Raw genomic sequence first — 131,706 nt, forward strand, 5'->3', positions numbered from 1 at the left:
GCTCCATGTGCACAGTCAAAAGAAGACTGTATGCTCTTGCACCAGCGCCCCCCACCTGTCAGGGGTGGCATACTCAGAAAAATAAACAACATTAACAATATTATAACAAAATGGTATTTAAATGAACACATTTTCTACAAATTAAATAAGATTGTACGTATGGCTCCTACAATAGGAGTCGATTGTGGGTGAAATAAAACAATATATTAGACCAACACTTATGCCCCTTTGAATTGTAGTTGTTTCCTTAGTAAATGGAAAAATGGTGAATCTGTGTCTCCATTACACGCATACACACACACACACCCACACGCACACACACACAAACACACACACACACACACACACACACACACACACACACACAGACATGCAAGCCACCAAGTAGACCAGGGCAGAGAGTGTTGGGTTACATTCCTTCCATCGGGGCTGAGGGATGGCCAGGCAGGTCACTCTTAGTTCAGTCCCAGCAACTTGGGAGGAGAGAACGTCCTCTCTGAGCATCAATAAAATTTTGCATGCGCATGTATATTTGTGTATGAGTGCAAGTCTGTGCATGTGAGTGTATCGTTGTGGTTAAACTGTGGGCCTCACAGGCAGAACCTCCTCCCAGTTCTGTACTAGGTCTAGTTTAAGTCAGACTTTTGGAAATTCCCAAAGGTCTTGGGGATGGGAGCAGGCTGGTCACAGCGTTTTGGGGGTCTGCAGAGTTTGGCTAGTCCCTGTGATTCTCCAGGTCCAGTTACCTCAGAGCAAAAGCTACTCTGAGGTTTTTTTTGTTGAGGTGAGTGAATAACATGTGAACCCAACTCACTTTCCTTTCTTCTTGAATAAACCATTTTTCGACTGCAGAAAAGAACTGGCAGATCCTGGCAATCTGGGTCTGGTTGACTGTGTCACCGACCTTGGCAAAGATGACGTTCATACTTGCCATGTCTCTGACTAGAAGGCCTGAGTGACTTTTATCCTGTCTGTCAGTGCTCTTCAGTCTGGTCTTGCAGAACCAATTCAGTTCTTCAACAAATAGACAGATTAAATGTTTGATAAAAAAAAAAAATATAGTATTTTGCCACACACTCTCATCGTAATTCATAACTATGGTGGACAATTTGCAACCCATTGACTTTAAGGTTTAGGAGTTGATCATGCTTAGCCTTCTTAAAATAAAAAATAAAAAAAAATAATAATTTTTGTTCAAATCAAATCATTTGTTTTGTTCAAATCAACCACCAATTTGTCAAAGCATGTAAAATACATTTTCTCACTACGTTTTTCTTGATATTTTGATATAAATTATGCCAAAATAAAGAAGTTGTCATATTCATATCAGTGGTTTGGCTGTTGTTACAAGTTGGTCACATGGCAATGCCAACATGGCTTACATCATACTCTGATATGCAAATTCGGATATCGGATTAATAACTATTTTAGTTAAACCCGCTCCCTATTTGGCATGTAAAAACAAAATGAAAAGACACTTCCTGTTTAAGTGGGATGGGCTTAATTAGAATAAGCTACAAACAAAGTAGACAAAACTTTTATTTTGAATAAAAATAAAATAAAATTCTGGCTATACAAGGGGATAGCATAACATAATGTTCAAAACATTTTTACATTAAGTAATCTAATTATGCCATGCTCCCAGATTCCAAATGTTATTGAATATTTATTGTGTAAATGAAACACTGGTTAGCTTGTTTTTCTTTTCCTCTTGCACTTTTTCTTTTGTTTACTCTCCCCCTGGTGGTTAAAATAGTCCATTACAATTTCATCTCAGAATTCCAAGACATATTATTATCCAAAATGTCACTGCACCTATACGAGTCAGATTTAGGAACATTTTTACTCACACATGCTTGTCATTATTATGTCAACAGTACTACATTAATTAGTTTTATTTTACAATTGACAGTAACAGGTTACTGTGGGCTTCATCATGTATGGCTAGGTGAGAGGTGTGACTGCTCTGTGATGTCACATTAGATTGCAGTGAAAAAGCATGGCTCGGTTAGGACGGGGGTCAAACCTCAGTCCTGCCTGCAGCCCAGAGAGAGTCTGAAATGGACACAGACAAACCTCAGCAACAGTTCTCTGAAAATTACTCTGAGGTCACGGTTAGCTCAAGCGCAGGTAAGAATATTACATTTACTAGGCCTACAGAAATAATCTAGCGTTATACATGATCGAGATTTAGTCTTTTAGCAGATGCTTTTATCTAATGCAATTTACAAATAAAGAATTTATTTAGAAGCAATTTATCATACTGCAATAGCAACTTTCAAGAGTAAACTAGAGTATAGAGCTAGAGCACATATAAAAGTAAAAGAGAAAAGAACAGCAAGTGTTCAAAGTGTTTTTTATTATTATTTGATTGTAAGGATAATATCAAAATTGTTTAGTGTTTAGTCACAAAAGACTTTAAGTCACAAAAGACTTAGTGTTTAGTCTTGAGGTTATTTTCACTCCCAAGGTGGCTGTACATTTAATAAAACCTAACATGAATTTCCTAATCTATTTTTGTCAAATTGTCATTAAAGAAAACTGTTGGAGTCATTTGAACAATTGTAATTCAGATGCATTTTTTTATATATAATAAAATGTTTTTAAAAATGTTAATGCTGAAAATAAAAGCTGCATTGAAAATATTATATTAAATTAGAAAAAGGTGAAATAGAAGTATTTTCATCTGTCGTCTCAGACTCGAGATCCCATGTTTCAGTCACTTTTTTGGAGCTGTATTTCCATAACCCATTTGGTACAGTATGACGCTCAAACATCCTACCAATTCCAACCATCCACACTAAAGTGAATAGCCCCTGAAAACCAAGAGTCCCACAATTTGACAAATTAGTCACTTTTTCGGCCATTGTCTGCTTAAGCTGAGCGTAATCCTCAGGGTTCTGGCATGCCGCTCTCTCACGATATTGAGTTCAGGTGGTAAAGCCCTCTGTCTTTTGAGTTCCTGGACGTTTGTTTAGAAGCATTAAAGCTCTTAAATCCTCCGTCTTCAGTGAACATCATTTGAGAGAAGAGTACCTGCAAATCCAACATCTCAGATGTGTCAGTGGTGGATGAACTCTCACTGTCAATAGGAAATTGCTTGTAACCAGAGAGAGAGACCTGAGTCAAGACTATTTCTTTTTGGAAGTTACAAAGTCTTTAAAATCTTAGAAATCTTTAGGAGTGACAAAGAAGTCTACTCATAATGAATTCACCTCCTTGAATTTCACCTTATTGGATGCAGATGTTCAAAATCACCCAAGAGAAGATTCTGGGACATCTGAGAGCACCAGGGGTGGCGGAGGACGAGCAAGACCGTACCCTTCACCGTCCCGCAGGAGACACCGAACTACCTTCAGCAGTGAGCAGCTGGAACAGCTGGAGTTAGCTTTCAGACAGAACCACTATCCTGATATCTATTTTAGAGAGGAGCTCGCGAGAGCTACCAAACTCAACGAGGCTCGCATACAGGTAACTGACCTATTTGCTATGATAACTGAACAGACATGTAACTGAAATAAATGTTCCTAGTTTTATGTTCACACTAATAGTGTTTTACAGTGACAGCAAAATATGTGGATAGAAAACTAGCTGTGATAGCATTGAGTGACAGTTTCTGTTTCAACTGCTTCATAATGCTCGTCGCATTTGTTTAAAATTCTGGGGCCAGATTCACAGAAATCTTCAAGACATAGTTCGCCCAAAAATAAAAATTCTGACATTACTCACTCACCCTCATGTCGTTCCAAACCCATAAGACTTTCGTTTACCTTCGGAACACAAATTAAGATTTTTTTGATAAAATCTGAGAGTTTTCTGTCCCTCCATAGAAAGCTACGCAACTACCACTTTGATGCAACAGAAAGTTCATAAAGAGATCGTTAAAAAATCCATATGAATTGAGCGGATTAGTCAGAATTTTCTCTTAGGATCACTTTATGAACAGATTGAATTTTGACTTTTATTCACATATGAACATTCATCAACTCACACATCAGTTGTGGTAAACAGAAGCGCATGTTCGCTTGACGTCATTCATTCTCGTGTTATGCAGCACGTTTGAGCTTCTGCAAGAGCCAATGAGGTTCATTCTCGTGTTACGCAGCACGTTTGAGCTTCTGCAAGAGCCAATGAGGTTCATTCTCGTGTTACGCAGCACGTTTGAGCTTCTGCAAGAGCCAATGAGGTTCATTCTCGTGTTACGCAGCACGTTTGAGCTTCTGCAAGAGCCAGTGAGGTTCATTCTCGTGTTACGCAGGTTCAGTTAAGCTTTTGTTTATGCTCGCTGATCAATGTTTATATGTGAATAAAAGCTTATGTGAATAGTGAATTAAATATGTTCATATAATATAATGACATGTTAGTGATTTAAATGTTGCTAAAGAAAATTATCTCTCGAATGGCAACATGGTGTAGTTACAGCATCTTCAGTTAATTTGCAATGTTACCCAGCCAAACCTCGACTCCCTGGTCTGATTACTCTAGCTGACTCTGAGCTAAACCTGCCTGCTTTTCGCTCCCTGCTGCAGGTATGGTTCCAGAACCGTCGTGCCAAGCAGCGGAAGCAGGATCGTATCACCCAGAAAGTGCTGCCGGTGGGCATAATGCCAGGGCGAGGTTCTCTCTTTAGCAGTATGTGTGTGTCTTCCTCTGCCATGGGGCGGCAGTACCAGTGCCCCCATTCCCTGCCACACATCCCCCGATTCCCTTCAGTGCTGTCCCCTGGAGGCTTCCCACCTCATCCGTCCTCCAGCAGTCATTTCTCCTGCCCCTCCGAAACTGCTCCATCACAAGCCAGCAGACAGCCAGACGACTGGTACAGTCAGCTGCGCAACATCGGATCATCCGCTACTTCAGTGCTCTCACTGGCCTCTGTGTCGGCACTGGAAACCACTAATCACTGGAACTAGAGGAAGTGCTGCTGGGTTATTGAGTAGTCATAAACTCTTTTGGTTTCACTTATTTTGATGGTCCCTTCAACACATGAACGGTGGTCCGCTGCACCTACATGTCTACTATCTCTCAATAGAGTGTTAGTAGAGTATTAGTAGACTGGTAGGGTTAGGGTTAGAATAGGTTGACATGTAGTTGCAAAGTTACTCATAGTCAGGAGAATGTCTGTCGGAGGAGCATCACAATAAAGAGTTAGCAGATATAAAGCAGACAGACTACTAATACTCTAATGAGAGTTAGCTGACTTGTAGTTGCAAAGTTACTTATAGTCAACAGAATGTTCAAAAGGGACCATCAAAATAAAGTGTTACCACTGTTTTATCTTTCCTTTGTATAAGAAGCTACAGAACAAATAAAGTTTTTTTTTCAATGACAAAACAAGATCGACATTTTCTGTCTTTATTATATTTGCAATCACACATAACATATTTCCTCTCAATTATTGCTAGTTCTCCCTAGACAAAAATAACTACATTTATATTGATTTCCTTTATCAATACTAAACTGTGACAATTAAACTAGGTTCTGTTTACACTGTAGACTTTAAATAAGGATCATTATGAACATGTCATTCTCATCTCATATGAAATGTACAATAGACCCTATGAGCTTTTAAATTACATTTCTATTCAGTCAATTCATCAATAACGATTTACAGATTTGGTAGAAATAAATTACACATGGTTTATGTCAAATGCTGTTCTTCTCGCCATTTTATGTACAGTATGTAAAATAAACAGACATGGGTCAATGACAATCTTTGAAATATTTTGTTGAAAACATACGTGCCAAGGTCTTAGAAATGTGCTCTTTTTTGCGGGTTACAAACGTTTATCCTACTGTAATTTCAAGAAAAAAAAAATTCTGCATTTTGGTTGAACCAAACAACTGATTTGGCAGAATATTTTTCTTTGTCAAATAATAATAAACAGTTTTGTAAGAAATATGTTTTTCTAGGGAATAACAATAGTATACCAAAATACTTAAAGGTTTCTTTTCTCAATAATTTCATTATTTTAATAATAAGGCTTTCTTCTTCATTATATTGTGGTAATTGCATCACCCAAGCTTTTATTAATTTATGCCTCAAAAAAATATCAAAATGATTGTTAATTATGGAAGAAGTGCATTAAAGTCACTAGTATATGGATGAATTGCATTTTAATTGTTTTTCTGAATAACTTAATAGATCCTAACAAAAACAGCATCATGTCATTGACCCATATGGCATTTTGTGTAAATTCAGACTCTATAGCAAGCTGAAAATCAGTTCACCCTGATGTTTTAGTGGACACAAGTTCTATTTCTGTTCTAGAAATGGACAACTTCATCAAACAGATGGTAGCTGTTAAATCCAACCAAAGTAGCATTAGCTCTACAGCGGGATTCATCCAGGTCCGAACAAGCATTTTGCACATTCAATGTAAATCTAGGCAAACCCAAATCTACACAGTTAGATGTTCTGTGCTCAACATGTGAAAGTTCTGTCCTTTCAAATCGTTTTGAAAGGATATTTTTATAATGACAGTAACAGTGATAATCCCTTTAAGGCAGAAAGAGTGCATGTTTGCCATCATTCTTCAGCAGAGCAGCGATAACATCCCACTTTAGCTTCATTTAACCATCAGCTTTGCAGGAGAGTGTCACTGCAAAGTATTTATTCAATAATAACAATTTATGCTTGTTTACAGCTAATAAATTTGGCAGTTTATACATCAAGGGCCCATTCTGATAAGAGATGCAGATGTGAGTGCAACAATGAATTAATGTTACACAGATGGCATAAATACAAAACATCTCATGTCACTACATGCCCCTCACGATTTCATTGTACGACATATTTTATACTGGTTATACTAAAGCATGAATATACTGTGCCTGTGAAATCGCAGACACGCATTAAGGAATGTGCTGGAGATTTGTACATCAGAGGTAATCTGCATTCACAGTAAGGCCACGGTTGTTCCCGTCGTCTTTTACTCCAGAGACCTCGCAAACTCTGCATAGTCAATGTAGCCATCGTTGTTTTTGTCATCGTCTCGGAGGACGTCATCAATGAGATTGATGAGATCCTCTTCCTTCATTGGCTGGCTATCATCTCCTCTTTCCTGGAAACCAAAGCCAAGTGACAGTACTAATTATAATTGAATGGAATGAATAAAACATGACAAACGATAGAACGAGAGGCTGATACAATTGTACTTGGGGAAAGATTATAAAATTCAATTAAAACTAAATCCCATAAAAATGTAAAACATTTATATGTGTCATTATAAATTAATAATAATATTTTTTTTTTAAAGAATAAAAAATGAAAAAGAGTAGGTTTAGAGCTGCACAATTCTGAATAAACTGAATTTTTTTTTGTTCGTTTCAAATTGATCACGATTCTTCCATGATTCTAAACAGAAAACTACATAAAATAACACAATTTACTAGAGGTTCTGACAAAATATTAATAGCTGCAGTCAATTTAAAAATATGTTTAATGAATTATAATGAATTATTTTAAAACAATTGGTTTGAATGAATGATTCAATGACTCAATCATAAATACTTCACTTGTTTCATTACTGGATGAATCAGTTTTTTAAACAAATCTCTTGAATCAATAGCCCTATTCGGACGGGATAGGTTTAACATGGAGAGGTGGGGTAAAGTAATTATTACCAGAGCTTCTCAGTGATTTTGTCAATGCCAGTAAAGATTACAGCGACTTTTACCTTCTGTAAAAAGGTCCGGAAAAATGACCTCAGGTAAAACTGATCCCGTGTGAATAGACCCGCTGTAAATATGCATGTAAATATTCCATAAAAACACATAAAAGTAGTTTTACGCAGTTTTTCCAAGTATGGAGGCGCTTGAAAAAACATTTAGTTGCGTTCTAGGCGGTGGGACGAGTCTGTGGCAAAACTCACTGTTTTCCACATACCATTCAGATCAGAAAGAAGATCGAAAGCACTTGTTAGAGGCACGAAACATCTTTTAGAGTTAGGTAAGGGCCTATTACCAACACAGTCCAATCTGAATTTAATTAATACATCGTCCGACCGGAATTAACTGTTTTATATATAGAAATATAGTTTTTAAGTGCTTGCGCACATGATATCAGGAAGCAACGTAATACACACATGACGACAGGAGGGTGACGGTGATGCAAAAATTGAGTTACTCCTCCCACTTATGCTGGTTTTACTGAGATATCTTATCCCGTGAGAATTGGCCAATATTATTACAGACGTCCTGTGGTAAAAATACATTACTCCATCTACCCTTGTAAAACTAATCCCGTCAGAATAGTGCTAATGATTCAATGACTCACTCATAAATACTTCACTTGTTTCATTACTGATGAATCGCCATTTTTGAACAAATCTCTTGAATCAATGATTCAATGACAAACACATTTTTTAACAGGCACTTGTCGCCACCTAGTCGATATACAATAATTATTTGAAGCGTCAAGCTACTTTCAAAAGGGGATCTGCTCTATTTTGATCACTACTGTAGACTGAACTACAAACTTTTATCCCAGTACTTCTGTGATAATCTGAATTATTGTAAATCAGAAATAACGATACTATGTAGTTGAAAAGACTGATTGTGAAGCTGTTTTATACCTATACATCACAATTTCTCTCTCTGGGTCAGTGGCAACGCAGATTTGTATGCTCCAGTATGATTTAGTCAAAGGTTTAATAGACATAACCAAATCGTTGTCATTTAGGAATAAGATTGTGTGGGTGTTTAAATCGAGATCGCAATCTTTAAACGATTAATCGTGCAGCTCTAAGTAGGTTGTGTCCAAACTTTGAACCGGTAGTGTACACAGCATAAAGTCAAGCTCAAAATTAGAGCACACACCTCTCTATGCACATGAGTAATGGCAGTGGCAAGCTCAAGTCCATCCAGCAGATTGTTGCCATCATAGTCGTGCATCTTGAAATAGTGAAGCTGCAGCTCTTGAGGTGTCATGTCCGACTCCGGCTTTTCAATCACCCCTTCTAAATGCTCCATGATGTGGCTACAACAGAACAGAAAAAAGGTTAGATTACAGACAGAATAATATTAGCCAGAGGTGGATTGGTATTTGGCCAATTTAAGATGATCAGAATCAGTCGATAACTGTAACCTTTGGTTGATCAAAGTCACGATAAAACTAAAGTTGCAACACATATTTTCTTTCGTATTGTGTTGTACATCCAAGTGAAATTGATTATCGAAAAAAAATAAAAAACTTGGTTCTGTGCATTAGTTGTTGATTGGATTTTGAGATGTGGCTGTTACACTCAAAAGTGGAGGCTTGCAGGGCGGGTTTGATTTGACTAAATTATTGGATAAGTTCTGCTGTCACTAGAGAAAAGTCTGTCATTTAACGGATGGTCCAGCTATGACAAGGTAAAAATCGTTTTTAAGAATATAACATAAGCACGGATGAATTATTCACAATACGATCTATATGATGCATTAAGAAAAATAGATAGGGTAAACTTTCATTCTATTGATAAATCTACTGACATCCTTTACATACTGTTATATACCCAAGTAGGGCCAAAAAGTCTAAGGGCCTATTTCTATTTTACCACAATATTACTTTATTTCTAATGCTCACCAAGGCTGCATTTATCTGATAAATAAAAATACAATAAAAACAGTTATATTGTGCAATATTATTACAATTTAAAATAATTTTAATTGTTTTCAGTTTTTATTTTTATTTTAAAGGGGTCATGAAGTGCAATTTCGTAAAATTTTATAATCTTCTTTGAGGTCCACTTACAATGTCAGCAATATTTTTACATAATTTTTTTTTTCAAAAAACATCTTAATTTAAAAGTAATAAGCCATTTTCTATCCTGTTTTTGACCCTCTTTCCAACACTTCATTTTGATCGGCATGTCACATTCAAGACTTGGAAATAAACAACCACTGCTATGAGTTTTGTATATTAAAATAATTTTCAACGTCCCACCATTACACGTGTGGAATTGTTTTGAAAACTTCCAGTGTTGAAATGACAACTGGTGAAATTCAACCATACATGTTTGAGCCAGAGTCTGATCCCAAATCAGAAGACAACGAACCTACACCTCAAAAACCAAGGATAGTCCAGCATGGTGATTAATCATCTTTTATTCTCTCTCTCTCTCTCTCTCTCTCTCTAATACAGAACATGCAACTAGAATTTACAAAATAATAATAATAATAATAATAATAATTTATTAGTTACTATTAAAATAGTAAAGAAAAATAATATTAAGATGATTTTTGTGGATGGATTAAGTATGACCTTTGTTATTCTGACATATTATTCGCTGAAAGACAGACAGAGATCAGGACAGACTGCTCCGGTGCAGAGGTCATTTGGCAGAGAGAATCCACTCAAAATCAACAAACACTATAAAAATACATTTCACTAGAACAGTTTCACTAAATTTGGATACATGTATAGGCTCTAAAAGCAGTTTTAAAGTAAAAAAAAAACTACTCACTCTTTATCCTGAACCATGTTCCTGTCCAGCCGGATGATTGGCGGAGGCTCTTGATTTGAAGCAGCTTGTTCTCCATGCTGTCCTCCATGAGCCCATATAGACAGAGTACAGCTGGAGCAGAGCAGGAACCAGCTCCATAATCTGAGCTGCCCAGACCTCTCTTTCAATCTCATTACACTGAAATCATAAGTTAATAAGAGTCCATGCGAGAAAAGAATGACAGCATTCATACTGCAGCTGGAGCAGCCCTTACTGACAAGTATTTGACCAATGAGGACCAATGATTTGACCACACATTTCAAGAGTCGTTATGATAAGATTACACAGAATATCTATAATAAAAAAGCAGTATAAATCTGAGAAATGGGCTCATGTGGCTGGCATATGGATGAACTTGAAAAATGAGGAATCTAAACAGATGGTGGAGGAAAGTAATTACATCATTACTAGCAGAATACGGAATAGAATCTATGCGGAAACGTGGAAAATTAAAAAAAGATAGATATGAATATTGAAATATTACAGGAAGAGCAGTCTAGACACTCAAACAACAGTTGCATACAGTTACGTTGCCCAGTCATCTGAACGCTTTTCTGCGTCTCTCTTAATACACCTTACAGCAATATAACAACACACATGCAAATTTACTCACCTGCTATGAATCACAGTTGACGGGTAAATATTCGTCCTATTTATTCAGGCACAGTGGAGTAACTGAAGTCCTGCTGATGTTTACTCAACACCGTTCTTTCTGACTGCTTTTGCTTGCCGTAGTTGCCTTTCACCCCATGGACACGACAGCTAAACTCTGATTGGACACGGTAGCTTTTACAATGTTTTATTTTATGTGGACACGGTAAAAAAAATAAAATAATAATAATAATAATACAATACGATAGGATAGGATGTAGGATGGAATAAAAACTATATAAAACTATGCACTATATAAAAAGTATACACCAAATTTTACCTTGGTAATAAAAACTTTAAAATTCGATTTGCTCTTACATTTATGTATAAAATATTTAGCCAAAAGCTAATTCAGAATAGTCACACAAAAAAAATCTGAATCTTCTTTTTTACAAACTAAAAAGCAAAATTTCAAAGAATAAGAAAATATCTCAAATTCTAGTGGCTCAGTAGGTAAATGCTGATGGAGAATTTAATTTAATTTAATAATTTGACGAGTCTTTGTTTACATCATTGCATTCTTATTTAAAACAGATATCAGGAATAATAAATTAGAAATTATGCAGAATCTTTTTTTTTTTTTTTTTTTCAGGACACGACAGCTGCAGCTGATTGGATTTGAGTGAAACGTCATAATAAAGCCACGCGCGCACTGGACAGTTAATCCACACACGCAGCAGCAAAGCGGAGGAATGAATGAGCGAACCTATAACTCTCTGGGATGATGATTTTGTGCCTAGTTAATCAATCACCACGGTCAGCTGCATGGCAAACCTCTACAAAGAAAATGAGAGGGCCAGATCTATTTTCCGACAGCTGGAGGTTCGGTTTATTACATTCTTGGTGACGTAGAAATGTGACTTTTAGAATAGCCAGTAGACATGCTTGATGTTTCCTAGCAACTTAGACTAGCCTCTTCTCTATGTAGATTTTAATGGATATATTATTGGCAGTCGATGAATGATTACTTTATTCTAGCCATGCAATTTTGATAGCTGTACGACGCTTTATTTTTTGAACTACCAAATTACTGACTTTAAATGTGTTTTTCGGAATACTACATTATTGTCTGTCTCTACCACTCCCACAATATATCGTTTAATCATTTCACAATACATATCACTGATCACAGCTTTTTCTTCAGGCTCTTTAAAAACAAAACAAACGTGAAAAGGTGAGAGTAGCATAAAGAGAGGACCGCCCTTAGTAGCCATTCAGAAACACTTTTCGTCTGTCAATCATTTTACACGCTCGAGTTTTGGCTGATGTCGGACATTTCTAATATGTTTCCCCCGAAAAGAAATACTTTAGAATTAAAAGTTGTAGATATATCTGCTAATGGTTATTTTTTTTCTACGTTCAGGAGTACACCAGCAGCATAGATTACCTCAAATCTAGCAGATTGTAGATGTACATTAAAACGCCCGCTAGATGGCTCCACTGTCTCAGTAGCGATCAGGACAGGTCTAATTTCATTGGCATTTGCATTCTGTGGCAGGTGCTTTGCATCAAATTAGTAAGTATTTTCCCTACATACTTCCCTACTGTATAGTAGACGAAAAACAATATGTGACAAAATAGAGTATGTCCGAAATCACTGTACTTATAAAAAAGTAGGCAAAAGTAACCAGATGACCTATAGCCTACTACTTCTGGTGAGATTCTGAAATGTGTATTTTATTGACACTTTACTATCCCATGAGACCATGTGAGAGGATTTGTAAATGGCAGTAACTGGTATCACATGATAATGACATTATCACATGATAATGACAGCATGGCGAATGTACTGTAGTATGTCTGGATTACATTCACACTACACACACTTTTAAGTGGCCGTGAAGTAGGCTATATACTTTTTCAAAATAAGTACCTACTCAAGAGAGTATGCGATTTTGGACACAGCCATTGTCTCATTCCAGACTATATGGAAGCAGCTCCCTCTCTTGATCTGATAGGCCTAATTCAATTACAACAAGCCCTGCAAATAGTTAACAAGATTTAATCGGTTAAATAGATTTAGTCATCTAGCAGTGAAGGGATTTCAGGGAAATAGGACATAGCTGTCAAGGACAAGGCTTTGCTTCAGAAAGAAGAACTGTTAAACTACATTTATGGTCTTAGCAGACTCTTTAACACATCCCTGTTGGCCCACATGATGTTGCAGCCCATTAAATGGTGTTTGCTGTCTTAATATGCACAAAGGCTATTATTACACTGTCAGAAAATGTTACTTTAATGTGTCTTCTTTCTTTTTAAGTCTGTATTACATTTTATCATGGTAACTGTGATTTAGAACATTGTACAAGATGGTTCTTATCCACTAATCAGCTACAAGTTGGTCCTACCAGCTTAAAGGGATAATTCACCCCAAAATGAATATTCTTTCATCATTTACTCACCGTCATATCGTTCCAATTGTTATGACTGTAAGAAATTTTAAGAATGTCTCGGTGTTTTAGGTTTTGGTCCATACAGTGGACCCTTTTCACCAACAGTGATAACGCATTCTGTCTCGGTTGTAACCCTCGTTCCCTAAAGGAGGGAACGGGAGACGTAACGTCGACGTGACAACGTAATTGGAGTCACTTCAGGGAGCCCTATCATCTTCGAGTGTCTACAGAATGAGCCAATGAACGTTGGCATGCGTGAATCGCATCACGCGACCCGCCCCGCAGCGTGGGTATAAACAGGAAGCGGGCGCACACACACATTGTTTTTCGCTGAGGAGCCGAGATCATGATGGCCATACAGCGATGGTCAACAATGGTGGCAACGGGATGTTACGTCTCCCGTTCCCTCCTTCAGGGAAGGAGCATTACATTAGTAACCGAGACGTTCCCTATCAGTCACGTTTGACGTAATGTCGACGTGATGACGTAATTGGGATCCCTATGGAAAACGCCACGGTTGCGGCCACATCCAGCGCCCTTGGCAAGACTCTCAGACCCCCAACTGGCTGCGTAGAGGGAGTTCAAACTGCTGTTCCGTTATACCCCACACAGTGGAACTCTTGTATAACACTGGCAAAGCGGCCGGTTAGGGGCAGTGCAACATGGCAGAATGTCACTGGGGTGGCTCCAGCCTGAGAAGGGGGAGGCTACACCGAACAGTGACGGCAGAGCGGACTCTGTCAAGGGAAAGACACAGGCTCAACGCAGGGAGCTGATCGTGGAAGAATACGTATTTGGGATTGCCGCAGGGATCGCCACATATGGAACCCAGCCTAGCACAAGTTACACAAGCATACGAGCACAAGGCCTGGCGTCAGACGCTCCACAACGTCTGACTGCCGAAGGGGTTCGGAGGTACTCAACAGGGTTCGCCTAAGTGGGGGTCCACGTATAGACGCAGAGCGCGAACTGGACAGAGAAAAGCCAGGGCTGGGTCTGCCTCCTCCGAAGGCAGTGCTTGCAGGTTCACCACCTGGTCCCGGAAGGGAATGGTAGGAACCTCGGGTCTCAGGATCATGTGAGAGTTAGCCGGGCCGAATTCTAGGCAAGATTCGTCGACCGAAAATGCATGCACTGTACCTCTGGTACGGGAGGACAGTGCAACCAGGAGTACTACCCTCTTGATGGAGGCCAATGCAACCAGGAGTACTGTTTTACAGGACAGAATTTTTAACTCCGCTGACTGCAAAGGCTCAAAGGGTGGTCTCTGAAATGTGCCGAAAGGACCAGAGACAAATCTATACCCAAGGGGGCGGTTTCCCAGACACTGATTAAGACTAATCATAGACTAAATTGGAGATTTAAGATGGACTAATTGAAACTGAATTTCTCAGACATGGTTTCAAATAGTCTCAGACTTTCCCTAGTCCTGAATTACAAAGTCTGATTTCCAGAAGTCTGATTAGAACTAATCTAGATTTAAGTAAAGGCTTAAACTAAACCTGGCCAGAGGCAGGTTTAACTTCAGATTAATTGATGTTGGCCTCCAGATTGACCTTAGCAATAGAGTAAAATGGATTACCTGGACTATTTTAATGATGATGAAAGAGCTCCATTTAGACCAGACAGAAGGGTGGTTATGGACAGGTGCAACCCACTGAATGATTTTGATGAAATCAACTTTCGTGACCGTTTTCGCATGTACAAAGCAACTGCAGCAGACATAATTAGTCTGCTTGAGACAAGGCTTTCATCTGATTCTTTTAGGGGAATGCCTATCCCTCCTTCGCTACAAGTACTGATCACCTTAAGTTTTTTGGCATGTGGAACCTTCCATCGTGAAACAGGCGATTTGTGTGGCGTAAGTGAACCAACTGTGTGCAAAATAGAGCCCGACCGATAAAGGATTTTTAAGGCCGATACCGATACAAATATTTGGTGATTTAAAAATCCGATATTCCGATATATCGGCCGATATATATATCTTTTTTTTAAATCCAGAAACGTTTAACAAAACATGAACAGATTTTCAGATTTGTAGTTATTTAAGAGTCCTCAGCCTTACTAAAATAATATAATGCAGTTTAAAAATATTATTATTTTTTTTTAAATTAACTTTATTGTCACAACAGAACAGAATATATTAAAGTTCTGATAAATATAATGTATATTAAAAATACAAACTTAAGATACGAAACTTAAAGTCCTTTGAAAAATCAACTATTAATATTGACAGTAATAATTTAAAAAAAATCAATGATGATGATATTATTATTATCATCATCATTTGTATTATTATTAAACAAGACAAAAGTCACTTCTAATTCTATCCATCTATTCCATCAAGCTACAACAAACCATTTTCAATCATCATTTGCTGCCTGCCTTCTAAAATCTACTACTTAGTGATGTACTAAATACATTATGTGAGGTAATTAACACATGGTTACCGAGTCGATCGTTCCCTGGGATGCGTTTTCATATGAAATTCGAATGTAAAGAGTTTTATCTCTAAAAACAGATTAACGTTAGCTTATAACGCTAGTATATAAGAGTAAGTAAAAGTAAATCGCTAGTTAATACCACTAACAAGGCTCAAAATAGCCTCACACTAACACAGTAGCATAATGAGGGTCCCTACATGCAAACCGAAGCATTGAGAACTTTGTAAGTGTACAGACAGTTTAATAAGAAGATACTTTATAAAGACAGTACATTACGCGTCGCGTTTACAGGCATCATCTAGGAAAACAGTCTCGACTAGTCGAGTCACGAACGCCGTGCTACGTTAGATTTCGTAATTCCTATTGACCAGCTCACTTAGCACGGCGTTCGTGACTCGATTAGTCGAGTCTGTTTTCCTAGATGATGCCTGTAAACGTGTAATGTACTGTCTTTATAAAGTATCTTCTTATTAAACTGTCTGTGTTAATTACCCCTACAGTAACGCACACTTGGATTTCACACGTGTAAAAGAAAAGCTAACTTTTATGCACAGGCTAGCTGCTATGTTTGATACTTTTTCTCTCTGTCTAAATATTCACTCCTCGCGTGCCTAACTTACATTTTACAATGCAGGGACTGGAACTACAGATATGCTAGTTATAAATACAGTAATCATTACTTTATTTAGGCAGAATAAGTTCGTTGTGATTTCCAAGCTCATTGATGTTAGCAGTCTTCCTTGTAGAGTGCGCTCTGGTGGACAAACTATGCAGCGCCAACACTCATAACATGGTTGCAGGGTGTTTCGTCCGCTTTTATTTTATTTTTTAAATATTCATTTATCGGCCGTTATAAATGCCGATACCGATAGTTTGGAAAATGCCTAATATCGGTCCGCCGATATATCGGTCGGGCTCTAGTGCAAAATAGTCCACAAAGTGTGCAAAGCTATATGTGAACTGAAGGACGACTACACCAAGTTTCCTGATGCTGCTGGCCAAGCCAACTACAAGGTGGAGTTCTTTGAATATGGAAATTTCCCTGGAGTCATTGGCTGTATTGATGGATGTCATATTCCAATAAAGTGTCCCTCTACTGCAGATTCTGAGGAGTACAGAAATCGTAAAAACTGGTTCTCAATAAATGTACAAAGTGTGTGCACTCCCACTATGCAGTTCTCCAACATTGTTGCACGTTGGAAAGGTGAAACTCATGACTCAAGAATTTTCCAGAACTCCTGTCTGTACGCTCATTTTGAAGGTGGTCAACATAGTGGAATCATACTTGGTGACAGTGGGTATGCACAGACCAACTTCTTGTTCATCCCTTACCTTCATGCAGTCACACCTGAGCAGCAGCGGTACAACCAAGCTCATATCCGTACCAGAGGTACAATGGAGCACATGTTTGGTGTATGGAAGAGTCGTTTCCAGTGTCTCAGAAACACATTGCGCTTTGAACCAAGAAGATGCTGTATTGTCATAATTGCAACAGCAGTGCTTCACAATTACCTCAAACAGCATGGCTGCCCAGATCCTCAAATGGAAAATAGGGATGAACCAGATCTTCCCATGGTTGAGCCAGACAGTGACAGGTATGGACTGGCGTGCAGAGATGCTTTTGCTTTGTGGCACTTCTCACAAAAAAGTTACCTCAGATGATTGAAGACAACAATTGCCACAGATTGATGATGAACAAAAGTTTTATTTCACAAATTGAGATATCAGGACCCTGAAATGGTGCTGGTTTCAGTAGAACATTGGTACTGCTGCTGCTTCATGTTTCTCTCTTCCTCCTTCATGGCTAATTCAACATGAACATATTTTCATCTTCATTTCAGGTTCATCTTTTAAATACTTTAATTTGTGCTCATGGAATTCCATGGCCAGTTTCTCGTGCATGGTCAGCCTCTTGGTCCTTCTCATCTGGCCAGAATTAGTGACACCATCTTCCCTCCAGGCTGCTGCAGCTGTAGTGGGCTGACTTTCATCCTGTCTCAGGACCTCCAAGCTCTGGTGATCATCTGAAAAGTATTATATTGCAGCATTAGTGAACAATATGTATTCAAAAGTTCAGTTCATGAAATATTTCTGGTTATATGACTGCAAGAAATGACTGACAACAATACATATTCCCTGCAGTTTAAGGATGGCACATATTGAATTAATGTGGCCTACCAAATCAGGATTGGAACGGGGCCCCATCTGAACTGTCCAAATGATCATCATCAGGGATACCTTCCAGGGGCTGCTGGCTATTAATGATCGAAGTCAACAAGTCTCCTAGGTAATCGGTCTCCGGTCTTTCTGGGGGTCCACCACCAGTCTTGAAACGCTCCCTACGTGCAACAGCATTTGTCTTCTTTAAGTTTATTTTTATGTTTTTCCACAGGATCTGAGAAAGATGAGACGATATAAAAAAATAAAATTCTGTATGATGCTGTTTGTAATATACTTGGATCAAAATGAAGCAACATTTCAAATTGACTGACATGTAAAAGTAGACCAACAATAATACAGTAGCTTACCTGAAGTTGTTGAAGTGTCCTGTTGCTTACTTTTTCATTTGAGTTAAATTCATTGCAAATTGAAGTCCAAGCATTCTTTTTCTTGTTTTCTGTTGCTGAATCATGCTGTTTGTTCTCAATAATTGGGTGGTTTGACACAATTTGCTTCAAAAGGGTCCTTTCAAAGTCACTGAAATTCTTTGAACGTTGTCTTTTACCTTTGTCCATTGTTTGGTTGGGTGATTTACTCCAGTTCCACACAATGTTAATGTTTCTTAAGGGTCCAGCCCTGGTTTTTGAAGCAACCTCAGGTTGTGCACAACATTACTCTAATCAGGCTTCGCAGAGAGTAGCTAGTTAGTCTTTATTAACCTTAGTCTGCAACTCCCTAGTCGGGTACTACTTAATCTCAAATAAAGCAATGTCTCGGAAAGCCATTTTTTAAGTCCATATTAATTTAAGTAGAATTGGCCTAGTCCTCATTTATTTTAAACTCTGTCTGGGAAACCGCCCCTAAGAGGGTATAGATTAGGGCTGTAGTCAAGAACACCTTTGTCGAGTCCAAGACAAGTCCAAGACCAGGACTAGTCGAGTCCAAGTCAAGACCGAGTCCAAAGAGGTTCGAGTCCGAGTCAAGACTGAGTCCAAAAAGGTTTGAGTCCGAGTCAAGACCGAGTCCAGGACAGGGGGAAAAAAAGCAGTCTGCTAAAAAAATATAGGCTAGCCTATAGAAATTAAATCATGTAATAATGAAATAATGAATAATTTGAATTTTATTTAAAATAATTGACTAATTCAAAGAACAACAAAAAAATAATAATTATATAGGCCTAAAGGAGCACACACATTCGTTTCGACTGTCTGATCAGCCTTACATTCTGTTCCTGTCAATCATACACGCGATGTCAACCAATTAAACTGCATGAGGGAGGGCCGAGCCAACTCACAGACACACACACACAAGAGATGCGGATAAACCGCGGATCGGGCGGATGACGTGACGAAAATTAATATTTTAACCTACCACTCGTGGAATAGGCAAAGAAAGAAAGGTAAGAAAAAAAAGTCTGAAAACTTTGCCCCTTAATTAGATGTGCAAGGCAAGCAGGCTAGTTTTCGGGGTGTTATGGACAATTAAAAATGTGAATATTCACGTTGCACTAGCGGTGGACTTTCAGCGTGTTTATTTAAACATTTATTTTTTTATAGAGCCGTTTATGAGTCAAAAGAGCCGGCTCTTTTCATTGAGCTGAGTGAAACGAACCGGCTCACGAAAAAGAGCCGAAATGCCCATAGTTATTAGGTGGCCAGTGTTTCACTTTCCCTCCAATAATATTTTGTTTTAATATCGCGGCGACGTATGTGTGATTACTGGGAACATAATAAAGACACCTGGACTCGGTCGAGACCAAAAGCCATATTTGGCAAGACCAGTGGCCGAGACCGAGACAAGTACGAGTCCGAATACCAGCGAGTCCGAGACAAGTCCGAGACCATAGAAAAGCGGTCTCGAGTCCGGACTCGAGTCCAAGACCGGACTCGAGTACTACAGCCCTAGTATAGATAGTCTCCTCACCCCCTTCAGGAACCTGACGATCAATCGGTCGTGCTTTCCCAGCGACTTACCCTCAACTGCATTGTGATGTGCGGCGATAGTGGCAACATACACTTTAAGGGTGGAGGGAGAAGTTTGTGAGGCGTGAGGGGCCCACGGAGAATGCCTCGGCGGGTAAGCCCTCATGGTAATCTTCAGATCACCCTGGCTAAGTGCCAAAATAGGCCTGTTCTGAGGTCCAGAATAGGCACTAGATCGGGGCATAGGCGAGGGGACTGCACCTCCCTTGAGGTAAGCGAGTCTTGATCTTAACGCTGCCATAGTCATATCGCCGCAATGGGAACATGAACTATACAATATATAGTTATATACATAAACTATACAAAAGCTGCCTCAGCGTGCTGAATGCCCAAACACGAGAGGCAACTATTGTGGCCGTCTGCTGACGCCAGGGAACGACCTCACCCCGAAACGCACAAGCGGAATGACATCCTGAAAAGGATGCATGGTCACGCTTGTGTTGCTCTTTCAGTTGAAAACAAAAAAGAGAAAATAAAACTTTTTTCCGTGCTGAGGCACCCAGGAGTAGCCGCGGCTGTAGTGAGTATTAACTCAGGGAACACCCACCGATACTGACACACACACACAATATAATGCTGTGAGAACAGCAGTTGTGAGCTATAAGCTCGCGGCGTCACACCAACGCTGGAACAGAGTTAGAAGATTTTTCCAACAATTTTTCCAACCGTCTCTTCTTGCAGCACTTGTGAAGTCAAATAACCTCTCGGCTCTGAAGTGAAAGGCAATGTGTGTGTGTGCCCGCTTCCTGTTTATACTCGCGCTGTGGGGCGGGGCGCGTGACGCGATTCACGCACGCCAACGTTCATTGGCTCGTTCTGTAGACACTCGAAGATGATAGGGCTCCCTGAAGTGATCCCAATTACGTTGTCATGTCGACGTTACGTCGAACGTGAGCTACTGATAGGGAACCACAGTTAGCAACATTGCAAATCTAGTACAGTTTTACATATTTTCATCTTTTTAAAAATGTATATATTATTTATAATAATAATAATACATTTTATTTAAAGGCGCCTTTCTCGGCACTCAAGGACACCGTACAAAGATACATAATACATTTAAAAACAGTAAAAGTATAAATAAATGAATAGAAGAACAACTGAAAAAGGCAGAGCATGTGACATTAAATATGATAGGCAGTTTTAAACAGATGTGTTTTGAGTTGCAATTTGAAGTGAGAGAATGAATCGATGTTTCTGAGTTGCGGTGGTAGTGAGTTCCAAAGTCGGGGAGCAGAGCGGCTAAAAGCTCTGTTCCCCATAGTGGTGAGACAGGCAGGGGGAACGAACAGGTGTATGGAGGAAGAGGATCTAAGATAGCGGGTGGGGGTTGGAACCTGGAGGAGATCAGACAAATATGGGGGTGATAGGTTGTGGATGGCTTTAAATGTTAACAGAAGGATTTTGAATTGAATACGGAATTGGACCGAGAGCCAGTGAAGCTGTTGGAGAACAGGAGTGATGTGGTGAATGGAGGGGGTTCGGGTTATTATGCGGGCAGCTGAATTCTGGACCAGTTAAGGTTTATGAAGGGATTTGTGAGGGAGGCCGAAAAGGAGAGAGTTGCAGTACTCCAAACGGGAAGTGATGAGACTGTGGACAAGGACAGCTGTAGTGTGGGGGGTTAGGGAGGGGCGTAGGCGATTAATGTTTCGAAGATGGAAGTAGGCAGACCGGGTAATGTTATTGATGTGAGATTGAAAAGATAATGTGCTGTCAAGGATGACACCCAGACTCTTAACCTGGGGGAGGGTGAAACGGAGGAACTATCAATAGTGAGAGAAAAACTGTTGGTTTTGGATAAAGTGGATTTAGTGCCAATGAGGAGAACCTCAGTTTTGTTACTATTTAATTTGAGGAAGTTTTGTGTAAACCAGGTTTTTATTTCTGAAATGCAGTCAGTAATAGAGGTTGGTGGGAGAGTGGATGAGGGTTTGGTCAAAAGGTAGAGCTGGGTGTCATCAGCATAACAGTGGAATTGTATGTTAAATTTGTGGAATTATTGCCCAGGGGAAGGAGATAAATGATGAAAAGTAGGGGCCCCAGGACAGAGCCCTGGGGAACACCTGAAGTGACGGTGGAGGGACTGGATTTAAAAGACTTAAATTGAACGAACTGAGTGCGGCCAGAGAGATAGGATGTGAACCAGTCTAACGGAGTGTGGGTGATGCCGATGGAAAATAACCTGTTGAGGAGGATGGTGTGACAAATGGTATCAAAAGCTGAACTCAGGTCGAGGAGAATGAGAATGGTAAGGAGTCCAGAATCAGCTGCCATAAGGAGATCATTGGTGATTTTAATTAGTGCTTTTTCGGTGCTGTGAAGTGGGCGGAAACCGGACTGGAACTGTTCATACAGATTATTATGGGATAGATGGAAATGGAGTTGAGAGGCAACTGTTTTTTCAAGGATTTTGGAAATGAATGGTAAATTTGATATAGGACGGAAGTTGTTGAAGTCGGAGGGGTTGGCACCAAGTTTTTTTTAAATTGGAGTAATGGCAGCAGTTTTAAATGATGTAGGGACAGTTCCAGTGGTGAGAGAGGAGTGGATGATAGCAGAAATGTGGGGAACCAGGGAGGGAAGACAGGCTTTAACAAGTTGTGTGGGAAATGGGTCAAGTTGACAAGTGGAAGCCTTGGATTTCCTTATGAGTTCTGTGATTTCAGAGATAGTTGGGAGGTGGAAGGAAGAGAATGAATGTGTGGATGGGTGAAAGTCAGCTGAGTTGCTGAGGTGAGGGATAAATCCAAGGTTCTGGTGAATATTTTCGATTTTTTCATTGAAAAATGACATAATGGAGTTGCAAAAGTCGGTTGTATACAAGTGAGGGGGGAGAAAGTCCTGGGGTTGAGTGATATTGTTAAGTAGGGAAAACAGTGACTTGGAGTTTCCTTTATTAGCAAAAGTCTAGACGCGATATAAATAAGAGATTCACTGTGCAGTGCGGACAACTTCAGTGTTTATGACGAGAGTTTTAGGGAGAGTGCAGAACGCGGTAAGTAAGTGATGGCTTAAAGGGAACGCTATTGACAATCTAAATAGTTTTGTTTTTCATGCTTCTAGAGGACCAGTGGTTACGTTCACACTGTAAATTATAAAGAGTGATAACTGCATTTAAATATGGGAGTGAATCCGCTAAATTTTAGTCCTGTGATTCATGAAATTGCGATGATTGACATAGTAACCATAGCAACATGAGAACATGATAACCATAGCAACATTTTGGCGTCTAATAATGTTAGACACCGCTACCATAGACTGTTTATGACCGTGACCATGGAAAACACCAGTTTTCTTTTTTTACAGTCTATGGACAGGACGTGCCGGAAGTCGCGCCCATAATTCACCAAAGTCATGTTTATTCAACAAACATAAAACAAACACAACATAACTACTGGCTATTTACATGAGCATATTTAAGCTAAAGGATTTATACTTTCATTATGCAAAATACCTTTACATGTACTATGCACTGCCCCATCTGTGAGCCAGTGGCATTGCTCTCTCCTCTCCTCTCCTCCTTTCAAGCACCGTCCTTCTCCCTGGGCTAGCTCAAGGCTTGGCTACATCTCTCAACAATACAAGAGTTTGGTGGCTGCAGCCAGTCATCAGATGGGCACCCCCTTCCTTGGTGTTTCGTCGATTTAAGCCTATAACACCTCGGGAGGGCTCAACAGCAGATCCAGCGTCCTGGACCTACCCCTGCTGACCACCACCCAACCCTGTGGTAGTCCTTCAACAGGTTGGCTCTGCCACCGCACCTCCCACTGTATCCAAATCCAATTAGATGCTGTTTCCGCCTGTTCAGTGACATTGTCTATCAGCCATTTCCTGGCCATTTCTTGGCTTCAATCCCCAACAATCCAAGGGTTCTCCAGAGCGACTGACCAGCAAAACCTCTGCAGCCGATCTCTACTGGCAGATTCCAGGCCTTCCATCCTTTTTGCTGGCTCTCGAGGATAAGGCTTTGATATTTTTTGAGCTTACGCTCATGTGCCTCCTCCATCCTCTCTTCCCAGCGTACTGTTAACTCTATGAACACCACCTGCTTGATACCTCTAGACCAGAGGACAATATCTGGTCTAAGGCTAGTGTGTGCTATCTCATCTGGGAATTTGAGCTGCTTCTTCAGGTCTGCCCGCATCTCCTAGTCATTTGCTGAGGCCAGGACCCCTCTGCTCCTCCGTCCTGCTGCAGTGCTCTCTTCTGTCCTGACGAAATGGAAGGTCGGAATGGAAATGGAAGAGGGCCTGGAGACTGAGGCAGAGCAGACTGAGCAGGCATCCAGGGCGGAGCATGTGTCCAGAGCGGAGCAGGCAGTGTAGGTGCTGACGTTTCAGGGGGCCAGGGCGGATCCGACGCTTCAGGGGGCCAAAAAAGTGTGATGCCCCTCCCCAAAAAATGTTTAAGGGACATATCCTCCTCAGCCTCCCCAACAGTGAAGGAGGAACCACACAAAAGCAGGGCATAATCCAAAAAGTCACTGTACGACCCTCAATGAGCATCGTGGATTAATTTGTCTTTGAGCGGACGGTTAAGCCCGAAACAGAAAAAGTCGATGAGAGCACAATCTAGCAGTTCAGAAACATTTGCAATGTCCAGGAAAATATGAATGTGCTCTTCGAGGGTGCGGTTACCTTGGCGCATGCGGACTAACTCAGTTGCTGGATCCATATTTGGCGAAGTCTTCTGCTTCAAACTGCTCTGAGACAAGAAGGATGAGGATCCAAATGCAGTTCATTTAAAGGGTTGTCCACAATCGTAGTCCAAATCCAGGCAAGGGTCATGCACAAGCAAACAATAGCAGTTAAGGGCTGAGGCAAAGAGAGAAATCTGAGGGAACAGGCAGAGAATCAAGACAACCATGAACAGACCGAACGCTCAGAAATGCAGTGTAAACAACTAACAAGGCTTTGCAGATAATGAATGAGAAAACCAGGCTTATATGGGGTGAGTTAACAAGGTAATGACATACAGGTGGATACAATGAGTGGATATGAGTCCAGGCAGAGAATTATGGGAGATGTAGTTTGCAGTGTTGGGAACGTTACTTTAAAAAAGTAATTAGAGTTTTTGTTGCGTCCCCTTTTTGAGTCATGGGGCGTAACAAATGGGGGCTCGCCCGGGATCCCATTTGTTACGCCCCATGACTCAAAAAGGGGACGCAACAAAAATTGGGACATAAGAAAGCCAATTCGTAAAGAAACGTTTTATTTAAACAAGATAAATATACAAAAACTATGTACTGTAGTGTTCAAAAGTCAGTAATGTCGTCCTGAGGGTGTGTGTGAGAATGTAATGTGCTGTGGTGTCGTGATGTATGCAAAAAGAAACATAGTCAAACAATAACGAAAAGCAATCAAGTTGGCCGCCCGTGCTCTCTGCCATCGAGCTTGCTTCTCTTAAAGAGGCAAGGGAAATTGGGCACAGGTGTCACGGATGCAACCAGGTTACAGGGGGGGCGGAGTCATCCGTCTGCTACTGGGAAAAAACCCAATGAAGACCCAGGTCGTCACAGTCACTCAAAGAATCTTTGGGAAGGGAAGATAGGACACTGAGAGAAAAAGAAAGAGAGAACGTGATAGAGATGGAGATGAGAGAGATGTTCTTTGCTAATTACAGTGGAAATATAGGCTCAATTTAACAACAACACAAACATTTAACATAGCTACTGTAAATAGGCCTATATCGCCATAATATTATTATTGAATAAATGTATATTTGCTAACACTTAATTAGTTCTGGTCCTCGAATCTGTTTGAACGAGACGCATTCCAAGAATGCTGGGACATTTCACTAGTATAAATAACAATAAACATAGCCTAAAGCTTAGTATTTCCAGCAGTGTAGATCATTCATTTGCAGTGGCCTATTTAACAGGTTTAAGAATCTGTTGTCTGCTTGACAAATATTTTGTTACTGCCATACTGACATGGATTTAAAGCTTTTATTATTTTATTTTTATCCAACTAAAATGCAAATATGTAGATAAGAGACAACATTTTCTAAATTCCCTATGCATTCTATGTCGTTAAAATTATAAAATAAAATGTTTGAATGATGCCTGAATGATGTTCAGTTGCTTAGCTACAAATAACGACATCGCGATATTCTTAAATTTTCTTTGATATGTAGCTATTATGCCTATCTAATATAAAGAGATGCTGATGAGATTTAGAATGTAAAATTAAATCAAAATGTGTGGGAAGTGGGAACGCTAGCCTATGTGAAATTGTTTGTAATTTAGGCTACCACGTTCGGTGCAAGTGCAGCTGTAGGACATTTTTTTAATACAAGCAGCCATAAATAGGAATAATAATGTTTTAACTTTTATTGAATTATTAACGGGGATGATCAATATTCTGCAGTCCCTGAAATGGGCAAAGCCTTCTAATGTTTGTTTGCACATGCTCAGTGAGTTTGTCGTTGACAGTCTGCAGTCACTCCTCTGGTGTCGGCGGAGCGCGGTCACAGAGACGCAGGCGTCGGGATGTCAACGCGGCTCTCCTTCTCTCAGTACCGCATGGAAGCGGAGGTCGAGCGCTGCCGGGCGGACTGTCACTGGGACAAAATACCGTCTTTAGTGGAGCAGCTCACTGCCGCGCGCCTGCATGACGATGGTAAGTGCGCGTGCCACAGTAGAATAGAAGAGAGCCAGCAGTGATGAGTGTGTCTTGTTCCGCATGAACTTTGCACCTTTCTGTTAAACTCTGTCCATGTTTACCCGTGTGCTCTGATATCAGTCACAGAAACTCAAATTCACTTTTTTAGACGTCTGTTTTGGGGGTTAGATTTGATTTGTCAGTACACTTTTTAGAGAGAGAGAGAGAGAGAGAGAGAGACTGTGTGTATAACGCCAGTTACTCATGTGAATCAGAGATGTAAATGCAGTGCTTGCACACACCCTTTAGTTAATACAGGTAGAAGCTGCTCGACTTAAAGGCATAGTATCATAATTTACTCACCATCACTCATCCAAACCTGTATTATTTTTATTATTTATCTTTCTGTGGGTACTCACAATGCCATTTATTTAACAGTAAGCTGTTAATTCTCAATGATTGTTGGCTATTTCTGGTGACATAAATGACATAGGCTGTCAATGAAAGTGCAGATGGTGAAACTCACTTGATACAATTACTTAAGGCTTAAGGGTATGCACTGAATTTGATGTTGTATTTATCCACCGTTATATTGATGTACTGTATAGCACGCTATAAATAGTAGCAGGCTACACTACTGTTGGCATTGTCCTTTGACCCAGATGTTATTTGACCTAAGATCACGTAAAAATAACTTTAATTCACTCTGGTGTTGTTAAAGATAGTTAACTTCAAAATGTTGTCATCATTTACTCAACCTCAAGTTGTTCCAAACCTGTATGAGTTTCTTTTTTCTGCTGAACACAAAAGAAGATATTTTGAAGAATGTCAGTAACCAAACAGTTGATGGGTCCCATTGACTTCCATAGTATATTTTTAAGTCAATGGGGCCCATCAACTGTTTGGTTACCCATATTCTTCAAAATATCTTTTGTGTTCAGCAGAAGAAATAAATTCTAACAGGTTTAGAACAACGTGAGGGTGAGTAAATGATGAAAGAATTTAACTATTTAACTAGGGATAGTGAACTTGTAAACTAATTTGACGCGCTTCTTTTTGCATACCATCAATAAGATATTTGTTTTTGAAAGAAATTAATACATTTAATCATCAAGGACACGTTAAATTGGTCAAAAGTGACAGACCATTATGTTATTAATATGTTACAAAAGATTTCTGTTAAATACTGTTCTTTTGAACTTTCTATTCAAGATTCCTGGAAAAAAATGCATTACAGTTTCCACAAAAATATTAAGCAGGGCAACTGTTTTCAACATTGAAAATAATATAAAATGTTTTTAAATAACCAAATCAGCATAAGAATGATTTCTGATGGATCATGTGACACTGAAGACTGGAGTACTTATGCTAAAAAATTCAGCTACACTATCACAAGAATAAATTACATTTAGAAAAATATTATAAAATTGATCATTGTTAATTTAAATTCTAATAATATTTCACAATATTACTTTTACAAAATTTGTGTTTTACAGAAGAAAATGTAAATAGTTTTAGTTTTAAAAAACAGTGTCGCTCTCACTTTCTCAATTTTACAAAGGTAAGCATGGTAAAGGTAAACATGCTGCTTAAACTGCCATGTTCATTGTTAAATCAACAGCAGTAATCTAGAAGTTAACACATGGCGCTCCCAGGAGGTGTGTGTCTGTCCACCACTATCCAAATCAGATCTCTGACCCAGCACGCCTTGTTTCGCCACCGCAAACACCCTGTGGGGAAACAAACTCAGTCAGTAAAAGGTGGCCACAGAACATAGTATTTTTACTTTACTTTACAAAGTGATATACTGTAGTTACTTAATATTTTGTTGGGGAAAATGTCATACCTAAACTTGACATATAACACAAGTCTGGATTCCGTGGGGAGTGAGAGATTGAACCAAACAGGAAACACCTCATCCACAGTGTTTATACAAAATATGCATGAAGGCAAAGGGAATATTTTTGAAGCACCTCCTTGTAGGACTGTATATTTCATCTAAAACAAACACGCGTGACTCTCTAAACCTGATCAGAATGCAGCTGTAGATTAGCATGAAATCTAGACGTGTTTATCAGCGAATGCCATTCTGTTGTGATAAAGTCCAATGTTGGATGAAAAATCACAGTAATTTCTCAACAAAACCCTGTTCTAGACGTGATGCTGGTGAGGATTTTCCCCTTAAAAGAAGTCAAAGAAGATACACTACCGTAATCAGCAAACAGCAAGCATGTTCTAGTAGGGGTGTGACGATACACTTAGCTCACGAGACAAGACAGTACACGATATTGGATTCACAAAAATGAGACGAGATGGTATTTTTAATAAACACTATGTTTAAGAAATCTTCATTGACAAAATATGACTGGAAAAAATGTATTTTATTTACCTGAAAGTCAAAAAATGCAAAACAATGCAGGTGCATTTTACTTATCAACTAATACTTTAACTAATCTAGGGCTGTCACTAACAATTATATTGGTAATAGAGTAATAGGTCAATTATTTTGACAATTAATTGAGTAGTAGGATAATATTTTTTGTGTTAATAAAAATAGACCTAAGGGAAAACGATATCGCTTTCAAAACCCGTACAAAAAAAACCCTGTACTTTAAAACCTACTTCAAAGTTTGCGATCTCAGGCCACCATAACACCGCTGTCGTGTAAATGAACAGCCAATAAAAGTTTTCTGTTTTCAGTTAAAAACGGTGTCGTGTGAGTGAGTTAATAACTAATGGTTTTTACAACGGAAATTAATCAATCAAAAACTTACTTAAGCTGGACAATGACTTTCTTCTAGAGCTGCTGTATAACCAAAACAATATTTGTTGCATTAGCTTTCTATTATCACTGTAAAGGTGCTTTGAAACAATCTGTATTGTAAAAAAGCTATATAAATGAAGGTGACTTGACTTGAATACCCTTTAAAATGACTTAAAATACATATATTATAACAACGAGACAATAATAATTGGTTTACATACATACATAAAGTATCAAAAACAAGTCAATTTATGGTTTTATTGAACAACACTGTTAAAAAACATAATGTAATATACATAATATTATAAACAATCAACCTATGTACAATATATATTATAACAAATGCCTGCAGACGACGCCAACTTGGTGTGATTGTTGACAGCAAATGGTGATTGTTGTTGTTACACTTTACAGCATGATCATCCTTGCTTAATATTGGCCAAACAACATTTAATTCAAGTGTGCTCTTAATCTTTAATATTTGGCCACTTGTTTATGATAGAAATGCTACAGCCACTGTAATTTCTTCAACAAGAACATGTGAACATCAAAAAATGCAAACCCAGAGCGAGGGTTTAAACTTTTATTTTGAAATCGCAATGAACAACAGTTTGCATATTTAGAAACAAATTGATGTATTCTCATGTGTTAGTCTAGATTTATAAATGATAGAACTATGTAATGCTATATTATGATTTTTAAATGGTTTTAATATATCGTGGACCCTTAGAAAACGATCTAATATTGCTGTTCATGGATTCTCGTGGCACAATATCTCGCCACACCTCTATGTTCTAGTCTTTCTTCTTCAACCTTTGCCCAGATTCTCTCTCTGTCTGTAGATGATTACAGGACGCTGCTGCTGGCTGAAGCTCAGTTGGAAGAATGTCTGCTGGAGAACATGACCCTGCTGAAGAATTCTACGTCTCTGACTGAACATTCACAGCCAAAACTAGCCCGAGCCAAAGCTCATCTCGACGGCATCCTTTGCAGAGGACTCCTGGAGGTCTGGCACGGCACCTACACAAGTCTCTCTGTTTATCATCCGTTAAGCATCTCTGAGAAAGAGAAGAAAGGGTTTCTGGATATCAAAAGAACTTTTGGGAATTCAGTTCTGTATTGTGAACCACTAAAATTACATCAGTTATTAATTGAACAAATATTAAACCGATAGGGATCTGCAAACAAGGCTGCTACAGTTTGGGTTAAAACTTAACTTTTCCTTTTTTGCAATTATTATTATCAGCTGGTGCTTTGCTGATTTTTAGTGGATGTCAAGTCTAGTCACATTTTTTTATATAATGCTTTATACAATACTGATTGTTTCAAAGCAGCTTCACAGTGATAAACAGGAAAATAACAATCAATGATGCTAACTAAGTCAAATATGAGACAAAGCAGCTGTACAGGAGACAACGGTGGCATTAGTCAGTTGAAGTCAGTTTAGTGTTGATTCAATTCAGTTCAATAACAAAGCTCATCAATAATAAAGTAAGTTCAATTCAGCTCTTAAGCAGCTCTACAGAAGACAGTAGTGTCATTTTACATCTCAATTCAGTAGATGTTGATTCATTTCAGTTTAATGCTGCAATGTCTCTCGGTTGCAAAATGAAATGAAGTTATAAAGCAGCTCTGCAGAAAACAGTGGTGTCATGTATGAAGTCAGTTCTCCTCAAGTTCACACAGGTGTCTTAGCAGAGTAATGCTGCATAGTTTGATATTTTATCATGTAATGCAATGATATTCATATTGGGTGAGATTAAATTTAGTTTTTATTTTTGGTCCTTATTAGAAGAAAATGAATAGGGATGCAAAATCCCTGTAGTGCTTGCATGACTTCTAAACATTTATTCTCTGTTTAGATTGTCAGTAGGGCTGGACAATTAATCAAAATAAAACCTAAATTGCGAAATGGCTAAGTGCGATTATCAAATCGCAAAGGCTGCGATTTGATTAAATAAATATTCACGCTGCGTGTTTCAGAGTGAAATGCAGCCCTCTGTTCATATACACGTGAGCAGCAGTATGGTTTGGTTCACAGGAAATGCTGCTCCACATGAACACATCTCTGCATCTGCTGTCAATTTGGGTTGCTTTAACATGCATTTGGGAATGCAAAATGCACCAACTATCTTTGCATTCTTTTAATGAGATGCACTTATCAACAAAAGAGAAGCTTTAAAGGGATAGTTCACCCAAAAATGAAAATTCTGTCATCATTTACTCACCCTCAAGTTGTTCCAAACCTGTATGAGTTTCTATGTTCTGCTGAACACAAAGGAAGATATTTGGAAGAATGTTTGTAATCAACAGATCTCGGTCCCCATTGACTTCCATAGTAGGAAAAAAATATACTATGGTAGTCAATGGGGACCGAGATCTGTTTGGTTACAAACATTCTTCCAAATATCTTCCTTTGTGTTCAGCAGAACAAAGAAACTCATACAGGTTTGGAACAACTTGAGGGTGAGTAAATGATGACAGAATTTTCATTTTTGGGTGAACTATCCCTTTAAGGGCTCCCTGTGGTTTTCCGTCGAAATAAAAGTTTTGTGGGTAACACTTTACAATAAGGTTTATTAGTTAACATTAGTTAACTACCTTAGTTAACATGAACTAAGAATGAATAATACTTCTTCAGCATTTATTAATCTTAGTTAATGTTAATTTCAACATTTACTAATACGTTATTAAAATCAAAGGTGTATTTGTTAACATTAGTTAATGCACTCTGAACTAACACGAACAAACAATGAACAGCTCTATTTTTATTAACTAACATTAACAGAGATTAATAAATACTGTAACAAATGTATTGCTCATTGTTAGTTCATGTTGGTTAATACATTAACTAATGTTAACTAATTAACCTTATTGTAAAGTGTTACCGTTTCATGGTTTAACATTCGGAAATTAAGACAGCCTTAAATATTAGTATTGTAATTTTACAGTTGTAATGTAAAATAAAAGTATTATTATTATTATATTATTTTCAAAAATATTTTACAATGAAATATTACAGTAATATTTGTTATTTTGTTTTTATTTATTTAGCAGTAGTAGTAATGCAATAATAATAATTATTATTATTTTTATTATTTTGTAACCACATTGATATATCACAATATGTTGGCCAAATTGTGCAGCCATACAAACAAGCAAAGCAAGCCTAATTAAAAAAATTGTAATCACATTTTAAATTGCAATTAAAATATCAGAAAAAATTGCAACTAACCCCTAAATTGTGCAGCCCTAATCGTCAGTGTGATTTCTGGACTCTTCCCCTGTAGCCGCACTACATGAATGAAGCTCTGCTACTGCTGGCTAAAGTGCACTACGTGCAGGGACGTTACAGGGACGCCCAGGGCATGTGTGCCAGAGCGGGTGTTGACGATTTCTCCCGCCACGAGCAGCCTGTCTACCAACTTCGCATGCTGGCAGAGGCCTTTGTCATCAAAGGTACGAGTAATTGAGAAATCACTAATAGCTCATTAATCCTTCCTCATTATTGTATAATTAAGTTGTGACAAGGCAATTAACATAGTCTAAATGTTCAACTAATTATATGTGCTGTATGTAGCTTCCTGTAACGCTGGCGCAACCTCTTTAAAATCAGCAATACTAATCTTGTGAAAAATGTGTTCTCTAAGATTTCATGAGGTGTAGTGGAAGTTAATTGGGAGAAATAAATTACACTAATTCCATGAGTGACTTTCAGTCCAATATTCACTAAATTTAAAAGCAGATGTTCCTTATAAGGTCTTATAACTGCTAGAGCAATTTAAATACAAGATTTGTGTATTTATAGAGTTATCAAGTCATTTCCATTGCTCCATTCCATTGAGTATTTGCCTCAGGCATGCTTTTTTTGATTCATACCCAAGCTAAAGTGTACAGTGAAAGAAAAGTCTGCATTGCATTCACAGTGTGCAGTTTGTGTGGGCAGGCGTATGTCTTTTCTTACATATCATACATATCCTTAGATAGAATGTAACCAAGGAGGAAAGTTTTACATCATTGTCTACATGGAAGCTTACATATTTATATTTAGTTATCATTTAAATAAGGGGTTTTCCAACATGCCACTCACCCTGTGTTTGTGTAATGTCCATTATTTTCTCATTTTCCATTATTTTCTCATACTGTACATTCTCTCACACTACTTACAAGTACAAAAAAGTATATTTAACACCTGTCAACATCAGTACCATGATACTCCCACGGTAAGGAACACATATCAAGTATTTTAGAATGTTTTATGGTAGATTATGGTAGATATATTAAGAATGCTTAATATATTAAGTATACTTGTTCATGTCATAAATGTGACATGCAATATTATTTAGTTTTTAAAAATCCTCAAACCAACAGGGTTATGCTTAACTATGTCCAATTATGTAATGTTGGTATTACATTTTACTAAATATTTTTTTAGAAACAAAAGTTGTAAGTACAACTACCAGTTATTTCTAAACTTCAAAATCTAATTAGACTTGCTTAAAAAAAAACATGCAAACCGATTGCCTTAAACAAACCAAGTGAAATAGGAATAGTATGATGTACTGACAAATGCTTAGTTAGTATAGTTCACTTAAACTAGAGTCCTAGTAACTAAAAAAGAACTGAGAATACTTGATAATTTACTTCAAACAAAATGTAATTGTTACCAGTGTTTTGCATGCTGAATGTTCAAGGCTGTGTGTGACTCACATGGTCAATTGCAAGATATTGTCACAAATATAGAGGGATTATATCAACCCAATTAAAATTTCACAAGGTGTTTATGACCTAAGTGTTAGCAACAACATTTTAAAAGATCATTATTTGACATGAAATATAGTTATGTATAGTTTATAGTATATAGTGATAGTGATATAGTATATCACTCAAATTACTGTGATTTCTTGTTGCATCGCTTTATCAATGGGAAGAGAATTACAATAATATAAATGAAGTTCCAAGTGCCCAATCAAATGGAACACTGATCACCATAATGGTTCATTTTAGGAAAATCAACATCAGCTTATGTGATGTTCTCTCAAAATTTTCAGTTGTATTGACAATTGAACATTTAGAATGACTTTAGGAACATCAGTGAATGCAAACAGAGAAAAATAACTGCAGAAGTGAGTGAAAAGTGAAAAGTTTTCACTCTTTTCACTCAAATGAGTGAAAAGTCTTAAGAATTGCCCCGCCTCAGAAACCTTTTTTCTTTTCTTTTTTTCTTTTTTTTCTTTTGCTTGATAAAATAGTACTCAAACAAATCAATTAATCTTAACTTGGGTTTTCTGAGTAAAAAAGACATAGTATGTGAATATTACAGATTACTAGATTTTAACAATTAAGACATTGAGTAAAGTTAACTAAAAAGTGCTAGTTAGAATCACTGCTGCTTTTTACATGGACCCCACCATCTGTACCCACACTACATGTTCACTCACAAACACATATTTTCAGACAGTAGGCTGGGAAAGTGTAATATTAGCTTATCTTGCGTAGGAAGCAGAACCCACCCAGAATCGGTCCCTCGAGTGAGACTCAGCAGGCATAGCTTGTGACAGCTGTTCTGCTCTGACTGACCAATAGTGATATATATTAATAATAACAATAATGAGCCCGGATAACATTCATCCATCTATCTATCTATCTATCTATCTATCTATCTATCTATCTATCTATCTATCTATCTATCTATCTATCTATCTATCTATCTATCTATCTATCTATCTATCTATCTATCTATCTATCTATCTATCTATCTATCTATCTATCTATCTATCTATCTAATCATTATGTCGCAGTTCCTTATTCAGTTTTGTTTTATATACTTATCAAAGCCAGTTTCACTTGCATTAGGCACTTGATGAGTCTTAATTTTGAGCCCTGTCTACAAGTCTTCTCTTCGCATTTGTACAAATGGGGAACTGTTCTTAAGAGTAGTGGTGTGGTAAATTTGTCCTGATTGTGTAGTTCCTCTTTTTCTGTTCTCTGTGTACTTCCTCTTATATGGATGGAACTAGTGACTTCTGGGAAATTCAATGTGGGCAGCAGTCTCTGTAAATCTTAAATGGCAAAGCATGTCAGCCACAGTCGTTGGTTGTTTGCTATATTCAGAAAATGGTCTGTTTAATAGGACTTCCTCCATGTTGTCTAGGAGATTCATATATTTGTTTGTTTATGACTATTTTCTGCATCTTGCCCTGCCGAAGCACTGGATGAGACCAAGACTCCATGTTCAAGGCTGACTGAATAAATAAAAAGTCCCACTAATGTAATTTAAAAAGACCCATTTGTTTGAAAAACTATTTTTGCACTTGTGTTTTTCTCAATTATAAGGATTAACTGGCACATATTGATTAAAAATTGACACTGTAGCAAACAGAGATTATTTCTTGTTCCGCATGTCCAATTAAGTCTAATTAGCTGTACTGTAATTGGAGATGTAGTGCATTGCTAAGTGTATTTTGCATGTCTTGGCTTCTTTGTCAAACTATATTTCATTCTCTCTTACAGTCATTGTCCATAATTACTATAAAGTGAATCTTAACCTAATTGTTCCCCATAAATGTCCAGGTTTGTCTTTGGACCATCAGTCTATGTCAGGTGCTTCTCGTGTTAGACTGTCTGAGAGAGAGGAAGAATGCCTCACCTGTTACCTCATGGCCTGTGATGCTGGCCTTTTATATCTGCAAGAGCTTGACAAGGTCTGTGTGTGTGAAGTCTGTGGGTTCACACAGAATGTGTTTTTCTCTCTGTCTCACTGCATTTTAAGTATCTCAGTTTGCTTGATTCAAATAAAAAAATACTTTTTCCTTACTGGGGTCGGGGTGTCTCGCATTTCTAAATGCAAGAACATGTTCTGTGTGTATGCAGATTCAGAACCTTAGAATATAAGACCTTTTATATATAGAAAATAATGTTTTTGCATTTTGTGTTTATTTGTAATCTAACATTACATCTCACAGCGTATGTGTCCTCTTCACCAGACTGTTTGCACGCCAAGTTCCAAAACAGCTAAAAGCGGTTCATCAGCCCTTCATTTTGATTTGGACCCAGGCTTCTTCCTGCAGGCGGCTCTTCAGAGCGCATACCTGTCGCTGCTGAGGAAAGGGTGAGCTCGCATGTTACTGATCTCAGACTCTTTACCCACAATTCTCTGCATTTTATATCAAGCACTCATGTTGCTATGTACACACAGTATTCACAGCACGGCTTCACTTAATCCATTAATGAACTCCACTTGAATATATGACAGGGACTGTGTAAACACTCCGCTGGTATTCTTGTGCCAGCATGACCTTTTTGTGGTGTGGATGTGCCAGTAATGTCCAGCAGGTGTCAGTGTTTTAACACAGGTGATTTGTCAGTCACTCTGATATTGGCTTTGTTTGAAATGGCATCCTAGCATACTACAACTTAAAAATATTAGGGCTGTCAAGTTAAATTAACAGATCATAAAATTGACATAAACAAATATGAAATGTCATTATTTTCTCAGTTCAGGAAAGAAAACAAAATAACAAGTTGTGTTAATTTGTGTGTACGATATGAAACGTGTGCACCTATAGCCTATAATAAATAATATATGTGGGTAGATTTCTACATAGTGCTCTTTATTCATCTCAGTTGCACTTCTCTCTTCACAACAATTCAGTGCTCTAACACAGAAATCAATTACTGTAAATGCAGTTATAAATACAGTCTTTATTTCTCAAACTGCATGAAAACACATGGGAGATGCAAATAGTTAAATCAATACAAATCCACACTAATTAAATGTAATATAAAACATTACCCACATTTTTGGACTTTAGTCTTTTATGTAACAGTGTTTTTGTGGTGAATCATTGTAATAATGGCAATTTTAATAATATGAATGATGATGCTAAATAATATATATTATATTATGAATGTAAAGGAACACATTTCAGTTTTGATGCTGTTGCTTAAAGTCCCCCTGTGGTGAAAATCATGTTTTTAATGTTGTTTATATGTCTATGGTGTTTTTAATATGCTTTAAGACAAACCATGTGCAAATTCATCAGTCAACACCATTGTTGAGTATTTTCTCCTTAAAACTGCAGTGAACCAAAGACAGTCTCAAAAATGTTTTTGAAATCGCTGGTGTTTCTGACATCACAAACTACCTTGTAACCAATCACGTCAACGTGTGATCGTCAACGAGTGGATCTCTGAGCTGAGGGTTGTTCCATAAAAGACGCTTAGAAAAGCGGGGATTAAACTCCAAAACCGGACTTGAATGAGCCTAACAAATAAGTTGGGGCTAAAGTGGTTCCATAAAAGGTAATTGAAGTTCACGCAATCTCACTAATTTGATCCAGGTTTATCTAGTCTAGATAATTGCGTGTGCACGCGTTTCTGAAGCAGCCCTAGAGGTCAATTATAGATCAAATCGATCCATCAAACAGCGTATATTTTGTGCTGTTTTATGCGTTTGTGACATGTTTTTTTTCACTCAGTGCAAAACTTACATTTTACAGTTATATTCTCCATCTGTAAATGTTAGAAAGTCATGCAAATGTATCCATTTTACTGCTAATCTTCATATTGAACGAGCGCTGCTGCGCGCATGCGCGCCAAATAGGAGCGCAATAATTCTGACTAAAATATACATTTTGCTTGGAAAATTAATATGCGATATTTTATAACACCAGAAATATCTTCTAATTATAATAATTTATCTTTAGGATGTTGGATAAGTTGCAGTGAACTTCTAGCGAACAGAAGTACTTCAGTGAACAGAAGTAGCCTAATTCAGGGAAGATTTTTTTTTTTTAAGAAACTAAATATATAAAGATACAAAATATAGTTTTGGGTATAGGACCTATGCTATAATAAAGATGACGCATACTTATTTAGAATGCTGAGAATTACAGCTTTTAATGCAATACTTTTTGGAGAAAGCAAGAATCCCCAGTTTTAAATGAGTGGTTAGATTTAGTTTCTAAGGTACATTATGGAGAGGATAACATGAAATTAAGAGCAAATGTATACATTTTGAAAAGATATGTGCAACTCTAAAATCAAAGAATATTCCATAAAATAAAGGAATATATATTAGCCTACATTAACTACATTTTTATATAACCCTCCCTTTTATTTAGTTATTTGTTATTTTATTTATTTACTTATTTAATATTGAATATTTGATATTTAAATAATATTACTTGAATAACTATTAGGAATTATGTGTCATTATAAGAGTTTGATATAAATATGTGAATGTTAAATTTTTATTAATATTTATTTATTGTTTTTTGTCTTTTCCCCCTTTAATCATATGTAAAAGTGTCTAACTATGTACTTTTTGGTTATTGTTCTAATCATGTGTTTTTTAGGCTATGTGTTGGTGGGTATTATCACAAAAGAAAAAAAGTAGAAGGAAAAATAAGGAATATTTATTGGGGGAAAATATGATGTCTTTAAAGGAACTGTCCATTTGTATAATCGTGTTAAATGTGTTTGAATTGAAAGATATAATAAAGTACATAATATATATATATATATATATATATATATATATATATATATATATATATATATATATATATATATATATATATATATGCTAAAATATTTGTTAGTTGGACATTAGATGTCCCTTATTTAGAATTTTAAACCTACAAGTGTATTTTTATGATAGCAATAACTGTAAAGTGACTATTGTAATGGGGTAAATCAAATGTAGGCTAATATACTGTCAATTACTAAGCTCAGATTCATCTTACCAGTTAAAATTTATACTGTGCTTTTGTAATTATTTATTTTTAATTTTGTGATTTTAACTTCTGCTTTAAAAAGCTTTTTTTTAGATTGTATTCTAATGTTCTTCTAATAATCATAAACATGTACTACAGCTGCCAAACAAAACCAGAGAGAAATGTATTCATAAATCTTTAAAACAATCTAATTAAATCTTGGGCACAAAACATTCAGCCAGTAAAAAAAGAAAACCTGTAGTATATATATTGTATTTATCTATCTATATCTATAAATACAGTACATATATATATATACATATCTATCTATCTATCTATCTATCTATCTATATATATATATATATATATATATGTCTATATTGTCTAATTTATCATTTAAGTTGATTTTCTGTATACTGTATATTTATTTTTGGACTAATAGTGGTTAATAAAGTCCAATAATGGTATGAGAGAGTGTCAGTGGTAATATCATTGTGTTCTTGTCGGTCAGTGTTAGAGGATCTGTGTAACAACTGAGGCTTAGCCTGACAGTTAGCCTGCCCTGGACCAGACTAGTTTCCCAGCATAAGTTGCCAGGGTAACTGAGTTTGAACTATTTTAAGTTTGCTTTATGAAACAGAATCCACCGACAATAAGTCTAACTAACCAAAATAAGCCTGGCTTGTATTCTAATCTTGTTTTATGGAACAACCCTCTGGTGTGAGTGAGTGGAGGCGGGGATAATTTGCATATTCATAGAACCACGTATACTAAATGAGGCAAGGGTGTAGAGTTACATTCAAGCTATTTTAAAGCATGAAGAAATTTCTTTTCAAGGAAAAAACGTTTAAATATGTAATTTTGGTGATCAGAGATGAGTGGATAAAATGATTGATTACAAGGAGACTTTAAGGACTTGAGCCTGTGAAGGTCGAGAAACACAGCTGTTTCCTATAATGCAATGCGCATGACTTGACCATCCATTTATTAATCGACAAATGAACCTGTTGTAACATCACCTGTGAATTTTTTCATGTGATGGCAATGCTGAATTGCCAGCATTATTATTCCAATCTTCAGTGTCACAGGATCCTTCAGAAATCATTTTAATATGCAAATATGTGTGTGTTTGTACACTTTTTTTTGTTAGGTGCGATTAATCACAATAATCGATTTGACAGCACTTATATATGTATGTATATACATACACATCTGTCTTTCTAATGTATAATTAACACAGTCAAATGTAGTTATGAAATAATGTCCATCAGTCTTATCTTCTCCTTTTGTTGCATCAGCCTTCTTTCATCATCTTATCAATCATGTTGTCCTCCCACAATCACTTCTGCCTGTGTGTGTTAGTCACTTGGCTCAGGGTACACACCAGCTGCGGCGGGTCATGAGGGCCATGGAGAGTCGGGGGTCGCAGAGTTTTCGTAAGGTGAGATCTGAGTAAATGAGATTTTTGCTGTTCACTTACACACAGCAGGTGTCAGTGGTTGTTTTGTGTTGTTTAGACAGTAGCGCGCAGGCTTGCAGAAGTGTTGCTGGGTTCAGTGTGTGAGGATGCGTACTGGGATCCACTGTCTCCTCCACCACCCGGCTGGCTGAAGAAAGAAGGAGTCACACACCCCAAAGATGCCATCTACCCCTCGTCCAGACCACCACAGCGCTACAACACTGAGGGGTCAGACTCTCTTTCCTTTCACATCTGATATTCTACTCACTTTTTCATGTAGGAAACATTATTTAAAGCATAATCACAAACAAAGCATAATCAGAAAATAAAAGCAGAACAAAATAAAACTAGATAAGTTAAGTTTGATGACAAACTTTAATGTTGGTTTGACAAAGCCCTGTCTGAAATTTAAAAATTAATTTTAAAAGCTTGAAGTGTGAAGGTTTACTTAGAGAAGTCGAAAACAGTAAGACAGACAGTAAAAACTCATTTAGACCATATTAGACTTTTTATTAGACATACTTCCAATGATATACGACTTTATATAGTCTACTCTGCTAAGACTGCTAAGAAATGCATTCAAAAAACACTAAGTACACACAATGTAAAGTTTAAGGAGTGACAAACGCATTTAAATATTGGATTGAATCCTTTAATTTTTCATTCCGTGAATGTACGGAACACAACTTACCAAGTTTACCACTTTTCCAGAAAGGTTGTATATTGTGGCCTCTGCTGGGAGTTGCTGGCCTCTTCTTGGGTTTTGTTAACATGCTTTATCTTACTTTAATATGTAGTATTGCAAAAAAAAAAAAAAGCATGTTAGTATAGCCTTTGTTTTAACACATTGTAAGCATGTTTCCAGAATGTTTAAGCAAATTGCTAGCATGTTTTAGCATGTTTCTTACATGTTTTAGCATGTTTCTTACGTTTTAGCATGTTGCTTGCATGGTTTAACACATTTTCGAGCATTTTGAACTTTTCATGTTGCTGACATGTTGCTAAGATGTTTCTAGCATGTTTTAGCTTATTGCAAACATGATTTAGGATTTGAGAGCCTGTTTCTAGCCTGTTTAACATATTGCTAACTATTATTAGTATTATGCTAGCATGTTTCTAACATGATTTATCATGTTGCTAACATGTTTTAGCTCACTTACTAGCATGTTTTAGTATGTTTCTAGCATGTGTGTTGCATTTCAGCATGTTGTTACCCTGTCCAATAAGCAAGTTGCTAGATAGATAGATAGATAGATAGATAGATAGATAGATAGATAGATAGATAGATAGATAGATAGATAGATAGATAGATAGATTGATTGATTGATTGATTGATTGATTGATTGATTAAGGTATGGTATGGTATGAACTTTGTGGATGCAGCTTAAAATTCTCTAAAAGAGTTTTTGTATTATTGTGTGTTTGTATTATTCCTTGTACAATTGTATTGTGTACATCAGCCATTTGGCAATATTGATCGATCACTAGAGTCAGGGAGCAATGAACAAGGAGACGAGCCGATGACAGTGCTGGGGTTTGTTTGCCTGCTTTAAAATTCAGGACACGGCGGAATGCTGTGTTGTGAATAAAACATACTGTAACTGTACCTGTGAGTCTGCAGACTCCAGGCAGAGAAAGGAAAAATACAAGAAAGATGAAAAGAGATGGAGGGACTTTTGAGAATATGTCTGAAGAACAGAAATTAAAACAGATAAAAGGAATATTCTAGTTTATTATTCCTGGTACAGCTCAGTAACATGCTATGATGGGATTCCAGATGCTGGAGGGAAGTAGGATGAAGGGATGAGATGGAAAAAAAGGGATGAGAGAAAACTGGCTGTAAAGAAAGTGGAAATTGTTCAGAATACCAATTAAACATTTTAAAAAAGGTACAGCTACGAGGATGGCAGTAAGTCCAGAGAGCTCAGTTACAGACTGACATATGTAACTAGAGACCGACACGCACACATTTGTGACGTGTTTTTTCTTTTTCCCATTGCCACCATGTAGAGCTTTCTGTCCACAGGACGTGGTTGAAGAGGCGGTGCTGGTGCTCCTCATCACAGAGTCAATGGTGAGACAGTCTTTCTCACATTCATCCTTTCTTCCTTAACATGCTGTGCTGTGACGTCTCTTCTCCTTAGCTGCATCTTAAGAACTATTGCGTGAATACTGTATAGTATAAAGGAATAGTTCACTGAAAAATCGTAATATATTAATAATATATTTTAATCTTAATAATTTACTTATCGAATCACCCTCATATAATTTCAAAACCATAAGCTGATATTTTTTTAGGTAGATCACAAAAGGAGGAATTTTTAAGAATACTCCTCTTTTCCATACATAGTTTAGTGTGACCTCTAAATTGTCCTCAATAGGCGGATGAAGTTGGTTGCTCCTGAATATGCTTTATTTGGCAGGCAAACAGTTCAGTTCAATTTAATTTAAGTTTATTTGTATAGCACTTTCACAATGCTTATTGATTCAAAGCAGCTTTACAGAAAATGCTTGTTTCAGTGTTACAATATAGTAAGTAATTCTGTTATCAGCCATGTGTATGGCTGTATCAAAGTAATATCCATATGGCAGTAATAAACAGTTATAATATAGTACATTGTGTGGTTAGTTAACTTCATGTATTCAGTTAAGCTAACACAACAAACATGCTAAACAGCAATTACAACTTGTACTTGGAATTATTACAATGTAAGGATCATTTTATAATATGAGGATAATATTTAAAAGTTTTGAATGTCGATCCAAAGTTGCGATCCATTTTAGACAAAAGATGATGTGTATTTGGAACTATTTCATCAGATATAATTCTAGTACAAATTTGTGAGAAGCATAATGTGAATGCTTGGCTAAAGAGATGTGAGTTTTATCTGATTTAAACAGAGAGAGAGTGTCTGAGCCCCGAACTTTATCAGAAAGGAAGGCTATTTTATAATGTAGGAGCCAAGTGCGAAACAGTTACATGTTTCACATTAATCGAGTTGGGTCAGTAACTTTTTTTTAAAAGAAATTATTGCTTTTATTCACCGACTGGTCATAAATGATAGTAAAGACATTTATAATATACAGTATATAAAGAATCCTGAATTGTTTTTTTTATGGTTTCCAAAAAATAGGAAGCTGTTTTCAACATTGATATTAATAAGAAATATTTATTGGGCATTAAATCAGCATATTAGAATGATTTCTGAAATGATCATGTGACACTGAAGACTGAGTAATGATGCTGATAATTCAGCTTTGCATCACAGGAAGAATAAAAAAGGTTAATTTAAATGGTAATAATATTTCACAATTTTAAAGTTTTACTGTGTTTTTGATCAAATAAATACAACCTTGGTAAGCATTAGACATTGGTAAGCATTAGACATTAATTAAAAACATTTTTTACTGACCCCTCCCAAATTTTGAATGGTAGTGTATGTTTCCTAGCAGATATCAAGAAAATGTTGAGATATGTAGGATTCATTTATGTCATTCCACATTAGTTTATTTGGTCTGTAACACTTTAGTATGGGGAACACATTTCACTAATTTTCTGCTTATTAATAGTTAATAAAGGTCGTTTTGTAGCGTTTAAGTTTAGGTATTGGGTAGAATTAAGTGATGTAGAATAAGGTCATGCAGAATAAGGCATTAAAATGTGCTTTATAAATACTAATAAACAGCCAATATCCTAGAAATATGCATGCTAATAAGCAACTAGTTAATAGTGAGAATTGAACCCTAAAATAAAGTGTTACTATTTGGTTTCTGACTGTGGTAAAACTTTGCATTTTTAACATCAAGGCCTTTAATGTAATGCAACTATGGACGCTTTTATTTTAATCATAGAAAATGTGGTTATGCTTTGTATCGATTCTACTAATTATAAGAAACTTTGCAATTACATGTCAACTAACTCTCCTTAGAGTATTAGTTTACTGTAGTAGACTGATAGTAGACTGTTAGGTGTTTGTAGAATAAGTTGACATGTAGTTGCAAAGTTACTTCTAGTCAGTTGAATGTCTATTGGAGGAGCATTAAAATAAAGTGTTATGAAATATTAAGCAGACAGTCTACTAATACTCTAATAAGAGTTCATTCATATGTAATTGCAATGTTACTTATGGCGCTTTTCCATTACCAGTACCAGCTCAACTCGACTCAGCTCGGCTCGGCTCGGCTCGGCTCGCTTTTCGCTCCGTTTTCCATTGCAGATAGTACCTCCACAATAGTACCTGGTCGTCATAGCGACGCCGCAGGAAACTGCCGTGACTTAATCTTCTACGCGAGACGCGCGAGACACACCCGCTACCCACACACACAGGACAATGGAGGAAATCGAGTGTATGCTGTTTTTGGATGTTTTTGTTTTTGTTTTTGCTGTTTTTTATTCAGGATACTCCGTCTGGCGCGTGCAATGATGACGCAGTGAATAGTGACGATTCTCTCTGACCAATCAGCAGTCTGTCGTGTTTTCACGTCACATTTTAGTATCGCCTCAGCTCGCTTAGAACCTCGCCGGAGGTGGTACGAAAAAAAGTACCTGGAAGCAGGTACAGGTACAACTTTTACACAGTGGAAAACCAAACAAAGCCGAGTCGAGTCGAGCCGAGCCGAGCCGAGCCGAGGCGAGCCGAGGCGAGCTGGTACTGTGTAGTGGAAAAGCGCCATTATAGTTAGTAGAATGTCTAAGATTTTTAATTTGTTTGTCAGATACTTTTATCTAAAGCAGTTAAATAAATGTTATATTCTAAATACTAAATTTTATATTATAACCTTTTATATTCCACTGGCAAAATAACACCACACAAGCCTTGAGGGTGAGTAAATATTGACAGGATTTTTTTTTTTTTTTGGTGAACTATCCTTTTGACATGGGCTTCCAAACCCTAAAGGCATTTTGTGTTTGTCCGTATTTGACACCCGATTCGGTTCTTGAACACTTCACTAATGAGCTGATGAGTTGAATCAGACGTGTCAGAGAAGAGAATCATCTAAATTGTGCAGTGCTGGAGGTTCTCCTGGACTAGGATCTAGAGACGCAGCTTCAACAAAACCCCTGAGCCTCTCTCTGTTGTCCCCTATAGGCCAGTGGCGAGGCAGTGATCAGCCGCACCCCGGAGCACCGGGAGGTGAGGGAGAGCAGCATGCAGGACGCCTCCTCCGTCTATGACCTGCTGAGCATCGGCATGGCCAGGAGGGGGCAGTACTCCATGCTGTCCGAGGTAAGATGTGTCAGCACAGATCAGTCTCGACCCCATGCTTTGCAAACAGGAGCAAGGAAGTGACCTGTATATTATGTAGTGGCTTCTTTCACCTTCTTTGTCGCAAGTCGCCTCTTCCAATCTTTCAATCTTTCAATCTCTCTCTCAATCTCTCCTAGCTGTAAGGGTGATTTTTTTCCCTTCTTCCTCCGTCCTCCGTCCTGTCCTTTCAGTAGTTGAGCCGTTGCGTGATGGTGAGCGTTTACTCAGAGGCGTTCTCAGGTGAATCTGAATCTAAGCTCAGTGTTTTCAGTAGGTTCATTTCAACTGAATCCATGTCATTTCACTGATAACCCACATTACAATGCCATTACTCGGCATTATCAACAAATGCCTGCATTTAGAATTGTTAATCCCGTTCTCATCAATTTTATCCCCACTTTCTCATGCATGTGCCATGATGTGATGTGTACAGGATACACACAATCCCCTATCAGTGCTGTAAACAACAAGATCCTTCCTAGAAATGCTGAGTTATGCTGAGCAATGTCAACCACATTATAGTCCAGTCATTTTAAGCCAAAATGGGGGTCAACCGTGAACAAATTGCAACAGAAGCAAACTCAACTGATTTTGTATCCTCAATATGTCCTGAGTAAGGAAAAAAAAGCCCCGAAGAATCCCATTAGGGGAAAGTTTCGAAAAAGACCCAAATATAGACTATTCATACGCCTATTCATTCTTTTTCTTACGTGAATAGGGTAAAAATCTTAACCTTTAGATATCACCATGAAAATTACTGAGTTGATTACTTACATCAAGACAAACAAAAAATGTATTGCAAGTTTTTTGAAATTGTTTGTTAACATGGACAAACGGTGCATAATCTAATTACGTATGTGCTAATTTGCATAAATAACACACCAGGTCTAAACATTGGGTCTAGCCAGGTGAAAATGTCTTGTTGAATCTTGTTGACATATAACAGTAAAATACTTAATGTTAAGGTTTGAATGGGACCCATTTAGGCTACCCATGAGCATGAATACATAGAGGCAGGAAGAAGTAATTTAGAAACCAGCCTTTATTCATTTTTAAGAGACTGGGTTTGGGGCTGGGTCCGTGGGACTGTTTCTGGGGGACGAGTCTGAGGGAAGAACAGGAGACAATGGTAAGGAGAATGCAGAAGACAAAAGGTAGGCAAAATAAAAAGTGAATCCCCAGAAACAGGCCCACGGACCCAGCCCCAAACCCCATCTCTGCAATAATAATTAATAAAGGCTGGTTTAAATTACTTCTTCCTGCCTCTATGTATTAATGTTCATGGGTAGCCTAAATGGGTTCCATTCAGACCTTAACATTAAGTATTTTACTGTTATATGTCAACAAGATTCAACAAGACATTTTCACCTGGCTAGACCCAGTGTTTAGATCTGTTGTGGTATTTATGCAAATTAGCTCATACGTAATTAGATTATGCACCGTTTGTCCATGTTAACAAGCAATTAAAAAAAACTTGGAATACATTTTTTGTTTGTCTTGATGTAAGTAATCCACTCAGTAATTTTCATGGTGATATCTAAAGGTTAAAATTTTTACCCTATTCACGTAAGAAAAAGAATGAATAGTCTATATTTGGGTCTTTTTCGAAACTTTCCCCTAATGGGATTCTTCTGGGCTGTTTTTTCCTTACTCAGGACATATTGAGGATACAAAATCAGTTGAGTTTGCTCTGTTGCAATTTGTTCAACCTTTTTTCATAAAATGACTATTAGGGTCATGTCAAATCAACCAAATTTCAGAAACTTCCCCGGCTCAAATTTTTAATTTTGTTCATATTTTTCTGAAGAAAGAGAAACATAAATAATGATGAAAGCCAAAATATTAAATGTCAAGTCAAGTCACCTTTATTTATGTAGCTCTTTTTACAATACAGATTGTTTCAAAGCAGCTTTACAGAGATAACAGCTAAATAATGCAACAAAGTTTGTTTCCTAATTTACATTAATTTACATTAAATGTAATTATTGTATATTGACTGAGTAATCCACTATTTTTTTAGAGGGGGTCAAAATGACAATTTCGGTAAAATCGGTTAACTTTTGCAATCTTTGTTGCATTTTATGCCAACAGTGACAGTTCAAAAATGGGAAAAGCACTACTTGTGTTTTTTGCCTGTAAATCAAAGAAGTATTAAATATATCTTAATATCCTTTAGCCTTTAAAATGAAGATTCCAAAAGAAAAGTATGTTAAGAGTTATAATCTAGAAGGATATTACTATATCTTTAACAGTTTTAGAGTTACAGGCATACAATCTTTATGGCACTCAGACAGGAACATTCTATACAATTGTGTTGATAGAAAATACATGAGATACATTTCTAGTTTCAACATTATTTGTTGTTAAGATATTCCTCTTTAAAAGAAAAGTGGTTTTCGACCACTAAAAATGTGTGTAATTGACCAGTTAACTTTATGGAACCACATTAAGATCTCCATATCTCTGGGATTGAACCATAGAGAGCCTTTAAAATTAAGATACCAAAAGAAAAGTCTGTTAAGAACCAGAATCTAAAGGGATATTAAGATAGCTTTAATACTTCTGGACTTACATGAATGCAAAGTGCTTTTTATCATTTTTAACTGTCACCGTTGGCATATAATGCAACAAAGATTTCTAAAGTCAACAGATTTAAATAATAGACCTACCAATCTCTGTGTAATTATTATTATTTTTTAATTATATAATTATGTCATTTTACCCACCCTGTAATTTGGCTCAAAGGTCATTTTGACCCCCTCTACAAAATAGTGGATTACTCAGTTAATATACATTCATGACATTTAATATTTTGGCTTTCTTCTTCATTTATTTATTTATTTCACCAGAAAAAAAAAAAAATCTAAATCAAAGATTTTAGCCGGGGACCTCTGGTTGAGTTGACACGGAATGACCCATTATCATTTAGCTCTATTTCTTCTCTAGTGTTTCTGGGAAGGCTTATTCCCTGATTCAAAGTTTTTTTTTTCTGACTGTGCTGTGTGATTGTTTGCCATCAGTGTTTGGAGCGGGCCATGAAGTTCTCCTATAATGAGTTTCATCTTTGGTACCAACTTGGCTTGTCTTTGATGGCAAGTGGGAAGGTGAGATTCATGTCCTGTTGTCATCATCAATGTTTTGTTGCTAAATCAACTAAATAAATGAGTTATAACTGAAAGAAACAAAATACATAAGGTTTTGTACAAATTAAATGTTTTTAAATTAGTTTGTATGAATGTTCCTTAGTGCAATTCTTGAAAAATTCTTAAGAAATTCTTAATTTTTTTCTTAAGAAGAAAATGACATGCTTTGGTGTTGTTTGACTGAAGGTCGAGTATTGCTGAAGACTCGCTGAATGAAAAAACACCTCAAAGCCAGTGTTTTTGAGCTGCCTGCAGATTCATTGTGTGTGTTGCACAATCCCAGCGTGATACTGGCCAACTGATCGCTTCTGGACAACTGTCTTATGCATGTTTTAGAGAGGGTCGAGTTTACACTTGACGTAAACATAAGCATGTATTGAAGCGTGATGTAAACGGGCTGTGAAGTTTGCATGAGAAGTGACACAAAACCACAGAGGACAATACTTCTCATGTGAGCTTTACAACACTCTTAAGCCGAGCTTCATGACATGCTTACAGGATGTTTACCTTAAGTGTAAACTTGACCTTCTCATGAATATGCATACAACAGTTGCCAGAAGTGATGCTTTGTATTAAAAAAATATTAGTATGTTTCTTATACCCACCTATCGTTTGCTTCAGAAGACCTTCAGAAGATAATTTTTTCTAGAAATCTTTGTGTTCACCTGCAGAAAGAAAGTCAGATACTGTATATCCGGGTTGGAATGAGGGTGGGTAAATAATGAGAGAATTTTAATTTTTGGTTGAACTATCTAGACTCTCTGAGTCTGAATTGCCATAAGTGCACAATGTGAAACAACACAGTGCTAGAAAGTTACAGATACTTGTTTAGTAACTGACCACAAATCGTCAACTGCCTCAATTTTCAACTGCAGTGTTCAGTGACGGTAATTTCCACTCTGCATTTTCCTTTTAGTGTTTTGTCGTAGATTTATATTAAGTTTCAGAAGTCTCAAACGCATAACCGTTGTGCACTCCACTCTTCCAATCAATGTTATTAACCTTATGCAAATAAGAACGTTACAGATGTAGGCCTACAGTGCGATAAACTAAAATGACGGTAGGTTTATCTTACATGTCTGCATATATAAATGAATGAAACCTGTATTGTTAATGATATTGTACAGAATGAGGGTGCAGTGTCAGTCCTCAAAGAGTGTGTGACAATGAGACCACAGGACCCCATCCCACCTCTGCTTGCAGCAAAAGTGTGCATCAACCAGCTACACTGGGTGAGAAAAACATTTACATTTAATCATTTAGACAATGCTTTTATCCAAAGCGACTTATAAATGAAGAGAGCAATAGAGGCAGTCAAATCAACAATAGGGCAACAATATGCATTGTCGTGACCAAATTCAGCTAGATCAGCGCAGCACACGTAGCATAGATTTTTTTTATATAATAGATGTAGAATAGTAAGTGTTCATACAAATGTTGGCGAAAGAGCTGCGTCTTTAGTAGATTCTTGAAGATGGCTAAAGACTCAGCAGCTCGGGTTGAGATAGGCAGGTCGTTCCACCAGCTTGGGACAGTCAAGGTAAAGGTCCGTGAAAGGGATTTTGTTTTAGGATGGTGCCACAAGACGCCGTTCAATTTAAAGACTGCCTTGAATTTAATGCGAGCGAAACACACCAAGCACATGTGAACAATATGTATATTCATCCTGCAGAAAAAAAAAGATCTAATATACAAAAAATGTCACAGTTTTATAGAGCAATTCAATTCAGTTAAAGTTCCAAGAGTTTCAGTCTCTAAACATACACTACCAATATAAAAAATATAAACTTTTATTCAGCAAGGACACATTAAATTTATCAAAAGTGAATACTGCACTATTAATCAATGAATCCTGGGGGAAATATGTATCATGGTTTACACAAAAATAGTAAGCAGCTCAACTGTTTTCAGCATTGATAGTAATAAAATAAATGCAGCCTAAGTGAGCATAAGAGACTTATTTCAAGAACATAAAAAAATCTTACAAGTGCCAAACTTTTTGAATCATAGTGTACTTTCCAGCAAAATGATTAAATATGATGAAGACTATGTAATGAAATAAGCAATGTGCATTTCAGGTAAATTCATTCATTTTGGCATCTATAAGTCCTTAAATCCATAAATCCTAATACCTAAATCCCATATAATCCTAATATATATATATACAGCGGGGGAAATAAGTATTGAACACGTCATCATTTTTCTCAGTAAATATATTTCCAAAGGTGCTATTGACATGAAATTTTCACCAGATGTTGGTAACAACCCAAGTAAGCCATACATACAAAGAAACAAACAAAAATAAGTTCAGAAATTAAGTTATGTGTAATAATGTGAAATGACACAGGGAAAAAGTATTGAACACATGAAGAAAGGGAGGCACAAAAAGGCATTGAAAGCCAAGACAACTGCTGAAAACTTACAGTAATTAAAAAGCAATCCAGTCCCCTGTCAGTGGAAATTAATAACAGCTGGTTCAGTCCCAAATGATGGCCTACAAAAAGGTCTCATTGCCAAGGTGTCACACAAGACACATCTCATGATGGGTAAAAGCGAAGAGCTGTCTCAAGACCTTCGCAACCTAATTGTTGCAAAACATAATGATGGCATTGGTTATAGGCGCCATTCTAAGCTTCTGAATGGTCCAGTGAGCACTTTTGGGGCCATAATACGGAAGTGGAAAGACAATAATTTCACCATAAATTTGCCTTGACCAGTGCTCCTCGCAAGATTTCTGATAGAGGAGTGAAAAGAATAATCAGAAGAGTTTTTTTCCCCCGCTGTAAATACTAGCTAGTCTTATAACTTTATTATTTATGGTATGAGAAATATTAAATCTGTATTTTCATTTTTTTAAATAATATTCAGTGTACAGTATCGCTCAGTCTTAGATGGGGTTCAGATTCAGTCACTAATAAGTGACCTCTGTGTTACAACATTAGTAACATTGCCACACTAATAAGACACAATGCAATGTACAGTCACGACACTATCAATCAAATACACACTACAGCCCTGTTGAGATTAGGGCACATCTGGTAGAAGCGTAGTGCTGAATACAGACCGCATGGCATAAGAAGCTTACAGAACAATAGGGCTGTATAGCCACAGAAACGTAATGCATAGGCTTTAATGTCAGATAGCACGCCATCCCAGTCACACTTCAGAGCAGCCCTTTATCATCCCTGCATCAAAACAGGGAATGTGAGGACTTCTCCTCAGGCAATTGTCCTTGCTGATTCATGTCAGCATGTCTAGCTTTTAAATTAATGAATATCATACGACATTAAGTCAGCTTCTTATGCTCATATAAATGATATATAATGTGAATGCATGATTACACTACACTACGCTATACAGATAAAACATTTGGAATAAATACTTTTTTTTAAGGGTTTAAATTATGTTTCTTTTGCTCACCAAGGCTCAATAAAAATCACAAAAGAGTAAATTAAAGTCAGTATTATGACAATTTAAAGTAACTGTTTTCTGTTTTATTATATTTTAAAATGTAATTTATTCCTATTATGGCAAAGCTGAATTTTGAAATAGAAATCTTTTGTAACCTAAAAACAATTTCTTTTATGTCACTTTTAATCAATTGAATGCGTTCATAGCATATCACGGTTTCCCAAAAAATTAAAATAAATAAAAAGCACACCTGTTTTCAACATTCAACATAATAATGATACGTTTCCTCAGCACCAAATCAGCATATTAGAATGATTTCTGAAGGATCATGTGACACATTGTAATGTAAAATATTGTTATTTTTTATTTAGCTTATACTTTTGTTCAAAGTGACTGCTATGTATAGTTTATAGTCAATGATGATGTTGGTTCAAACTCCTCAAACCTTTCAGTTTCCTGCTTAGGTCTTTAACCACTACGCGACAGCTCCAATATATCACATTATCACAAGTTGATAACCACTGATATAAATCATCCAAATGTCTAATGCATGTTTAAATGTGTGTGTCAGCTGGAGGATGCAGTGTCCCTCGCAGCAGGTGTGGTTGCTTTAGGAGAGTGTGCTGGGGAGTCTCTTCCTCGAGCTCATCTGGCCATAGGACTGTGCCGTAGTATGCAGGCAACTGACGGTAAGCCCGTTTATCCTTCTCTGAACCTACAAAATGAGCCAGGCCCCCAGCTGTCCTCAGCTGCTCTCTGCTCCCTCTCTCATGTCTGCGGTGACTCACTGTTTAACTGTGTGTTTGCAGCCACTCTGAAAGCAGACCGCGATGAGTTCAACAGAAGAGCGCTGCAGTCACTCCGGAAGTACGCTTGATGTTTACCTTTTTCACTTCAGATTGTGTTAAGGAGGCTTCAGCCACCCACTTTGTTTTGGAATTGTTTGGACACTTAAAGCCTTTTCTAAACCCCGTTGTTTAGAATTTGATTGCAGAACTGTTATTAATATTAAAACACACTGATATAAATTTTATCCTCAAAACTACACCACTGTTTAAAAAGTTTGGGGTCCGTAAGATTCTTTTTTTATGTTTTTGAAAGAAGTCTCTTAAGCTCACCCAGGCTGCATTTATCTGATCAATAATCAGATAAAACAATAAAAAACAGTAATGTTGTGAAATATTATTGCAATTTAAAAATATCTGTTTTCTATTTCAAAAATATTATTAATTCTTGAATTTTCAGCATCATTTCTCCAGTCTTCAGTATTACATGATCCTTCAGAAATCATTCTAATATGCTGATTTGCTGCTCAAGAAACATTTCTTATTATTATCGATGTTGAAAACAGTTGTGCTGCTTAATATTTTTGTGCAAACCTTGATACATTTTTTTAGGATTCTTTGATGAATAGAAAGTTTAAACGGCAACAGCTGTTCAACAGCATTTATTTTAAATAGACATTTGTAACAAATATAAAAGACTTTACTGCCATTCTTGATCAATTTAATGAGTCATTGGTACAGTAAATAAAATGAATTATTTAAAAAAATCTTACTGACCTTTTGAACAGTAGTTGTATATATATACTTTCTATTAAAAACTTGTGTTGTCAATAGAAGAAAATGATCACGTCATTGATCAGTCTATATAAAAAACACTGAAATTGATGACAAATTTGATGAATGTAAATGTAACACTATTTACAGTAAGCATATTTTTTTTATATTAAAATAATGGAATCTTTTAAACCCTTGCCCAAATAGAAGGTGTCATACAAACTTCTGACATTGAATCGTTTCTGTTAATTTACACTAATCTGTTGCAATCGGTTTCAAATTAAATTCAAATCCCGTATGTAATTTAACATCACAGTTAATTCCAGCGTGTAAGCTTAGCGAAGGGTCAGTTGTGAGATGACTGGCAGATGTCAGACTGATGAAGACTTCACATAGACTTGTTTTTTGATTGCAGAGCACAATCGCTGGATCCTCAGGACCCTCAGATCTCCTTCTGCCTCTCTCTGCAGCTCGCTCTGGTTCGACAGGTTAGCATGTTAACACGTCAATCTTGCTGACTAGATGCGGAATTGCATGATGATATCAGATTTCTGTTTTTCATATCTTCCAAGAAAAGAAATTTACATTAATCTCTCTCCTTATTTTGCATGACTGTGCATTTTTGTAGCTTTTGTTTACACTCAATATGACTGTCAAGGTCACATAATTGTGTGAATTATTATTTTATCATATTTTGAACATGTAACTGAATGTATGTGTAATATTTCGCCTGTTATTTCAGTCAGTGCTGGTCCCTAATGTGACCTCTTGTGTTTGTGGTAGGTGTCAGAAGCGATGAAGCCGTTGGAGTTGGCTCTGAATGTTCGTGGGGATGATCTGCACTCTCTACACCTGCTGGCTCTACTACTCAGTGCCCAGAAACACTACCAACACGCTCTTGATACGCTCAAACTCGCCCTTAACCAGCACCCGGACAACTTCAAGTATGTTTATATATGCTTGTGTTCTGCTTTAAAGGGATATAGTTCACCCAAAAATCATTAATCCTCTTGTCATTCCAAACCTGTATGACTTTCTTCTGTGGAACACAGAAAAATTATATTTTGAAGAAGCAAACAGTTTGGCTTATCATTGACTTTCATTGTATGGACAAAAACACTAAGACATATTATATCCTCTTTTATGTTCTTTTGGGTGAACTATCCCTTTAAGTCACATTGTCTGATTGTCAAGTCACTTTTATTTATATAGTGCTTTTCACAGTGTTTCAAAGCAACTTTACAGAGAAATGTAATATTATGTTATAATAGTGTCTTAAATTATATAAGGACTTTATGTAGCAGTTCAATTAAAAAAATGTGCCTTAAAGGGACATTTTTGCATTCCACCCATTTGCATTAAGCTTTGCATTGTTAGAAACCCAGTCATACTGTTGAATGGTCGTGCAACACTCTCATTTTCCCCTGAGACGGGAGAAATCCGTTATTTACCTCTTACACTTCCTCCTACAATGACGCAAAAATCGTCATTTTGCGTCATTGTAGGAGGAAGTGTAAGAGGGGGGGATTTCTGTTGAGACTACAGACACTCGTTCCTCATCTTTCCCAGGGGGCGGGACAACAGTACCTATTACAGATCAGTGGGTGGGACTTTACTCTCTGAAACTGAAAGCAATATCCTCCATCTTGTTTGAAGCTAAGCTAACAGGCGCTGTGGAGACAGATGTAAAGTTATGACAATAGCGGAGGAGAGTGCTCAATATGATATAGAAGAAGAGGATTTCGGAAGTCTGATGCTTGAATCAGGTGTTTGTGGCTACCTTTACAAGCCGCATTATAGCGAAGAGCAGCCGAGGCAGAAGACCTGCCTGCCGCGGACGAGGAGCCCGGACTGGCTCGAGTTAGGGCGGACTGGTGGCGCCGGTGATCTCACTATGCAACTACGAACCGCTACGAACACAGAGATAGAGTCCGTCTGCGGCAAAGAATTTCAACGATGACAATTTCGCCTGGACGAAATCTCTGAATCAGACGAGGACACGGACTTTTGTGTTGTGAACTATCCTAGTTTCGCACCGCATATGTTCTGACTGAACATCCAGGTACCATGCAATAATTCACCTTTTCGAAAGAAATACAAACGAGGAGTAATGCACTAATGAGTTCGCCAACTAACTAGACATTTTGTGTGAAATGAATTTCAAGCTCTGGTGGTAGCTAGCCTTGTAGACGGAAGAGTGATTTCTCTTATAGGCAGATATGCGCTGTTCTGGATTAGTGGGAGTGGCTTGCGGAGCTGTGCAATGTGGTGCATTGTGGGAGTTGTTGTCTTTCATTCAAATGCGTCCTGAAGTTATTTTTTGTCTTTCCTCGGTCACGAAGGCACCAAATTCAAAATTTATTTTACATTTCGACTACATATATGACCCACTTTAAATAAAAAGCAATGTTTAAATGGGTGGAATGCCCCTTTAATTTATTTGACTGGAAGCCCAATAAATATCCGCTTTAAAAAACTAATTAGCAAAACCAGTGGCGTCTGAAAGCAACTGCTGGATCTTAGTTCAGAACTGACTTCACTTTTCTGAGTCAGTTTTGTATTTTTAGATTTTAATCAGCTGATTTTGCAGTGATTTTTACTGGACATATGAATTCAGAAGTTAGTAGCTATAGGTATAGTTCATCACATGATCTATTGACGTTTGACAATGCTTGTCTTATTTTTCAACTGTTTTATAATTTTAAGCGTAAAATACTTTTTGACTTGAAAAGTGTGCTTGTGCACATTTTCCTCATTTTTTTCAGTTTTTACATCACCATGTGGGGTCAGTATTGCTCTCAGTGACAGGCAGAGACGAGAATGGCGAGAAAATAATTAGGATCATGCTCATGTGTGAGAGCAACTCACAGTGTTTAAAGACCCCCCAGCATTTCTTACACACTGAATCTATTGTGTGTGACTGAACACAATGGTCAAATTGTTACACATTTCTCATTCCAAGAACCTCTGCCTCTGGAGAAAACAAATAATCACTGTTATAACTGGAAAAAGTTAGCTCCGCTTTCTAGAAACTATTGGAGAAGGAACAGTTGAACCATTGTGTAAGTAAACTAAAATTACTTTTAATCTCCTTTTTAACTTCCGTAATCTGAGTGAAACAAGTTGTCCATCAAATTGATTGTGTCATGAACAATGAGCGTTAAATCCCATAATGGAACCAGATGTTTGGAGAGGAGAGCTGGAAACCAAGAGGTATTTGTGATGTGGAAATTTATTCGAGAGGTGGAGCACGTTATTACATTTTGTGACTGTGAAGATTATGAAGACAGTTTGAAATAACATGCAATGATCTTTCACAATAAGGCCAGGTGTATCAATTTTTATTTCATGTTGATCTTAACTATTAGAGTTTTAGTACTTTTTAGTACTCTTTTTAGTCTTTTTATGTTGTTCCCTTGTCTTTACCTGCACCTGGTCTCCAGTTGTTCCTTGAACTCCAGTCCAGTTCTCCTGGCCCATTGTTTTTATTGATAACTAATTGTTTTTGTTATTTGAAGTAAAGCTGAAATAAAATTATAAAATATAAAATTATAAAATAAAATATATATATACTATATAATACAAATGACAAAAGCACATTAAAAAAATTACTAAAATATAAACTAAATTACTTGAACCAGACTGGACAACTAGTTGTCTGTCACGTCATACAGTGTGCATACAAATGCTCCACTCTCCACATAGATACTGTACTGTATGCTGCTGTCGGTTAATGAAGATTTGGCAGATAACCTCGCGACTCAATTGGACTCTTGTCATGTCAAAAGTGATAAGACTTTTCAGTGATGGACGTCGCCATCTTTGATATTACTTTGGTTCCTGGTTATTCCCTGCTGAAAAATCCAGCATTGCTGGTTACCAGCATAAGTTTAATTTTGCATGCTGGTTCCCAGCATGGGATGCTGGTTGCTGGTGGACCAGCATATGTTGTCTTTTGATTCCAGCAAGACCACAAAAAAACGTATGTGTTAAAAGTTGTTGAAGTCTGTTTGAAGTCACCATTATGGTGATTTGTGTTTCGTTATGTGACTTCTAGTTGGTCACCTGGCCCTAGGCCTTGGCCCATACCTTTTACTATAAACATTTTTTGGGATCAATGACGGACAGCTAGATTTTGACATGGGAGTTTCCAAATGACCATTAAAGTCTTTAAAAACAGCAAATTACAATTTTCATAATCAATAGCTCTTTCTTAGCAAGAGCTCTTCTCATAAACCCTGTTATTGAACAATCTGCTTATGATTATGCTGTTATTTGGCTTTTTTCTTTGTTTTCATATCTATAAATATTTTTGTTTTGTGATGTACACAAGCTCTTTTTAGCTGATTTCTGTATAGATCCTTTGAAACATAAAACAAATCCTTTGATACTTAGAAACGTTTCACCAGTTAGAATTTTAATTTTGAAAAAGTTAAAACTTCAGATGACATTGATTAATAATTTAACCATAACTAAAACAATTAAAATTCAGTTCTACTGTCAACAGAGGAAACTAAATAAATAAAGTTATAATTATACATTTCAATAAATCATGCTTTAATCTTATGTTTTTTTATCGTTTACATAACTGTGTTAAAAATAGAAATATGCAAGCAGAAACAATGCTTGTCCCCAAACATTGTTTACATACAGACAACTGGCCTACTCACACTCAACCCTACAAGACCATGCTGGTGAACCAGCTTCACCACTTCTGTTTTGCTTCAGAACAGCATGACTATTTTTTTGTCCACCAGTTAGACCAGCACTATACCAGCATAAACCAGCCTGGACCAGCTTGGAAATCATGCTGGTTTATGATGGATTTTTCAGCAGGTCTGGTAAGAGAATACAGGCTTGACTTCCATTGCATGTTCATACAGATGCTACTGTAAGTTACTGTGTGAACGGGGCATTTCAAGTCTCACACCTGTAAGTAAATGTGGTTGTCAATCCCAAAAACTGACAGTGTGAACGTAGCCTATGTGTACTTCATCACTACACTACTGCTGCTCCAGCACAACAGCACACCGCAGCATGAGCGTCTGCCAGTCAGAGCGTCTCGCTGCATCTCGTTCTCACTGGTGTGAATGCTCTGCTGCCCCTGTTTACACACACATTCTTAATAGCACACATCCGCACACACACCTTCACATTCATCTCGCTTCACCCCTCCACCCTCCAGCTCACACAGACGTCCACCCACTCGCTGTACCTTGCTTAAAAGAGAGACAGTTCAGGGGAAGAAGAATGTCCCCAGACAGGCTGCCAAATTGCTATTTTCTGTCAGAAGCAACTGAAGCTTTGCCCACTGATGGAAGAACTAGGGTTGATAGTGGTTGAACCAAGGAGGTCTGTAATACCGGTGAAAATTATCTGTTAGCATTCACACATCTCATTGGCAGTTGGTCTTCTGTGCATTCAGCTCTGGAAGGGACATCCAATTCCAGAAACATTTATTGACACTGTAAAAGTCTGACTGACGACTCTTTACGTCCTAGGCTGATTGGCTGATGGAAGCATATTTACTTGTTCCAGACTATTACGTCAAAGGCAGTAGACTAAAGATGATTAGTTATCTCTGAACACAGCCACATACCCAATGATGAAAGTGTGTTCACACATATGCAGTTAGTTATTCTGAGTTTTTCTTCTGAAATGTGTAACTTTGGTTTCAGTGGCACTGCATAAGTTGTAATTTTTACTTTAAACGTGCAAATGTTCTGATATGAATTATCTTTCTTTTCTTTTTTTACATCACAAAAAAACAACTGTTTTTGCAGGGGTGTGTAGACTTTTTATATCCACTGTATGCTATATATTATTCAATCTTTAATAAAATCATAATATTTTGTTCCTCCTCTAAAACAACTATTTTTCATGAACCAATCAATTCCTAGATTATTCCCTTGTTTTTCTAGGTCTTGAGTACATATGTGTTGACTTTAATTTTTTCATCTGCAAAAATCTTGTGAATATTTGATATACCACCCAGTCCTATGTTTAAACTTTTTTCATAATCTCAGTTCATAAGTTTGGGGTTCACATGATTTTTTTTTTTAATGTTTTTGAAAACAATATCTTATGGTTACCAAGGTTGCATTTATTTGGTCCAAAATCCAGCAAAAACGTTGTGAAGTATAATTTAAAATCACTGTTTTCTATTTTAATATATTTTAAGATTTAACTTATTTCTGTGATGAAAAGCGCTAGTTTCCATATCTCAGGGAACCAAGGTTATGTTAGTAACCTCAGCATTCCCTTTTCAATACAGTTCACTTCACATTGCTTCTGTCTCTGACGCGTATGGGGAACGCACTGCAAAACGCTGTGCTACTAGTGCAGAATAGAAGCTCAGTGAGGAGGCAAGGACTTAGAATACACAAAAATGGCAGGCTGGGGTACAGATCTGGAGCCTGTGGATATGGTTATCTCCTTAGGAAAAAACTCTTAGGGCGGAGACCGATTTAGGCAGACAGAACCCGCGCCTGAAGGCAGAACCTGATAAAGGTGGACGGCGAAAGGTGGACGGCCACCACACAGATGTCAGCCATGGATATTCCGCTAGACCATGCCCAAGAGCAAGGCATTCCTCTGGTGGAGTGGGCCCTCACTTCAATGGGGCACTGCAAGTCCAGTGACTTGTAGGCTAGCGCTATTGTGTCCACTATCCAGTGGGGCAGTCTCTGCTTTGTGACTGGCAGCTCTTTAGAGCGTCCTCCGAAGCACACAAACAGCTGCTCCGATTGCCTGAATTGGCTAGAGCGCTCAATGTACACCCTAAGGGCCCGCACTGGGCGGATTGGGTGTGGTGTCTGTTCACCCTCAGCAGAGAGGAGAGCAGAAAGTGAGATAACCTGAGCCTTAAATGGTGTGGAGAGCACCTTAGGCACATAGCCTCATCTGGGTTTAGCGTCTCTAAAATCCAGTTTGACACGCCCCGGAATGGCTTCTCATGCCTGGCTTCGGGCGGCGAGGGGTTGGAGAGCCGCTGCTGGCGGCTGACCCTTCATGATTTGTGAAGGTGTTTGTTTTTTATTTGTCTCGCTTTAACAGCGAAAGAAGGTCTGGTTGGGCCTGACTGGTATGGCGGACACAGTACCAACAAACACAGCGCCTCCAACGCCCGGACTGGATAGGGGGTTGGGAGGTGAACGCATGGTCTCTTGAGGGTGGTCCGGCCTTGGCGGGACTTGGCCCCCTCTTCCTCGTGCCCGAAGCATTAGTGACTGCTTGGGCTGCTCAAAATGGAAAGCGCTTAAATTGGCGCAAGTGCTGCGTCACCTCTGGTCCGCTTTAGGCTGGGGCTGAGCGGGTGCGGGAGTTGGCATGGTGTGCTGCTGAGTCGACGATGGCGACAATAAGCAGCAGAAGAACTCACATAGCCTGCAACGCCCTTCAGGCCAACGTGAAACGCTCAGCAAGCCTTGCAGAACCGAATAGGCCAGAGGTGCTGATTTGCAAATATGCTGATTTGGTGCTCAAGAAACATTTATTAATATTATCAATGTTGAAAACAATTGTGCCGCTTAATATTTTTGTGGAAAGCGTGATCATTTTTTTTTTTTTTTTCAGGATTCTTTGATGAATAGAAAGTTCAAAAGACTTTGAAATAGCAATCTTTTGTAACATTATACATATCGCTACTATCACTTTTGAACAATTTAATGCATCCTGGCTAATTAGAAGTATTCATATCTTAAAAAAGAAACTTACACCAAACTTTCGAAGTGTACATTTTTATAACGTATTGTTAGGTTTTGACTAAAGTACTAAGCAGAAGCACTTCCTGCTTTTGTAGGAGCCAGAACATTCTTACTCTGTCTCTTTTTTGGTGCGTAGTTTATTAATTGTTCTTGTTTTTGCGTGTTTTAGTCTTCTCTTTACCAAAGTGAAGCTGGAGGAGGTTTTGTTCGGACCTGCTGCAGCTTTACAGACCTGTGCAGAAATGCTGCAGTTGTGGCAAAGTCGCTATGATTTTACCCGACTCAGGTAATGTGTGTATATGTCACGTCTCTGTTCCAAAAAAACTCTCTTTTTTTTAATTTTGATATTCATTTTGCTCCGTTGTTCCTCTCTTCTTGTTACTTGTGCTAATGGGTGCTTCACAAACAAAAGGCTGTGTCTTGGTAAGGCTGCATATCTCGGCTGCCACGTCATCAAGCGCCGCTGAAGGCATTCTCAATTTAAAGCCTTCATTTCGCGTCCTTCATTCAGCCCATTTTGAAGGATGCATCAAGTGTATCCTTCACGCTCTTCAATCACCCACAATCCATTGCACACTTTCCAATTCATGAAAAAGAACTGACGAAAAATGAGTCGGCGCTGAGCTTGATTTCTGAGTTCATTATGAAATGTAAGACAAAAATAATGTTTTCGGAGATGTTATCTTTTGTTTTGGTGTAAATTAATCACTTAACACTAAACTGCCAATACTGTAAGCCAGTTAATTTTCCATTAGTCAGTTAAGATTTTTTATTCAAAGTATTTTTCCAAAAATAATCAAATTAACTAAATTAGTTGTAATAGTATTTTTGTGCTGTGACCATGGGGGCGGGAACACATGTGACATGGCCATGTGCACTTACTAGACCATCTCCTTCTAGCGTTTAATACTGAGGTATGGCTTTTACGTAGATAACAGATAAGCTCTGGACATTTTTACTCAGTATGGATTAATCTAACAGCCTATTACACACCAGAAATAAAGCGTCAACAGCCAGTCAGTGCATGTCACTAATAATTTTTAAATGATTTCTGCGTGTCTGTGTGTGAATGAATCATCTGATGATACACAAACTCACACGCATGTGACGCTTACGGTGTTTTCATCATCTGCTGTCTCAATATGTAAAGACATGAACACATGAAATTCATCTCCAGAGCTTCTTTGAGGGTCACTTCACAAGCTTTTCACTAGGAAAAACTACCCTCAAATACAAAGTTCTTCACGACAAACTGTCAAAATAAAAGTTTGGTTTTACTTCAAGAAATTACGACAGAAATACTGCCTATACTAAAATGTACTTCTCAAAGTAATAATAATATTATTATGATAATAATAATAATATTATTATTATTTCTAAGGAATATCATAAAACCAAGATATTTTTTCATCCATATTTTAAATGTATACAGTTCTGTTGTGCAGCATCTTATTTGAAAAATTGTTTTTTAATGTTTTGTTTTGTTTGATCATTTGATTAAATTATTAAAGTTTATATAAATTTGTATTAAACCAAAATAAAGGGAAAAAAACTGAATTTAGACAAAAACAAAAAGGATTTAAAGGGTTAGTTCACCCAAAAATGAAAATTCTGTCAGTAATTACTCACCCTCATGTTGTTCCAACCCCGTAAGACCTTCGTTCATCTTCGGAACACAAATTAAGATATTTTTGATTAAATCTGAGAGCTGGCTCACTCCTCCATAGGCTTCTAAGACATTATAACTTGCTGGCCCAGAAAATGCATTAAAGATATCGTTAATATAGTCCAAGTGACTACAGTGGCTCAATCTTAAGTTTATAAAGCGACGAGAATACTTTTTGTGTGCAAAAAAAACACAAAAATAACGACTTTATTCCACTATTCATTTCCTTCTCTCTGGGCCTCAAGTTATTTCACGTAGTGTTTTAGCACAGCGCGTCTGTGTTGCACGTAATGTCTTAGAAGCCTATTGAGGAGTGAGCCAGCTCTCAGATTTAATCAAAAATATCTTAATTTGTGTTCCGAAGATGAACGAAGGTCTTACGGGGTTGGAACAACATGAGGGTGAGTAATTACTGACAGAATTTTCATTTTTGGGTGAACTAACCCTTTAAAGGGGCCCCAAATTAAAGGGTAGCTACTCTGCAGTGTTTAATTTGGAACAAACAAGTTTACATTCATTCTCAAGGTCTAACAAATATGTGGAAAGCATTTTCTTCCCCTTCCCTCCCCGGTAAATGTATATCGGGATGAATATCAATATCGTATGAAAAAATATACGCTGAGGAGGACTCCAGCCTACAAGCCTCCAAAGAACTAGACTAGGAAGGATACAGTCTCACTAGGATGCAGCCTTCCATTTGTGAAGCACCCTATGGCCGTGTGTCCACCAAAGTGTTTTAGCAAGCTAATAACGCCAGCGCTCTTCTGAAAACATCTTCCTGCGTGCGCTTCAGTGGCGCAGCATTTTTTTTTCAGTTGAGACAGTATATGTGCTATATGATATGGAATATCCGCAGAATTGTTACTAATATCTGATTTCCCAGATAGTATGTTTCTGAATATGAAAAATGTTGATACAATGTAAAGTATTTGCTTTGACTTTTGTTTTCAATGGTTTTGTTCCGTTGTTCTCGTCTGTTGCCATTGTCCCAGCAGGACGTGGTCGCTGTGGTATTTGTCCCGCCCCTCCTCCACTGTGATTGGACGGCTGGGTAAAAAGTGACAGTGATGAGTGTTGCGTTTTACCAAAGTTGAATATTCTTCAGCTCTCGGCAACCGGAAAAAAAACGACGATCGCTCAGCTCCCATTGAAAACAATTGAAAAATGAAGCTAGCCTCAGGAAAAAACAGTTTGGTGGACACACGGCCTATATGTCCTGATTTGTTTCTGTAGCTAGTAGCTTTGTTAATTTCCTTATTTAGTCTGTGTATTTATAGCCCAGTATTTTCATGTGAAGAGATGATGTGATTTCATGTGTTCCAGTGAGGAGGATGACACTAGTAGCATTCCCCCTGATCCAGGCCCACTGAGCAGGAAACCCAGCGGCCTCCATCTTACCCTCCCAGACTTCCAGGAGACAGAGACCGGTGTGTATCATGAGCATGTGTGATTGCATGTGTGTTTATGTAACTGAGATGTGTGTCATGTTGTGTCAGGGTCTCAGAGCGCTCCGTCTATCGCGGTGTCCCGTCTGGAACAGGCCATGTCGGAGGTGTCAGCCCTCAGCTCCACCCACAGACACGGCCCTGCCTACATTTGGACCACCCTGGAGCGCATCTGGCTGCAAGCAGGTACGTCATAAGTGTAGAAATTACACTTCGTTTTTGAATATCATTATTTCTTATATCTCTACATTTTATTAACGTTAACCAGAATTAAATTACCGCTTTGATGTTTGCAGTAACAGGGTTTCTGCAGGTATCTTCAAATTAAATGTAATGCTTTTTGATTCCATTTTAAACTTTTTAATGCCATACATGACACTAACCACAGATAATATATAATGTATAATATATATATATATATATATATATATATATATATATATATATATATATATATATATATATTTGTGCGTTCAATCGATTAAAAAAAATAACTCAATCACAGTTTTTTTCTGTGATTAATCGTGATTAATCACAATTAAAAAGACATACATTTTTGTAGGTTTATATATTTTATAATGTAATAATTTCACAATTAATCTCCAAATTAATGTAGAAACAACATAAAGACAGTATATTTCAAATATTTGTTTAACCCTTTAGAACCTGAAGCTAAAATAGGTGTTTTTCACATAATTAGATTTTTTGACTGTAAAATTCTAAAACAATGTGCTATCTTCATGTGCAAGGTGTCATCTTTTTCAGAAAAAGGTAAGCTTTCAACAAATTACAGTTATTGACCATTATTGTGTGTGGTGAGTTTGTAAATAGAATTTAAATAACTATAATACATATATACAAGTCTTTTTTGTGACATTGGGTTGCACGGTTTTCATGTAGGACACTTTTTTTCATACACGCACACATACAAATGCACGCGTTCATAGGCATGCACACGCACGCACTACATGCTTACATGTAGTTTCTTACGAAAGAAACTAACACTTTAAAGTTGAAAAATGAACTATAATACATATATACAAGTGTTTTTTGTGACATTGAGTTGCACAGTTTTCATTTAGGATACTTTTTTTCATACACACACACATACAAATGCACCTATTCAAGCATGCACACGCACGCACTACATGCTTACATACGTGAAAGAGTAACGGCCATCTGCCTCCCAAATTTCATTAAAAATCATCCCAATCCCCTCTTCTGCTGTCTAACACTTCTTTCGCCATGTATTTGTTCGTTTCTTTTATTATTTTATGCAATCCAAAACACTCTTAACATGCCGCGCGTCAAATCTCTCTGTTCAAATCCTTCCATCTCGCGCTGCTGTCATTTGCAGACGGAAAGCATGACATTACCGTAATAAGCCGTATATTGGCGAAAAGCGCATGATGTCTACTTTCAGGAACTATTTAAATTATTTTGATAGTGCAAACGGTTGAAGAGTTACAGTGACATGAATACAGCTTGGTTGGCTGTGTCGTCGACGACACATCCGGTTTTAAAGGGTTAATGGCATCTTTTTTATGAATGAAGGTCAGTGTCACTGGTACTAATACAGCTATTGATGTATGGTTAAAAATTATGTTCTGTTCTTTGAACTTTGATCAAAACTGTTCTTTGATTAACTTTACTGTCAGACAGAATCTGAAAGACCAGTCGCTGCTGACAGAAACGTGGATCTCACACGAGCCTCATTCTCTCACAACTCTTCACGTTCATTTAAGACTTTATTTAACTCAAGAATGCTCTTATGTTATGAGGATACTCGACAAAACGGACATTTTGGCATAATTGTGTGTGTTACTGTTTGTTAAAGCCAAGTTCAGGTTCAAAGTATTTGCATGAATTAGAGCGGGATCATAATGTAAAGCTTGCCAAAGGATGACAAAAATTTACGGATGCTGCGTTAATTGCGTTAAATATCCACTTCTAATGGAATTTGCACTTTCCCATTTTTCTGGTCTAGTTTTATTCCTGTCCACCGCTGTACAAAATGCCTGCGTCACCTCCGCATCACGGCAATTTTGCTCCGGACGGAAGCAATTACCAAACTGGTTCCGCATGTTTATAACACTAACATACATATTTGCCTAGATGACGTCAGCTGAAAGTAAAGTGTTTCATATATCAAGTTTGGAACTGTTTTTTTAGATTTTTTTCTGTACTCATGTTGACTTTAATACATTTGGGAAGTCACTGACGTACTATGACATTATTTGGATGTTATTTTTGCGTTATTTATATGCTACTCTGCATGAAATGCGTTTCCCATGGATCTTATACTGGGTGTTTGTGCCCTCTTGTTCCCATTCCCAGCATTCCTCTGGCATGGGTTCATTTCCTGTCTAAAATGGGACATATCCTGGTTCTGTACAAATGAGTAAATGTGAGAGCACAAGAGCGGCCCATTGAAAGAATGGGCGTGATGTCACACTCATAGTACAAAATAGTACTGAGCGCAAGGGCCCACTGAACACAGTCCACCATGTAGCACATATTTTTTGCATCAGCTGTCATTTGTAATCTGTCTGTGTTTTTATGTGCTTTGTATCAGAATAACACAATAATATAATAAATAATTCAAATGTTTCAAATAAATGTATTTTTAACATTTAAATGTTTAATTTCATTGTTATGCCACTCAGCATGTGTTGTCTGTGAAGAAACAACATAGCACAAAACTGTGTTTGCAGTGCAAAGACAGCTATTGATGGTAATAGATGCAAGAAAAGCCTATCACAACTAAGTATGCAAATAATTACCAGAAAGAAGACCAGTTACACTTCAGTATGCAAATATTACAACAACGCCAGCACTGTTACATTTTGAATGTTGAACATTTCAACAAAATCAGTGGGAGATCTTATATTTTAAAACCAAAACATTCGCAAAATTTTGCCGTGGGAAAAAGGACCATTGTCTATAGTGTAGCGATGTATGAAATGCAGCTCACGCAAAGGTCACTTTCAAACCAGTGTTATTTTATTATTAAAGTATTTCATAATATTTTGAATTAGTTTTTATTTTTACATTTACAGTTTTTATATTAAAGGTGCAATAAGTGATTCTCTACAGAAACAATTTTTGTTATGCTGGTTGAAAGTCTCATCCTGATAGCAATCACTATTTTAAACGGTCTAAATGTATTTTTATAAATATATATCGTCTGTGGAAGGTGTAGGACCATAAAACGTTTGTTCAATTATTGCATTCGGTCCGAATGAAATGCTACTATGTGTTCCCTGTCAGTCGACGTGCGTTTTGCATACCACTGCACAGCCTGTTCACACATCATACGTCATCAGCGTGTTTGGATGCCGATTTGCAGTGAGGGTGGGATCGTATGCTTTTAATTCTAGCAGGCGAAAGTTAGCATTACCCAGATCAACTATTGCACCTTTAAGTTTTGGTAATTTTGTTGTGTTTTGACATTTTTATTAGTTTCTGTTTTATATATATATATATATATATATATATATATATATATATATATATATATATATATAGCTTTAATTCATTTGTATTTCAGTGCTGAATCTGCGTAGGGAAATCTTTTGCCCTCACTCAAACTTCCGATTGCTTGAATTCCTATTAAAATGACTGGCCACATCTTAAGGCTGCAATTATCTACAAAACATAGTTTGAATAAGCAGTTCAGTCTGAATTAATTGCAGATAGGTGTGAATAAAAATGTAAATACACTGCTGCTATCTTGGAAGCACTATACATGTATGCAATTTTCAAATCTACCTTTTTTTTTGTGTGTGTAATAGCTGCCTAAATTCTCCTACCAGTGATTCTGTTTGAACAAACACAAATACACAACAGGCAGAAGTTGATAAGAACTGTTTATTTGCTGTGGGGAGTCCTAAATGCTAGAGTAGAGCTGCAGATGCTTGTACAGCACTCTACACATGGCCTTATTTAGACATGAGCATGAATATCCCTCTTTGAGCCTGAGTGTGAGATTTAAAGGTAAAAAGGGGAGAAGGTCATCGTGCATTTGCGATTGCAAATATGTTGCCTAAGCTGCATTTTAAATCTCACAATATGACAAAGCTGTCACTGAAACGAGAGTTGTAACTGTAATAATATCATTTTAGTGTAATGTCACAAAAACAATTATGCCATCAAAATGGTTTATTATTGCTCTCATTTGATCTCTTGTATGTTTTGTGATACCGTGCCGACCAGGGGAGCTGTTTGCCGCTGACGGGCGGATGAAGGAAGCTCAGTTCTGTGTGCAGGAGGCAGGAACTCTCTTCCCCACCTCACACTCTGTGCTGCTGCTCAAGGGCCGTGTGGCTGAGCTTAGGGGCAACGACACCGAGGCCAAGAGCCTGTACGATGAAGCTCTCGCCATCAACCCCAGAGGACACCATATACTGCTGCACCTGGTGAGTGACACACATCCACAGACACATGCTGTGCATCACACTCACTCACTTTAACATCTTGAACCCTAAAACTAATAGATATTTAGTTCCACTTTGATGCCCCTGAATAGCGATCTGACCCAATACCCCCCCCCCCCCATTTTATATATATATATATATATATATATATATATATATATATATATATATATATTTGTTCTTTTGCAATTTATGTACATATGTATGTATGTGTGTGTGTGTGTGTGTATATATATATATATATATACACACACACACACATACATACATACATATGTACATAAATTGCATAAATATATATACAGTGAGGAAAATAAGTATTTGAACACCCTGCTATTTTGCAAGTTCTCCCACTTAGAAATCATGGAGGGGTCTGAAATTGGGGTCTGAACTATTTATTTGTATGATACAGCTGCAAAAAAGTATTTGAACACCTGAGAAAATCAATGTTAATATTTGGTACATTAGCCTTTGTTTGCAATTACAGAGGTCAAACGTTTCCTGTAGTTTTTCACCAGGTTTGCACACACTGCAGGAGGGATTTTGGCCCACTCCTCCACACAGATCTTCTCTAGATCAGTCAGGTTTCTGGGCTGTCACTGAGAAACACAGAGTTTGAGCTCCCTCCAAAGATTCTCTATTGGGTTTAGGTCTGGAGACTGGCTAGGCCACGCCAGAACCTTAATATGCTTCTTACAGAGCCACTCCTTGGTTATCCTGGCTGTGTGCTTCGGGTCATTGTCATGTTGGAAGACCCAGCCTCGACCCATCTTCAATGCTCTAACTGAGGGAAGGAGGTTGTTCCCCAAAATCTCGCAATACATGGCCCCGGTCATCCTCTCCTAAATACAGTGCTGTCGCCCTGTCCCATGTGCAGAAAAACACCCCCAAAGCATGATGCTACCACCCCCATGCTTCACAGTAGGGATGGTGTTCTTGGGATGGTACTCATCATTCTTCTTCCTCCAAACACGTTTAGTGGAATTATGACCAAAAAGTTCTATTTTGGTCTCATCTGACCACATGACTTTCTCCCATGACTCCTCTGGATCATCCAAATGGTCATTGGCAAACTTAAGACGGGCCTTGACATGTGCTGGTTTAAGCAGGGGAACCTTCCGTGCCATGCATGATTTCAAACCATGACGTCTTAGTGTATTACCAACAGTAACCTTGGAAACGGTGGTCCCAGCTCTTTTCAGGTCATTGACCAGCTCCTCCCATGTAGTTCTGGGCTGATTTCTCACCTTTCTTAGGATCATATATATGTGTGTGTGTGTGTGTGTGTGTATATTCTTTTTATAATCTTTTCACTTCACATAATTGCACGTACATGCTACTTTCTGTTCTATGTGTTTTGTATTGATGGTATTGTCTAACTGTGTTTTGTTCTATGTTCTGCTTTAATAAAAAAAAATATATATATATATATTTAACATTATTAGTATCACTTATCCTATAGTGTCTTGCCTTAAAAATCAATTTTAAATGAAGTACTAAATACTAAAAACAAATAAACAAAAAGCTAAATAAAAATATAGAACAAAATCACGTAACAAAATGACTAAAACTTCAACTAAAATTCAAATAAGATAAAATATAAAAATAAAAGTTAATTTAGAATATTAATAAATACTATAATTGTATATAAATAAACACTAAAAGAACACATACTAAAATAATCCGCTGGTATGAGATCACATTGAAAGTCTGCCATTTTAGTCATTTACTTTGTACAGATGGTCAGACGTTCTTGCGTCCATAGAAGCTCATGATGCTCTTCTGATCATTTTCAAATCATGTTAGAGAACAGGATCTTGTGAAACTTGTGGTGTTCATGCAGCTTCAGTGCTGCTGTTATTAAAGCAAAAGAGAAAAAATAAATATTAAGAGAATATAAATTAATATTAATGCATTTTTCATAACATATAAAGCTTTGAAGGTGACTTGGGATATTTTGATTAAGTCGTTGCATATGCAACTTACTGTACATACAGTACAGTATGTGCATCTTTACAACCCACAGTGATGTGTGCTAACATTAGCTCTGCCTCCACTCTCTGCTCTCATTGTGACTGCATAATGTCAGGCCCTTCATTACTCATCTTCACTGGAGTAACCGAAGTGAAGCTAGGCCATTTTCTTCCTACTGTATATCTAGCCAATCAGAGTACGCGTCCCCACTATTTTTGGACAAAAGACGTAAAATATAAATTCCCTGAGCTGATGAGAACTAATTCTGTGCTTGCTGGTGATGCCCTGCATAGTTCACACACGCACACACACACACACACACACACACACACACACACACACACAGACATACAGACAGCCTGTCTTCATCAGAACATCACACCACTGATTTCTCTGACTTGAGCTGCTATGATTGAACTGAAGTGGAGTTTTGAGGGAATTCTCCAAATGGATCCAATGGGAAGAAGTTAAACATTTCTGTTCATTACGACTAGAGAGACCAGTGCTCTCGTTACGCCCGCCAATCCTCTGAGAGACAATGTATTTCAGAGCCTATTTTTTCACCTACTTCTAAAAGTAGAATATTATGACACAATTTACTCACATGTTGTTCCAAAACCAGGTAAATCTCATAGAAATATTTCCAATTCACACAAGTCAATGTAACGGAAATAGCAACATATTTTTTTCTTTTGTATTATGACTTACATGTGAGTGAAAAAGATTATGGAGAAAGATATAATTGTTGGGTGGGACTTAGCTGTCCATCGGTTGTTGATTGGATCGAGGTAGATCTGAATGTTGTCAGAATTATGTTTAGTTTCATTGTGTTTTTGATCATGTATTTAGGTTTCTGGTATATTTTTTCAGTGAAGTGTTCTCCATACCCTTGATAGTTTCCTTGGTTACTCATTAGTTAATAATTATGTTCACATCTCTCCCATTTAGTTCCCTTGTTAACTCTGTGAATATATACTCCCTGTTCTGTTTAGTTCCTTGTCAGCTCTCATCCTTATGTTATGTGGTAATACTTATCTGTGTATTCTCCAAGTGTTTATTAAAGTACCTTTGTTTGTTAATTCTGCGTCATGCATCTCCTTGAGACCACGATATACATTACAAATGTGAGCTTGCAATCTGTTATAAGAAAGGGGTGAGGTTTAACTTGACTAAATGATTGAAGAAGTCTGGAATACATCACCAGAATCATTTCATTGGAAGATCGAGTTATTACACCCCAACCCCACCCCAAAGATCCGTGCATTGGTATCTTTCATGCGGTGGAGCCACTGCAGGGGCGCGTGGTCTGAACAGAGAGTGAATTCCCATTCCAGGAGATAATAGTGGAGGGTGAGAATGGCCCATCTAATCGCCAGACACTTTTTTTCAATGGTGCTGTACTATGTCTCTCGCTTAGAGAGCTTACGACTCCTCTCCCTCTATCTCCTGGGACAGGACCACTCCAAGCCTCCTGTCCGACACGTCAGTCTGCAACAAAAAAGGGAGAGAAAAGTCAGGAGAGTGTAATTGCAGCCCACCACACAGAGCAGCCTTTTCCTGGGAGAAAGCCTGCTGACACAGCTCTGTCCACTGGACCGGATCTGGTGCTTTGTTTTTAGTTAGGTCAGTCAGCAGGCTGGTGAGGTCCGAATAATTTGGCACAAACCTTCTGTAATATCCCGGAGAATCTGAGAAAATTGGCCAGCGCCCCAAACAACCTGAAAGGAATCGTAACAAATTGGTGCAATCAAAACGGCGTTGTGAAGGTTGTTTTTTCTTTGGAAATAGGCGATAAGGAGATCTGCCAATACCTTTCAGTTAACTCCAGTGTTGAATAAAAACGAGCTGTACCAAGCCGATCAAGCAATTCGTCAACCTGCAGCATTGGATATGCGTAAAATTTCGACACAGCATTCACCGTGCAATAATCCACACAGAATTGTACAGAGCCATTGTTTTTAGGCATAGGTTTTAGTTCTATTACTCCTGTTTCTAGCACCGCCTCTAATTCAGTCTGAACCTCCTTTTTTTGTGTTTAGATAAACGATACGGCCGGCTGTGCACCACCACGCCCTGCTCGGTCTCAATATGGTGGTGAATGAGATTTGTTTGACTTTTTGTTGGTGTTTGAGATTTGTGCGATTTAAACGTTCCACCATGCCGGTTGTTTGTGGGTGATAGACGCTGGTGCGAATCAATTTAATGCCCAATAATCTGTAAAGTTTGTTTAATGTTCATGTCATAAATGCCATGCCCTGATCACATTGTCACGTATGCCTGGCCAATAGAATCGGATCATGAGACGATTTACTGTCGTTGCTTGTCCTAAATGTCCTGCCATAGGATTACAGTGAGCCGCCTGGAAAAGCATATCCCGGTGGCTTTTTTGGTACTAATAATTGGGTTGTATCTTGATTTGTCTGCGTGTCTTGGGTCACTCAATACAACCTATCTTTTAAAATAGCTAAATATGGATAGGAGAGTGGTCGAGCTGGTTGAAGCTGACCATCGATAGAACAGACCTGTTCAAAAGCATGTTTTAATGTCTCATCCTGAGACTGTTCGAGGGGAAAGTCATCACGGTCTGTGAGGATTAGCCTCTCAATAGCGCTCTTTCCCCTGGCTGCATGACCTCACCCCTTTCATGCTCTCTCTTACCACAAGAGACATCCGCACACAAATACCACAATAACTGGCTAAAAGCTGGCCAATTTGTTCCTAATATTAGCGGATGTCAGAAGCGTGGGTTTACTGTGACCAATACACTATGCTAAATTGAATAACAGCAGGCATTACTGGATATGTCACCACATCCCCATGTACAGACTCATGTACACACCTGAACCATGCAGCTCTTATCCAATGCCTCGGGCTGAATCAGGCTTTGATGAATCGAGGTTTGGTTACATCCTGAATCCACCAAAGCCTGATAAGCACTAGTGGTCGACCGATATTGTTTTTTTGATGGCCGATGCAGATATCTTGGAGAGCAGGGTGGCCGATGGCCGATATAAAGCCGATATTTTTATATGTATTTATTTTAATCAATATTTAATAAATTATGAATAAATTATAAAACAATTTTTTTAAATAAACATGCTTTTATACTTTAGATGGCAACTTCTTAAATTTGCAATCCTATTACAGTATATTTCACAAAGAAGTAATTGTTTAGAAATATATGAATATGTGAATAAAAAGAAAGTAAACACTGTAACAGGGCACTCAGTAATCTGGTAATTTCGTGCACACTGGTAATCATATTTTTTCAAATAAAGACAAGGTAACGCTAATTTTACATACAACACAGTGAAAACGATATGAATATGACACAGTTGGCCACTGGTTATATATCAGCATATTTTAAAATGAAGGATTTAAAGTTTTTCGATCGCGTCTCCTGTGAAGCTGATCTTCTGTTCGCATTCACTCACTTCGCACGGACAGACCGTCACTTGCAGACAGTAGTGCACACTTCACAAGATATCACAGTTGGATTCAATTAAATCTGCAAGGTTTGTGAAATTAAATGTTTATTAGATATTCAGAGATTTGTTTAAATGACGTAGATCTGGTAATTTCGTGCACACTGGTAATCATATTTTTTCAAATAAAGACAAGGTAACGCTAATTTTACATACAACACAGTGAAAACGATATGAATATGACACAGTTGGCCACTGGTTATATATCAGCATATTTTAAAATGAAGGATTTAAAGTTTTTCGATCACGTCTCCTGTGAAGCTGATCTTCTGTTCGCATTCACTCACTTCGCACGGACCGACCGTCACTTGCAGACAGTAGTGCACACTTCACAAGATATCACAGTTGGATTCAATTAAATCTGCAAGGTTTGTGAAATTAAATGTTTATTAGATATTCAGAGATTTGTTTAAATGACGTAGATGCGCATTTGCTGAATGTTGACGGCAAATGAGAAAGTATTTTAGCCTGATTGTTTGCCTTTTCTGTTACAAATAATATAAAAGCAAACGCTGTACTTTACTTACTTAGTATAAGTTACCATTTACTTACTTTGTTTACCAGTTCTGTCAAACAAAGTATTAGATATGACTGACAGAGATCGTAAATTAATGAAGACGGAGAATGTGAGTGAGCGCTGTTTGATCTGACATTATCTGAGGAGCTGCCGTTGCCGTTCTCTTCTGGCGCTGGTGTTCTCAGCGCCGCCCGTCAAAATAAAAGTCTGGAGCGCCGTCAAAATAAAAGTCCCGCTTTCAACACATCGGCCAATCAGAAAAACTTATCGGCCGATGCCGATATTTCAAAAATGCCAAATATCGGCCGATATATCGGCCTTGGCGATATATTGGTCGACCACTAATAAGCACCCCCCTTAAAACTCACAGGTATTTGGTACAAGTCAGCTTGATCTGGGACAGCCTGCAGTGCATCCGAAACCCAGATCAGTGTCCCCACCTCCATCACCGGACACCTGTCAACAAAGTGTCCCTAGTGGCTGGAAGTGGGTCAAGGAATTGACGTGAAGAGAGCGGAGGAACGGGAGCTAACACTGCACCTGCACTCTGGACAGTCCTCTCTGGCCAGCTGGAGGTTCAGGAGCCGAACCACCCCTCCATCGGGGTTGGGCTCGAGGAGGGAGATTTACACAGGAACTAGGGAGAGGGACCAGTTTAGAGGAAGAGAGAGTGGGGGAAACCATTGGGGAGGGGAGAGAGAAAGCGACAGATGGCAGCGATTCACCAATCCCGGGGCACGCCACCATCTGGTCCTCCACCAGTTGAATGGCCAGGTCCAGCGATATCGGCGGTGGCACTGGACCCACTGCACTCATCGTCGCTTCCCCCAGAAAACAGCCATCTGTGGCACACATCCCAGAGATATTATGAAGGACCGGCCACTCTTGCCCAGGTCCAGTGATCAGAAGCGCTGGCGTTTTTACTCTGGGCTGAGGCCGACCCACTGTAGGATGGCTCGCTTCAGGTCTTCCTAGAGCAGGAGGTTCTGGACCGGCAGCTGCCACTTGCGCCTCTCCCTAAAGCGGCTGGATGAGTCGCACCGGCCAGTGGGCTTGTGGCCACTCACATGTAGGGGTGGGGGAAAAAATAGATTCTTAGATGCATCGCAATGCGAATGTGGGCGATTCTGAATCGATTCACAAATATCAAAAATATATTTTCTAAAAAAAATATATTTTCTAATATCGTAATATTGACGAAACAAAAAAGGTGGAACTCTGAAGCGCTGAAGTGCAATGCCTGGAAATCGCACGAAATCCAAACGGCATCCTTTTTGTTATAAGCTAACGTATGGAAAATTGGCATAATTTCATTGAGGGCTGCTTTCTTTATTGTTTTCACATCAGTATGCTGTAAAAATATCTGTTATACGTACGTTATACGTAGGTTTACTGTACTGGCCTTCACAGTCACAGTGTGTATCAGTGCAATGCCAGTCACTAAAAGTTACATTTTGACGTTGCTCTCTAAAGATGATCATGTACTTTTTTTTTGTATAAGCTGTTTTTGATTGTGGTATACAGCAACAATTTCAAGTCATAAGTCTTAGACTCATTATTTATTGGGCAGCTTTGTATGTCACTAATTATTCAGAATATGCGTAACTCCACAAGTATTATTTTGGTATGAGAGCTGTTTGTGATTTTATTCTTGTGATTCTATTATTTATTTATTTATTTTTTGTCTGAAGGATTATATTGCTCATTGCACATAACAGGAGGATGTTGGTTAGAATTCTATTATTTTATGTTAGAGATTCAGAATATGTTGAAGTTTGTATTCATTTACTACAAGAATGCTGCTAGTACAGGCACACATTTATTTTCCTGGACATATGCTGGCAAACGTAACCTTACAGTTGACTTGCCAAATCACTTCCATTTGTTTTATTAATAAAAGATATTGGAAGTAAATTCTTTATAGGTCATTATAAATACTTTGCCTTAAAAGTACCAAATAGTCACACACACACAAAAAGATGCATCGATAATCGTTTTAGCATCGCATCGCAGCCCTCTGAATCATAATCGAATCGAATCGTGAGGTGCCTAGAGGTGCAACCCCTACTCGCATGCCTCCGCGGTTCTCTCAAAGAGATCAATTAAAGCCTCCGGGTCATCCTCACGTGCCCCAACTTTGTTAAGGGCATGTGAGTGGACGGGGCATGGTCATGTCGGTGGTGGCTTTCTTCCTTCCCGGGTTTCTGTACCAGTGTGATAATGTTCAGAGTAAGGAAGGAGGAAGACAGGGTCAGCTTACTGAGACTTGTGCATTTATTTGACTCTTTCGATAAAACAAAAACAAACACATCAACAGTATTTACTTTAGATCAAAGCAATCAGCCTCTCCGTTTGCAACGGCAATTAGTCTCCAGACATTCGCACGAGTCTCCAGTCCAGTCTCTCTCTGCCAGCTTCCCATTTCCCGGTGGCTTTATCCAGTCTCTCCACGATAAGATTCTCATTATTATAATACAATTTCTATTAAGTTTATGAAAGTTATTCATTAGCATTCTTTTTGGTCATGCTGACCAGTCAAACCTTGACCCTTTGAATAAAACCAATACCGACATAATATATAAAAATACTTTACAATTGAAAGTATTTAAATGTATTTGTTTGTTTGTTTGTTCATTTAATTGGTCAAAAATTTTACAAAATATTTCAGTTTTAAATAAATGCTGTTTAACTTTCTATTCATCAAAGAATCATGAAAAATACACTTCCCTTTCGTCCTGGGAACTCCGTGTCGTCGGGGGAGTTCCCTGACGAATTGGGATCACGCTAGGGAGCCAATTGCCTTCGAAAGAATTAAAACAAGCCAATGAACATTGGCATGCAAGATTTGCATTCCGCGACCCGCCTACCAGCGCGGGTATAAAAAGGCGGAAGTAAACATTGCGCAATGCTTTTTGCTTCGGAGCCTCCAGTGTGTCTCTGTGTGAGCTGCTGTTTTGCCTGAAGAATTATTAAAGAGAAGAAAGGAAGAAGATCCTCTGTCGCTGGTGTGACGGCGCTTCAAGCGATCACTGCATCCCGCTGCCGGTCGAGTTCTCTGAAAAAAAAAAAAAGTCGTTTTCACGGCTGGTATTGGGTGAGTGCAGCACACAGGCTTGCAGTTTCCCCGTTGTGTCTGCCGCGGTGGTCCCTCGCGGTGGTGACTCTGGCGATGCTGCGTTCAAGACTGCGAACCCTGAAACATGGGGGAGTCCCTTCAGAGAATCCCCGATCTAGTTCGTCTGCCGGTTCAGTTCGGCAGGCGGCTACTTCGGTGATTCCTGTTGGTGAGCGTATGAGGATTACAGTGAAGAACGTTCCGACTGGTGAAAGATCCTCTCGGGCTTCTCACTCCTCTAGTAGCTCGCTGCCATTGGTTGTCCCGGCGGAGCTTCTGGGGCCGTCTCGTGCGGTCCCGGTTGTCTCCTTCGGGGCGCCGCCTGAGGATCAGATGTCGATCGTGGCATCGGAGGAAGAGCGGTCATCTTCTGGTGATGACTCAGCGGGTCTACCCCCTTCGGGTGTGGTTGCTGCGGCTGAGCCGGATCCAGAAATGGCCGCTATGCTCGAAAGGGCGGCCGTGAATGTCGGGCTCGTGTGGAACCCTCCACCGGGTCCCGAACATTCGCGGCTGGATGATTGGTGTCTCGGAGAGGGCCGTGCTGTTGCCCCGTGGCCCACTCCAGTACCATTCTTCCCTGAAGTGCATGAGGAGTTGAGGAAGTCTTGGCTGGCCCCTCCGGCGACCAGGCGTAGGCAACCTCGCTCCTCCTTCCTCACCACCCTCGACGGCGGGGCGGCGCACGGGTACGAGGGAATCCCCCCAGTGGAGCGGTCGGTTGCGATGCAGCTGTGTCCGAAGACCGCTTCGACTTGGCGGGGTGCCCCTTCACTCCCCTCCCGCGCCTGTAAGTTTTCCTCTGGTCTGACCAGGGATGCTTACATGGCGTGTGGAGACGCCGCTTCCGCCCTGCATGCCATGGCTCTGCTCCAAGTCCATCAGGCTAAAGCACTCCATGACTTGCAGGCGGGTGGTCCCGACCCAGCTCTGCTGCAGGAGCTGCGTGCGGCGACGGACTTCGCCCTCCGGGCAACGAAAGTCACCGCACGTTCGCTGGGTCGGGTGATGTCCACCTTGGTGGTTCAGGAGCGCCACCTGTGGCTTACCCTTGCGGATATGCGCGATGTTGAGAAGAACAAACTTCTCAACTTCCCCATATCCCAAGGCGGCCTCTTCGGCGACGCGGTGTAGAGCTTTGCCCAAGAGTTCTCCGCCGCCCAGAAGCAGTCGGAAGCAATACGGCATGTCCTGCACAGGAAACGGGCTGCTGCTGGTCCGTCTACTGTTGCCGTAGAGCCTCCAGCTGCTTCCCGTCGCCGAGGACGTCCTCCTGCGCCAGCTCCTCCTTCAGGGCAGCAGTCCAACCCTGGAGGCCGGAAGTCTGGTCACAAGAGGACGGCCCAGCCCGCTCAGGCGCCCCCGGCCCCTTCCCGTAAAAGGAAGGGAGGGAAGCGTTCCTGAGACGGGCGACCTGAGGGAGGATCGGGATGCTGCTCTTCAGGAGGGTGCCTCTGCACACCTCCTTCCCCCGGGGGAGGGCCGGGTGGAGAATTTTTCGTTCCATTTTCTTTCTGTTCCACCGCTGACCACCCATTGGGTCAGCGGTACCCAAAGTTTCATCGAAAGAGCAGTTTCTACCTTCTCCTTCAGGTCATCCACGGTCGAGACTGGTGGGCACACAGTCTCCTCCACCCAAGAGGGCCAGAATGGCAATGGATGCCGTCTCCGGGCGGCATCGCTCCCGTTCCCCTCTTCCCAGTCTGTGGATAGCAGCGGCGCAGCCTCGGGTGCGTCGCTCCTGTCTGCGGTTGGGCCCGGAGGCGCAGAGACCAGCTCACGAGGAGGCAGGGCCTCGTGTCTCGTCTCTCCCCCTCCCCTCACCACTGGGCAGACCGCAGTAGAATGCCCACGGGCCTTCTCCGCCGTCTGCCCCCCGGGGGAAACAGGTTGGCGTCAAGTTCCACACCCAGACCCCGCTCTCTGTCGCAACTGTGCCACCGGAGCCGGGTCCCTGTTTTCCTGTACGGCGGTGGGTCGAGTGGGCTCGTTGGGACGGTTTCTGGAGGCCTGGCTAGAGCTTCCAACTCCGTCCCGATGGCTCATCCGCACCATCCAGTTCGGCTATGCAATTCAATTTGCACGCCGGCCTCCCAAGTTCAGGGGCGTCCACTTCACCCGTGTGCGGTCAGTGGTTGCCCCTGTCTTGCGAAAAGAGATCGACGTCCTGCTGGCGAAGGACGCGATCGAGCCGGTCCCTCCTGCCGAGATGAGGTTGTATTGGCCCACCAGGACTTGGTTCACAGAACTCATGCTCCTTGCGACAGCCCCTCCTTGGCCGATTCCTCTGAGGAAGGACCTCCTTTCTCAGAGACAGGGCACTCTATGGCACCCGCGTCCAGACCTCTGGAAACTCCATGTCTGGTCCCTGGACGGGACGCGGAGGTTCTAGATGGCCTGCCACAGGCAGTGGTAGACACCATCACTTCCGCTAGAGCCCCCTCTACGAGGCGCCTCTATGCGTTGAAGTGGAACCTGTTCGTCGTTTGGTGTTCCTCCCGTCAGGAGGACCACCGAACTTGCCCGATCAGAGTCGTGCTTTCCTTCCTGCAAGATGGGTTGGAGCGAAGGCTGTCTCCCTCCACCCTCAAAGTGTATGTCGCTGCAATAGCAGCGCATCACGATGCAGTAGAAGGTAAGTCCTTGGGGAAGCACGACCTGATCATCAGATTCCTTAAGGGTGCTAGGAGGTTAAATCCACCTCGTGTCTTGCACTCTGTACCCTCTTGGGACCTAGCTCTGGTTCTTAGAGCTCTTCAAAGTCCTCCCTTTGAGGCCTTTGTCAACAGTTGAGTTGAATATCCTGTCCATTAAGACAGCGCTCCTGTTAGCATTGGCTTCTTTCAAGAGGGTCGGGGATCTGCAGGCTTTTTCGGTCGACGAATCGTGCCTAGAGTTCGGGCCGGGCCTTTCTCATGTTGTATTGAGACCCCGGCTCGGATATGTGCCCAAGGTTCCTACCACTCCCTTCGTGGACCAGGTAGTGAACCTGCAAGCGCTGCCCCAGGAGGAGGCAGACCCAGCCCTAGCTTTTCTCTGTCCCGTCCGCGCCCTGCGGGTTTATATTGACAGAACGCTAAGCTTCAGAACCTCAGATCAGCTCTTTGTCTGTTACGGAGGCCAGCAGAAGGGGAAGGCTGTCTCCAAGCAGAGGTTAGCTCACTGGTTAGTGGATGCTATCACCCGAGCGTATGAGTCTCTGGGTGAGCTTACGTCGGTGAGCCTCGTGAGTTCCTCCATCACCCCTCCGGTGCCAGGCGTGGCGGACCGCCTGGCGCCAGGTCTGCTACCTCTAGTAGGAGTTGCTAGGTAGACTGGGTGTTTTTTCCAGTGGTCTCTACGGTGACCCATGATGCCACGTGCAGTTCAGCCGTGTCTTCCCCTTGACAGACTCGTTCTGTCGTCCCTGTTGAGTACGCTCCCACTTCCCTCGGATTGGGACTACCTCAGGGACTGCCATATGTTTCACTACCCCAATGGGTTAGTACATATGTGTATTCCAGGCCTTCCTCAGGCAGGCTGGGTTTCCGCAGCGTTACCCCCCCCCCCCGGGGTTAGGGCACGCTTTCCCAGTGTTATCCAAATCCACTGTGCGGGTCTTGCGGAACAGCAGTGTGATTCCCTAGCTAGCTCCCGCAACTTATTCAAGAAACTGCTGCAGGGTAGCTTAGCTGGGCGCTGGAAGGGGCCAGCACCATGGCGTTTTAATAGGGATCCCAATTCGTCAGGGAACTCCCCCGACGACACGTTGGAGTTCCCAGGACGAAAGGGAACGTCTCGGTTACGTATGTAACCCTCGTTCCCTGAGTACAGGGAACGGAGACGTGTCGTCCCGTCACCATGTTGCTGTACCTTCGCGGAGGACTGGACACTGTTCGGCTCCTCAGCGAAAAGCATTGCGCAATGTTTACTTCCGCCTTTTTATACCCGTGCTGGTAGGCGGGTCGCGGAATGCAAATCTTGCATGCCAATGTTCATTGGCTTGTTTTAATTCTTTCGAAGGCAATTGGCTCCCTAGCGTGATCCCAATTCGTCAGGAAACTCCCCCGAAGACACGTCTCCGTTCCCTGTACTCAGGGAACGAGGGTTACATACGTAACCGAGACGTTTTCGTGTCACTTGAAAGTGTGAATCACACTTTTTTTTACAGAAATATGAATCAGCACAACAATTTTCAACATTAATCATAATAAGAACTGTTTGAGCACAAAATCAGCATAATACAATGATATCTGAATGATCATGTGACGCTGAGGACTGGAGTAATGTCTATTGAAAAATCAGCGTTGCCATCATGAAAGCTTACTCTTACAGTCAAGTCACATTTATTTATATAGCGCTTTTTACAATACAATACAGCATATATTAATCTGTTTCTGTGGGGGACATATGAACGTGTGTATGAGTCATTACTCAGGGCATCTGGATGGGTATTTTTTCATTTAGGGATATCAGCTGATGTGAGTCAAACACGGTGTCTCTGAAGTCTCTGTTCTCGTGTTATATGAGTTTAAGCACACTGAGCGCTGTGACTCAGCACCTCATAATTTTCTCTTTTTGCCTATACATCTGCCTTCTTTGAATCTCTGGGTCCTTTCTCTGTGTCTATTGCTTTCTCCCTCCCTCTTTCTCTCTCTCTCTTCTTTCTGGCTCTCTACCATTGCCCTGTCAGTTGATTAGATAATGCAAATACATTATTTATAACACTTCACTCCTTCTCAGTCCTTTATGGGATGCCTAGCAACCAGGCAATTGTATCATACGGTGCAAGAGATCTGATAATGAGACATAGAACCAGTGTTAATGCTGTTTCACACGAGATGTGGCATGCATTATAATCAGTCGAGGCAGAGTGAGCTTTACGGTTTCACGAGCTGATGTTGCTTTGCTCATTAAGTACATTCAAGTCACCAATGTAACATGTTGAAATCGGCCTGCCTGGATGCTTTTTATTGTATTTTATATGTTGAGAACCATTTGGTAAAGCTGCTTATTCACTCCCAAACTCAAGCCAGGGCTACAAAAAAATTCCAAGGCATTAGATATACCATGGAACACAGTCAACAACTGTAGAAAGTACAGGGCATCCCTTCATCCAAGCCTGGCTAAAGTTTGCAAAAAACTTATATCTATATATTTGGTTTTATTTTACTGTAAAATTACAGTAATAAAATGTATGTTTTAATTTCTTCATTTTCAAACGTTCAATCATCTAGCTTTTATTTTGGCGAAAAACTGTAGAGAGCTCTTCCTTCGTTAACAACAGGTTTATATACACTCACCTAAAGGATTATTAGGAACACCTGTTCCATTTCTCATTAATGCAATTATCTAATCAACCAATCACATGGCAGTTGCTTCAATGCATTTAGAGGTGTGGTCCTGGTCAAGACAATCTCCTGAACTCCAAACTGAATGTCAGAATGGGAAAGAAAGGTGATTTAAGCAATTTTGAGCGTGGCATGGTTGTTGGTGCCAGACGGGCCGGTCTGAGTATTTCACAATCTGCTCAGTTACTGGGATTTTCACGCACAACCATTTCTAGGGTTTACAAAGAATGGTGTGAAAAGGGAAAAACATCCAGTATGCGGCAGTCCTGTGGGCGAAAATGCCTTGTTGATGCTAGAGGTCAGAGGAGAATGGGCCGACTGATTCAAGCTGATAGAAGAGCAACTTTGACTGAAATAACCACTCGTTACAACCGAGGTATGCAGCAAAGCATTTGTGAAGCCACAACACGCACAACCTTGAGGCGGGTGGGCTACAACAGCAGAAGACCCCACCGGGTACCACTCATCTCCACTACAAATAGGAAAAAGAGGCTACAATTTGCACAAGCTCACCAAAATTGGACAGTTGAAGACTGGAAAAATGTTGCCTGGTCTGATGAGTCTCGATTTCTGTTGAGACATTCAGATGGTAGAGTCAGAATTTGGCGTAAACAGAATGAGAACATGGATCCATCATGCCTTGTTACCACTGTGCAGGCTGGTGGTGGTGGTGTAATGGTGTGGGGGATGTTTTCTTGGCACACTTTAGGCCCCTTAGTGCCAATTGGGCATCGTTTAAATGCCACGGCCTACCTGAGCATTGTTTCTGACTATGTCCATCCCTTTATGACCATGTACCCATCCTCTGATGGCTACTTCCAGCAGGATAATGCACCATGTCACAAAGCTCGAATCATTTCAAATTGGTTTCTTGAACATGACAATGAGTTCACTGTACTTAAATGGCCCCCACAGTCACCAGATCTCAACCCAATAGAGCATCTTTGGGATGTGGTGGAACGGGAGCTTCGTGCCCTGGATGTGCATCCCACAAATCTCCATCAACTGCAAGATGCTATCCTATCAATATGGGCCAACATTTCTAAAGAATGCTTTCAGCACCTTGTTGAATCAATGCCACGTAGAATTAAGGCAGTTCTGAAGGCGAAAGGGGGTCAAACACAGTATTAGTATGGCGTTCCTAATAATCCTTTAGGTGAGTGTATGTTTTCATTACAAATCTGATAATGGCCGGAGCATATTGCATTCCCAAATGCACGTTATAAGCGACCCAAACTGGGAGCAATTGGGAGTTAGGTGCTTCGCTCAAGGGCATCCTCAGTCGTTCAATACTCTGCCGGTATTGAGAATCAAACCTGTGACCTTCGGAGTTACAAATCAGAATCTCTAAGCATTAGTCCACAACCGCCACATCTACAAGATGGTACTCCAGTAAAAAATGCATGCAATTTAATGGTCTAATAAAGTAGCACAACCTATTCACTGCTTAAAGAAATTTATATTCAATTAATTATATTTAGTACACAGAATTGGTAGTGTGTTGTATCACTTGAGCTTTTATAAAGAACATTATCATCCAATATCACTGCAAATAGGCTTTACTTTGAACATAAACCAATGTACTATGTACATAATATGCTGCACAGTGGCTCAGTGGGTAGCACTGTTGCCTCACAGCAAGCAGGTCCCTGGTTCGAGCCAAGAGTCTTTTCTGTGTGGAGTTTGCATGTCCTCCCTTTGTCTGTGTGGGTTTCCTCCTGGTGCTCCAGTTTCACTTTCCCCCAAAATCCCAAAACATACACTATACTGTAGGTGAATTGGCTATACTCGAGTGACCATAGGTGTGAATGTGTGTGTGTGAGTCCCAATCCATGGAATGGAGAGGGTTGGGGACAGACCTGGCAACCTACCCCATTGCCAAGAAAATTCATGGTATGGCAAGAGATGGACATAGAATCATAGAGTCAGATAATGGTAAGATAATAACTGAGACGGTTAATGAGAGAGATTAAATCAAATGAATATAACAATAATAAGTTATTGCTCTACCACATGTCCCACATTGTCCTGCAAAATCAAGTCTGCTGACCTGCAACAAAATAATCAGGTCATCCTCAGAGCAGATGCAGAGATGAGTTTGTGTGGAGTAAACACCAGATCAAGAGCTGTGGAAACACAGTGCCTCGCTTCGCTCTGAAATACGCAACTCATTTATTTCATTAATTTTTTGTAGCATTAAAGTTTTGATAATTATGCTAAACCATATCACGATTTCAATTTTATTTTGATAAATTGATCAGCCTTACAAGAGGAACAGCAAGAATATGAGTCACTGCATGTGTAAATGTTCTGGCTTTGTGTTTTTCTGTAATTCTAGTTGTGTTTGTACATGAATCAATGGTTTGTCTATGTTAGGGTTGTCTGCTTGCAAACACATGCATTGTTTGTACACTGTGTGTGTATTGTCTGCCTAGTAGCTGATACTTGTAATCGTAGCTGGTCCCAGCTGGATCGGATCAGCATCCTGTTGGATTAGCAGAGTTCAGATGCAGGGCCGTGACCCTACAGCAGTTCTTCAAGTGCCACCTCTGCTACATCCATATGAAAATGAGGCAATTTATGCCCAAATGTGCTAGCCTCAAATCGGTTTATATTTTAAACCCCCTTCTTGTGCTCTGCTGTACAGTCCTCCAGCTATAAGACTAATAAACACCTGAATCACCAGAACAGCCTCTTACTGAGCTGTGATTGGTCCACAGGCTTGTCAGTCTGTGTATTCCTGCAGCTGTGTATTCCCACATGCCCTGCCTGTGGCTGCTTCTTTCACTCGTGTCTGTGAGAGCCTCATTTCCTGCCTCGCTTTTCTCTCTCCCCAGCGGAGTCATTCTCTCTGATGTGCTTTTGAAGTGTCTGCATAATCAGCAGTCATGTGCCGCAACCCAGAAATACAACTGCATATGTGCTGAAAGAGGGGACGATGAAATGTAATTGCAATGGGTAAATCATGGTGTTGTTGGCAGGATTGGGGAAAGTAACACAATTTAACTCTAGGCATAACCACCAATTTACTGTGCACATACACTGTTGTTATAAACCCACTTTTCATCTCATACCATTGATTTACAATGCATATTACATTAAGATTTCAGATTTAAGAAGCTTTGTTGGCATGGGGAACTAGCTTCACGTTGCCAAAGCATTAGTAAATATACAATAGATACACATTTATAAAACAAGTCTATATTTCTGGTTCATTTTCCTGGAAATGAAGACTGTACATTTTAAATGTGTAATATTATGCTGCAAATTAGGTAATTGTGTGTAGGACTTGCCAGTAATTTACAATAACATTTATGTATTTGGCAGACGCTTTTAACCTCAAAATAAAAAGTTTCACAAATTTTTAGTTCATGCATTCACTGGGAATTGGACCCATGACCTTGCTTTACTGTTTGAACTGTAATGTTGTCCTGAAAATGCAGAAAAATATATTTTAACCTTTGACCATATTTGATATATCTTGATATTGATGTACTTGCCCTCCAAATTGCCTTTAAATCAGAGAAATCATAATTTCATTAAAAAGTCAATTATTGTGAAGTAAATTTTAGATTTTTTTTTGTTAAATTAGTTAAAAAATAACCATAAAGCATTTTTCTACACTGTATTTCACCAAACAAACACAATCAAAAATGTTCATAATTTTTATGCATCAAAATAACATATGGTGTTACACAGCAATGCTTACCTATATATACACTGAAGTTTTTTATCTAATATTTACTCAAGACATTTTAATACCTGGCATGGGAAATCCATTTTTCAGTGATAACATAAATATGGTCATATTTCACCCATAATGCCCCCCTGCCCAAAAAAAAAAAAAAAAAAAGATTCTCGTCAGTGTAATGCAAAAGGTGTATATTTTTAAATTATCCAGTATTTATACTATAGGTCTTGATATTAAATATTGAGTACTGTAGAGTACAGATGATTGTTTTTTCAGTAATTAGAGTTTAATGAACATCATCAATGAGAATAGTGGGAATAACAAAATGGGATATTGGGAATTACAAAAAATTAAAATGCAGGCCCAGCTCCACAGGCGGGCTTTTCCCATCCTGCCCCCACACCAAAAAACGACATATTGCAACATTGGTGCGATGTTCAATTCACCCCCAGATTTTGAGGGAGATTTTGGTATCAAAAATCCACTTGTTTTTTAGAAACTAGAAAGCAGTATTAGAACGTGACAGCGGTCTTCATAAACCGTTCAAGCGCAGGACGTGAAAGAAACTCAATTCGGTCACCTCGCACTGTGTTCTGTGCGCATACACACAAAGCACACACAGAGAGAGCTGCGTCTCAAGACAGCGCGAACCATTACTGAACTGAGTTCTCTTTTGCATCTTTACTCTTAAACAGACGAATACACACACAATAATAATAAACGGAGCAATTCCAATAGGGTCCTCACACTATCGGTGCTCCATCAAACTGCCTGTTTTGGCAAGTATCCTTGTAAGCCCTGTTTTAACTGCGTTAAAATAAAAAAGTCTTAATGAACGTAAACAGTTGGGGGAAAATCTGATGCGTGTCGGAACTGTGCATTTGATCTTAAAGTGACAGTAGCTTAATATACATGCTGCTGTCTTGTGTCATTAATGTTAATTAAAGAACAAGATAAAAAAAAAACTGTTTAAATCTTCAACTTTTTTAACATCTATGTAATTTATTTATTTTTATTTTTATCTTTTTATTATTATTATTATTATTGTTATTGTTTTTTGGGTCTACATTCTATGTTTGTATTTGATTTACAAAATAAGTAAATCAAGTCTACCAGGGGTGGGATGGGGTGGGTTCTAGATTTGTATAGTTGCTTTTTGCTTTGTATTTTTGTTTTTCTTGACTTTAAAAAAGAAAACTCAATAAAAAGTAAAAAAAAAAAAAAAAAAAAAACTGTTTAAATCTGATCTTGACCAAGCGGCAACCTTCCTGTCTCTCTTCTGAAACCAACATGGAAGTGACTTAAACTGCAATTCACCGACTGGCCGCTAGAGACAGGCTGCAAAAGAGTGTCAATCCCATAGGGCGGCGACGGTAGGCTCCGCCCACTTTGGGCTTCAAAAATGCTCTTCAGAAACCTACGGGTGATGTCATGGACACTACGTCCATATTTTTTACAGTCTATGATCTTGACTGAATAACTTATTTAGCTTTAATAGGATTAATATATTTAATTTATACATTATAGTCTCTCTCTCTCTCTCTCTCTCTCTCTCATATCTGTATCTTTGTTCTATTGTATTTATTTGTGCTATTGTTTGTCATTTGTAAAGTTACAAAATCTGTAATGGGGAAACAATTAAATAATGTATGAACTCCGGCTCACCAGGAATCTCAAAATTGGAGCCTGGCCTTTTTTTAAATCAGTTGAGTCTACTCAACTATTTTGTACTGATTCCAAGTTGACCCCTTTCCACTTTACCCATACCCTTCCCTTATAAATAAACTCTTTTATTTATAGAGCAATGTATAACATCAGCACACCATCACAAACTCCCTACACTCATATTTTTCTTGCCCACAAGCATTTTAATTTTTAATCTAGAATATATAAAAAATGAACAGTTCTGCAAAAATACATCACGCATCAGAACAAAAAAACAGTGTAACTCTCCCTCGCTTCCTGTCCACAGGGGAAGTTGTTGGTGCGCACAGGCCGCTTGGGTCTCGGGGAGAAGATGCTGAGGGACGCGATACAAGTGCATAACACGGCACACGAGGCCTGGAGTGCCCTAGGGGAGGCGCTACAGAGCAGAAGCTGCTCACAGGCTCCCGACTGCTTCCTCACCGCACTGGAGCTGGAGTCCAGCTGCCCTATCCGGCCCTTCACCATCATCCCACGAGAACTCTGACACATCTATGGCACTCCTATATATGGAGGGAATGCTGGCTTTCAATCACTTTAATGACACATACTGTATAGCAAAAACTTTGCACTTTTGGCTCTTGATTGAAAGGGAGCGTGATCGCATTAGTGAAATTTCACAAGCAAACAAGGTCCGTCGTGAATAGAGTAGCGACGCATGAAGCACCGCTCACCCAGCTTTCTGTTGATCAATGTGGCAAATGAAAATATATGACAAAATTCAATGTGGGACTTTTTTGCTGTCACACAAAATTCCAGACTGCGAGAATTCCCATTGAAGCATCTGCGCTATTTCACAGAGCAACAGAAAATGTGACCTTAAAGAGATAGTTGAAAAATAAAAATTAGCCCATGATTTACTCACCCTCAAGTCATCCTAGGTGTATATGACATTCTTCTTTCAGACGAATACAATCGGAGTTATATTAACCAATGTCCTGGCTCTTCCAAGCTTTATAATGGCAGTGAATGGCTGTTTCTGTTTTGAAGTCCATAAAACTGCATCCATCCATCATAAACAAACTCCACACGACTCCGGGGGGTTAATAAAGGCTGTCTGGAGCGAATTGATGCATTTGTGTAAGAAAAATATCCATATTTAACACGTTACAAAGTAAAGTTCTAGCTTCCGGCCAAACGGCCATACGCTGTCTACTTGCACCTAAAGTGCAACTTACACAACTTGTGATGTCAGAAGTAGCGTAGTGCGTCCTGGCGTAGTGTAAATATCAGCAGTAACGTCGCATTACTCGCATAAGTTGCGCTTTAGACTTTAGTGAAATCTGTATGTTCGTTTGGCCGGAAGCTATAGTTATTTTACTTTATAAAGTTTTAAATATGGATATTTTTCTTACACAAACGCCTTTATTAAACCCCTGGAGACGTGTGGAGTTTGTTTATGATGGATAGATGAACTTTTATGGACTTCAAAACAGAAACAACCATTCACTGCCATTATAAAGCCTGGAAGAGCCAGGACATTTTTTAATATAACTCTGATTGTATTCGTCTGAGAGAAGAATGTCATATACACCTAGGATGACTTGAGGGTGAGTATATCATGGGCTAATTTTCATTTTTATTATAAGAGCACTCTACAATTTTTGTCGACTGCAACTTTAAATGCTTGGACTCTTTATAGTCAGGTGGATTCTGATAGACTGTCAGTGATTCCAACAATATTCACAACTTGACAGTTGTGGTGTGGATTTCCATATTCTCAAATAACTACAACATATACGACAGAATGACTGAACACATGAAAAATTTTCTTTCTATCTGCAATATTTTTTTGCACATGCTGCAACATGTTCAGATACTGAGTCTTGTTTTTCAGGGACAAAATTATTGAATTCTTTAGTTCATTTTAAATTCTTTTAGTATTTATATACCCGGTAATCATCTGTACTGTATGTTGGTTAAAGATTGTTCTATATAAAGTTCTTGTTATAAAGAGTGATTTTTGCAATCCTAGTGTCATTGTTTTCTGTTGTTTTCATTCCTTATCAGTTTCGGTCCTGTAGCTCCACAGCACTTAAATATCTTATGTAACGTTTCCAGTGCTGTTGGTGGAGAAACCCTTGGTCTTCTTTCTCTGGGGCGGCTGTGGTTGCCTAGCAGCCGAGCCTTGTTTGAGTTTCTGGGGAGGCTGTTGGATCTTCGGCACGTGGGTCTAAAGCCTCATGGAAAACAGCGCTGTGCTATTTTAGCCAGTTCTGTTTGATGACGGGATCAAGATGTTAATTAGGGAGAGCATTGAACAAATGCATAGACTATTGAGTTGGGTTATGTAAGTGTTATAAGTGGGATTCTTGTTTACTTGCACACATCTACAGTATACATGCCCACTGTTTCTCCTGGCACAGTTTAACAAGTGCTCTTGAAATTGTATCTCTATTATCCTCCCATTTCTATTGTTTGAAACCGGTCTTTCTGGCCTCTCTGCATGTTTTGGCATAGTATTGTTTTGAATCACTTCCACATAATATTTTACAGAGCTTTCTCTGTTTTAACTATTGCTGATGCATTATTCAAATGCTTGAATAAGAAGGTCTTACTAAATGGGGCAATGACATACTTTTTGTGTTCTAAAATATATTAATATGTAATTCAAACCGATATAAATACACATTCACGTTGAATCTGTTAGCAAAAGTTTATAAAAGTTTTTCTCCTCGCATGGCTGGGTTATTGCGGGTTGTCAAATATAATCGTAATATGCTTAATATTATTGATTTTAAAAATCTTAAATGTGTTCATGCTGCATGGTAATATTCAATTTAATATTTGGCAGTTATAGCAGCTTTTTTTTTTTTTTTTTATAAAATAAGCATTTTCATACGGAAGCCCTGAACCGCAACGTAAAAAAAAAAAAAAAATGAGTAAAAAAAAAAAAAAAATTAACCTTTGAGATTAAAGTCAAAACATTAGGAGAATAATGCTCACAAGATTATATTGTTTAATGGTAGTCATATGGTCATATTTCACCCATAATGCAAAACAAATAATGATATATTTGTACACTGCGTGCAGAATTAATAACTACTATTAATTTGTATGTAATCATTTATAAGTGATATATAATTGTTCATGAAGGTTGGAAATGAAAAACTCCTTATATTCAGGTGTGCATAGTTATTAGGCACGTTTTGTTTTACAGATAAAATAAGCCAAAAAAGATTTAACTATTATGAAATGCCCATAAGAAGGATGCAATACTTGAAATTGCAGTTAAGGCATGACCATTGGACAGTGAAATGCTCATTGGGTCAGCAGGGTCAGACAAAAACAGGTGGAGAAGAAAAGACACATGTTAACTGCAAAAGAATTAAGAACTAAGGTGAAGAACTAAGTGTGAAACCATCAGGAACCCTTTAGTCTCCAGCGCCACCATTTTCCAGAACTCCAACCTACCTGGAGTCTCCAGAAGTGCAAGTTGTCAGGATCTCAGAGACTTAGGTTAGGTAAAGAATCCTAAAAAATGACCCACACTTAATAAGAATCACAAGCTGAAGTGTAGTAAAATACATTTTTTATAGGCTTTATTAAGACAGATTGAGAGTGACTCTTGAAGGACCAGCACTGTTTGAAGAATTCATCTTCCAGAATCTGGCAGTAAGTTTTGGGAGTTCATTTTTAGTCCATCTCCTACCCTGAAGTCTGTTTTGCAGAGATGGACTAAACATGAATAATTCTTATATGCTGATTTGATGCTCAAGAAACATTTCTCATTATTATCAGTTTAAAACAGTTACCTGCATTTTTATTTCAGGATTATTTGATTAATAGAAAGTTCAAAAGAACAGCATTTATCTGAAATAGAAAGCTTTTGTAACATTAAACACTACCGTTCAAAAGTTTGGGGTCAGTAAGAATTTTTATTTTATTAAAATCAATAAATCAATACTTTTATTCATCAAGGATGAATTAAATTGATCAAATGTTACAGTAAAGACATTTATGTTACAAAAGATTATATTTCAAATAAATGCTGTTCTTTTGAACTTTCTATTCATCAAAGAATCCTGAAAAAAAATTGTACACAACTGTTTTCAAGATGGATAATAATAATGAATGTTTTTTGAGCATCAAATCATCATATTAGAATGATTTCTGAAGGATCATGTGACACTGAAGACTGGAGTAATGATGCTGAAAATTCAGCTTTGATCACAGGAATAAATTACATTTTAACATATTAAAATAGAAAACAGTTATTTTAAATTGTCACAATATTTAACAATATTACTGTTTTGTTTTTGTTTTTTTAAGTAAATGCAGCCTTGGTGAGCAGAAGAGACTTCTTTTAAAAACATTAAAAATCTTACCGATCCAAAACTTTTCACTGGTAGCTCAAACTACTAAATAATTAATATCAAGATAAATAATTACTGCATTATATCATATATATATATATATATATATATGATAATGCAGTAATTATTTATCTTGATATTAATTATTTAGTAGTGTACAGTTAATGAGAATCACCATTGATGATGATGGGAATAACAAAATGCGATATTGGAATTTAGACAAAATTAGTCAAAAACACACAAAGTTACAATGATTTATATATATATATATATGTGTGTGTGTGTGTGTGTGTGTGTGTGTGTGCCTAATACCTTTTATTTTTTAAATATTTTATCAAGTATTGATTTATTTCTGTCTCTCTGTTAGCGGTTGTCACGGTATAGGAGCAGTAGTGGTGATTTATGGGATTATTTGGAGAGGTTGTGACTGATAAAGAATGCTATTCATCACCTAGCATCAGCCTGAATGATTATCCTGACCAGGGATGCATTTCCCAAAAGCATCGTTAGACAACTATGGTCGCAACGATAGAATTTGCAACAAAAGTTACTTTTGGGAAACGCACCCCAGGCCAGCCGAGCCCAGTGTCCCAACATAAAGTTCCCGTATGGCACACACAGGAGAACTGAGCTCATTATGTTTCACAAATTTTGAAAGAAAAGGGAATGATTAGATGGAGGCCTTTGAAGTGGAAGCTTGTCCTTTGGGATTTTTTTAGTTAATCACTTAATGAAGCACAACAACAGGGTTCTGGAAGTAAACCTCTCCATAGAGAAATATATTACTATGCACAAACCTTTTAAGACGGAGCTACCATGAGCTTTGATATTGTTAAAGGAATATTTCTGTCATAATAACAGGGCTTGGACACAATGACGATGGTAGAGTCAGATTAACAATTAACAGGTACGTTTATTTATAGAAGCAGCAAGAACACAATTCAATGCAAGTAATGACGAGCAGGAATAGAAACAGCAATAGAGCCTATGAAAGATGATTACTGGTTTTGTCTTACAGGTTTCCAGACATACACTCACACAGATGGATGACTAGGTTTCAACATGGAAGAGGAAAAACCTAGGTAAGTTTGCAGGCAATGAGTCTGTGTTCTTCAGACAAGGCCAGACAACTACTGGTGGTGTGTATGCGTGCTTTTTATAGTGCAGGTAATGAGGGCTGATGAGTGACATGTGTGCGTGATCAGTACTCAGACTGTGAAGGCTGATGGGCCATTTACAGGACACCGTTTTCAACTAAAAACGGAAAACTTTTTATGCGTTTTGGCCATTCATTTACGCGAAAACAGTGGTTCCCTTTCAAAGGGAACTCGACACTACGTCATTGACGCTTTGGGGAACGCCTCAGGCGTGACAGGTATCTGAAATCAATATCAACTCACGGCAATCATGTTGACCAACGACAGCCCGTGAATTATTAGCGTGAATGATTAACGCGCGACCTGGATGTATATAAGGGCGCCTTGCAAACATGACAATATCTTTAGGCATGTAAAAGTGGTGGACCCCAGGTTTATTGTGAAACTCTGGTGAAGTCTTCACTCCGCATGCCACAGGTGAGCTGATTGGTCCTTTAAGAATATCTGTGTGTACAACTAACACTGACATTTATTTCTCTACAGACCTCGTTCTCTGTATAGACCTAGGGGGTCGCACTTGCAAGGAGAATAAGGTAAAGTATGTTTTTGACTTCAGGGCCCTGAAGCCGCCCCCTGTTAGGTGGCTAGAATGATTAGGAAGAAGCTAAAGAAAAATTTTGGCTTCCTTCATGAGTATGTGATGGCCTTCTTGTCATAACATCTTCAGAGAACTATGCGAGGTGTGCCACAGCTCATTCCTGTGAATAGCCTTTTGGGCTATTAGCCACCCAGGGGTAGAGTAGTTGGTCTTTCTTAAAAAAAAAAAAGAAGGGTTTTTTGCTTTTAAGTATAGACTGACGCTAGTGCTTCAGATAGGTCTTATGTCCGACCTATCGGTTCGTTGACATTGGTATCCTGAGTATATCGCTCCCCTGAACTCTGTAAAAGAGCGAGTTTCAGTAGGTTGAGTGGTTTTGCAGCCCCCAACATATTAGGCTGTGGCCCCTCCGAGCCCTCAGGTAGATCTATGCTTGTAGGCTGGCCCTCACCCGGGCCGCCTCTGTAGCTGGCCTAGGCTATGCTAGCGATAGTGGAGGCATTCTGCTAAGCATAGCTGCCGCATTCCTATGTGTTTTGGCTTCCTCCCCTAGATTTCAGCCTCCTCCCATAAATGGAGTTGTTGGCCAAGGCCTGCCCCTTTCACTGCATTCAGGGGTGATAGAGTAATGCAGGGTGGTAGTTGAGGTATGATCCTTCGGGCAGGGTAAGGCCATCTTTTGCTCTGCGATGTGATAGTTTGCCAGACCCTGCCGAACAGAGCTAACATATGATTGGGCCTCTAGAGCTGGCTCCACTCAGCCCGTTGAGCTGAACCGCTCAAACGATGGGTGAAAGTTGGTTGGCTTGCAAGCAAGCCCCCGCTCCCCTAGGCTGGGCGCAGGATAAATCCCTGTCACCCTTTGGAGCCACTTGCAGGCCCGCTCCCTGTTTAAATTTTCAGGGGCATATGGTTGTTACTCCCCCGTTAACTCAGGGTAGTTTTGAGTACTCCTTTCTCAGCTCTGTATCTATCTACCTCACACCACGATGGCTCCGGTTGAGCGTGGAGTTCCAAACTCATTTCATTCTGGTTTTTGAACTCCGCTCCCTTGAAGCCAGAGCATTGCCATGAGCTGATGCCCATGCATATAGTAGGTAGGCCCTTAATGGGGCCTCCACTAGGCAGAGTGGCGTATGTTGTACTCCCCTGCTATAAGGGTATTGCTTTTTGCTGAGTACACTGCCTTTGGCAATGTGATTAGGTACCAGGATGCTGTAAGCGCTGTAGTAACAGCTTGCTGCCACGAAGGCTGCATGGTTAGGTAGTAGGCCCCAGCAGGCCTCCTTGACCGGGTAGCCCCCAATAGGGCTCTTAGGCTAGCTCACCTTTGGTGGTTGGCCTTGGTAGTTCGGGTAGTAGGCTCACTGATGGGTGGTAGGCCTTAACAGGCCTCCTCTAAGGTGGGTCCCAACATTGTGGAACATACACTAGGACAAAACTATAAGAAAGTTTTTTAAATAGTATGGTTCCAGCAGTGTTCGTTAAAGTAGCAGAATAGACTCGCTATCAGCTAGTAGGCCCGACCAGGCCTCCCTGTTAGGCGAGTCCCCAGCAGTAGTAAGCCCAGTCTGGCGGGCCTTAGCAGGCCGCCCTGGGACTGTAAGCAGCAGGATTTAAGGCTCTTAGCATCCAGCTGTTAGACTGTTTTCAGATAGTAGGCCTCTTCAGGCCTCCCTGAAGGTGGGCTCCCACTTTTTGTGGTGGTCAGGTAGTAGGCTTCACTGGGCCTCCCTGAGGGTTAATTCCCACATACTGTGGTTACTAGGTGGCAGGCCCCACAGGCCTCCCTGAAGTTGAATTCCTGGTTTTTGAACTATCAGCTAGTAGGCCTCACCAGGCCTCCCTGAAGTTGAGCTCCCACATGTCTTGGCTGTCAGGTAGTAGGTCTCACCAGGCCTCCCTGATGGTGTGCTTCTGCATATTGTGGTTATCAGGTAGTAGGCCTCACCAGGCCTCCCTGGAGGTGAGCTCCTTCATACTGTGTGTTTTCACTTAGCATGGTTTTCAGGTAGTAGGCCTCTCCAGGCCTCCCTGAAAGTGAGCTCCCTCATGTCATGGTTATCAGGTAGTAGGCCTCACCAGGCCTCCCTGAAGGTGAGCTCCCACATACTGTGGTTGTCAGGTACTAGGCCTCACCAGGCCTCCCTGGAGGTGAGCTCCCACATACTGTGCGTTTCCAAACAAAACTTAGCATGGTTTTTCAGGTAGTAGGCCTCTCCAGGCCTCTCTGAAAGTGAGCTCCCCGTTTTGTGGTTGTCAGGTAGTAGGCCTCACCAGGCCTCCCTGGAGTTGAGTTCCAGCATACTTTGAGTTTCCACTTAAGGTGGTTATCTGGTAACAGGTAGTAGGCCTCTCTAGGGCTCTCTGTAGGTGAACTCCCACATATTGTGGGAATCAGGTAGTAGGCTTCACTAGGCCTCCCTGAAGGTGAGCTCCCACATACTGTGGTTGTCAGGAAGTAGGCCTCTCCAGGTCTCCCTGAGAGTAGTTTCACAGTGGTGCTGGGTTTTGTAAGCTAGTGGCCGCTTACTATCAGTTTAGCAGTCCTTATCAGGCAGCTACCGAAGGTGAGCTTGCGCCCTGGATCGACTCAAGTTTTTATTCTCTGCTACGGGTTCCCTCCTGGAACCTCTTTATCCTGCTACAGCCTGGTTGCCTACCAGGTAGATCTCATGCTCCCCTCACTGAGGGGCAATATGATTATGTGGTCTCCTGAGTCTGGTCAGTCGGTCGTAGGCCTCTCATGAGGCCTCCCAGTTAGATCAGTCCTTAGGCCCTCACAGGCCTCCTCAGTTTTTTTAAATTCACGGGCTGTCGCCGGTCAACATGATTGCCGTGAGTTGATATTGATTTCAGACACCTGTCATGCCTGAGGCATTCCCCAAAGCGTCAATGACGTAGTGTCTCGTTCCCTGTTCTCAGGGAACATAGGTTACAGTCGTAACCTGAGACGTTTTGGGGCCTGAATGAGGGTGATTAAATCATGACAGAAATCAAATCAAGTTAGTTCTGGCAGGTCACGTCAGTCAAGCTCGCATAAGCTGACTCTTAGCTGATCCACGTCTACCTATAGGAATACGACGTCTATTACAACATCCCTATATAAGGCTGATTCAGTATTATCGGCAGCTTTATCTTGTTGCTCAGGAGCTAGTTACCCTCCTCCATCCCCAGCTCCCCCTCTTGTCCAGTCAGGACTTGGTCTTCTGATATTCCTCTTCAAATCAGACTCTGTTTTCTCGAATTGTTTTGTACATTCAATTCTTGAACATTAAATATATTTGCAATACATCTATGTTGGTTTTGTCCTGTTTACCTGCTGCTCTCCCTGCTCTTATCCTTGCTAGGCTGCATGGATGCGCAGGGAGTTCTTGCCCAGGACAGAACCATACCGCCAATCCAAGCTGTATGCTAATTGCCAATCATCTTTGACGATAGTGGTCCTGTCAGAATTTAAATTTTTGGGTCAATTTAGTAACAAAAAAGAATCTGTCAAATTTATAGTTAAAAACTAAACTACCCGTAATCCTTAATAGAGATCCACCAATAAAAGAAAATGCTTTTACCATATCAATTTTACATAGCTCAGCAGAAACCACCCCCTCCCATGAAGCATTGCAAATGAAAAATACATTTCTAATAAGTCTCCCTAATAAGACAAATAAATAAATAAGTCTCCATACACTCTTAAACAACTTATAAAGAGCAGGGTTTTTTATTATTTCTTGAATAATTTCTTAAATTATTTAATTTTTTTAAACTAGATCTATTTTTTTCTTTATGTTTATGGTAGGTGAGGCAGAATTATGACTGACAAAGTTGTTAGGATCTAAATCAAATTCATTTCATGATTAACAAAATTGAAATCAAGATCAAAATCAGACTCATAATGAATAACGAAATTTTGCCGTTCTGCATATCTTCCGGAAAGTTGTGTTTAGCAGTGTCTAAAATCATATCAGTCTGACTCTGATCCATTGTGTAAAATTACTAGTAATGAGAAGTCAGAACATGAAGGTCATCGCTAATGAGCATGTTTGTAATGTTCCTGCTCATTTGTTTATTCACGTGGATTGATTATGTGCTAATGAAAAAAAGTGATCACCGTCCTGAGGAAACCTCTCTCGGGTTTCACTCTTCACTGAGAGAGAGAGAGAGAGAGAGAGAGAGAGAGAGAGACTGTCCCTGGCTCTCTGGTTACTCACAGGTGGCAGGCCAGTCCTGCTGCTCCTGCTCAGACTGGGGTGGGACTCTGGAGTCGTGGAAGGTCAGGTGTCCAGACTGAGTTACAGCCCTGACAGCTGGCTGCCCATAGATTGATGGGTTTCTTTTTTGATGAAGAAAGTACAAATGTATGATGATGCAAAATTACACAAAATGGGGCAGTTAAAAACCATTTTAATCCCAACAACATAGCCACAGATCATATTATAGCAGAGAAAAGGGAGAGGATGAAAAACGGCCATTAAAAACACTGGTTTGGTTGGGGGGAAAATCTTGAAAATTATTAACTAACTTTAAAAAAAAAAAACGATGTGACCACTTTAAATGTATTATTAGCCACTGAATTAGCTTCAGCAACCACAACATGAGTTTTCAAGGTCGCCTTGCATTCACCCTCACATTAGGTGTGCTCAATCAGTTGATGTTCTCTGGAAGGAAAAGTTTGTACTGTTTATATTTCACAAACAATTGTAGCCTACATCAACCACTGTCCTGATCCCGAACCCGAACCATCCTCTTTAAAGTAATACGAGTCATATAACTGACCTGTGATGTAGTACCAGCACCTGTCCATTGCAATGTAAAATGATACTAGGCCTCCAGCCACTTTTGTCTAGCGTGATGTTGACTCTGAACATGACCCTGTTAGAAAAGACTTGTGTGATTGCACAAAGCCTTATTGCGTCACCTGACTGCACACTAGTCTCACTCGTTCATAATCTATTTTGGGAAAAATGGAAATGGTCACCATTTTTTCATTACTCACTTATCTTGGGTGTGTGCACACTAATTTTGTACTGACTTTGTGCAGTTGTTGATTTGTCACCAATAGTTTCCCTTTTATAAAACGACAGCACCATCAATATAACATTTTTTAAATAAATCCAATAAAGAGTGTGACGCAGAATGAACGAGGAATACAGAGAACAGCACCGAACAGAGAACTTAGAAAACTGAGGGCCTATGTACAGAGATGACAATCAACAGAACAAGAAACAGGTGTGAAACTAAACAGAAACTATAGTAACAAACAATGAAATGGGAACTCGGGCAAAACATTAGCCATGCTTACATGGACACAAAACTTTCCAGTTTCGGTTTTAAATCCGATCAAGTGTTTATGTCCTATCAAACGGATTAGAAAAGGTTTATCCCACCCCTCTCAACCCGATTTCAATTTCAATTTCAATCAGTTTGGGCATTTTTATTCCGATTGAGGTATTTATAGGGAGCATTTTCATTCGGATTGGACTTTTAAACCAATTGTAAATGGAATACAATGCTCCATGTAAACTCACCTAATGACAAGGAAAATGAAACTAAACAGGACATGATCTTTAAAATTACAACATGTTCATTTGATCATTTTTATTTTCAAATTGCTATGCAAACAATATAATTAGTTGTTAAAGCTAAATTCAGTAGTTCTTTAGCTAGCGTTATCATCGCCATTTTTTGTTTATTTTAAAGTCATGAAATCAAAATGGAAAGTTTCTATTTTTAATGGAATTTTGCAGTATTTATTAAAGTGATTTATCTGTGCACATAATTTTCTCTTTTTTTAAATCCATGTGCTCTTGTAATCTTTAATCAAAATAAATGACTGAGTCTTGCAACAATGTGTTTACTAGTGTGAGGGCAGGACAACCTGTCACTCACATGAGATCGACCAATAGCCAACAACAACAGTCCTAAAATTCCTGATAGACAAAATCAAGTCCCACCCTAAATTTTTTCTTGTTTGAGAATCCGTTTCACTCAGGTGTACGTCACAATAGGGAAGAAAGGAATATCGCAACTTCCGACTTCAAGTACCAATACCACAAGGTGTTAGACAGTGCTGACATCTATCGCTGTCAAGTCACATATGGCGCTTTTTACAGTACAGATTGTTTCAAAGCAGCTTTAGAGAGATAACAGGAAAATAATGCAAAAAAGTTTTTTTCCAGAAAATAGCGTCACAGTCCAGCTTAAGTAAGTGCATTGATGTTTCATTTTTGTTTTAAAAAATGTTATTAATTTAGTTCATATATATATATATATATAGAGAGAGAGAGAGAGAGAGAGAGAGAGAGAGAGTTATATATATATAGCCACTATATATACTGTACATGTATATAGCCACTATATTATCCAGTTCCATCTGGTTGAAGATCAGAGTCACGCCGGTATGGAGACAGGTTTGTTGAAGATCAGTGCTGATGTCGATGAGGCCTTCACAGGGAGAGTCTAGTTGACACAATCTCTGCTGACACTTCACGGATGCGTTGTGGTCGTGTCTATGAGCAGGTCCACCATCTGATCTGGATACGGCCTGGATCCAGCTGATTACAGTAAACCTCGGAATAAGACTGTTCCAGAGTTTAGGCTCTAAATAGGAGAAGGATCTTCCGCCAGCAGTCTATTTTGATATTCTAGGTATTATCAACTGGCCAGAGTTTTGAGATTGCAATAGACGTGAATATAATGCATTATATTATATTATTAATAAAGCAATCTTTCCATGTGATAATATTAGATCTAGAGCATGACTATGACAATGAGTAGGTCCTGACACGTATTGTCTAACTGCAATGGAGTTCAGAATATCTCTAAATGCCAATCCCAATGTGTCTTTTTTGTTATCTATATGTATATTAAAATCACCATCAATTAGGACTTTATCTGCAGCCAGTAACTCTGATAGAAAATCAGCAAATTCTTTGATAAAGTCTGTATGGTGGCCTGTATACAGTAGCACAAATGTCAAGCGTGATTTATCATTTACACTAGATATTGTTACATTAAGCACCAACACTTCAAAAGAATTATATTTAAAACTAGACTTCTCATTAATTCTGAAGATATTACTATAGATTACAGCAATACCTCCCCCTTTTCTTTTCAGACGAGGCTCGTTTTTATAACAGTAATCTTGGGGGTGGATTCATTTAAAGTAATGTAATAGTCTGGTTTTACCCAGGTTTCTGTCAGTTTCTGCAGTAATGATGAGTTTTATGCACTAGGGAGTTTGCACAATTTGCACAATAATTAATTCCCCTACGTGTCCAACAACTTGGGCTACCCTGTCTTCATTTCTTTCCACCTTGTTTATGTCGCACCGATGTTCATGCTCATTTTTTATTTAATTTTTTTTGTCTTTGATGGTTATTCTGTCTTCTTCGGCCGCACAGGTACTGATTCTCCCATTGTTCTGTTGTCTGATTTTAGCTTCTCGTATCATCAAACAATACTACACTACTACCATATGGAGGCAGCCAATTAATGCGAGAACATTGTTGAATGTTTAGTGAAACAGTGCAGGTCACGTCATTTCCACATGCTGAAATATACTGAGGGGGGGGGTGTCCCGCGCCATTTAAAATTAAAATACTTTTTATAGAAAACTACTATGAGTACAGCCTTCATTTCATGTGATTGTACAGCATTCATGTGTACAGCTTTTTAAATGACCACCAAACAACTACTGAATGCACCATTAAATATTTTGCATTAAATTAGAAAAATGGGAAATAGATGCATTTTTTACTCAGACTTTTGGACCACACAGTAGCTATATACTGTAGATGAAATGTATTTATTAGATATAGACATAAATATAGGCCTACACAACCCACATGTACATTCTAATTGATTTATTGAATTATTCCGGACTTCAACAATAGGGTTAATCTAGCTATTGTGTGTGAGTGTTGTAAACAACAGTTTTATTGTGTGACACTGATCTCTTTGTTCTGGCTGAATGAGTTATGTGAATGTGAGAGTCATCACAAAGATTTGTTCATTACATGGGCAGCCACATAGTCAGTCCATGACATAACAGAGATTGCAAAGAGATAGATTTTTTTATTAAAATTGAATCAATGTTAATATTACAATGTTGTTTCAATGTCGTATCTTACAAATCTTGTTAAAATTTTCTTTACCTTTTTACAAAAATTCAGCATGAAATGTTGTTTTGAACATACTTCAATGTTAAAACAACAACTGACATTATTTCAACCACATTTCAACAGGGTGAGTCGCATACCAGCTGGCAACACCCTACTTTCAAAAGAATGGGAAATATTACTAAAAGGAATACATGTGGGAAAGTCAGACAAAAGAGAGGGCAAAGTTCATGGTGTGCTGCGAAAAAGGAGGTCAAAGGCCCAGTCCACTTTGCCCTTAGTGCTGAGCCGTTGACCTTTGTGCCATGTGGGCTCATGCACACCTGGGCCGGGAGTTCCCTGTCAAAAAAACATTCATTCCATTTATGATAATCAATACACTGATTGTGGTGTTGTAAACTGATGGCCCTAAGACTAGTTTTGCTGTTGTAAGACTTAATGTAGGGTTGTAGAGCTTGTTATCGAACAGGGATAGAAATGAAGCTCACCGAATGCACACTGTACAGCCGTGGTACTGTAGACCGAAAGCAGGAAGTGACTGCAATGCCCGTGCTCGGCCTTGGATTGTAATGTCCAGGCGCTGGTCCTTCCTTCTAAATCCATTAATGGAAGTCAAGTCAACAAAAGTAAAATTCAAATTTAATTTAATTAACCAGTTGATGGAATAGTTCACCCCAAAACTGTCATGTGAACTACTTTCATTAATCTTTCATGGAGCTTTTTTGTCTTTTTTGGACCTTATTAATTTAAATCGAAATCCACTTTCATTATATGCTAAAAAAGCAGCAGGGACAATCTGATAAACTTGCCCTTTTGTGTTCCACGGCCTGAAATATTCCTTTAGATTGGAAGATCAAAAAATCTAATTAGTGTTCTCCAAAAAAAGCACTTCATCAACCTGTACTTGACTCTATATTCACAGATATAGGTCTATTTATGTGCTTTCAAAAGCATAGCTGAGAAGAAGAGCTTTCACTGCTCAGCGCCTGTGCTACAGAAGCTGTCTGCTATCATTACATGCCATTTGATTCCACCGGCAGCCTCACTTGATCCAGCTGGCCTGTGCAGTGGTGTGTGTGTGGCAGGTTGAACTGTGCCGGAGGTGTTAATGCTGGCTGCAGTGGAACTCACTTCCCTCTGCCTGCTTGCTCATGAGGTCAACTTCCGTTGGTTTTAAAGGCATCAGGCCGTTGCGCCCTTCTTCTATGGGACGGCCAGCCAGCTCGGCATTCCCCTGGACAAGAGCGGATAGCTGTGCCATACTACACATGTCTGAAGAGGCACTGAGCTATTATTTCATTAAGGGACTCCTGTCCAGAAAAGCCATATTCAACACCTTCCAAAACAAACTACTCACAACTCAATAAAGAAAATATCAATATAAAAAAAAGCTTTCTCTGTATTTTCAAATGCCTTAAGGTGAACCTGTGAAAACTACCCAGGAATGAAAGATCTCAAATGTCTCTTCTTGAGTTTCAGAGAAAAGATATCAAACTGTGCTCACTGCTCAGAATTGCCAAGATACCAGAGATATTAATATGACCTCAAAAATGTCTCATTAAATAATCTGAACTATGTGATCCACATTCATTTTATAGCTGTATATGCTTTACGGGTGAGTGAGTCATTGAATCATTGAATCAAGTGTTTCTTCAAAAACGCACATTTATCCACAAACAAAAGAGATATGGGCCACTTTATTAGATACACCTTACTAGTAACGGTTTGAACCCCTTTTTGCTTTAAGAACTGCCTTCATTCTTCATAGCATAGACTAAACAAGGTGCTGGAAATTATTTTGGTCAAATTGACATAATAGCATCACGCTGCAGATTTGTCGGCTGCACATCCATGATGTGAATCTCCGTTCCACCACATCCCAAAGGTGCTCTATCTATTGGATTGAGATCTGGAGACTGAAGAGGCCATTTGATTATAGTACTAAGGGGCCCAAAGTGTGCCAAGAAAATATACTTCACACCATTACATCAGCACCAGCCTGAACCATTGATACAAGGCAGGATGGATCCATGCTTTCATGTTGTTTATACCAAATTCTGATCCTAACATCTGAATGTTGCAGCAGGAATCGAGACTCATGAGACCAGGCAACATTTTTCTAATCTTCTACTGTCCAATTTTGGTGAACCTGTGTGAATTGTAGCCTGTTCTTACCCGTGCGAATGATAAGTATACTTCAAGTTCATTTTATTAAGTATACTTTATGTTGTAAAGTTTAAGTATACTAATATCAATGTACTAGAAGTTCTAGTACACTGATATTAGTAGAAGTAAACTTGTACTGTAAGTGTAGCCTATTTCTTCAATACTAAACTGGCCAACTTTTTAGCATATACAGTAAAACCCAGTGTGTTCTTCTGCTGCTGTAGCCCATCTGCTTCAAGGTTCGATGTGTTGTGCTGTTCTGCAAACCTCAGTTGTAAGTGGTTGTTTGATTTACTGTTGCCACTCTATCAGCTCGAACCAGTGTGGAAATTCTCCTCTGACCTCTGGCATCAACAAGGCATTTTCACCCACAGATCTGACGCTCACTGGGTATTTCCTCTTTTTTGGACCATCCTCTGTAAACCCAATGATGGTTGTGCGTAAAAACTCATGGTTGAAAATGGCATGGTTGTTGGTGCCAGACGGGCTGGTCAAAGTTACTTAAATCGCATTTCTTTCCCATTCTGATGCTCAGTTTGAACTGCAGCAGATCGTCTTGACCATGCCTAAATGTATTGAGTTGCTGCCATTTGTTTAGCTGATTAGATATTTGCATTAAAGAGCAATTGAACAGGTGTATGTAATAAGTGGCTGGTGCGTCGGGTCAGAGGTCACTCTTCCACCAGAACTCGACTCGCGTACGGCTGTTGCCAGAAGCCAGTGATTATAGTTTAAAAAGTTATAAATATGGATATTTTTCTTTACAAAAATGCATCGCTTCACTTCAGAAGGCCTTTATTAACCCTCTGGAGCCGATGGATTGCTTTTATAATGGATGGATGCGCTTTTTGGAGCTTCAAAATCACAGGCTCTATTCACTCCCATTATAAAGCTTGCAAGAGCCAGGATATTTTTTTTATATTCCTCCGATTGTGTTTGGCTGAAAAAAAGAAAGTCATATACACCTAGGATGGCTTGAGGGTGAGTCAGTTATGGGATCATTTTAATTTTGGGGTGAACTAACCAAAAGTGTTAGTGTTAAGTGTCACCAATTACTCATTAATAATTTTTAACTGTTGCATAAAAGAAATATCACACTTGATACAAGTGGAAATTGGAACCAGGCTGGCCCATTTGTCCTTGTGGTTCCACCCACACAACATTATTTCTGACTGAAAATATTTAACATGTTGGATGTTTACGATTTGAGATTGGTGTTCTTCCGAGCAGATTCAGTGACTCTTAACACAGATCACACCACAGGAAAATCTGATAAGATAATCTGTAGATCCATCAAGATAATCGGGACTTTACCTGGGATTGTCGGAAGGGGAGTATTGGGACCAAAATCATCCTGATTGTAGTGTGTGGGTGCCTTTACCGTTCTTAGAGTCGTTCAGCCAGATGGTGAAAAAACGGCTTTTGTTGTGTTCTGAACAACTTTAAAGTCCGGTAGTGTGTTATCCTCAGTCATTTAGCGCATGATGCCCAGTGTTTCTCTATAACCATTTATATGATGTATACCAAGTATATGATGCCATAGTGTTTTAAAATCTGTTCAGATTTTAAAAGTCTTGTTTGTATTCCAGCCTTAAACTATGGAAGTTCAGCCTCTGAGTAATATAATTTGCCTGTTTGCTGTTGATCTGTCATCTTAAGTATAAGCTTGAGGTTTCTTTGCTACTTAACCTTTGACAAAACACTTGTCTGACATGAAACGACACCCTTCTACAACCACACAAAGCCCTAATGTTCACCCTAATGAGACCCAGAGGATGATTTAGCATCCTCACTTTTCCGTCAACACTAGACAGCTGCCAGCACAGCTCGAATAACCAGCCAACACTGCCACTGAAGCCACGGTGCATGAGGTGCAACACTGACGCGCATCAGTGAAACTCTCTCACAGGAATCTACATGCTTTACAAACCATTCTGGGGGAAAACAGGCAAAGCATTTAATATACACATAATAGGTTAATTATTTTAGTTATAAAAATGATTATAAAGTAACTAAAACAATTATAACTAAAATAATTAAAGGGGTCGTCATGATATTGATGTTGATATTTGAATTTAACATGTTTCATGAGATTCACTTATAATTTTAATAACGTTTTTGCTAAAAAAAATAATAATAATAATAAAAAAAAAAAATATATATATATATATAATTTTGACATAATTTCACACAAAACTCCAAAAATGGCCCAGACAAAATTATTGGCACCCTTAACTTAATATTTGGTTGCACACCCTTTGGAAAAAATAACTGAAATCAATCGCTTCCTATAACCAAGCTTCTTACACCTCTCACCCCGAATTTTTGACCCCTCTTCTTTTGCAAACTGCTCCAGGTCTTTTATATTGGAAGGGCACCTTTTCCCAACAGCAGTTTTAAGATCTCTCCACAGGTGTTCAATGGGATTTAGATCTGGACTCATTGCTGGCCACTCTCCAGCGCTTTGTTGCCATCCATTTCTGGGTGCTTTTTGAAGTATGTTTGGGGTCATTGTCCTGCTGGAAGACCCATGATCTCGGACGCAAACCCAGCTTTCTGGCACTGGGCCCTACATTGCGACCCAAAATCCTTTGGTAATCCTCAGATTTCATGATGCCTTGCACACAGTCAAGGCACCCAGTGCCAGAGGCAGCAAAACAACCCCAAAACATCTTTGAACCTCCACCAAATTTGACTGTAGGTAGGCTACTGTGTTCTTTTCTTTGTAGGCGTCATTCCGTTTTCGGTAAACAGTAGAATGATGTGCTTTACCAAAAAGCTCTATCTTGGTCTCATCTGTCCACAAGACGTTTTCCCAGAAGGATTTTGGCTTACTCACGTACATTTTGGCAAACTGTAGTCTTGCTTTTTTATGTCTCTGTGTCAGCAGTGGGGTCCTCCTGGGTCTCCTGCCATAGCGTTTAATTTCATTCAAATGTCGACGTATAGTTCACGCTGACACTGATGCACCCTGAGCCTGCAGGACAGCTTGAATTTCTTTGGAACTTGTTTGGGGCTGCTTATCCACCATCCGGACTATCCTGGGTTGCAACCTTTTATCAATTTTTATCTTCCGTCCACGACCAGGGAGATTAGCTACAGTGCCATGGGTTGCAAACTTCTTGATCATGTTGCGCACTGTGGACAAAGGAACATCTAGATCTCTGGAGATGGACTTGTAACCTTGAGATTGTTGATATTTTTCCACAATTTTGGTTCTCAAGTCCTCAGACAGTTCTCTTCTCCTCTTTCTGTTCTCCATGCTTAGTGTGGCACACAGAAACACAATGCAAAGACTGAGTCAACTTCTCTCCTTTTTATCTGCTTTCAGGTGTGATTTTTATATTGCCCACACCTGTTACTTGCCCCAGGTGAGTTTAAAGGAGCATCACATGCTTGGAACAAACTTATTTATCCACAATTTTGAAAGGGTGCCAATAATTTTGTCTAGCCCATTTTTTGGAGTTTTGTGTGAAATTATGTGAAATTTGCTTTTTTTCCTCTGTTTTATTTTTTTGTGTTGTTCCAATACACACAAAGGAAATAAACATGTGTATAGCAAAACATGTGTAATTTCAATACTTTTCTGTGAGAAATACTTCAGGGGTGCCAACACTTTTGGCCATGACTGTATGTATATGTATATCCCATTTGGCCACTGATTGGGTAACATCATTGTAAACATGAATTGGGGCTCAGGTCAGGAAGCAGACAGACTGGCTAAACCGACCGTCTGCTATCTGTCTCTCAGGTAAATCCCATCACATGAGACTCTTTCACCTAGATATCATCATATAGAGACTGTATCTGTTCCCCGAATTAGGAAATACAAAAAACTCCTGAACCCATTTAAGGGTAAAATTTTTATTGATGTTCAACAAATAAAAAACAGATATAATACAGATGAACAAATGATAAAGCTCGGGTTGCTGAATATTCGATCCCTTACTTCAAAAGCACTTATTGTTAATGATATGATTACAGACTATAACCTAGATGTGCTGTGTTTGACAGAAACCTGGCTAAAACCAGACGATTACATTACTTTAAATGAGTCCACCCCCAAAGATTACTGTTATAAAAATGAGCCTCGTCTGAAAGGTAAAGGGGGAGGTATTGCTGTAATTTATAGTAATATCTTCAGAATTACTGAGAAGTCTTGTTTTAAATATAATTATTTTGAAGTGTTGGTGCTTAATGTAACACTATCTAGTGTAAATGATAAATCACGTTTGAGATTTGTACTGGCTACTGTATACAGGCCACCAGGGCACCATACAGACTTTATCAAAGAATTTGCTGATTTTCTATCAGAGTTAGTACTGGCTGCAGATAAAGTCATAATTGATGGTGATTTTCATATACATGTAGATAATGAAAAAGAGTTATCTTGGAGTTAGACAGCACGTGTCAGGACCTACTCATTGTCATAATACTCTAGATCTTATATTATCACATGGTATCAATGTTGATGCCATTGAAATTCTACAGCAGAGCGATGACATCTCAGATCATTATCTGGTCTCATGTATACTCCATCTAGCCCAGGCTACAAAGCCGACTCCGTGTTACAAGATTGCTTTATTAATAATATTCCTGATCAGTTTCATCATCTCAGCATCCCAGATAGCTTAGAAGCACTCGATATTGCGACAGAAACTTTTGACTCTCTCTTTTCCAGCACTTTAGACACAGTTGCTCCTTTGCGCTTAAAGAAGATTAAAGGAAATAGTCCAACGCCGTGGTACAACGAGCACACTCGGGCCCTTAAGAGAGCAGCCAGAAAAATGGAGCACAACTGGAAGAAAACAAAACTAAAGTTTTGTTGTACGATTGCATACAGAGAGGCTTTAAAAGCTGCTAGATCTGCTTATTTTTCAACCCTATTAGAAGAAAATAAACAAAACCGAAGGTATTTATTTGAAACAGTGGCTAAACTAATGAAAAATAAAGCTTCAATCCCAGACGTTTCCAAGCAGCACAGCAGTAATGACTTCATGAACTTCTTCACTTTTGATGATATCAGGGAGAAAATTATAAATATGCAACCGTCTACTACAGTATCACATCAGGCAGTGCATTGTAGTCTCCATGAGGAAAAATTCGATTCATTCATTGCTATAGGAGAGGAAGAATTTTCTAAACTCGTTAAATCATCTAAATCGACAACATGTATGTTAGACCCTATACCGACTAAGCTATTGAAAGAGATGCTTCCAGAGGTCAAAGATCCTTTTCTTAATATCATTAATTCATCTTTGTCATTAGGATATGTACCAAAAACTTTTAAGCAGGCTATGATTACACCGTTTGTTAAAAAAACGCAACTTGATCCTACAGAATTAGCCAATTACAGGATTACTCGAATTACTCGAATCTACCTTTTCTGTCAAAGATACTAGAAAAGGCAGTATCTTCACAACTATGTTCCTTTTTAGAAAGAAATGATATCTGCGAGGATTTTCAGTCCGGATTTAGACCGTATCATAGTACTGAGACAGCTCTCATTAGAGTCACAAATGATTTGCTCTTATCATCCGATCGTGGTTGTATCTCTCCATTAGTGTTACTCGATCTTATTGCTGCATTTCATACTATCGACCACAAATTTCAGTAAGGCGTACCACAAGGCTCAGTACTAGGACTGTTGCTGTTCACCCTGTACATGCTACCCTTGGGAGATATCATTAGGAAGCATGGCATTAGTTTTCACTGTTATGCTGATGATACGCAGCTCTATATTTCTTCACACCCTGACGAAACTTACCAATTCACAAAATTAACGGAATTCATAGCTGATATAAAAAATTGGATGACTAGCAATTTCCTACAACTTAATTCTGAAAAAACAGTGATTCTAATTATTGGACAAAGAACTTCCTCACATAATAATCTAGAATACTGTCTAACACTTGACGGCTGCTCTGTCAAGTCCTCGTTGTCGGTTAGGAAACTGGGTGTGCTCTTTGATAGCAATCTTTCATTTGAAAGTCACGTGTCTAATATCTGTAAAACCGCATTTTTTCATCTAAAAAATATATATCTAAATTACCTCATATGCTCTCAATGAAAAATGCAGAACAATTAGTTCATGCGTTCATGACATCAAGGCTAGTTTATTGTAATGCTATTATGGGTGGTTGCCCTGCACAATAAATAAATAAACTACAGCTGGTCCAAAACGCAGCAGCAGAGTTCTTACCAGAACCAGGAAGTATGACCATATTAGCCCGGTTCTGTCAACACTGCATTGGCTCCCTATTAAACATTGTATACATTTTTAAATATTACTGATTACTTACAAAGTACTAAATGGTTTAGCTCCCCAGTACTTGAGCGAGCTCTTAATGCATTATAGTCCTTCACGTCTATTGCAATCTCAAAATTCCGGCCAGTTGATAATACCTAGAATATCAAAATCGACTGCTGGCGGTAGATCCTTTTCCTATTTAGCACCAAAACTCTGGAACAGTCTTCCTAACATTGTCCGGGAAGCAGACACACTCTGGCTTAGTCCAGTTCAAATCTAGACTAAAAACACATATCTTTGGCCTAGCATACACATAACACATTATAGACTTCTATAATTCAATGTTAGGCTGCATAGATTAAGTCAACCGGAACCGGGAACACTTCCCATTAATCTTGATGTACTTGTTACATCATAAGAAGAATGGCATGTTAGTGCTGAACAACTAGGCTAATATTAGTCTTTCTGTTTAGACAAAATCCTGAGGTTTACGGCAGTCCGCTGGATCCAGGCCGTATCCAGATCTGATGAAGGACCTGCACCCAGACACGACGACAACGCAGTCCTGAAGTGTCAACTAGTCTCTCCCCTGTGAAGGCCTCCTTCCCTTTCCTTTACCTCTGTACAGATAAAACGTTTTCGGGATAATTCCGGTTCACATGGCTATGCGGAAGCGATAAAAATTCTGTATTATAAATTTTAAGACCAGACAAGTAGTTTGTTGAGGGTTGGTTTGTAAAGAAGAACTAGACGCTAGTTCTATACATAGACATACCTATAGACTAAACTCGTAATATGCATGTGCACGCCATCAGAGTTCTCACAGGTTCGCGTTTTTAAAGTTTGCGAAGAGAGAACTTAAGGGTTCTCTCTCAAGGGCTAGAACGGTGTCGTGTTAGCGGCTCCTAAGTTAATAACTAATGATCATTGTGACGGAAGTGAATCAATCAAAACTAACTTTAGCTGGACAATAACTTTATTCTAGAGCTGCTGTAAAGCCAAAACCATCTCTGTTACTTTAATTTCCTATTATCACTGTAAAGCTGCTTTGAAACAATCTATGTTGTTAAAAGTGCTATATAAATGAAGGTGACTTGACTTGACTTGACTAGCGATGCACCAATGTATTGGTCAATAATCGGTATCGGCAGATAAAAGCCATTGGCCGATTGTTTAACAAGAGCCGGTGATGAGGGCCAATTATTTCCTGTCAATCAAAAGGGGCGGAAAAAACTTGTTCAGACTGCAACCCATACTGCGTATGAAGAAAATCTGTCTTGTGTTGAATTTAGAGCAAGTTAACGCAACAATAACGTTGCGTTAACAGTTGTTTAATAACGTTGTTTTGTAACGTTGCAATAACGTTGTTTTTTAACAGTTAAAAAAATAGCAAAGTTAAAGCAGGCTCAATTTGATCCTATGAATCACCCTTAGTTCAAGCCAGGGTTGTCAGCAGAACCTGATTCCACCAAGTGAAACATATTCCTTGATCAATATCCTGGAACAACATTCCAATCAACCAAACAGATTTGAGGGACAAGTTTACAGTTTATGTCAAGTTTAGGCTATAACAAGGTTAAGGTGCTTCTACATCAGCCGTGGAAAGACATCAATAAAACAGCTTGTGAACAATGTGCCACTTAACGTTGCATTTACCTCAGGGAAGTTATCCAATGTTCATATTTTGTAAGTTTAGCTATAAAAAAAAAGTATAATAAAATACATAAAAGTAACTGAAGAATATGTATGCTTGAATAAATTTGTCATGAAGACAAGGGTTTATGGAAACTACCTTATTTAACATTTCAGTTTTTATTTGCATGTAATTATTATATCTGAAAATAAATAAGAGTTGAATATAATAGTTCTGTTGTTCATTTAACCTCTTATATTTAAGTAATGTACCAAATGAGAGGGTTCCCTGTATAGTTTGCAGCATTATTTGGGAGAGATTTATTTTTTATTTTTCTTAAGAAAATCAAACATAAAATAAAATGTTTGAAAATCAAATATCATATCAGAACAGATATCATTCTGAATAATGGGCTATCGGTACCGGCTAAACTTTTACTGGAAGACAATGACCCCTTCTAATTGATGCTTCAATCTCTAGATTCATTGTCACGAGTTCAAAAAACCTCATCTATATCAACCATCCAGATAAATTCACATTGATTAGGTTTTAAATCAGCAGAATTTGCAAGAACAGTGTTCAGTTAAGTACAGTGCATCACAGAAAGACAAATGTTAAGTCTGTTTTAAAACACATGTATTTGAGCAACAAGACCCAGCAAGGGAAAGTCACTAACTCTCTGACACTGACACTGGCCAGTATTAAAGCATCTGAGAGCTGTTCTGTGAACTGCCTTAGGTAAAGGAAGAATCTGAGAATGAGATCGCGAGCATCACCGAGCTGCAGTGTGTGACGTTCTCTGACTTGCAGTGTGTGAAAGCGTGCTGAGCATGAGGCCTACTCACTTGCAGGGTGATTTGGGGACAGGCTTCTCCGTAACATCATAATGACCGGGAGAGAGGTTAATATCCTGCGTTAAACACACACACACACACACACACACACACACACACACACACACACACACACACACACAAAAACTAACACATCAAACAATTGTTTTGACATACACATTCATATACTCAAAGGTAAAAGCTTAACTCCAGCCACTAATATCAGATAAATAGTTTACTTTTGTTTTTAGTATCAGTCACCAAAAAAAAAAAAAGTCATTGTGTGGCGTGCTACATTAAACTGATTTGTAGGTGTGAGCAGGGCACAACCTAATGTGGGGCTAGTTGTAACACATGGTTTAAAACTTTCCACACATGCTAGCATGACGAAACTTAGTGATACTTACAAGTTGCCATATCAGCACTATATAGAGATTTTTTTATTTTTTTATTTTTGCCAAAATAAAAAAAATAAAAAACTTTGGAAGATATCACTGAACATTACTTTAAACAAAAGTACATTTCTTAAGTTAATTTTTCATCAGTTTTTATTTTTTATTTTTGTGTTTATTTAAAATTAGACAAATCTGATATTATTTTATTTAATCTTATATCTGTTATTTCACAACTGAGATAGTTCTTTAATGCTGATCTAATCAGCAGAAGACTGGGTTTAAATCCCAGTTGCGCAGGTGGGGCATGTTGTAACACTGCGTTACAATGTGCCCCTATTAGAACTGCTATTTTATACTTGTATGAATTCTATTGAGAAACCATGAGAAAAAGGTGAATAAAGACTGAGAGTCAGTGTTCATAAATTATTAATTATTATTATGTTTTGAACTATGCTATAGCTGTGTTTTGCAGAGTGTTTGTTGTCAAACTCAAATTACTTTATTTTTAATTATTAAAAAATGCCATTATTTTATTTGAAAAAGTTAATAATTGTATTTTATTGACAAAATATTTTAGTTTGTATATATTTTTTGATTAGATCAGATAGCATTTTAAGCTGTCATATGGTCATGTTACAATGTGCATGCTGTCACATTTCACTTCCATTATTTCGGGGTAAATCAAGAAAAAAGTATATACAGCAGCTTTTATTTAAACAAACTAAAAACTAGATAAATAAAGACTCAGGCTAGGAAACAGAACAACCAAACATAACACGACATAAAATAACTGACAAGGAATAAGACAGAACACTGGGTATAAATAGACAGAACTAAAGAGGCAAATTAACAAGACACCTGAACTGAACTAACCAATCAATAAGTAACTATAGAAACAAACAGGCAGGGACGGAGGAAGACTTAACTGAACTAATAGACAGAAGCACAGAACACAGACAAAAATCAAAACAGACTGACAATGTAACAACACTGTATTAATGAAACAAAAACCCATAATTGTATAGACGTGGGAAATTAATGTGGGAAAAAATAAATTCTCTGAACCCTAAGTGGATTTACACAAACTGAGAAAGTCAAAAAGTGTAAGGTTGTGCCCTGCGGTTTCACTTTATTTTGATGGTCCCTTTAACACATTCTGTTGTCGCGCCTACATGTCTACTAATTCTCATTAGAGTGTTAGTAGAGTACTAGTAGACTGGTAGGGTTAGGGTTAGAATAAGTTGACATGTAGTTGCAAAGTTACTTATAGTCAGTAGAAGGACCATCACAATAAAGAGTTAGCAGATATTAAGCAGACAGTCTACTAATACTCTATAATGAAAGTTAGTTGACATGTAGTTGCAAAGCTACTTATAGTCAACAGAATGTTCAAAAGGGACCATCAAAATAAAGTGTTACCCCCCGCTCTCCCATACATCATCAGAATGTTGAACTGACCTCAAGGCACCATGCATTTGTATGCCTATATATCATTGTGATTAACTGACCTTATCCCTGAGGCCTAAAGTGAGGTTGTCAGGTCTGGGGCAGTTTTTGAAAGAGTAAGTTGCCTGGCGCCGCAGAGCCTCATTGGTTGAGTCAGTAAAGTTATACGCCCCGGGCAATAGCAGATCCCCGCCTCGAAGCACAGTCCACATGAGAGTGTTTCGCGCGGGGCCTTTGAAGCTGTACGTCCTCTGCACCGGGTTGAGTCCTGTCTCCTCTATGAAGTCTCGGATGTGGTAACTGCCTGGAATGGGATAGTTCTGATGGTAGAAAGAAGAGACCTCCTTTACGCCTGTTTCACATCTTACATAATTTCTGGCTTACTACACTGAGGATGTCCTTTAGTAACAGCCAAAGTATAAAATGGTTATTGAGTGAAGTCATTGTTTATTACAACACACTTAAACATTGTGAAATCGTCCAAATGGCTATTAATCATTATAGAACGGAGCCCAAAGTGTAATAAACTGCTTATATCATTCTGGACTAAAAGCATAATGATGAATAGGTTTAAAGTGCATTTTCATAATGCATATCTTTTCATTACAAAAATAGGTTGTAGTTGAAGCTGTGGTTACACATTGCTGCTTATGCAGGCAGTGTGAAAGCAGTGACCTGGTAATATGAGCATCAAAATAAATACAAGCTGTTTTTGTGTGCGGTGTGAAACAAGCCTTGTTTTTTAAGACAGAAGCTATTTGTACAGCAAAAGTACACTTCATATTGTGTTTGTCATGACATACATTTGTTTCAGAACAACTATTCGTGTTACTTTTCCTTCTACGGCTGGATCTTTTGTAAAATATCACCTGCCTTAATAGTGTTTCTCCACCAACCACTTCTGTCAGTGTACATTTCTTCTTTCTGTTTCTGAAAGGAAAGAAAAAAAGACCACTGATCACCATTTGGGTTTGGTAAGATTCTGTTGTGTTCACCCAAGGCTGGATTTATTTGATCAAATATAAAGTAAAAAACAGTAATATTGTAAAATATTATAACAATTAAAAATATGTATTTTTTTTTTTTTAAGTAATTTATTGCGGTGATGGCAAAGCTGCATTTTCATCATCATTACTCCAGTCTTCAGTGTCACATGATCCTTCAGAAATCATTCTAATATACTGATTTGCTGCTCAAGAAACATTTATCAGTATCATCAATGTTAAAAACAGGATTCTATAACTAGAAAGATTAAAAAACTGCATTTATTTGGAAAAAAAAACTTCTATCTTTACTTACTTTAAAAAAATCTTACTGGCCCTCAAACCGTTGAATGGTTGTCAGAAATAGGTGCAGAAGATGCCTGCACTATAAAGAAATAGTTCTTGTGTCATTCTTATGCACCAGCCTTCCACCACAACAAATGTAAAAACTTACCCCATCTATACATTTCCCTTTGGGTAATGTTTTCTCTCTTCCCGTGGCCATAGTTCTGTCGTTCCTGTTTTGTTTTCTGTAACAGACACCTCAACAACAAGAGGCGTCGCTTAGATACTAAAACTATTTAACTATTAATCGAGAGTACTGGATACACGAGTTTCTGCTATTTGTTTGCTATTGTATTTATTATTTACATTTACTGATTTTGTTACATATTGAGAAAAAAAAAATGTCTCAATGAGTTTGTTCATCAAATTCTCTGATCCAAAATATACATGTGTGAACTCAAAGACACTTCTTACATTTTTTTTTTCAAGCCCAAGTTATCTGAGCTGCTATCCACAATTATTGTTGTACTGTATGTATATATGTCTTGTTTCTTAAATTAAACTTCAATTTTAAGTTCTAAAATAAATCTCCCAAGCTTTAAAAGGGATTGCGACACAATATAAAGTGAGTTTTATTTTTCATAAATTAATTTGTTGTATGTAAGAGGCATATGACACATCCATTCGTAAGTGTTTGACACAGATGAATAGCACAGCAGAAGCACTGGGAGTTCATGGCAGAATGTTCTGCTCTGTTTCCAGGCGACCAGAAACACATGCTTCTAACAAGCAACTGAAAGGCCCAGTGTTCACAGTTTGTCAGAGCCGTCTCCTGTACCAGTGCACTTCAACACTGACATACCATGAATAACCAAGCCATGCTTCAGTGTACTGCTGTCATTGTAATAAGCTCTTGAAAAAAAATTATAATAAACTAATTAAAAAATTAGTAATTATATGAGTAAAACTCGTGAGTACAAAATGTGGAGAGGTGCATGAATGATACTTTATAGCTGTGTATTAACTATATTATAACTAACACTACATCTTTATATAGCATAAACACTCCAAACATGTATTAAAAACCAAATAGTCTTCAATAAACATAGCCAAACTTCTGAACAGAACAGATGTATTCTCACAAGGAAAAGGATGACTTTTACAACAATTGTCATTCAAGATTACTTTAATGAGCTTTTTTTTTTTTTGACAGAGGCCTCGCCCCAATCCAATCCTGTGAACACATAGCACTTTGTCCAGCTGACTCAGAGACACGTCGTATAATGATGTACAAATGAATAATCTGAACTATTACAATAAATAGAGTAAACAACTCGGTTAGGTAAAATAGTTAGCAATTTCGAACTTATAAAAACCAGCTCTGGGATGCATAATGATAAACAGAAGGGCTTTTAATCAGAGGGCTAAATGATGCTTCGCAAACAAAGAAACTTTTCAATATGGGTAAATAGTCAAATTTTATTGGAAAACAAATATACAACTTGGAATGGACTATCTGAGGCATGACAATGCCATTAAGCGGCTTAAAAAAAAAAGAAAGAAAAAGAAAGAAAAAGTAAAGAAAGAAAAAAAATTATGTGAATAAGTGATTAAAACATTAAAAAGCACTGTAAGATTCAAACAAGTTCTTAGTATAGAACAGCAGATACAAAAAGAGTTTATGTACGAGTATCTTGTAGATACACCCGTGTCTTTTTCTTTTTTTTGCAGTAGTGCAATGCTGAGAAATTTCATATATATATATATATATATATTTATATATATATATATATATATATATATATATATGTATATATATATATATATATATATATATATTATATACTTTGTCCATAGTCCATGCAGAGTTACTCCTCTACATTGTTGCCGTGCCAGCGTCGCTGCCAGAAGACAACCAGCTGGCAGGTCTCCACTCTTGCTACGCATGAGGGGGGCAGACAGACGTGACGTGCACGTTTTTGCACGTCACAGCCCCCTCTTCGCGGCAACAAGCACCTGACCGTGTAACCGCACCGCCACTCCAAAAACACGATGACAGCAAAAGAAAGGGACATGAGGACTGAAGATCCTATGCAGTTTACATGCAGTTCCTTTGGACAGCCGGGAGGAGGAAGGGGAGGGGACTTAACATTTTACAGATAAATTAAACAGAAAAAAGGCAAATTATTTATAGAAGAGAGAGGATCTGTACAAGGCCTTCATTTCGCCGTCATCATCTGTACAAATTCTGTGGAGACATAGAACGGGTTAGTCCGTTTCTAAACGATGACAAGATTTCTTACATCAACTCAAGATGCACCCTGACACCATATCCAAACCAGCCAAGACTGCGGCGAGTGACGTTTTGTTGGTCGCTTGGTTTCTGTGATGTGCTGGAATCTTAGTGATCCAAAAATCCCACTCCACATAACAGTGTATTAAACAAACCATGTTCTGATAGGCTGTGGTTGTGCGTTTTATTGAGGACACGATCTAACAAACAATGAGTTCCAAAACAACTTTTCAGTCAACTCACCTTCGTAGTTCACCTGTCCGTCTCCGTCAATGTCTGCTTCTCGGATCATCTCATCAACCTCCTCGTCGGTCAACTTCTCTCCAAGGTTTGTCATGACGTGACGCAATTCAGCTGCGCTGATGTAACCATTGCCATCCTAAAGCACAAGATATCCAGGTCAGCGACTGCACGTGACTTTGTGCGGCACTATTCTGGAACTAGACAAGCTTTACCTTATCAAAGACACGGAATGCTTCTCTGATCTCCTCCTCGCTGTCTGTGTCCTTCATCTTCCTCGCCATCATGGTTAGGAACTCGGGGAAGTCTATCGTCCCATTTCCTATGCAGAAAGCGAAAGAATTCAGACGAAGCCCAACTTTTACCATTCACTTGGGTTGAGGATGCACGTGGTTGTCCTTACCATCAGCGTCCACTTCATTGATCATGTCTTGCAGCTCGGCCTCTGTCGGGTTCTGTCCGAGCGAGCGCATGACAGTGCCCAGCTCTTTGGTTGTGATGGTGCCATCACCGTCCTTGTCAAAGAGTGAGAAAGCCTCTTTGAATTCTGTGAAGGGTGACAAATAAATGGAATAGGATCTTGTATTAACAGAGTCTCCCAAAGATAAACAAACACAAAAGACACACAGAGGAACCAGTGGGGCCAGTTCCAAAGAAGGGATGCCCAAATACACTCTACACACTCACTTTCAAAACAAGCTCTTTCCGACATCAATGCAAAAGAAGCTTGAGCTCAACCATAGAGCTTTTAAAGTCAACTAAGATTGACCCTATTTACTTTAACACGTGTTTCCTGGTCTTAATGAACAAATAATCGGTGACTTATAATCTTTTATTAAAAAGCAATAGCTATGAAGCTACTCTGCTTTTTGGCTGCCGTAATGAATCCTCTCTTTTTCAACCACCAGGCTTCATTCCAAAAAGTAACACCTACTTTTACAGTCCAACCAATTGCTAATTAGCAACATGTCCTGGCGTATACATTTCCTCTCGCTGCAGCACTCAGAAAAAAAAAAAAAAGTCTGATTATGGAAATAAAACAGGTTGCAAATTAAGTCTCATGTTGGCTTTAAAACTCAGGGTCCGAGACCACAAGAGCACGACAGTTAGGCAGTCTTTAAAAGCAGTTTGTCCTTGCTCATAATGAACACTGCAAAGAGTCACTGCAGTGGGAAAAAAAATCTGCAGTCTGTAATTACCAGTTGATTACGCAAGGCACACAGGAAAAACAAGTGACACCCAAACTAGAACAGGCTTGAACAACTACAATGGAAAAAGTCCTAGATATCAATCCCTCTAAAAAGAAATGTGACATCTGTTTATGTAAAAACGCCACTGACTGCTACAAATGCCTGTCCTCGCATAAATGAAACCTTACCCTGCTTCTATGCAAACTATCAACACCGAGGCACCGTTTCTATGGAGATCCAGCACTGTGACCTCACTCTGTTCCTATGGAGACCCACTGAACCATATGGAGATCCAGTGCTGTGACCCCATTGAGCGGATATGGGATCTAGATTTCAGAGCAGTATGGAAACACTGCTGTGACCTCACACAATCTCCAGGGAAACACACTTTGGAGACTATGTCTCGATGGATAAACCACCATGACCTCACTGTCGCTATGGAGACAGACCACAATGACCTAAATGGTATCAGAGCATTTCTGTTTGAGGTTCTTTACTGTAATAGCACAACCATGATCAGAAACATTAGTCAAAAAAAACAGTTGATCCTGAAAGTGTGAGGTTTTCATATTACTTTTCTTCCAAAGTATTCAAAATATCATTAATCTTGCAGGGTGGTCTTTGCACACGATACCAGAAATGTGGATCTCAGATCACCTAAAATGAAACAAATATTCTGTTGTCATAGCACAATTCTAGCACATGTATGCTATTACATTAAATACAAAGAGATAAGTGCACCCCTATAAACACTATATAAACCATTGAAATTACCCTAATTATCCAAAACACCAAGGAAACATATTATAAAGACATCAAGAACATCACGTCCCAATAAAGTAATGCATACAAGTCCATCTTGAGCTAGAATCTGCAATATCATGTCAGAAATGACTCAAGGCGAACCAGCAGCCAATGAAACTGTAACTTCATGTCAAAGCCATTGATACTGAGCAGGGGACACACCCTTGTTCCTCAGTGCCTGCAGTACTAACTCTCTCCAACAGAGAAGGGTGTGTTCATCGAAAACTACATCTAGCCCCAGGAAATTACTCAGTCACTTAGTTTTAAAGCATGGCGTTACACGCTTCCCACCACAACAAACCTTTAATTTGAGGAATGTGTCCCGACCAAGTCTCAGGGCTTGCCATAAAAGGAAATAATATAAATCCACTGGTGGGGGTGGGGGTGGGGGTGAGGGGGGGGGGGGGGGGGATAGGGGAAACCACGGGAATCCACACCACTGACCATGTGCCAATAGAACGGAGGTGGGAATGTCTTACCGGCAATCTGTTCTTCTGTCAATTGGTCGGCCTGCAGAGAAAAAGAGAAGACGTACATTGAGAACAGTGATGCATATGAAGCACTGATGGAAACAAATCTAATCATTTAGGAACCAACCATTAAACTCATATTGGTCAACCATTAAATTAAATATTAGTGGTGACATGTCTAGGGGTTTAAAACCTAAGCATCATAAAGGATCTGATTCACTTCTATTTAAAGGAACAATTCACCCTAAAATTTCATGTTGGACAGAATGACAGCCTCAGTCTCCATTCACTTTCATTATGGGAGGAAACAGATGGAACTAAAGTAAACGTCGATTGAGACTGACAGTGCCTAACATCTCCCTTTGTGTCCTAAAGAAAGTCAACCAGTTGTATGGGTTTGTAACAACATTAAAGTGAATAAATGACCATTTTCATTTTGGGGTGAACTTTCCCTTTAATGCTAACTGCAGAAGGTGGCGCAGTCCCTTCTCCGCCGCTCATAAAAGTCTTTGTACTGCTTTATTCATGGGGAGAACATTGAATTAAAGAACAACAGACGTCCAATGCTTTCCATACGCGTGTTTGATAATGAGCACATATTCAAACATAAGCGTGTGCAAGAGAAATGCGCCATAGTTGCAGCTGACGTGCCCCTTAACTGTATTGGCTATCAATGTAGCTTTTCCAAGCTGTTACTTTAAATTATTTCACGTTACAGCAAGAATGGAATATTTAACTGATATTCCCCTATGGAATTAAATTAATAAGCATATATATAACACAAGAAGAAGACTAACTTACCAGTCATTAAACCATAACACTCCCATACATTCAATGAAAAATAATATTACGTTATGTATAACTATTCAGTACCAACGAACTGTATACTGACTGTAACGCGCATTATTTTATATATCTAGTCTATAATAATACATTTTGCACCAAATAAACAGTCACGTTAACACATAACAGTTTTTACTCACCATCGCGCTGTTTTAACAGATGTATTTCCACACAGAACAACAGTCCGCAGCTGGCAAATAAACAGGATGCAATCATACAGTGCTTGACGCGCCTTTAATGGTCGCTTATAAACCCCTCCCCCTGCTTGATCTCCATCCGCCAACACACTTCCTTCCCTATCAGAAACGATCGTCAAAAATGTCACAATTGTGATGCGTAAGCGTATTGTAAAGAGTACCGTGGATTTTATACGATAGCGACGTCTTCAAATCGCGAAGATGTATGCTTTGCAGCGAGGGGGGGTTGTTTTGAGTGGAACTAGCTAACCGGCGGAGTCATACATTCTGCTAAAGTGTGATGCGTCAATCGCAGTACTGGACGTTATGGCCAGGAGAGGCGGCTTCTGATTGGTCCATTTGTACCCGCAATGCGTCACTCGCTAAGATCCGAGGAGAGCTGCATTCCCGACTACTAGACTCAATCACTACACATCAGGGTCAGATATTAACCAGGGCTCAAGGCGGGAATGCCATGGAAAGTGACAAATGAGTGCAACTATTTAAAATATTTGGGTAAAAAATGTCCCTGAAGTGCATTGTTCATTTGTTTATCTGTTATGTGACATTTGATATGGTCTAGGCCTATAAATATTTTTGTATATGTTTTAAAGTACTGGACATAATTGACAGGATGCTATGAAAACTGCTCTTGAAAGTCAATGCCCAAATAGGCTAATGCCCATTATTAAATAATACATTCATCACAATTAAATTATTAATAAATTAATTAAAAAAACTGATTACAAAAAATTCTGACACTGCATCATGATGCACCTTAAGCAAGTGGGATTCATGTAGAGACAGTGAAGCATTTAAGCATCAAGTGATCTAAGAAGTGTTTTGAGTTTTTTATTTTTTATTTTGATGATGCCACCAAAGCAATAATAATAATAAAAAAGTTGGTTAAATTTGAGCAAATTATTCATTACAATCATTATGCAAGAATGTCACCATATATTCAGGATTGGCAGGACCAAATGTTTTAAATTATTATAAATAAACAAGCAAAAATAATATAGGTTAACCACTAATATAAATATTGTGGGGTGCATGTCACTCTCAATAGTTGTTACAGCACCATGCAGAAAAATTTACTTAATGGACATGCTGGGCATATGATTAGACTGAGCATTACGTGTAATATTATGCCTTCAATGCAATCAGTGAAATAAAACAAATGGTTGACCCGCTCTCCTTCCGTTAAAAGGATTTGAACATTAGTTATGGAGTGCAATCCACTTAATTTCTTCATCAGATTGATTTGGCAAGGCTGGCCTGCTGCAAACTTTACAGAATGTCTGCCTCCAATGTCTTATATACGACAAGAAGAATAAAGCATTTAGAAGCCCCCGCGATGATTCAGATCCCATTAATACTGTACATGAATCACCTGAAGTAGAAGACAATTTGGCTTGATTGCAATTAAACCGAACGATTTTGGAGACATTTCATACACTGTATTAGATCCATAGTTCATCATAACAGGTTATGCACTGACAGTGACTGTTTGTATGCTTTTGGCGTGTTGTGTGCGTGCAATGGAGTGTAACATCAGCTGAGACTGGCTCGTCTATAGCGATATGTCAGATGTGGCATAAGGAGCAGCAGGTTTGTGGGCACACGTGCAGTAGATGCCAGGCCTGTATGTACTCACTGAATGCATATCTGATGGCCTGCTTCTCTATGCTTGGCTGCCTGGCTCTCTCTCCCACTGGCCACCTGTCTCTGGACCAAACCCAGTGAAGTTGCAGGTGGGAGAGCGTGGAAACTCTGGGGTCAGTTTAAGAATAACACAACAGGCTCCAGTGCTCGCAGCAACATTTTTGGCCCATGCAATAAAAGTCAGTGGGGTCCAGTGTTGTTTTGGACACCACTGACTTTAACTAAATAGTCAAAATATTTGTTCTGTGTTCTGAGAGTGATTAAATCATGAGAATTTCAGTTTTGGGTGAACTATCCCTTTAGACTGACCGCAGTGTGTTCCCAGATTGCACAATTAACATGAAATCGTTGATTCGTAAATGGAGGCAAACATTCACGCACAAACAGGAAGCATACCATCCGCACCCAGCCATACAAACACACACACAAGTGCACCATTTAGAGATCCTTATAAGTAACTGCTTCAGTGTCCACTTGGCACTTGCCACCGTCTCTGCTGCCTAATCCTCAACACAGTGGCGTCTATTCATTCAAATCTGCTTTTCTACACTGGGATTGCAACTCATAGAGAAGATTATGCGACAAAGAAAGGAGAAACATCATAAAAAGGGCCTTGCTATTAATCACAAGGGGGAAATAAGCTGGATTCAGACTGAGCATGAATGCACGGTCTTTAAGAAGAAGAAACAAACATGTTTGTGACAATGGCTGCAAGTTACAAAGGCTTTCTGTGTAAATTTTCTCTTGTTAAATATTAAGATGTAAGTATCTTTTCCATTGCTGGCGGATCTTCTAAAATATAGCAGCTGCCTCCTTAGGTCTCTCAGCAAAACCATGTTTTAGGTCAGACAGAGACATAAATTAGAGTTTATTTAAGTAATGAGAAAATACCTAAATGGATGTATATAATCGGTCCTTGAAATCAGCATCTTTATACCAAAGGACTAGATATTCCAGAATAGCATTATTAAACCGGCCCTGCCTTGTGATTTGTCAATAAAGCATTTTAACCTTGCTAAAAATCCATGATAAGACTTTATATTACCAAGATGGATCCCTCATATAACTATGAATGGGAGAAACTGCAACACGCAACATGGTGGATATAGAGCCAATTGGTAAAATCATTTGGTTGCTGCCTCATCTGTTAGAAATATAAGCTTTTGAACTCTATTTGGCCATAAGAAACAATTAAACAATTAAAGTCAATCATTTTTTATAATGTTGTTGTACAGAGTCTTGCATTTTACTTTTTTTTTTTTTTTTTTTTTTTTAGGGGGGAGTTATCGTATACCAACGAATTAATAATGAGTTATATTAATTTGTGTAATAATTAATTTGTTCATTTTAAGTAAACTGTTGTCAACGTACCTATTCATTAATTTGTTTTTTGTTTTTTTTAATTGTGGCCACTATTTAACTAAAACAAGGGAACAAATTAGCACAATGTGACCATGATTGAACTAAAACGATTGAACAAATAATGTGCAGGGCTCCATGGTATTAAAAAAAAAAAAAAAAAAAAGGCTGCCTGAAATAGCTGTTTGGAGTTCTTGCTCCTTTCCTAGGAAAACTTGTCTAATTTCTTATGTAGTAGCCTAACAATTTTATAAAAGCAGTAAGGCACTCTGGCATGCGTATGTACAGTTAGTTTCAGTTTTCATGGACTTTTAGTTTGTTTTCATTAATCACGTGTTTATTTGTCTTAGTTTCCTGCCAGTCATCTGTCATGGACAATCACTTAATCATTCATTATCATCTCATTATCACTGTGTATTTAAGTTGCTCTGGTTGATCTTTCAGTTTTCGGGTTGTTGTTTGTGTTGGACACACTGTTACGCCTGATTACCTGCTTAATTTTTGAACCTCATTTATATTTTTTCATTCAGTCTTCATCATCATCGTGACACACTCAAAGTTGTGCTGAATTGTAAATATAGTGACTTTGCTGCAAACAACTCTTTTTAATGAGACTTTTCTTATTTATAACAGATGTTATTTTCTTATTTATCAAACAGATTATTGAAAAAGAAGAAAATGTAGGCAGGGACTTGGTCCTATCAATTGGTTGTTAATTGGATGAAGGCTGAATGCCAGCTTGCAGTTAGTTGTAAGAAAGGGGCGGGTTTAAGCAAACAAAAGTTAGAGGGGTGTATGTGACTTTTGCTGCTTTTCCCTAATCATTGAAGTGACCTTGACGTGCGGGTTAGCAGTAGCATTAGCCATCAGGCAAGTGTTATTTAAATAAACTCCTGATGTATTTACAAACTTTCCAATGCCTCGTTTTATGAGTACAGAACCTATTTGTACTACTGTATAAGTTTGGTACCATTCTGGACATTATTAGTGGGGTAATTTACGAGATACAGCCTAGGATCCATTTAGGGTGACCACCCGTCCCGCGTAGCGCGTGCGCGCACAGCGTTTGAAGCCCAATTCATGCGTCCCGCAAATTGAGACCGTGTCACGCATAATCCATGCTTGCTCAAAAAAAAAGTTGGTCGCTCTATATCCTCGAGCCCCAGGCAGCCAAACGAACATTACTTGACAGTTCAGCACGCTATTGTTGCCACACCCACCCCTCAGTTGAACTGCTGACTGTTGTCAACTTTTTCGTTGTTGTCATGACAGCGCACGCACGCGCATACCAGACACACTGGGAAGGAACTTTTAGATGCGCGCTTTCCAATTCGAAAAATGGAGAAAGAGACTGTCTGAGAGGCACCGCCATCATCAATTAAAAAGAGAAGGTGTGGGTTCAAGAAAGACTGGGAAAATGAATATTTGTGGCTGATAGGTGTTGAGGGGGATACCGAGAGGGCTTTTTGTGACCTTTGCAAAACGTCCTTCTCAATCGGACATGGAGGGGAATACGATGTCAGTCGTATTTTTTTTTTTTGAAAATACTTTTTTTTTTAACTGTTCCTGTGGTGTTGAACAACTACAATTCCTGTTAATCCTATAATTTTATATTATAATTTATTTAAAGTGAATAAATTGTAATAAAAAATAAATTAAATGAAATAGTAGCCTAAATCTTAAGTGGAAGTGCATCTGTCAATTCATTGAATGTTCAAAATATTATGAATCTTTATTTAGAAAAAAATACACATTGGTTGGCCTATTCATGAGCATACATCAGCAATTATACATGTTTAGGGGAATAGGGCATATTTAATATACCATGATGATGTAAGGTGGTATGTGCTAGAAATGGGTAAACCACTATCCACAGAAATTAGAATATAGATATTGTGAATTTTCGTTTCACGCTGACTTTAATAGGCCTATAAAAATATAGTCATGACTGAAAGAGCTGCAGGCACCCTGTCGCTCGCCGCGCAACAACACCCTTATCAGTGACTCTATTCATTACTGTCTGAAGATAAAATAATGATAAATAAAAATCTAAAAATATCTGTCAAAGTTATGCTTTTGAGAGCAATATTGTCATGAAGGAGCCATGTCATGAATTGTGGGTGTTAAGAATTCCAATCTCGTGCTATTTCAAGTTAATGTAGTGAGCAGTGAGCATGTTTGAACGTAAACCTGCATGACGTGTTTGCCCTACAATCGTTTTGGGTAGTGCATGAGTGATGGTACCATACGTGGGCAGGAGTGTGAAGGCAAGGCGTTTATGTATATACTTCTCTAAATGTGTTGTTCTCCTGAAATGACTCACTCACTCATGACTTCCCAGTTTTTCAAGCATATTTTTTCACTCAGCGCTCAAATCTTCAAGCATATAAAACCGTGGCACTTTAATGAAAGGAGGCTTTATCTGCCTTAGAACATTCCAGATCTTTCCAGATCTAGAGCTCAAAAGACAACTCTCATACCTTGAGCAAGTCAAGGCAAGTCTATACAGGGCAAGGCATTCAAAAGACATTGCAGAACACCTCTTTACAGGAAATATACAGGAAATATTGTCCTCTTAAGGGTAAATGCTGAGAACTATATGGTGCACTCGGTTCTGTTTACTGCTGGAGTCTTCAACAAAGGGCTGTGGGTGTGGATACTGAGGCCAGAGCAGGTGTCTGGGTGTAGATGTCTGCTTGTGTAACTGGAGGTTGCGTCGTCTTTAATTTATGAAGCCTGTCCATGCTGGAGGGGATAGAGTTGGTTTTCAGGGGCGTATGAGAATGTTTAGCTTTTACAGGAACATACAGTGTTCTGATGGTATAACATGGCACTTTTGTACCTGTTTGTACCATGGTATCAAATTTAGATATTCATGTAGCATGGCATTTATTAACATACCTTTCCTGTAACATTTTAGTCCAAAGATGATGAAGATAGACAATGGGGTTCAAAATAGAAGCATAGTTTATTAAACAAAGTAACTCAGGTAATCCAATCCAAGTAAACTCAACGAGACAGCATGCATAGCACAAACACTAACACAAACAATGGCCAGAAAGAAATCAAGAACTTAAATACACAATGATAATGAACTCAAGGACTAACAGGTGTGATCGTGAAAGGAATATCCATGGCAACTAATGACTTGGGGGAACAAAGGAACACAGGAAACAGGTAAATTAGAGAAACAACCTAAAGTCCATGAAAATGAACATTAACATATAGGCAGAACATGGCAACTCCAAGAATACCTTGGGTCAATGTCTCAAAAATATGGAGCCAAATATGGATGACATTGCAGGCGGCAAAAAAGATATTGTGGCCAAGAATTAAGAATTCATTCACATGACCTATTTTTTTTTATTAATTTATTTATTAGGAGGGGACCATGTACAATTTTAAACATAAAAGGCATTCAATTGATGCTATAACCAGAGTTAGCCAATGGCTAATTTTAATCTGCAAATCCATTGGAATTATTCATTTGTTCCCTCATTTTAGGTACATGTTGCACTAAGTTGTTCCCTTGTTTAGTTAAATCATGGCCATGACTTACAATAACTAAATTAAAATAAGGGAACAAATTACTTATTTAGCTCATTTGTAGCTAAATATTTGTTATTCATTTGTTAAAGTGCCCCATTATGCTTTTTTGAATATTACCTTTCATGCAGTGTGTAATATAGCTGTTTGTGAATGTAAAAGGACTGCAAAGTTTCGAAGATCAAAGTGCACGACCAAAAAAAAAAAAAAGTTTAATGTGACAGTGTAACACATTTGCATAATGTCACCCTAATGACACAACGTCTACTTTGACCCACCCTCAAACACAGTAGAGGCCTGGAAGAGTTTGGTTCATGTTGTTTATGAAGAGAAGACGTCTGACCAATCAGAGCAGAGTAGGCTCATGGAAAGGAGGGATTTAGAGATTTTTAACGAACCATTTTCAGACTCTTTGAGAAATGAGGTGATGCTGCAATGTATATTATTGCAGAAAATTAAAGTGTTTTTGGACCTTGGAGACAAGTAAACCTGTTGTAGACCTTTAAAATAGCATAATGGGGCAATTCAAATCATGGCCAAGACCTACAGTAACCAGATTAAAATGAGAACTAAAATGAACTAAAATAAAGAATCAAATGACTACAATGTGGTCATGTTGTAACTAAAACAAAGGAAATAATTACTACAAAATGGCCACGATTTACCTAAAATGAGGTGCATTGTACACATTGTAACTAAAAGAGGTTGTGGGAATTAATTCTTAATTTGTGGCCTTGATATCTACAAAACTCTTTACAAAAACACATACTTTTTGTCATTGATATGCCTGCTCACAATTCAAGAGTTGTGAGAGTCTATTAATGCCATTAAAACTCTTGTGCGTCAAATAGCCATGTGGGTCATTTAAAACAGCATAAGTACTTTCACCCTTGAGTTTGGTAAAGATTTACAACCAGATGTTGTTGGATTCATGCAGTTTCTTAACTGCACTGTTACACTTAGATTGAAAAGCTGTACTCAGCATTACTCGGAGCCCAACTCTGGATTAAATTGTTGGCAAAAAGCAAGTCGAGGGCTTGCAGAAATGACGTAAAGGGGAGATAAGGCCAGAGCATGAAAGAGCTTAGTTCACATCCTAAACTTTATAGTTTTATGACTGGGAGATAAACGCTTGCAAAGTGCAGAGTCCAAAGGCAGGACCTTAAGGGCAGCTGATAGCTCTTTTCTTTAAGAGTTTACTGTTTCTGTGTGGCAAATGCTCCAGATTCAGAAAGGCGTCGCTCCCAGGTGATATAATGTCATGCCATTAACAATGTCACTTCAAAAGAAAAAATAGAGAGAATGGGTGTCAACAAGACAAAATATTTTGTCTTACTGAATGGAAAAAAGGGTTGTGTATTGTGCCAGTTGTTTAGGTAACCTGAAAAGCTGGAACACAGAATGATAGTCCTCCACCCCGGTTACACCTCTTATGTTATGCAATACAATGATAAATTTGCATGTAAAAGCCTCTCTCCTCTCAGAAAAGTTAGAAGCTCATGTTCTCTCTTGGGTCTCAGAGACTCCAAGGCTGTTTTGATGGCTCAAATATCATACTTGAGTTTGAAGTATTAGGCTGAAACTTCAAAGCTTTACCTAATCTTAATAACACACGTCAAAAAACCTCCATGAAAACACTGAGCCCTATTTTAACAATTTTAACGATTTTAGTGCATGGTCTAAAGCGCAGGGCGCAAGTTCACTTAGGGCGTGTCCGAATCCACTTTTGCTAGTTTAACGACAGGAAAAATGGTCGGCGCGCTTAACGCATGGTCTAAAAGGGTTGTCCCTATTCTCTTAATGAGTAATGGGTGTGTTTTGGGTGTAACGTGAAATAAACCAAACAGAGTCGCATCTCCCATTCCCTTTAAAAGCCAGTTGCGCTCGCGCCATGGCGGATTCGCTATTT

At 38.8% G+C, this 131,706-nt stretch overlaps 6 protein-coding genes across 9 annotated transcripts; 3 read left to right on the forward strand and 3 right to left on the reverse strand.

Moving 5' to 3' along the window:
• Positions 1-2,060: 2,060 nt before the first annotated feature.
• On the forward strand, positions 2,061-4,910 carry prop1 (PROP paired-like homeobox 1; the record flags this gene model as incomplete). The annotated part of the gene is made up of 3 exons (XM_084093928.1): positions 2,061-2,130; positions 3,245-3,471; positions 4,530-4,910. 3 exons carry the CDS (start codon positions 2,061-2,063, stop codon positions 4,908-4,910), a joined length of 678 nt encoding a protein of 225 aa, XP_083950054.1.
• Positions 4,911-5,338: 428 nt separating this feature from the next.
• mcfd2 (multiple coagulation factor deficiency 2, ER cargo receptor complex subunit) lies at positions 5,339-11,234 on the reverse strand. The gene is made up of 4 exons (XM_084093285.1): positions 11,098-11,234; positions 10,446-10,622; positions 8,818-8,977; positions 5,339-7,061 (listed from the first exon to the last, which is right to left on the reverse strand). Exons 2-4 carry the CDS (start codon positions 10,616-10,618, stop codon positions 6,930-6,932), a joined length of 465 nt encoding a protein of 154 aa, XP_083949411.1. The 5' UTR covers positions 10,619-10,622; positions 11,098-11,234; the 3' UTR covers positions 5,339-6,929.
• A 499-nt stretch (positions 11,235-11,733) lies between these two features.
• Positions 11,734-91,061, forward strand: ttc7a (tetratricopeptide repeat domain 7A). Of its 4 annotated transcripts, XR_014603621.1 has the most exons (22): positions 11,735-11,957; positions 26,551-26,737; positions 30,326-30,489; positions 32,774-32,942; positions 36,057-36,187; positions 36,470-36,594; positions 40,565-40,643; positions 40,720-40,889; positions 42,672-42,735; positions 45,752-45,889; positions 48,931-49,014; positions 50,181-50,285; positions 53,036-53,153; positions 53,274-53,331; positions 54,439-54,511; positions 54,807-54,967; positions 61,899-62,015; positions 64,719-64,822; positions 64,892-65,026; positions 69,056-69,258; positions 89,361-90,012; positions 90,570-91,061. XR_014603621.1 is itself a non-coding variant. In XM_084093837.1 (21 exons), the coding sequence occupies exons 1-21, from the start codon at positions 11,901-11,903 to the stop codon at positions 89,577-89,579; spliced, it is 2,661 nt and encodes an 886-aa protein (XP_083949963.1). In that variant the 5' UTR covers positions 11,735-11,900; the 3' UTR covers positions 89,580-91,061. The 4 variants fall into 4 exon arrangements, 2 of the variants coding, with proteins under 2 accessions (XP_083949963.1, XP_083949964.1); XR_014603620.1 differs by lacking the exon at positions 61,899-62,015 and having other exon boundaries at positions 11,734-11,957; XM_084093837.1 differs by having other exon boundaries at positions 89,361-91,061.
• Positions 14,199-17,634, forward strand: LOC311069461 (putative nuclease HARBI1; the record flags this gene model as incomplete). The annotated part of the gene is made up of 2 exons (XM_084092640.1): positions 14,199-14,435; positions 16,894-17,634. The coding sequence occupies 2 exons, from the start codon at positions 14,199-14,201 to the stop codon at positions 17,632-17,634; spliced, it is 978 nt and encodes a 325-aa protein (XP_083948766.1).
• Positions 91,062-102,287: 11,226 nt separating the features above from the next.
• On the reverse strand, positions 102,288-118,083 carry stpg4 (sperm-tail PG-rich repeat containing 4). Its single transcript, XM_084093625.1, has 8 exons — positions 117,381-118,083; positions 116,817-116,873; positions 116,006-116,263; positions 114,115-114,179; positions 108,341-108,649; positions 107,317-107,320; positions 103,709-103,813; positions 102,288-103,559 (listed from the first exon to the last, which is right to left on the reverse strand). Exons 1-8 carry the CDS (start codon positions 117,429-117,431, stop codon positions 103,449-103,451), a joined length of 960 nt encoding a protein of 319 aa, XP_083949751.1. The 5' UTR covers positions 117,432-118,083; the 3' UTR covers positions 102,288-103,448.
• A 587-nt stretch (positions 118,084-118,670) lies between these two features.
• Positions 118,671-123,319, reverse strand: calm2a (calmodulin 2a (phosphorylase kinase, delta)). The gene is made up of 6 exons (XM_084093839.1): positions 123,192-123,319; positions 122,218-122,248; positions 120,148-120,291; positions 119,960-120,066; positions 119,748-119,883; positions 118,671-119,459 (listed from the first exon to the last, which is right to left on the reverse strand). Exons 1-6 carry the CDS (start codon positions 123,192-123,194, stop codon positions 119,431-119,433), a joined length of 450 nt encoding a protein of 149 aa, XP_083949965.1. The 5' UTR covers positions 123,195-123,319; the 3' UTR covers positions 118,671-119,430.
• Between the last annotated feature and the right edge of the window lie 8,387 nt (positions 123,320-131,706).

Source organism: Abramis brama (genome assembly GCF_963993115.1).
Source record: "Abramis brama genome assembly, chromosome: 19".
Lineage (NCBI taxonomy): Eukaryota > Metazoa > Chordata > Actinopteri > Cypriniformes > Leuciscidae > Abramis > Abramis brama.

Bases quoted from the DNA above. Each gene is read 5' to 3' on its own strand.
- ttc7a (XM_084093837.1), top strand. From the start codon at position 11,901: ATGGCAAACCTCTACAAAGAAAATGAGAGGGCCAGATCTATTTTCCGA. The intron at 40,644-40,719 runs GTGAGATCTGAG...TGTGTTGTTTAG, and splicing joins GGTCGCAGAGTTTTCGTAAG to ACAGTAGCGCGCAGGCTTGC. The intron at 42,736-45,751 runs GTGAGACAGTCT...TGTCCCCTATAG, and splicing joins TCCTCATCACAGAGTCAATG to GCCAGTGGCGAGGCAGTGAT.
- calm2a (XM_084093839.1), bottom strand. The intron at 120,292-122,217 runs GTAAGACATTCC...CACCCTTCACAG, and splicing joins GACAGAAGAACAGATTGCCG to AATTCAAAGAGGCTTTCTCA. The intron at 119,460-119,747 runs GTGAGTTGACTG...ATGTCTCCACAG, and splicing joins CGGACAGGTGAACTACGAAG to AATTTGTACAGATGATGACG.
- mcfd2 (XM_084093285.1), bottom strand. From the start codon at position 10,618: ATGAGATTGAAAGAGAGGTCTGGGCAGCTCAGATTATGGAGCTGGTTC. The intron at 8,978-10,445 runs GTGAGTAGTTTT...GTTCTGTTGTAG, and splicing joins AACATGGTTCAGGATAAAGA to CCACATCATGGAGCATTTAG. The intron at 7,062-8,817 runs GTGTGTGCTCTA...TTTGGTTTCCAG, and splicing joins TTACTCATGTGCATAGAGAG to GAAAGAGGAGATGATAGCCA.
- stpg4 (XM_084093625.1), bottom strand. From the start codon at position 117,431: ATGGCCACGGGAAGAGAGAAAACATTACCCAAAGGGAAATGTATAGAT. The intron at 116,874-117,380 runs GTAAGTTTTTAC...CTTTCCTTTCAG, and splicing joins AAGGGAAATGTATAGATGGG to AAACAGAAAGAAGAAATGTA. The intron at 114,180-116,005 runs GTCAGTTAATCA...TGTTTAACGCAG, and splicing joins CTTTAGGCCTCAGGGATAAG to GATATTAACCTCTCTCCCGG.